Source organism: Bos grunniens, chromosome 20 (assembly GCF_055505025.1).
Source record: "Bos grunniens cultivar Pamir isolate PY7600 chromosome 20, Bosgru_T2T1.0, whole genome shotgun sequence".
NCBI classification, from domain to species: domain Eukaryota; kingdom Metazoa; phylum Chordata; class Mammalia; order Artiodactyla; family Bovidae; genus Bos; species Bos grunniens.
Genome location: NC_141184.1, coordinates 797,602 through 935,811, shown reverse-complemented (window position 1 = coordinate 935,811; position 138,210 = coordinate 797,602). Strand labels below are relative to the sequence as shown.

Below are 138,210 nucleotides of genomic sequence, written 5' to 3'. Positions count from 1 at the left end.
GGCCGCCCCATTCCGGGCAGGGATGGGTGCCCCCACGGCCTGGGGCCCCATTCCGGGCAGGGCTGGGTGCCCCTGCGGCCTGGGTCTGGCCCCCCACAGCCTGGGTCTGGCCCCCAGCGGCCGGCTCGCAGCGTCGCTCCCCGCCCGGGGCGGCGCAGGCCTCGCCGTGGACTTCCCGCTGGTATGGTGTCCCCTCCTATCTGGTTTCCCCAGATGGCTTCTCTGAGGTCAGGAATCTCCCCAAGCAGAAAGCAGAACTGTTTTCCAACAGACTTGAGAACTATGAAAAGAATATGCAAACACCCATAGAAGGGTGACTAAATTTAACTACATCTGAGAATCAAAAAACACTGGCAGGATGAAAGGGATGAGGATCAAGACGAAAGGCAAGTGAGACAGAGCAGCGTCGGGAGCACGCTGGAAGGACCCGTGTCAGTCACATCTGTTTTTTCAAAACCCCTACAGCTCAACAAGAAAAAGGCAAAAACTCAAGAGATGCAAAGGCGTAATTCAAAGACAGGAAATGCAAGTGGGCAAAAGCACGTGACTCACTGACGGCAGTGAGGAGGCGCCGTGTGGTGGGCGGGCGCCCGCCAGGGGCACGTCCGTGGCCAGCAGGTTCCCGGGAGCCTGCACTCGCCCCGCTGCTGCTTCCCTTCTGGAGGACCCAGCCCTGCCCAGCCTCTCCCAGCCCCTGGAAGCCCCTCGGAGCCCCCAGCACGGCCCTGGGCTCCTGCAGCCGTGCAGGACACACACGGCCCAGGAGTGCGTCCCCGAGGTGGGGGAGGCCTGGAACTTTCTCTGCAAAGGGCGCTGGGCAGCCCCGTCCGGGAGGCACTGCTGGTATTCCTGTGTCTCAGGGAGTGCGGGAGTGCGGGAGTGCGGGGCCCCCTGGGATGCACGGAAGCTGCTGAACGTCTACACAGGTGTAGGTATTCCGCCCCCAGGAAGGTCTCGGCCTGCAGAGGGGTCCCGGGCTCGAGGGCTGCTGACGGCTCCCACGTCTGGGGCACAGGGTGTCTGCCCTCGGGGACCCTCTTACCCGCACGGCCCCCACACGCAGTGCAGGGACAGGCTTCTGGTCTGGGGCAACGGCCTGAGAGAGCTCCCCTGGGCCCACCTGCTGGCCGCAAGGCAAGGAGAAAGGGCCCCAAAGATCCACTTCCAGGTTCTAGGGAGAGCGAGACCTTCACTCAATGGGTCTTCACCCGACAGATGGGGTGTGCCCGCTGTCCTCGGGGCAACATGACCTTCGACCCTGATTGACCTCCCGCTCCAGAGGCAGCAGACCCGGCTGGGCCCCAGCAGCTCGGGACGACCACCCCCCGCCCCACCGGAGACCTCTGATCAGGCGAGGAGGCAGGGGTCCTTCAAGAGAGGCTTGCGTCCTGCATCCCGGGGCCGGGTGACCATCTGCGGTGACAACCCTCCAGGGGCCTGTGTCTCCACATCACTATTGGACATGGTGGCCTCCCCCAGGGCCCATGGCTGCTGGGGCAGCAGGAGGTGAGAGAGGCGCTGGCCTGAGTCACGGTCGAGCCCGGCCCGCGAGCCGCCTCTCAGAGGGGCCGGCAGGTGCATGAGCAGAGAGTGCAGCCCAGGGGCCCAGGCCAGTCCCACGGGGGGCCGTGGGAGTCAGGAACCACTTCCAGGGGGGCAGGGGCCTCAGGGAGTGGCGTGCTGGGGGCTCCAGGCGGAGGGCCATGGGGGCTGAACGTCCCCAGAGGGCTGAGAGCAGAATCCGCAGAGGCCCCTGCCGAGCACTTGCAGGGCTCCGGCCGGCATGCGCTCCATCGCAAACTCCCTCCCGCTCTCAGGGCCTCGAGCAGCCCCGCCACCTCCATTGTCTCAGGGCCCCCGGAGAAGCAGCCTGAGTAGAACGTGTCCACCTGCTGAGGCCGATCGTCAAGGACCACCTCGTGCCGTCGCGGGGGCTGGCCCATCCCCGGGTCTGCAGGGGCATCCTGGACCCAGGAGAGGAGTGCTGTGGTTCTGCCTGTGAACCAGCAGGCTCAAGACCTGGGAAGACCTCAGGCTGCAGTGCCACCCCACGGCCAGAAAAGAGCAGAGGCCCAGCTCAGACGGTCAGCTGAGGGCGGTGGTCCACCCAGCACTGCAGCTGATTGGCCAAGGCCCACAGCTCGGGGCAGGCGGTCGGCTTTCCTGTCCACTCACTCAAATCCTCCTGTCATCCCGACTGAAGCATGTTCGGCCAAGCGTCTGGGCTTTCCAGGTGGCGCTAGTGGTAAAGAACCCACCTGCCGATGCAGAGACATAAGAACCTCAGTTTCGATTCCTAGGTTGGGAAGATGCCCTGGAGGAAGGCATGGCAACAGCCCACTCCAGTATCCTTGCCTGGAGAACCCCATGGACAGAGGAGCCTGGCAGGCTACAGTCCATGGGGCTGCAGCGTCGGACAGGACTATAAGCACACACACTCAGGCCCTGCGCACGCCAGGACCCAGCCAAGCTGACACATAAAATCCAACGTCTTAGGGGCTTCTGTTTTCCTTTTTTAGTACAGATTTCTAAACGGCCTTACTAAGAAAGGACCTTTTTCTCCACTAACATAGAAATTGCTTCCTTTGTGGCTCAGCTGGTAAAGAATCCGCCTGCAATGCAGGAGACCTGGGTTTGATCCCTGGGTTGGGAACATCCCCTGGGGAAGGGAAAGGCTACCCACTCCAGTATTCTGGCCTGGAGAATTCCATGGACTGTATAGTCCACGAGGTCACAAAGAGTTGGACATGACTGAGCGACTTTTGATGTAGAAGTTGCCCCCCGAGTGGAGTCACTTATGAGTCTGGGGATGTCCCCACTCTCAGCTGACCCCTCACGAAGCGTGAATACCAAGCAGGAAGCACGTGGCCACCCTCCCGATGTGAAGTGGCGGGGAGCGCGGGGAGCCTCCTGAGGCTGACTCGGGTCAGGGGGCGGCTCCAGCGGAGGCATCGGAGGCCGGAGCCCGAGGGGAAGGACTTTGACCCACTGAGGTGCAGGCCGCTTGGCTGATTCAGCTGTTTGTTGTTAAACCCTAAGAAGTTCCTTCTTCACGCTGTGATTTCCTGGGTCACTTCCTTCCGCTCTCACGGTTGTCGTGTTACAAGAGGCTGGGTTTGTTTGCCTGGTACCATCATTTTATAAGTGAGGAAAGTAAAATGAAGTAAGAACAATTAACCCAAGTGATACTGTTCGTAACTGACGTGAGCGGTCCTGATATGGGGTGCCATTCCACTGAAGTGCCACAGTAAACGTGGCAGGGAAATCGGGCCGCCCCGGAGAGACCCGGCGGCCGGGGCAGTCTCGCAGCCCGGCCCTCCTCTGTCCCGGCCACGCCCATCCTGGAGCCACCTTCAGAGCCGGCCTGAGCAGAGGCGCTGAGTCTGACCTCCAGGGGTCAACGACCAGAATTCAGAGCTCAGTGATCACGGGGCCGCGGGAACAGGGGACACGCAGGCTTACCCTTCCAACTTTCTGCCAGCATGTGCTTTGTCCACACAGAGTCCACAGGAGAGGAGGAGGGCAGTCAGAGCGATCGGCCAGCGTGGCCAGGACGCAGAGGGGCCAAAACCAGGAAACCAACAGACCACAGGCAGAGCAGAGCCACTGGGGGAGTGAGAAGCAGCGGGGCGGGGGTCACCAGGGGGCCTCAAGGATCAGGAAACACCGACTCGGGGACACTCCACCTGAGACGCTAGGGACAGGGGCCCGTGGGGTGGAGGCGTGGACCCCGAACGGCAGAGCCTGGCCGTGGGTGACACGGGGCTGAGCCGGTGGCAGTTAAGATGCTCTGCGCTCAGGACTGCGGTGGGCCCTCGGGAAGGAACATCTCAGGCTGGGGGAGTGTGACCCCTGTGCCCCTCCCTGGGGGCCTGGTGGGGCAGACACGCAGGAGGGAGCAGCCAGCACTCCAGGGCTGAGCCTCGGGGCCCCTCCTGCCGGGGGTCCTGGGAGCCATCCCAGGAGCCAACTTTGGGGCCCCAGGAATCTCACGAAGGCCCCCCACATGCGTCACGAAGAGCAGACAGAGTTAGAAAAGCTCCCCTTCCTGGGGGGCTGCTGCTAGGCTCCCCAGGCCCCCCTCCCCGCAGAAGGGCCCGGAGCTGAGAGTCTGCACAACAGCTTGTGCAAAAGTCATGCCTTCTCTCAGGGCTGCGGCCAAAACACAGGGGGAAACCTGCCCGCCTCTAGTCAGCCCAGAGGGGCGTGCCGGGTCTTCTCTTGACCATAGATTCTGCCACGAGAGCCCCCAAGGGGCCCAATGACCTTTCCCCCCAGGAAGGTCACCACGCAGCCCCTCGGTGTCCCAGGGCAGGCCGCAGGGCTCCAGGCACGCTCCCCACGGCCGCGAGGAGAGGAGAACTTCAGAGCTGCAGGCACAGTCTCCCTCTGTTTTGCAGGAAAGGAATTGGGAGAGGCCCTGGGGTCGCAGCAGCCCAGCCCTGACTCTGCAGCAAGGTCAGGTGTGCTGTGGGCCCAGCGCCCACCTCTGACAAGTCACAGATCTTCACAGAACATGCGTGTATGAGTATGTGTGTGCGTGTGTATATGTGTGCGCGCACGTGCACTCCTGGGGTGCCCTCTGGACAATGACCAGTGTTCCATCTCTACAAACTTATTTCAACATTCCTGATTGAATCCTCCCTTGAACCAATTTTTGATACTTAGTTCTTTGATGCTTTGGTGGCTCAGAAGATAAAGAATCTGCCTGACGATGTGGGAGACCCAAGTTCGATCCTGGGTTGGGAAGGTCCCCTGGAGGAGGAATGGCAACCCACTCCAGTGTTCTTGCCTGGAGAATCCCATGGACAGAGGAACCTGGCGGGCTGCAGTCCACAGGGTCACAAGCAGGTGGACACGACTGAATGAGTGGCACTTGGTTTCCTTGATGCTTTCTGCTTTCAATGTGCCTTTTACTGCACACATTTGTGGGCAGATTAGAAATAAAACAGGGCAGTGGCCTGTCCCCCTTAGTCAGGGAGGCGGCGGGGGCTTCTGCACACAAGGACAGAAACGTGCCTTCTGTACCAAGACTCACCACCTCCACGCCACCACCAACCCCCACCGACCCAGCCGCCCTCCAGGGAGCAGGAGTGGGGGGTCCCTCCCCAGAGCAGACCACGCAGAGCTGAGGTGAGGTCCTTTCCAAGCCCACCTGCCATCCAGGCCTCTCCCTGCTCCAGAGTGACCCCGAGCCTACCGCCCCATCCAGAGGGGGCTCGATGGGAAGAAAGCTCCCCCAGACTCGAGACTCTCACGCCGAGCAGGAGGTAGAGCGGGGGAGGGGTGAGACAGCCCCTTGGGACGGTGGGGGCTTTAGTGGCTGTCAAACGGAGAAGGGGCGCACAGGTGCTCAGTGGGTGGGGCCAGGCTCTGCCAAACGCACCCAAAATGCAGAAGGGCTGAGAGGTCTCCCCTCCGGGAGCCCCGGGTCTGAGTCTTCTCCTGCCTCATCCTCAGGAAATCCTCTCACTCCGGGCTGCCCCCTCGGGGAGCTGAGACTCCGAGAAGGGACAGAAAGATGGTGAGGTGCACGTGGACTCAGCGTCAGGAGTCCCAAGTGTGTGCGCTCAGCTCACTACCCCCGTGAGGACCTTGAGCTGCTTCCTGCTGAGAGGCCAGACACAGCGGGCATGCCCCAGCGCGGAGGAGTCCCCACGAACCTCGCAGATGCAGGTGCCGCCTGGACACTACCGCCGGCCCCGCCTTCCACTGATGCGAGCTTAACCTGCCTCCTGACGCCAGAGGGGTGCCGGGCCGCTCCCTTCCATCACTTGTACCTGAAGGGCCACAAGCAGCCATCTGCCCCCAGGAGACATGACCTCTCTGGGTCGGCCCCCGCCTCCCTGGACTCCTGCCGGATGGAGGGAGGTGTCCGTACGCCCTGGCGTCCCTGGGCCTGGAGCAGCAGACGGTGCCCATTGGAGACGTGTGCGCCCACACAGTGCCCCCTCAGTCCTGCCCCCCGCCCCCAGGTGAGCCCTTGAAGCCCCCCACCTTGTCACGTGCAAAGGACCAGCCCCCATTTGGAGGCAGACACAGGCACTGCCTGTCACCACGGTTACTCAGACACCACGTGGGGCAGCCTACTCACGGGGCTATGGGCCAAAAAGGGTAAAAAAGGAAAAAAAAATAAAGAGGCTGCCAGCTAGGAGTCGGACGTGATTTTTATTGACTTTCTCTCCGCTCACTGTTGTCTCCAGGAGACAGCGTGACAGGCCCGAGTTCTCAGGAGCTGTGGGCTTCTCCTTTGACAGCTGGTAACTCAGTGGCTGCTCTGAGTCTGCGAACGTCAGAGCAGCAGCCACGTCTCATGACACAAGGTGCCCACCCGGGAACCGTCACCCGACACCCGGAGTGCTGGAGCCGCCCTCCGTGGGTGAAGTAGCTGGGGGCAGAGCTGGGGAAGCCGCGTTTCTGCTCTTCCTGGCGTCCTGGTCGGGGGATGGACTTGTCCTAAGGGAGGACCCACCTCGTAGCCAGCTGCCCCTCCAGGAAGGGAGAGAGATCATTCCTGGAGGAAATGAGGACCAGCACAGAGGGGGTGTCAGCCCCCACCATTCAGCACAGCGTGCGATCACCAGGGGTTTCAGCCTGATGAGGAGCCGCTCAGCCCTGACCTGGGCGCCCTTCTCTCCAGGCTCTGTGCTGACTCAGAGCACCCACCCCTCACGCTCAAGGCTGGTGAGCTCTGGGGCGGAGGATCCACCAACAGAGGAAGCAAAGCTAGTCTCCCCCTCGAAGTCGGGAGCTGCCTATGAGCTAGGGGGACCTGCCACCCACCATGCGGGAAGGTGCTTCCTGGGATGCCAGACGTTCGTGCAGAACCCAAGACGGCTGGGCAAGAGGGGCCACCCCGTGTCTCTGAGAACATCCGGAGCCCTGGGGGTCAGCACTGGGCTCTGGGCTCGGCCCCTGCCTTCCAGGGCTCCCACATCCCTCCAGTCTGCTCGTTTCCATCACGACCTCTGTGCTGTTGGCCCCAGGGATCCGCAGAGCAGAACTCTCTACCTCTCTCCTTCAGACAGCAGCCTATCCTGCCAGGAAATATTGCATCACGCTGGGTTAGGTCTTCTGACAAAGTCTCAAAAAGCCACTACGGGGCTCCGGATCTCTCTAAACACTTGAGTTACTTAGAAAAATCAAAAGTGTGTGAAGAGCAAGCTGCAGGCAGGGTTGGAGCACCAGGGCACAGAGGCCATCTCGTGTCCTACAGAGAGAATGATGAAGCTTTTTAACATAACACGAAAAACCTGATGCTTTCCTGATGGCCTGGATATTTCTAGCCGGAAATGCACGCTTGGTCTCAGACCAGCCACCTGGTACAGTTGTGTGTGTATTAAGTTGAGCTTTCTCGACGCTTCGAATGGAGTGGGAGGAAGTCAGGGTGCTGTGAGCGGGCCCATACGCCATCCTGTCCCAGACACAGCTGTCCTCTGGGCACTCCAGAACGTGACCCCGGCCAAATCCACGCAGCGTCCCCAGCAAAGACAAGGCTTCGGAACCGTCCAGCCTGTGTCCGCCCTTGCGGAAAACTGTCCATGAGTCAGTACCTCCGGGGCCCCACCCAGGGCTCTTGGCTGGGACGTGCCCGCGAAGATCTTCTAAGATGCGGTATCCCCCCTTTGTTAGATGCGTGGACTGGAGGGACATCCCCGGGAAGTCCGGCGGGGTCACACGGGTTTGATCCCTGGTGGATCCTGGCGCCCCCTGTGTCTCCCTGAGCCCTCGTGGGGGGTCCCCGGCTCCAGGCCCCGCCCCACTCTGCCTTCCCAGCTCTTTTCCACAGGCCCCCCCCACAGCCACTGACCCCACGACCGCTGCACTGTCCAGCCTCCTCCGGGCACCGGCCTGGGAGGCCTGGGAGGGCAGCGTACCTTCCAGGGCTGCGGAGTCAGAGGACCCACTGTGGGACGCACCGGCGTGGCTGTGGGACAGGGTCTGGGATGTGGGGGTCAGCCCCCCAGTGGGCGGGGCTGCAAGGCCTGAATACGGGGGTGGGGGTCAATGGAGCCCACCATGGAGGTCTTGCCATGTGGGTCTATTTCAGGGAGCTCAAGATCAGACAGAACTCCTCTCCAGGGACAGTGTTTACAGAAGCTCTGCTCCTGAGGGATCGGGGGCATCCCTGGGGGCTGGGGGGGATTGTCCGTGCCCTGAACTGGCCGACCCTGCGGGTCCACAGACACAGGTGAAAGCCCAGCTGAATACTCACCGTCCCTGCACGTTACTGGCCGTGAGTGAGTTACATGTCGGTAAGACATGGTAATCAGAGCCATGGCCTGAACGCCCAGGACAGGGGCACTGAGGCTGGCAGCCTCACAAGGACCCTGGGCTTCCTGGCCTTGGGGAGTGAGGAGGGTCTGTCCACACCAGTGGAGAGACTGGATGCCAGGCCGTGAGCTCAGGGCCCTCCTGCAGGCGGCACCTGGGGGCCACGTAGGGAGGCCCTGAGACCCAAAGATGCCGGCCAGACGCCCGACCCCCACCCCAGACCTGATCCAGAACCACCCAGAACCTTCCGGAACTCCAGACCCCAAATCCGTCATTGGTTTGTAAAGCCTGGGGTTTGGGGGTCTCCAGGGGCTCAGCCCCACCTTCCTGGCCCCTTCTTCCTCCAACTGACACAGTCGGTAGGAATCCAGCGTGAACACAGCAAGGCCATCCCTGGGCCTTCAGACAGGTGGCCAGGGACAGGACCTCATCCTGAGAGAGGGGAGGCCTCGGGGGTCACAGAGGGTGCCCAGCTGCCTCATGACTTCCCATCGCTTCTCCCACCTCACCCCAGATCCATGAGCTCACCCCAGGAGACTGAGCGTGGGGCTGCAGGGCAGGGCGAGAAAGCATGGGTCACGGGGACGGGGAGGCCTCCGAGCCCAGAGCAGAGGGGTCAGAGGGTGGGCAGTGGGGCTGCAGCCGCCTACATGAGCCTGCGGTTCTGAGGGTCCCGGCAGTCGGCGAGTCCCATGTGGGATGTGGTCCCATGTCCACATGTTGAAGGGCTCCGGGTCAGCTTGGGGGGTGGGGTGGTGGAGAGCGTGGGGCTCCCTCTGCCCAGAGGAGGCAGCCATCCTGAGCTGTCACCTCTCTGATGCCGGGCAGGCTCCCCGAAGGGTGGGGGTCTGGGTGTCCTGCGGCCGCGCGGTGGCTCAGAGACCGGCTCTCCCCTGGTGCTGGAGGCAGGGGTCTGCGTGGAGGCCCCACTGCCTCCGCGGCCCGGCTTCACCCCCGCCACCGGCCGCCGTGGCTCTGGTCCTTGCCTGTGGCTTCACGTGGTCCCCACTTGTGTCGCTAATCCCTCCTGTCTCCCTCCTGAGGACACCAGCCCCGCGCTCAGGGCTGACCAGTTAATCCGGGATAATCTCCTCATCCAGGGTCTTTACCTTGGTCGCATCTGCTGAGTCACAGTCCTGCTATTTGAGGAAAGGTCACATTCATGGCTTCCGGGGACCGGGGCGTGGACTCGGTGGGCTGGCGGCTCCCGGCCATGAACCATGGGGAGACAGCTCTGCCCAGCGTCAGGAGCCCTCAGGGCTGCCGGGGGGACTCCAGGTGGCCTCCAACTCCCCAGGGAGGCTGGAGGGCGAGGTCCAGATCATGGGCTCCAAGGGGAGGTGGAGGACGGAGCCCAGCCAAGGGGCAGGCCTGGAACCAGCAGGGACGGGGGTTCCGCCTCAGCCCCTGGACCCTGGGGGCCCCCAGTGACCCAACCGCCCTCCCTGGAATGAGTTCTACTCCACATCTAGTCCTTGGCTGTGTGTCGAGGGCTGGGGGCCTGATTCCTGGAAGCCCTTAGCTGTGTGGACCCTTCATGACAAGAGGCCCGGTGGGGCTCCCTGACCGCACCATGTGGAGCCCAGGTTAGGGCCAGGCTGTGGGTGACAGCACCCACTCAGGGTAAGGAATAAAAGTCCGAGGCCATGGAGACACAGGGGTCCTCTCCGGGGTCCCCAGCCCTGCAGCGGGAAGAAGGCAGCCAGAGAGGGGAAGGCCCGAGGAGCTGACCTGCCCCCACCAGGCCCGTCCCTGGGCGGCAGAGCTTCACCCTCTGCCAGAGCTCCTGTCTGCTGACCGCTGACCACAGGAATCTGAGTGGTGGCGTCCAGGAACCTCGGGGCCACCAGGATGAGCTACACTGGTTTCTGAGGGGGTTGCCTGCACCATGAGCCCCCAGGGTCGTGTTCTCCAAAAAGCAAGAAGGGTTTCAGATGCAGGAAAGCCACGTGACAACCTGGTCCTAGCTCCAGCTTCAGGCACCCTTGGAGACAAGGAGAAATTCACCGGTGGGGTCGGTTAATCTTTGAAACATGTTCTCACCCGTGGGTCCTGGGTCCCGCATTTCAGGCAACACGTTTACTTTATTATGAGAGCCTTAGAGCACACCTTCCCTCTCATTGCCCCTGGGCACTGCCACCTGCGGCCTCGGAAGCAGGAGGAACCTTGTGACGAGGGTGTGTCAGGAGCCTGGAAGGTGACAAGGGACATGTGGGCGCCAGCCACTGGAGGAGCCCTCAGGACGCTCCTTCCCAGAAGGAACTCTCACTTCCGTCAAACGCACTTGGCCCTTTATTTATAAAACAGGAGTGGCTCTTCAACTTCGAGTCTGAATTTTTTCCCCATATATTAGCAAAACACAACAGAAAGATTAAGTCCCAAAACACAGAGATGCTTAACTAACCAGAGGGCGAGCCCACGTTCGCATGTGGACACGTTGGGTGACGTGCCAATTCTATACTGTGATCCTAATCAAAGTTTCAACACAGTCAGGCCCCACTCACATAGAAGAGCCAACGACAGAAGTGGCGCAGAAGCACTCGAAGTGCTTCCGCTTGGAAGGAAGGAACATTACGAAAGCGTGTGGTAGCAGCTCAGGCCAAACCAAACATCCAGGAAGCAGGTCGCCTGCGGGCCAGGCTGTCCTGTGCGGTGGCTTCCAGACCCGCGGAGAAAAGGCCACTCACGTGGTCAAGAATATTTGGAAAAATGACTCTTCCTTTCGGGGAAAAAAGCATAAAAATTGTGTCCCAAAGACAAATGTCGAAAACCTTAAGATGTGAAGGTTGGAAAACTTAAGTGTATCAGAAGCAAAGATAAAGCAGTGGGTTTACGACCTTTGAGAGTTAGGACCGTCTTCTATCAGACACTAAAAACAGACGCATAGCAAATAGGACGCCTGATAAAGTGGACCGCCCCAAAGTCCGGGGCTTCTCAGTTACACGGCAGACTAAGTACACAGACCAGGGAGTCTGGGGACATAAAGAACAATGAGACTCATGACCCAGAAACTGTAAAAGCTCGGACAATACAAAAGGAACAGACAGCAGGAAGACAGGCCAGAAGCAGACTCTCAGACGAGGAAACCATGGTGTAAGAGCTGAGAAAACGCTCAGACTCCCCAGTGAACACCGCACAAATGAAGGCCACACCTGCCCCGGCCCAGGCTGCAGTCATGGGGTCTTTTCTAGGTGGCGGGGGCGCGGGGGGTGTCTGCGGCTGACCCCAGGCATCCAGCGTCACGCCCCTTGCTGCTCCCGTGGAGTCCCCGACACCGAGCTGGGGCCTGGCCTCCTGGGACGGGCCATCTCCCACCTCCCCTGCGCCGGTGTGGCCACGAGGCCGGTCGTGGCTTGTGAGCCAAGGGGAGGCTGTGCACCCCCAGGCTGGTGGCATGGGGGGAGTCTGTACCCACATCTTCCTTGTAATTGGTTGGTTTCTTGGGGGGATAGGCAGGCTGGAGCCTGACCTAAAAGTGGACCCACTGGTTGATGACGGTGGAGCCATGGAAACAGGGGCACAGGTCCCCACCTGACCACGAGCCTGCACAGCAGCCGCGCCAGCCCCGTCCACCCGGACTTTGATTTTACAGCCCCTCTCTTTGTGGCTTTCCGCCCACAGCCACTGAGGCAAAGCCTCACTGTGGGAAGTGTACATTTGTCCCCCAGTGGAAGCCCACACACACTTTCCTCTATGGTCCTTGGAAGGTCCCATGTGGAACCATCCCTGAAAATAGCCCCTCGGGGAGACAGCCAGGCTAACCACAGTCCAAAGACCACACTCAGTTAGGAGACGGCGCTGGCTGACGGGTGCGGGAGCTGATGATTGGCAGCACAGCCGTAAGGCTGAGGCCGCAGTCAGGGTGAGTGTGGGACACTGGGTCGGTGTGATCCTAAAGGGTCACGGGGGTGTTGATGCTGCCTATGGAGCAGGGCCCCGCGTGGGGTCCCTGGACGGACCAGCTCGTGTCAGCCCAGGCAAGGAGCCAGGAGGAGGGCCCGCTCCCACCCAGGAGGCCTCCGCAGAGATGCGGGGAGCCAGCCACTTCAGGAATCCCGCCTCCCGGCTGCGACGGGCGAGTTTCGAATCTGGGTGCCTTGGGGCGTCGCCCCGGCCGCCTTCCACGTGGAGGGTGAGTGCGCAGGTGGGTTTCAGCTGCCCCTTTTGCTTCCGTCTCTCGCTCCCGGCAGCAGTGATGGTCAGGACGCAGTGTCCATCTCCTCATTGGAGCAGAGAAGGCCGGTTCCCTGCTGCACTCCTACAGGGATTTCAAGGCCGGAAAACCTGATCATTTCATTAAACTGACACAAGAGAGTTCACGAATTCAAACAGGCTCATCTGCTCCACAGAGCGACTCACTGATGGTCCTTAAATTATAAGGAGCTCAGTGGCCAGAGCCACCCCGCCAATGGGTCAGGGCCCGAGGCTGGCCAGCGCTGGGCCGGCTGGTCACCACCATCGCCAGGGGGCCACACCCCCCGGGACTCGGCGGGGGCGGGTCAGACCCTGCCTCGCTGGCCGAAGCCTGGACCGTCGGTGTCATGGAGCCAGACCGCGTCTGGTGGGAGACCCAGGCCAGCGTGGAGGCAGGAGCAGGTTTTGAGGGAGAAGGTTGCTCACAGTGACCGAAGGTGCCCGAGTACCCAGGGACAGCTGGAGCAAAGCTGCCCGGAGGGTGCCCGTGGCCACAGGTCACAGGACAGGCTTCTGGAAGACACATGTTTGCTCTTGCTGAGCGGTGGACACAAGCAGGCACACCAACCGTTTCACTGAACTGTTGTCACTAAAACAGCAACCATTCTCTTCATTTAGCACTTGGTTCCTCCTTTCCCCCCAGCCGGGGTGTCGGCAGGACGCTCTCCTCCCACCGGTGCAGGACAGCAGCCGGGGTGGGGGGGGGGGTCTGTGTGGCCCCCCGGGACCGCTCCCACACCGCTTGGTCCTGCCTGCCCGCCCAGTGTGTCTAGTTATGACCAGAACTGAAGCCAAGGATGGCAGTCTCCCTCACGTCGTGCCCACCCCGCCTGGACTTCTGCCCCACACCACCCGGGGACGCCGTTCGGTCCTCACGTCTCAGCGGAGGCTGTAGGAGAAAGGGGCCCGGAAGGAGAGGAGTGTTTAAAAGTAAGAAGCTTTTTAAGGAGTTTTAGGCCTAGTCGGACACGACTGAGCGACTTCACTTTCACTTTTCACTTTCATGCATTGGAGAAGGAAATGGCAACCCACTCCAGTGTTCTTGCCTGGAGAATCCAAGGGACAAGGGAGCCTGGTGGGCTGCCGTCTATGGAGTCGCACAGAGTCGGACACGACTGAAGCGACTTAGCAGCAGCAGCAGCAGCAGCAGGCCATTTACATTTTGAAGGAAATGAGGGTGAAGCTGCCAAAATTCCCAGAGGCTGGCCTGGGCCGGGCACCGCAGGCCAGCCTCACACCCTTGCCCAGTCCCCGGGAATGGGGTGCCCTGGGCCTCACACCTCACCCACTCCCCGGGGATGGGGGGTCCTGGGCCGGGCACCGCAGGCCAGCTTCACACCCTTGCCCGCTCCCTGGGGATGGGGGGTCCTGGGCTGGGCACCGCAGGCCAGCCTCACACCCTCGCCCACTCCCCAGAGACGGGGTGCCCTGGGCCTCACACCTCACCCGCTCCCCGGGGATGGGGGGTCCTGGGCCAGGCACCACAGGCCAGCTTCACACCCTCACTCGCTCCCTGGGGATGGGGGGTCCTGGGCCAGGCACCTCAGGCCAGCTTCACACCCTCGCCCACTCCCCAGAGACGGGGTGCCCTGGGCCTCACACCTCACCCGCTCCCCGGGGATGGGGAGTCCTGGGCCTCACACCTCACTCGCTCCCCGGGGATAGGGGGTCCTGGGCCAGGCACCACAGGCCAGCTTCACACCTTTGCCCGCTCCCTGGGGATGGGGGGTCCTGGGCTGGGCACCGCAGGCCAGCCTCACACCCTCGCCCGCTCCCCGGAGACGGGGTGCCCTGGGCATCACACCTCACCCGCTCCCCGGGGATAGGGGGTCCTGGGCCAGGCACCACAGGCCAGCCTCACAGCCTCGCCTGCTCCCCGGAGACAGGGTGCCCTGGGCCTCACACCTCACCCGCTCCCCAGGGATGGGGAGTCCTGGGCCTCACACCTCACCTGCTCCCCGGGGATAGGGGGTCCTGGGCCAGGCACCGCAGGCCAGCCTCACACCCTCGCCCACTCCCCAGAGACGGGGTGCCCTGGGCCTCACACCTCACCCGCTCCCCGGGGATGGGGGGTCCTGGGCCAGGCACCACAGGCCAGCTTCACACCCTCACTCGCTCCCTGGGGATGGGGGGTCCTGGGCCAGGCACCTCAGGCCAGCTTCACACCCTCGCCCCCTCCCCGGGGATGGGGAGATGCCGTCCCGGCTGTCGCATAGCAGAAGTTGTCTGCCAGCCATGACCTCATCAACCATCTGCCCTTGACACGTGAGGAAAACTCCGAGCCAAGAGAAAACATTGATTCGTCACTTAGCAAATAAGGCCATCGATTGAAACAGGTCTGCCCTCATTGGGAGCCCTTTGAAAGGACAGCAGTTTAAAGTCCTGGTTGGTTGTGAAATGCTTGTTGAGGCCGTATGCATGTATCTAAGTGTTACTGTTTATACAGCATCATTATCTCTTAAAGACAACATATGACACGTGACAGCCAAATAGTATTTAATCCGGTACATCCTGCGGCCGTGCCAGCATAACCAGAGCCCGAACCAGCAGGCTCGCAGGTCCCACCGTCCGGCCGCCCCCAGCCCCTCCAGCCCCTGTCCCCGCCAACGCCGCACAGCTCTGCCCAGCTTGTCCAGCTGGCTCAGCCGAGCCAGGACGCAGGCTGGCGTGGGCTCCCAACACCGCGCTCCTGAGACCCGTCCCGCTCGAGCGCGTCCCGGGTCCTCTATCCGTCTTGCTGTGCTCACCCACCACTGATTTCCGTCCGCTGTGCTGTTAACGGGCAGTGGCGCTGTGTCCAGTCTGGGGCTGTGGATGCTAACGCCAGTGTGGTCTGTTGGGTACACGCCTTGGAGGGCATCACGGGCCACTGTGTGCTCCTGAGCAAAGCCGCAGCAGGGATTCACAGTCTTCCAGCTGCAGCTGCTCCACCCTGGGACCATCGCTTACAGTTCTGCTTTTCCATTTCAGCCATCCTTGTGTGGAGCAGAAATCTTGAATCCTGGTGTAAGTGAAAGGGCCCCGCATGTTTGTTCTGGAGGCCCAGTTTGTCCTGTTGGCCTGGTTTTCTTTCTAGAGTCCCACACTGTGTCACCTACTGCAACTTTAAGCCGCCTGGGACTTCCCTGGTGGCCCAGTGGCTAAGACTCCAACCTTCCAAAGCAAAGAGCCCGGGATTGACTCCTGCTCGGGGAACCATAGTCTACATGCTGTGACTAAGACCTGGCCGAAATAAATAAACCATTGTTGTTGTTCAGTCGCTAAGTCACGTCCTACTCTTTGTGACCCCGTGGACTACAGCGTACCGGACTCCCCTGTCCTTCACCGGCTCCCAGAGCTTGCTCAGATTCATGTCCATCAAGTCGGTGATGCCATCCAACCATCTCACCCTCTGTCGCCCCCTTCTCCTCCTGTCCTTAATCTTTCCCAGCATCAAGGTCTTTTCCAATGAGTCGGCTCTTCGCATCAGGTGGCCAAAGTACTGGAACTTCAGCTTCAGCATCAGTTCTTCCGATGAATATTCAGGGTTGATTTCCTTTAGGATTGACGGTTTGATCTCTTTGCTGTCCAAGGGGCTCTCTAGAGTCTTCTCCAGCACCGAAGTTCAAGGGCATCCATTCTTTGGTGCTCAGCCTTCCTTTGGTCCAACTCTCACATCCACACATGACTGCTGGAAAACCCATAACTTTGACTAATGGACCGTTGTTGGCAAAGTGAAGTCTTTGCTTTTCACTCTGTCTAGGTTGGTCATAGCTTTCTTTCCAAGGAGCAAGCGTCTTTTAATTTCATGGCTGTCGTCACCAACCACAGTGATTTTGGAGCCCGAGAAAATAGAATATGCTACTATTTCCACTTTACCCTGTCTAATTGCCATGAACTGAGTAAGTCCTCTGTCCAGGAGCAGTAGCTCTCCAACTTTGTTCTTCCTCAAGATTATGCCTATTGCTGGCCTTCACTGATGGCTCAGTGGTGGGTAACACTGAGTGATAACTCAGTGGATAACTCGGTGGATAACTCAGTGATGGATAACAATTGGCCTGCCAATTCAGGGGACATGGGTTCGACCCCTGGTCCAGGAAGACCCTATGTGCCTCAGTGTAACTAAGCCCTGTTGCCACAGCTCTCACTACACAGCTGCTCACTAGAGCCCACTCACAGCAGCCACTGAAGCCTGCCCGCCGACCGCCCATGCTCTACACAGCTGTTCACTAGGACCCACTCACAGCAGCCACTGAAGCCTGCCCGCCGACCGCCCGTCATCACAACGGGAAAAGCGACCGCAGTGAGAAGCCCTGGCACCACGAGACAGGCAGCCCCGCTCAGCACAACCGGAGAAAGCCTGTGAAGGTGAAGGCCGCTTGGTCGTGTCAGACTCTTTGCCATCGCACGGACTGTACAGTCCATGGAAGTCTCCAGGCCAGAATACAGGAGTGGGTAGCCTTTCCCTTCTCCAGGGGATCTTCCCAACCCAGGGATCAAACCTAGGTCTCCCACATTGCAGGCGGATTCTTTACCAGCTGAGCCACCAGGGAAGTCAAAAAGAGAAAGCCTGCATAGCAACAAAGACCCCGTGTGACCAAAATAAAGAAGATTATGTCTATTACTGACTCTCTTGATATTTCAATACATTTTGCAGAAATATTCAGTCGATGTCACAGACGCACAATCTGCTACGATTGCCATCAGAATTATAGTTAGCCTATAAATCTCCTTGGAGAAAATCTATATCTTTAAATATGAAGAATCCAGTTCATGAACATGGTATTTCTCTCTATTCTTTAGGATTTAAAACTTTTTCTGAATAACGTGTAAATTTTTGTATAAGATTTTGAGTATATTTGACTAGATTTTTCTTGGTTGCTTTTAGTGCAGCTTTAAATATTTAAAAGCTTTTTTCTAATTGTTTTTGCTAGCATATAGAAAGACAACAGAGTTTTAAATAATTCCTAAACTTTATTTTTTATAACACTTCTAAGTTTACAGAAAAATCGAACAGAAAGTACAGAGTCCTCACGCACCTCTCCTCCCCTTGACCTGCAGTTTCCTTATTACTAATATCCTGCTCTGATGAGGTGCCCCTGTTACACTTGATGGGCCGGTACTAATACACTATTAGTTTATACTAATACATTACTAATACTAATACTAATACAATACTAATACACTATGATTAGCTGAAGCCCGTGGCTCACATTGGGGGCCGCTTGGCGCCATGAATTCTGTGGGTTTGGACAAATGCACAGTGAGCTGCATGAGTGGTCTCCTCACCTGGACTCCGCCGTGCTTCCTGCTGCTCACCCCAGCCCCACACACCCTGGCGGCCACAGACGCGTCTGCTGTTCCTAGGCTTCGCCTTTTCCAGCACGACCTAGACTTGGTATCGTTTCAGATTGGCTTCTCTCAGTAACGTGCATTTAAGATTCCTCCGTGTCTTTTTATGGCTTGATAGCTCATGTTTTAAAGCAGCGAATAATATTCCACTGTCTGGACGGACCGCAGTTTATCCATCACCTACTGGCAGAAATTGTCCTTGGAAATGCTTAGTTACTCATCTTTTGCCATCTGTCATCTAACATAAAGAAAGTAGCCTGTGTTTCTCTAAAGGGAGCCTCTAATTCAGACTCTGATCAAAAAAAAACAGGTCCCCAGTCACCCCGATGCTCAAGTTTTAGTGACACGGCAGTTGGTCACACAGAGCTGGGCGCTCTGAACTGCCCTTCATCTCCAGTAAAACTCCTTCCAGGTATGAAAAGTTGTTGCTGAGCCATGAAAGATGCCAGGATTCTTGGCCTCCAGAGAAGAGGAATTCAATCCGGAGCCAGTGACGAGGCTTGATCGCTCAGAGCGTCTGTGTAATAAAGTTTTATTAAAGTATAAAAGAGATAGAGAAAGCTTCTGACATAGACATCAGAAGGGGGCAGCAAGAGTGCCCCGGGCCAGTCTTTAGCTGAATGTTATATAGCTACTAGCGGTCTGCTAATTAGAAAAAGGAAAAGTCTCAAAACTCAGAGAATGGCACCAGACCCCTCACCCACACATGCATTTTGAGATAACATTGGCACCAGGTGGGTCATCCTGAGCCATAAGACGATTAACGTGAATCTTGAAGAAAGGCAAGTTTCCAAGCAAACGCAGTCTCACTAACATAGCTTACGAGAGCAGTGCATGAGTACAAACGCCGGTTTGTCAGTTGGTCCTGAGTCTCAGGCAGAACCGATTTGAAGACAGAGTCTAGGGTAAATACACAGTTCATTAACATAGCTTAAGACAAACGTTTCCACAAGAAAAACGCATTGTTTAGCTCCAGGTTTGAGAAAAGTTCAGGTGGAACCAGGTGTCATCATGGCAACACAGAATTTTAAAAGAAGCCTCTTTAGATTTGGATAGAGAAGGGAGAAAAGCTAACACTTGTTTCCTCCTGCCGCTTAAGAGAGAGAGAAAAAGTGTCTGACACTTGCAGCCTGTCTCCTGGGTTTGGAGACCCCTGGCCTTCCTGCCTGTTGCCCTCTCAGGTGTGGCTTCCCTTGCTCTGAGCCGGGCAGTATTCTTGGTACAGACCACATCCCTGCCAGCCCGGAAGACACGTGTTGGTCAGCAAGAAGAACGGGAAGAAAGTGGGCAGGAGCCAGGTGGGTGCCCGGACGCAGCCCTCCGCTGATCAGACAAGGCCCGCCTGGAGAGGTGCACAGAATCACCTGTTCTCACCCAGAAACACCCAGAATAAAGTCGGACCAAATATCTGACCACTCGGTGACCCAGTTATGTCACACTGCGTGATGTTTCATGGGTAGTTCTGGCTTCTGTCTGGACGCTATGCTGGTGGCAGAGGAGGAGCTGGAGGTTCCTCCAGAGGCCACTGCTGCCGCCCCAGTGGGACACAGCTGCTCGCGTGTCTGAGGCTCCAGTTGGCTTCCTCCAGTTCCTCCAGGGCTTCTCCTCCTGATACCCACTGGCATGGATCTGGGGTGGGGCCTGTTCAATTTTTGTTCCATCACTCAGTCGTGTCTGACTCTTCATAATCCCATGGACCACAGCACACCAGGCTTCCCTGTCCATCGCCAACTCCCAGAGCATGCTCAAACTCATGTCCGTTGAATCGGTGATGCCACCCAACTACCTCATCCTCTGTCTTCCCCTTCTCCTCCTGCCTTCAATCTTTCCTAGCATCAGGGTCTTTTCCAATGAGTCACCTTTTTGCATCAGGTGGCCAAAGGATTGGAGCTTCAGCATCAGTGGGGGGCTTACAAGGGGAGAACTTGGAGGCCTCCAGCGCCAGCCTCCTAACAGTCCCCCCTACCTTCTGGGGGAAGTTGGCCTAAGGAATATTTCTGAAATAAACAGATAGCCCAGGAAAGGGCCCAGGCTGCAGCCACCTCTGAGCATGACACGGTGTCCCTGAAACCCCAAGTCTGAGCACTTGAGGGGATTTCTCTCCCGTGAGTCCTGCTCCCTCACCTGTGAAACAGCTGACAGCCCCCAACCCTGCTGCCAGGCCTCCAGGGTAATGTGCACAGCACTTCGCAGACTCCAGTAGTTTGCGGTTGCCGACATTATCGTTATGATGAAAAGCTTCATCAGTTGATCTAAGAAAGAAATGAAAATCTTTATTCAAGCCAAAGTGAAAATTATAACCTGAGAACAGTCTCTCTGGGACTTCCCTGGTGGTGCAGTGGTTAAGAATCTGCCTTTCGATGCAGGGGACACGGGTTTGATCCCTGGTCAGGGAACTAAGACCCCCATGCATCCAGGCGACTAAGCCCATGTGCCTCAACCACTGAGCCCGCAAGTTCTGGAGCACGCGCCGCACAACTGGAGTCCGTGCGGCTCAACAAAAGATCCTGCTTGTGCAACGAAGACCCAAGGCAGCCAAACAAATAAATACATAAAAGGATCCAGCTTGATCTGCGCCAGGACAGGGACAGAGCTGCCAGCCCGAGCTCCAGGAAGATGGTCCCGGGCACTGCCCTTTCGTGCCAGGGATGCGCAGGCAGCCATTGAACCAGCAGACAGAACTGCTGCCCAGATTCTAAGTTTGTGGGTGGATGTGACCTTTACAGAGAACACTCCTGAATAGAGGAGGTAAATTTTCCAGCACGTTTCCCTGGGGTGGGGGGTGCGGCTGTCCATCACGGGCAGGTCTGGGAAGTAGCCCCTAGCCACCTCCTCCACCCCCACCAGCAGCGCCCCCAGATCTGAGGTTCAGGGCCTGCCCAATTCATCCAAAACCCCACTCCGTGTGGCCCAGCCTGAAGCCCAGGGCCTCTCCCACCAGGGAGGACAGCCCAGGCCTGGTCAGGGGTCACCGGGGCCCCTCAGGCGTGGAACCCTGGGTGCTGCCTTCCCAGCAGAGCAGGTCAAGCCACTGAAGGGGCACTGATTCCGGCCCAAGGGCAGGACTGGAGCCGGGGGGTGGCCTTCTCCCCAAGCCCCACATGCTGGACACGCCCACTTCCTGGCATGGTCAGCACATAGCCGGGCACTGCTTGTTCCCAGGGGTCAACTGACCTCTGACAGCCAAGTTCCTGTTTGCAGCACAGACACTGGGGTTGGGGGTGGGAAAGCCTCTCACTAGAGACCCGCAGCCCGTCCCCACAGCCCACACCCACACCCACAGCCACAGCCCCTCCCCCACACCCACAGCCCCTCCCCCACAGCCCCTCTGGAGCTGAAAGGCCTCATCGACGCTTGGAAGGCCCCTGGCACCGTCCACAGACAGGCTTCAGCCCTCCTAGAGGAAGCCCGTGGTGACAACGAGCGCCGGCTTGGAAAAGAACTACGAAGGCACTGATTCCGGGGCCTCTGTCCAGAAATGACCCCCACACCCCACCGGGAGCGCCGCATTGCCTCCCAACTCCGAGGGGTGCAGGCGCCTTGGAGGCCCCGGGGGACGGAGCCCACTCTCTGAGGGCACGGATGCGGGTGCAGAGCCCCAGCTCGGACAGCAGTACGCGGCCTCACCAACACTGGCGGTCTGGGTATCTCACACCTGCTGCACGCGAGGGTCTTGCCTCGAGCCCACCTACACCCACTCCCAGCTGGACACGGACCCTACAGTTCAAGGCCCCCTTTGCCCATCTTTGGTGGGGGTCAGCCAGGACCCTGCCTGTCCCCAGGGGTCCCTGGAGGCCCACCCATGGCCGTGCGGGGCTGGCCCCCAGGGCTGTTGGCTTTGTGGCCGTTCAACCTCAGCTGTGATCGCTCACCCCATGACAACAGGGGGAACAACGGCTACAGCTAATGCGAGAACAGTGGCAAGGCCGAATTCCAGCAGAACCTCAGCTCTCAGTGCCTGTCCGTCCCCGGACCCCTCACACTCGTGAGGTGTGACCTGTGAGGGTCCTGACTGCACGGACGACCAGCCGCCACGCCCTCCACCCTCGCCAGCTCCACCCGATTTCTGGGGGCACCTGCTCACCGCCAGCCTCACACAGCGACTTCTTCCTGGGGCAGCCTTCCCTGTGCAGGCCACACTGTATCTGACCCCCCAGGTCAGAGCCGGAGGTCGTCAGGAATGTGCTTTTGTGTCCCGGGACGGGGGCTGAGGTGCAGGGAGGGGGTGTGGAGGGGTGGGTGAAAGCCAGAGCTGTCTGTGGCAGACGTGTTGGGTCAGTGGCAGGACGTGACAGCCACCCCTGCCTACAGTTTGGAAGTAAAATGACCCTCTTCCCAGACACTAAAGAACCCTCCTGCAATGCAAGAGACCCAGGTTCAATCCCTGGGTCAAAGTAAAATGATCCCTTCCTCAGACAGTAAAGAATCCACCTGCAATGCAGGAGACCCAGGTTCTATCCCTCGGTCAGGAAGATCCCCTGGAGAAGGGAATGACCACCCACTCCAGTATTCTTGCCTGGAGAATCCATGGACAGAGGAGCCTGGTGGGCTATAATCCCTAGCATTGCAAAGGGTCAAATACAAAAACTGAGCAAGTAACACGTTCACTTTTCGCCCAGCTCGGGGGTATCCGGCTGGACGGCCTGCGTGTGAATTCCTCACGGTCCTCAGTCACCGGCCCTGACCTCGTCCTCACATGTACATGACCCCCAGGTGACTCATTCCATCGAGAACACGCGGGAAGGTGGCGACCTCACAGCCATAGACACGGGTGCGGTGGCTGCGCGCCCTTTGCCCCTCTGGCGGTCCTGGTTCAACACAGACCCTGCAGGGGCCTCCCTGCTCCCCTCCTACACCCAGAAGCCCACCACGTCCTGGGTGCCCCTGGAGCAGAATCACAGACAGGCAACTCCGGGAGGAATGACAAGAAAGATCACTCTGGGAGCAGGTGAAACCTTGTGGGAAACCAGAGCTGCCACTGTGGACAGAGTCGGGGGGCGTTGTATCTCGACATGTCCTCCCGCAGGGAACATCTGAGAGCCGTTTTCAGGAGGGAATCTCGGATTGCACAGCTCAGAGCACGGAGGAACACTCTGAGCGCCCGATTCAGAGCTGGAGCTGGTTCTGCCAAGATCAGCCCGGGCGGGGTTGGGGCGAGGTGGGTACTGTGAGCTTACAGTGATTCTCCGAACTCCGCGCCCACCCAGTGCTCCCATCACATGGACACACCCGGCCCTCCCACCCTGCCCTGCTGCACACGCCCCGTCCACTCCAGCCAGTGCCCTGGTGAGCGGAGAAAGGATGCTCTCGGCCCCAGAACACTGCCCCTCCGTCCCATCCCGAGGTGTGAAACCGAAACCACAGAAGGTGTTCAGGAGGAAACAGGAGACCACAGCGCGCTTCCCGCGAGCCGTGGGGAGGGCCTGGCCGTCAGCAGCACTGGTCTGTTTTATGAAAACTAGGAAACTCTACGGAGTCGTTACTGCGCGGTTGTATCATCCTTGTTTTGACAGAAAGGACAGCTTCCAAACTAACGTCCTATTTAACTGAAAGCCTCCCACACTGGACCGTCCCGGAGAAAGTCACAGCCACGTGGATGCCACATGGCCCCGCTGGGCCGCCCGGGAGAGAGTCACAGCCACAAGGATGCCACACGGGGCGGTCAGAAAGGAGTGGCCGGTGGGAAAATCAGCCGCCGTGGGGCCCCGAGCCCACGGGTGTTCTCACCAGCCCCTGGGGCGTTGTCTTCCGGGGAGCCTTGAAAACACGGTGAAAATCCGCACAGGTGTCAGAGTGGGGGGGCCCAGCCCAGTCACCCCACGGAGGAGGACTCCGAGGGGTGGGTCCCCAGCCTGGGGCAGGGGCATGCGGGGATCCCGCCTGGCCTGCGCCACGTCCCGAGGCTGGGTCCGCAGAGCTGCTGCTTGGCACGTGGACCGCACATCCATCACCCGCCTCCACAGGCTCCTGTCCTCCCCAGGAGCCCAGGTGGCCACGTTCAGGACACACCCACCTGCCTGCGGAACGCCCACCGATGTGCATCCAGATGAAAACACCTGAAAACCACGCAGAGCCGTCCTGCACCCGCCCACCCCTCAGAGAGGTGGGAACGGGTGAAAGTAACTCCCTGAAACCTGGGATGGAAAGAGAAGAGGGAAGGGGAGGGCAGAGGCTGGCAGACAGCCTCAGCACCACCCCAGCCCTGGCTGACCGCCCGCAGCTAGCTCTGCAGACGTGCCCGCCGGGCGTCGCTCTGAGGACAGGGAGCCAGCGGAGCAAAGGAAGCCCGCCCTCTCTTCTTGCTGCCCCGCCGAGCGGACAAGGGGGCCCCGCAGCCTCCGCTGAGAGGAGCGCTGGTCCCTCCTGGGAGCCAAGCTGCGTTGACTGGACACCCGGACAGCCCAGAAAGGCCGGACGGTGGCAGACAAGACCCTCATGTTCCAAGGCCAGACATAGCAGGACCCCCTCCGGGAGCCAGCCGCACCCCACCCCCTCAGCCCATGTGTCCTCCGGGCTCTGGGCCCTCCAGACACGCCCACCTAGTCCCTTGGGGAACGACAGAGCTTCCTCCGCAGCCTTTGTGGTGGGCCGTGCCTGGGACCCATCACCATCAAGGGCGGCCAGTCTCACCTGCTCGGGGTTCCGGTGGGGGGGGCGGGGCGGGTCCCTCCCCTCCCCTCCCTCCCCTCCCTCCCCTCCCTCGCCCTCCCCTCCCTCCCCTCCCTCCCTCGCCCTCCCCTCCTTCCCCTCCTTCCCCTCCCTCCTGGCGCAGTGAAGAACAGGAGGCCCGAGCTCACTCAGCAGGTGGCTGAGGTCCACGCGCCCCTGGACACGCTCTCCTCTCGGGGTCAGCGGATCCCCACTTCCCTCCAGGCACCATCCAAACGGCTCAGGTTTTGAAGACAAAAGAGGACTGAGAACTGAATGCAGCAGTCACACAAAACCCGCAGGGCTGGAGGTCTGCCCAGGCCACGCCCTGGTCCCGGGTCTGGGGGCCTCTCACAGCCGGCACACGAGTACTGGTCTGACTCAGTGCCGCCTCCCCAAAAACTCCGCACTGACGGAGCGCCTCAGGAAGGAAAGGAAAGGTGGTCATGAATTCCTAGGTGCTGGAGACAGTCATGGGGCAGGGTCTCCTCCTCGGGTTCACCCACTGAACCAGAAGAGGGTGCCCCCCCACCCCACCCCCGGGCTGACCTAATTACAGAGCTTTCTCTCAGGTCCATCTGCGAATCCGTCCTGCAGCCCAGGCCAGCCGGGACCCTCTCTGTGCAAAGACCGTTGCGAGGACAACAGAGGCTTTTTGTTGAGCCGCGGTTTCCAGGGCTGAGCCAGGCTCCCGCACTGAGGGTCTTGCTCCGCAGACCGCGGCAGCCTGGCGGGCATCCAGCGGGGGACAGAGGGATCTGTGTGCCGCGCTGGGTCAGCGTCACAGCCCAGCCTTGGCGGGAAGGCGGGGCGACCGTTCCCAGAGCCCTGGCTTGTGTGAATGAGGTTCCTTTTCCCAAAGTCGCCAAAATGTCAGTCCACACTGAAAGCTCACTGCTGGCCAGCCAGGGTCACCGCAAATTCCATCTAAAATTAAAATACCGCAGAACCAGGAGCTGGTTTTCTTCCTTTCCTTCAACAAAGCCGCATGGAATAACCGAGACCAAACCCTCCCCATTGGAATCACATTTGGCTGAGAACCGTCTGTGCCAAGTGTCAGCCTGAAATAATCCGTCTGCTGACACTACAAAGCCCGTGGAAGGCCGGGCACCACAGAGGGGCTGACGCCACCAGAAGCACGGCTCGGGGAAATGAGATGGCGTTCTCTTCAGCTTTACTCTGGAAGGGGAAGCGCCTGGCCACGGAGCTGCATGCAGATGCCGCGGGCCGTCAGACAGCCTGCCGTCAGCATCTTACCTTCCAACAGAAATGAAATCTAAGGGCGGAGATTAAAACTACGAGACACCATAGTTTCAGTATCAAAAGAGCAAAGCTCAGGGCCTGAAGTTCACATTCCCAGTTCCATACCGACCACAGGTGTTCTCAGCACCCGTCCTGGGTCAGCCCGCCTGCTCCCCTGTGCCCGGGGCCCAGCCTCATGCTGCCCACCCCCACCTCCCATCCGCCTCTGTCCCCACTCTCGGCGCACCCGTCCTCCGCCCCGGGGTCATTTACGTCCCTTCAACTTTCCAAACGGTGTCTCACCACCTCCTGTGTCTACTGGTCAGGATCCACTCCGTGTCTTAGAAGGATCCACTCCGTGTCTTAGAAGGATCCACTCCGTGTCTTAGAAGGACCCGAGTCCCGTCGGAAGAGCTGTTAGAACTTGGCACCCGGCCACTCCTCAGCACTAACGCTGTGACTGTTTCGGTGCTTCTAGAAAAGAGGAGCAGCCCCGCTCTGCTGCGGCTCCCCCACTCGGGCCCAGCACCAGGGCTCCGGGTTCCCTACCTGACGGCTCAGGGCTTCTTGCCAGCATCTTCCCTCGCCACCGCCCTCCTCCACGGACTCTCACATCTCACAGTTCCCAAACCAGACGCTTCTCTACCGAGGGCACCTCTGTGTGTTCCTGGATCGCAGGGCAGTGCGTCTCCACCGACTAGGTGTCTGCATGCTGGCTCCGGAGGGCCCTTCCTCCCACCGAGCCCCACGGCCCGGCCAGCCGGTCAGACCCCAGCACCGCCCCATCAACCCCTCTCACACATGTCCTGGGGTGCGTCTCCCGCGCGTCCCTGAGCTCCAGCATCTCCTCATCCCTCCTGCCCTGTGGGTTCCCCCTCCAGGCAGGGCCTGTGCTCACTTTTCTTTCCCAGAGCCACGCAGACAGTCTGTAGGCTATCACAGAGTGCGGGCATTTCCCACGATGCTCACTGTGACTATTTTTTTTTTTTTTTTTTTTGCCGAGTTGTGGCTTTTATTTTCAGCCGGTTTACAGTGAAACTTTTAACATGCTGTCTTTTTTAATAGTTTGCTTCTATTCATCCATTTGGTTGTGCCAGGTCTCAGCTGTGGCGTGTGGCGTCTCGTTCCCCAGCGGGGCCTGAACTCAGGCCACCTGTGCTGGGAGCGAGAGCCTTGACCGCTGGGCCTGCAGGGAGGTCCCCACCGCGTACGACGCTGTCTCAGTGTGCTGGTGGCACTTTGGCTGGTGCTCCTGGTGGACTTACTCAGAAATCCTTCCCTACTCAAAAGTCATGAAGGTAATCCCCAGCTTTCAACTTCAAGGTCAGTAGTGGAGTAGTGTTAGACACTCAGTCTTGCCTGACTCTTTGCAGCACCCTGTGGACTGCAGCCCACCAGGCTCCTCTGTCCATGGGATTTTCCAGGCAAGGATATCAGAGTGGGTTGCCATTCTCTTCTCCAGTGGATCTTCACAACCCAAGGATTGAACCTGGGTTTCCTGCGCTGCAGGCAGATTCTTTACCGACTGAGCCACCAGGGTCACACTTGCCACAATTGGTCACTAATTCCCTTGTGGGTTTTTTTAAATTTCGGTAAAATAACCATAAAATAAAGTTCACCATTTTAACCATTGTGAAGTGGACCGTTCCGGGGCGTTTGTGTGTTCTCAGCACGGGACTACCATCACAGGCTCTCTCTTCACCCCCGCTCACGTGTCCTCTAATCCATTTCTTCAGCGCACCCGGCCGAGCGTCTCCAGCAGGAGGTGGGCTGCGGGGCCATCCCCCCGGCCACGTGGGGAGTCCTGACAGCCGCTGTCATCTCAAGGAGCCTCCCCCAGAGAAAAGCCGTGCAGAGCCGCTGGTGACAAAATCCGCTCCGGATCAGCAGACGGCTGATCGGTTGGAGAGTGGCTTCCAGGGTGTGGACGGCACCCTGGCAGGAGGGCCAGCTGCCAGGACAGCCCGGCCCTGGGGTCCCGGGGTGGGGACCATGGGGCTGGGGGCAGAAACCCCGGGCAGCCTCTCCACCTACAGCAGGCACGTGCCCACGGCACAGCCTCGGGGACTCGTCCAGTGGGCAGAGGCTGACTCAGCCTCTGGTGAGGCCGCCCGGCTCAGGACATGCCCTGGGCAGAAGTGCGGGGTCAGGGGATGACTCAGGATCAGCTCAGGGAGCCAAGGAAGAGCCCATGCTGGCCAGCCCCCTCGCCCACACCCAGCCCGATTTCCAAGTCACTCTGGCTGCCCCCAGGCACCGCTGTTTTTAACGCGTCTTCTATGCAGCAACGAGACCCGTTTGATGTTGGAGACAAAGCTATGGAGAAGATGTCCCCGCAGCAGTGGAGGCCTCGCACAGCCCGTCCCACCAGGAGAGGCTGTCCAGGGTCCCAGGGGCCCCTTTACATGCCTGCTTTCAGGCCTGGGAAGAGGTGGCCGCTCCGTGTCTCATGGGGCCTGGCATTCATACAACTGTAGGCACTTTCTTAGAGATTCCCAGGTGGTGGTAGTGGTGAAAAGACATGCCTGCCAACGCAGGAGACATAAGAGACGCAGGTTCCATACCTGAGTGGGGGACATCCCCTGGAGAAGGGAATGGCAACCCACTCCAGTATTCTTGCCTGGAGAATCCCTTGGACGGAGGGGCCTGAGTCCTTTGGACTGCAAGGAGATCCAACCAGTCCGTCCTAAAGGAAATCAGTCCTGAGTGTTCATTGGAAGGACTGATGCTGAAGCTGAAGCTCCAGTCCTGTGGCCACCTGATGGGAAGAGCGGACTCACTGGAAAAGACCCTGATGCTGGGAAAGATTGAAGGCGGGAGAAGAAGGGAACGACAGAGGATGAGATGGTTAGATGGCATCACCGACTCGATGGACATGAGTTTGAATAAACCATGGGAGACTGTGAAGGACAGGGAGGCCTGGCGTGCTGCAGTCCGTGGGGTCGCAAAGAGTCAGACACAACTGAGTGACTGAACAACAACGGGCTTTCTTTAAGGGAAAAGTATAAAGTTACGACAGTAGACCAGGGATGACACTGAACGTTTGCTGAAAATGAGCAAAGGAGGAGCAGCACGTCACGAACGTTTTAAACCCGCAGGACAAGGTCCGGATGAAGGAGGAGCCGCCGCAGGACAGGGTCCGAATGAAGGGGGAGCCGCCGCAGGACAGGGTCTGAATGAAGGAGGAAACACCCAGCCCAGGCCACAGGGGCCCCAAGCCCGGCCAGGGAAGCTCCCTTCTGCTTCGCATGTCCTGGGGAAGGGCTTCCCTCTGACCTCAGCTGTGCGACCTTCTCACCTGGCCTCAGATTCCAGCTCGGCCAGGTCCTGGGTGCCCGCGGGCAGCAGAGAGTGCTTGCTTGGATCTTCCTCTTTCGGGGGGCATCACAGAGGCCTACATAGGTCTGGGGTCTGGGAGTGAGGAGGTCCTGCAGCAACCAGAACCTCACCCGGGGAGGGGCGCCCCCCAGTGCCCCCATACTGCAGAGGACGCTCTGGAAGAGGAGGGGAGAGGGGCCCTGAGGCTTGAGGGTGACTGTGCCGGGCATCCGGGGCGAGGACGCTGTCCCTGGCCGATGGACACGAGCGCCTCCCAGGGAGGCTGTGCCAGTGGGGTGGGCACCGGCCAGAGGCCGCACCCTCGGGGCCAGTCTCACGGCTTCCAGGCTGAAGGAGGAGGAAGAGGGCTTGCTTCTCCGACTGGGGCGCACTCTCAGCGCGTGGACGGTTAACGCGAAGCTGTCGGTGCAGGACGGCATCGTCGTCACGGCGGGGAAGACCTCTGACCCCCTGCAGCCCCCTCACATGCTCCGAGGCCCACTCCCCTCTGCTCACCGGGGACCCCAGCCCCTATGGGGCCATCAGGTCCTTCCTCTCGATCTCCTCAAGCTCAGTCCCAAGGGACGGATCGACCCCTGGGTCCAGCGCCAGCAGCCTGCTTGGGGGTAACCCCGTGTCCCCAACATCTGCCTGCTCCATCTTCCTCTCCGGGGCTGTGTCTCCTCTGTGAACGCCGTCATCCGCCCTGTATCATTCCATCTGTGTCCTGCAGCCAGACCAGACCTGCGAGCATCCCTTTCAGGCCTGGCGGAGAGGAAGCTCGCTGGCTCTGAGGATCTGAAAGGGACCAGAGGCAGCCTGAGCGTCCCTAACGGTAAGGAAGTGGTCATGTGCTGATGCAGAGGGTGAGATTCTGGCGGAAGCGTGCAGATCCGAGACTCCGCGGGCTGTTACTCAGCCGATCGAATCAGAACCTGCAACGCTGATGAAATGGTAACATGTCCACAGACTTCATATCCGATGGAATCTCTTGTCGCTAGAAACTTTCTTTACTGCTGAGCTAACAGAGTTTTTTTAAGGATTAAGAAACAGATTTAGGTTAGAGCCTAAGAAACGTGTCATATACAGCACGGCGGGGCTGACAAGCAAAGAAGAGGGACTGGCTAGGGTGTCACAGGGTGGACACACAGGGCGGCCCCTCTCACAGGGCCTCTACATTTGGACTTTGGAGACACCACAGGGCTCTGTCTAATGTCCCCTGCAGCCCCGAGGATCCCGTCACAGGCCCGTCAGCTGACGACAGGCTCCCTTCAGGAAGCCCTCAGGCCCGGGACTGGTGGCCACTCTCCAAGCCCTGACTCTGAAGACGTAATTGCTTAGACAACAGGCCCAGCAAGCCCCTGCTCTACATCCTTGGAGTTCAAACTCACTGGGCCCCCTCTGCGGGCGTGGGGAGACCCATTGCATTTCCCAGCATGGGAACCCCGTTTTCGCGCTTCATGCCCGTGAGGCTCGGTGGTGACTGCAGAAACGCCTGGGGGAGCAGACGGGCACTGCACGGGGCTCCCGCGCTTCAGAGGCTGGGCTCGTCGCCACGGCCCTGCTGGGATCCTGCAGGGATTCTTCATGGACACTGCTGTCTCTTCACAGCAGAGAACGTTAACTCCTGTGACTGAAAAAGACGGGACTGGTGTCAACTTGTTCCCACGGTGGAGTCACCACCGGTTACAAGAGTATTTCCGGGATAATCCTTTAATTCTGAACCTGGCAGGGGGTGGGGAGGGGTGACTTGCTGAGACCGATGCCAGAAGACAGCCCTGCCCGCGCCGGGAGGTCCACCCTGGCCGAGCAGACAGACGCAGCCGGCTGGTGAGGAAGCTTTCTGTGCAGCCCGAGGACGGCGACAGCAGAAGGACCGGGTGTTCAGCACGTACTCCAGATGGAGGCCACTCTCAAGTCACAAGATGACACGGAGTACGTGTGGCTTCAACGCTGACTCAACGCACTTCTCGGCACGCCGGCTGCTCGCCCGGGCACGTGCTCCAAGTCCTGGCTCAGAAGTCCTTCCGCAAACACGGGAGTCACTTTCCACCTCTTGTCTCAGGAGCCACACCCCCTTAATGAGTCTTGACGATCAAGAGGCTCGTAGAAGCCCTCTGCTCCAGGTCAAGTTCCCAGCTTAGCAATCTAAGTGCTGATAATGGGAACCCAGATCCTGTTGTGACCGAAAGCCCGACGTCAAGGAGCCAGCTCGGGAGATGCTCTGAGACCAAGCGCTTCCACTCAGCAGGACACCCTGTTTGCTGAAGCAAGAGCCTCTTACACAAAGTGAACCCCAGGGCCACCATGGGCGTCAGGCCCTGGAGAAGGGAGTGAGGAGGGCGGAGTGTGCAGGTACAGGTGTGCACAGGCTCAAGTTGTGAGCAGCACGTGCCGGGTGCACAGCTGCTGCGCCCACTCCTCCAGGCTGAGCAGGGAATATGGCTCCACCCCTCCCCCACCTCCCCGTGCAAGAGGCCTTGCTGAGGACCCGACGCCCCGCACTCACGCGCCTGTGAGAGGAGTACAGGGAGGGCGGGGGCCGGCTTGCATGGACCCCACCTCCACCCGCCGGGCCTGAGTGGACGGCGTCCTCACCTCCCCATTCACTGCCCTCCTCCTGGGCCTCTTTCCAGACTTCCGCAAGGGTCCACTCCTCCTCGGAGAACTCCCTGACCCGCCAGCAGGAGTTGCTTCTCCCTTCCTCAAGTTTCTGGACCTTTCCGGCTCCTCTTTCCCACACGCACCTGCTGGCCACCTGTGACGATGCAGGTGTTACCCCTGGCTGGGGGCAGACCCACATTCACACCCCAGGCTCCCCCTCCCAGCCAGAGCTTGGGACCTACTATATGCTAGTTAGATCAAGATATGGAGATACATGTCACTGCACCTTCCAGAAGAAACTTTTCGGGTCTTCGAGTGAAACTGTTCCTCCCTTTTTCAGACAATAATATTATATAACCAAAATATCTCAGGAGCTGAGAGCGAAGGTGGCATCTTTGAGATATGTCTCCTGAAGACTGACAGCGTTCTAGATCTTTGAAGTGATAAAAAGGTTCAGGAGATGTCAGACCAGCCAGGGCAGGAGGCCCTCCTGAAGGAGAGAAGGGTGGTCTTTGGGGAATGAAGTGGTTTGGGAAGGGGTGACGGGAACCAGGCCAAAAGGTCTTATAGGAGCTGGGAAGAGAAACAACAAGGGGATTGGAGAGGAAGCAGGAGAAGGCATATTCAGAGGGGCTTAAGGGGCTTCTACATCAATGCACAAAGATCAGTACCTAGATCTATGTCCATACAAAAAGATCAAAAGCACATCTTGTAGGTTTTGCTTAGGCTTTGTCTGTGTGTGTGTGTGTGTGTGTGTGTATGGCCTGGGGTTTTTTAGTCCAAGCACCCCTAGTGGCCTCTATATTCATTAGGATTAAGTTTATGTGCAAGTAACAGAAAAATCCCAAACAATAACTTAAAGATAGAGAAGCTTATTTCTTCTCACAACCATAACTGCCAGCAGTAGCCACAGAAGGTTGGGAGTATCCTTCATGTGGTCCAGGACTCAGGTTTCTTCTTTTGGATTGGTCTGCTAGCATGCCTTCCACTCCCAAAATTGTCTCATGTCCCAGTATGGAGGCTGTGGCTCCAGCCATTGCATTCACCTTCCAGCCAGCAAGAAGACACCCTCTCATTACATTCACCCTTCAAGTTCCACACATCTTGTGCCTGCATCCCATCTGCTGCCAGAGCTTATACTGATCACAGCTAACTGGCAGGTGGGCTGGGGAATGCAGTCTATCCGGCTGGCCAAGCTTCCCTCTGAAATGTGTGTGTTCTATTGCTAAGGAGCTGAGGATAGATGTGGCCTGGCCTCTGCCCCCTCCTCACAGTGAATCGCCTCCTTCTGGAGCATACCCTTCTTCTGAAACGTGAGGTCTCTCTTCGCAACTTCGACTGTAAAAATATTTCGACACAGTATTTCTCAGTGCCAACTGGAAAGAATTACTGTAAGCAATTTTTCATAAAAGATCACTCCTTTGAGAATATGTTTTCATATTTTGCTTTTTTTGACATTTTGGGAAGCAAAATTACATGCAAACATTTGTTCTGCAATTGCAATGTGTGAAGAAGCTGTGCCTCTGAGTTTCAAAATCTAGTTTGCGCCGAGGCCCACAGAAGAGCGTGTCATCTCGGCTCACGTTCCAAACCAGGGAACACTTGCTCCGTGCCAAAAACTGGAACAGGTGATGCTGCTAAGGAAGAGGGTGTGGTGATGACCAAATTCCCAGGGCCCTGCGTCTTCGTGAAAGGGGTTTCAGATCCCCAGCTGCAGCCTCAGGGTTACCCCACGTGGGCTGAACATTAAATGACAGCTGGAAACTACACATGAGGTGTAGCATCCCGTCAAGTATCTAGATACTGACTTGAGGTCCAGGGTCTTTATCTTTGAGGAAAACAATCTTGTCTGGAATCCACGTGTTGTAGAGATGGGACCTCTCTCTGGAAGGCCACCTGCAGAGACAGGTGACCCAGGACACGGACCACCCTGACTCGTCCACAGGAGGAAACAGCTTCAGTCTTCACTGGTCCCGGATCGGATCTCAGCCGCCGTCTCCTGTGCCGCGATTTTCCTGTCTATGAAATGGCTCTAACCTGGTCCAGGTGAGAGGGACGTGGAGGAGGGGCAGGCGGGAAAGAGAGGCCAGGAGAGACGAGGGAGACTGGGGAAGGTGCTGTCGGGGGTGGATGAGGCGGGGGGCCACCAGCCCGGGGAAGGTGGGCAGAGACTCCAGGGGCGTCTGGGGACCCGAGCAGGAAGGCTGAGAAGGAGGGGGTCAGCAGAGAGATGCCCTTGAGTGTCCAGGCGCTGAGGGACCGGGGCGGGCCGGGTGGACGGCAGGAGCATCTCTGGGAGGGCGGGCAGCCTGTGGCGGGCAGGGGGTTCAGGTGCTCCCGGGTACAGCGGCTCCAGCCTGTGGGGCCCACAGTCCAGAGAAGGCGCCTCCACCATCCTGCCGCCTCCAGAGCTCCCAGGACCGCCCAGGTATCACGGAGCAGCCGTGCTGCGGGCAGCAGACCAATACAGTGGGACCGAGATGCTGGTCAGGCCAGCCCCTCCCGGGCAGCCCGGCTCCGCCCGAGACAGAGGCTTCCCGGGCCCATCCTCATCTCTGCCAGGTCTGCGGGGTAGGAAGGGCCCAAAGGCCATCCACCCAGAACCTAGGAAGCACCGAGGGAGCCGTGTCATTTTAAGGAGACATCAGTTAACACCGGTTCCTTAGAGCACAGAAGCAGCGCTTTCCTTGTGTTTCCATAACGGACTGTGCTCTTGAGACTGAGTTGAGTACAGAGAAAACGCCTCTCTTCACCGAGCACTAGATGCTTGCAGACACGTGCAAGAATTCTCGGCTGGCTGACGTTTATGAGCATCATGTGTGGACAGGTGGCAATCCCCAAGTAGGTAATATTTTCTTTTCTTTTCTTCCTTCAGGTTGCATCAGTGTCGAGTTGAATAAGGAAGCACAAAAGGGGCTCCTTCAGAGCCTCAGAAGCACACCCGCCCACACCGTCCCCTTCGCCCCCTGCCCTGGGGAGGGGCCCTGAGGAGGCGTCCCCATGGCTCTCAGGGGTTTTGCCGCCCAGACACCTCCTCACTCAGAACACAGCCAGGACAGGATGGCCGGTGGGTACCCGGGGCAGCTCGGCCAGCGAGATGTGTGGGTTGGAGAAAGTAGAAACACCGCAGTGAGCTGGGCGCCCGGGCATTTCACGGTCGGATGCGTATGGAAAACTCTTCCAAAGGGATCACTGAGGGAAGCAAAGAAGGAGAGGGTGTTTGGGGGTGGGGTGAAGCCGCGGTGACCCCAGGCCCCAGAGCAGGAGGGGCCCCCAGGCCCACGGCAGAGCTCGTCCAGGGCTGGCGCGTCCTGTGACTCCCTGAGCCGCCCACAAGGGTGCTGGTGCCGAAAGCTCGCTTTGGGACGTGGGCATCTTTGCTGAGCTGCTTCCACTGAGGTGACAATGCCCAACTCACACGGCACGGAGTCCCGAGCCCTGACCTCGACTGGTGATGGGGGGGATGGCCCGAGGGGTCACGTGGAGCCAACACAGGCTGTAGTCCATCCTTAACATCTATTCATGCATTTTGCCAAAAATCACCCGAGATTAGCTGGCTGCAGTGGGGTAGACTGTCCCTCCTCCCACCCCCTACCCCCACAGAAAGACGTATCCAGGTCCTACACCCGGTACCATGGGACAAGTGTGACCTTGTTTAGAAACAGTGTCTTTCCCAATGTAATTAAGACATCAAGATGAGACCCCCCCTGGGTTTAGAGAGAGCCATACATCAATGACTGGTGTCCTTCTAAGAGAAAGAGGGAGATTGGAGACCCACAGACAGTACCCTGCCTCTGTAAAATAAACTGAATCCAAGTTAAAAAAAACACTCACAGAAAGAAAACTGGACACTCGGAGGGCTTCATGGGAAATTCCATCAAACTTTTAAAGAAGAGATGATGCCAGCTGCATATAAACGCTTCCAGAATTTCCAGAGAACAGAAAACCCTGTCAAAAGGCTGGCATCGCTCTGATCCCAAACCCAGACATGGATGTTACAGGAAAGGCAGCAACACCATTTGTGAATATGGATACAAACCTTTAAAATGTCTGCAAACAGAAGCAAACAACGTGACAAGGACTGTGTGTCGGCCCATGCGAGGAACGACAGCGCCTCCACCGCCACCATGTCTACCCAGAGCCACACGCGTGGGCCCAGCGGTAGGAGAGGAAGACGAGAGGAAGGCGTGAGACTGTCTTCATTCGCAGAGAACACGGTCTTCTGTTAGGAAAGCACAGAACCTGTGAAAAAGACAGTGGCCTTTCAGGTGGATCCAGTCAGCTCAGGACACGGAACCTGCCTGAGAAACGGATCACGCTCCCACATACCAGCGATGAACGATCAAAGCGGACGTCTTTCAACGAGCGTCTCCTGTGCAGCACAGGGACCCACGCTCATCATCTTGCTTTGTTGCTGTTTACTCGCTAAGTTGTGTCCTGCTCTTTGCGTCTCCATGGACGGTAGCACGCCAGGCTTCCGTGGAGCTTGCTCAGATTCATGTCCATTGAGTCAGTGACGCTGTCCAACCATCTCATCCTCTGCTGCCCTCTTCTCCTTTTGCCTTCAGTCTTTCCCAGCATCAGGGTCTTTTCCAGTGAGTCAGCTCTTCCCATCAGGTGGCCAAAGTATTAGAGCTTCAGCTTCAGCATCAGTCCTTCCAATGAATATTCAGTGTTGAATTCCTTTAGTACTGACTGGTTTGATCTCCTTGCAGTGCAAGGGACTCCCAAGAGTCTTCTCCAGCACCACAGTTCAAAGGCGCCAATTCTTCAATAATTGGGAAAAAAACAGAAACTAACACAATATTGTGCATCAGCTGCCGTTGCTGTTCAGTCGCTCAGTCACGATGGGCAGGACAGTCCCGGAATAGACGCGCACGTGTGCAGTGGATACTGACAAAGATACAGAGGCAGGTCTGCGGAGAAAGGACGGCCTTTACAATAAATCGTATGGAATCATGGATGCTATGTGCAAAAAATGAAACATCTGTCATCACATAACAAACGAGCTCACAGGGACGTCCCCGGGGGCCCAGTGGTTAAGAACGTGTCTTGCAATGCAGGAGACTTGGGTTTGATCCCTGGGCGGGGAAGTAAGATCCGTCAAGCACAGATGCTTTTAGGTGTGACATTAAAATGCATGACTCACTTAAAAATGATGGATTAAAAAAAATAACCACGAAGGACAGAACTCAAAATAAGAATAAATACGATCAAGCAGAGGCTTGTCCAGAAAAACGAGGTTGGTTTAAGGTTGGAATATCATCTCCTTTAGTTCAGCATATTCGGAGAAGGCAATGGCACCCCACTCCAGTACTCCTGCCTGGAAAATCCCATGGACGGAGGAGCCTGGAAGGCTGCAGTCCATGGGGTCGCTGAGGGTCAGACACGACTGAGTGACTTCACTTTCACTTTTCACTTTCATGCATTGGAGAAGGAAATGGCAACCCACTCCAGTGTTCTTGCCTGGAGAATCCCAGGGACGGGGGAGCCTGGTGGGCTGCCGTCTATGGGGTCGCACAGAGTCGGACACGACTGAAGTGACTTAGCAGCAGCAGCAGAAGCAATTCAGCATATTAAGAGGACTGAGAAGAAAAGCTAGATGATAGATCTTTGACAAAATGACAAAAATCCCCAGCCAGCTCCAGCTGGGACTAGAAAGGAACGTCCTGAACTTCACTGAAGGTGGCCGTGAAGACCCGAGGCTGAAGTCGAGATGGGATGCGTTTCCCAGGACTGTCAACAAGGCCCCACCTCTGCTCAGCATCGAGACCTGACGCCACAGTCAGTGAGGTGACAGAAAATAAGAACAGAAGGCACCGTGTTCGGAGGGGAATGTAAAACTACCGCGACCCCCAGGGAGCGTGACGGGGAACAGGGGAAGCCCTGCGAACACGCCGTCAGAAGCGGTCAGTGAGGCCACCAGGGCTGCAGCACACAGTAAACACGCAAGGTCCAGCTGTGTTTCTCTGTACGAGCAGAAAACTGGCAGAGACTGGAATTAAAAAGCAGCGCCAGTCAGGACTTCCCTGGTGGCCCAGTGGTTAAGACTCGGCACCATCACTGCTGGGGCCAGGTTCATCCTTGGTCTGAGAACTAAGATTTCACAAGCTGCAAAGGGCAGTCAAGAAAAGAAAAGAAAATCCCATTTACAAGGGCACCAAAACATAAAATACTTAGGGGCAGAATTAGAAAAACAGGCAAGACCTGTAAGTGATAAGCAAAAGTTATAAAGCACTGCTGAGAAAAATTAAAGAAAACCTAAATCAATGACATATATACCACATTCAAGGACAGACAACAGTATTACTCAGATGTTGATTTTCCAGATTAATCGGTACATTCAACAAAAATCTCCTCAAAACCCCCAGCAGATGTTTTGAGACATTAACAAATGGATTCTAACATTTATAACAGAAGTGAAAGGCTCTGGAAGAATGAAAACAACGCTGGCAAGGAGGAACGAGGTTGCAGGACCCACGTGATCTAATTTCAAGACTTACCACAAAGCTCCAGCAATCAAGGCAATGTGATAATAGCAAAGGCTGTTGGCGTACAGGTGAATGGGACATGGGGTCCAAAAATGAACCCCAGATTCACGCCACAAAGCTCCCAAGGTGAGTCAAAGGGACAGACATGGTCTCATCAAGAAATGGTGCTGGGCCCCCTGAGAGAAATGAACGTAAGCGTCTGCCTCCATCCTCTCCACGGGGCCTCACAGGATAGCAAAGCATGATCCACCAAAGACACAGGTAAACCAGGCTTCATCAAAATGCAAACCATCCTTTTTGAGGAACGTTGTTGATACTTGGCAACCACACCAGCACTCAGGGACTCACTGCTTCTCGGAAGGCTGCGGTTTTCCTGGGAGGTTTGTGTCCTGCACAGGCTGGGGTCCCTCACTCAGCTGCAACGGCGGGGGAGTGGGGGGCTGCAGCAACCCCCACAGGGCCCCTCCTCCCCTGACTAACCTCACTCAGTCTTCAAGATCAACAGTCAGTGCTGTTCCTTCATGTGAGTCAGGAACAATTAGAAAAAGGAATAAGAAACAAGATTCCTTTATTTTATAACTGCAAAATTACAACATATCCAGGAATCAGTCTAAGAAAATGTGGAATCTTTATGTAGAAAAAATTTAAATGCTACCAAAGAATTAAAAGAAGACCAATGTAAATGGAAGCATAATCATATTGGTGAAAGATAATGCTTAAAATTGCAAAGTGTCTTATCTTCTGCATTAATCATGTTTTAACACAAATACTTTGACGTCTTGTGGAGAAGGAAATGGCAACCTACTCCAGTATTCTTGCCTGGAAAATCCCCTGGGCAGAGAAGCCTGGCAGGCTACAGTCCATAGGGTTTCAAAAGAGTTGGACACGACTGAGCGACTAAGCACACTTTGATGTCTCGGGGCCTGGCTGACCCCGAGGGACCACCCTTAGGCCTGCTTTCGTGGGGCTCATCCTTCCCATGCAGACAGGCCAAGCCAGAGTCCACACCCAGCCCTCCACCACGGGGCTCAGACTCGCAGCCGCTGTCACAGCCAGCAACAGTCCCCTGAGACGAGTGCCAGGAGCCAGGGAGGTGACCCACACCAGCCAACTCTGGGCCTGTTCACCCCACCTGGCCCGTGCCCGCCTGCGGGGACCACAGGGGAGGGGCTGGCCCTCACTTTCTCCTTGCCCTCGGCCTCCTGAGCAGCTGGCACTTCCCAGAGGCCCCGAGGCTTGTCACCACTCCTGTCTCTGGGGACCCATGGGACCCGCTTCTTCTTCCAAGCCCGTCTTCCTGTATCTGTGTATCTTACCAAATACAAAACAAAGTCCGGGTCCCCTTACAACACATTCTTACTGAAGTAACATAAACACTTCACGAACTTCAAAACAAAACCATCAGTGGGAGTCTTGGGTGACTGCATAAACGGATTCTATGCTGTTCAGTAGCTAAGTCCTGTCCCACTCTTGGCGACCCCATGGACTGCAGCACGCCAGGCGTCCCTGCCCTTCACCATCTCCTGGAGCTTGCTCAAACTCAAGTCCATTGAGTCAGTGATGCCATCTAACCGTCTGTCACCCTCTTCTCCTCCTGCCCTCCATCTTTCCCAGCATAAGGGTTTTCCAATGAGTCAGCTCTTCCCATCAGGTGGCCAAAGTATTAGAGTCTCAGCTTCAGCATCAGTCCTTCCAATGAATATTCAGACTGACTTCCTTTAGGATTAACTGGTTGGATCTCCTTGCAGTCCAAGGGACTCTCAAGAGTCTTCTCCAACACCACAGTTCGGAAACATCAATTCTTCAGCGCTCAGCCTTCTTTATAGTCCAACTCTCACATCCATACATGACCACTGGAAAAACCATAGCTTTGACTATAGGGACCTTATCAGCAAAGTGATGTCTCTGCTTTTTAACATGCTGTCCAGGTTTGTTCTAGCTTTTCTTCCAAGGAGTAAGCGCCTTTTAATTTTGTGGCTGCAGTCATGAAAACGATTCTATATTTAGATGGAAAAACTAAGGTCTATGAATCATTAAGACAGCTCTTCTTCTTTGGTTTGGCTTCACTGGGTCTCAGCCGTAGCACGTGGGATCTTCTCCGCGTCACGGGGGTCTTTCGTCATGACCTTCACTGGGTCTCAGCCGTAGCACGTGGGATCTTCTCCGCGTCACGGGGTCTTTCGTCATGACCTTCACTGGGTCTCAGCCGTAGCACGTGGGATCTTCTCCGCGTCACGGGGGTCTTTCGTCATGACCTTCACTGGGTCTCAGCCGTAGCACGTGGGGTCTTTCGTCATGACCTTCACTGGGTCTCAGCCGTAGCACGTGGGATCTTCTCCGCGTCACGGGGTCTTTCGTCATGACCTTCACTGGGTCTCAGCCGTAGCACGTGGGATCTTCTCCGCGTCACGGGGTCTTTCGTCATGACCTTCACTGGGTCTCAGCCGTAGCACGTGGGATCTTCTCCGCGTCACTGGGGATCTTTCGTCGTGACCTTCACTGGGTCTCAGCCGTAGCATGTGGGATCTTCTCCGCGTCACGGGGGTCTTTCGTCGTGACCTTCACTGGGCCTCAGCCGTAGCACGTGGGATCTTCTCCGCGTCACGTGGGATCTTTCGTCATGACCTTCACTGGGCCTCAGCCGTAGCACGTGGGGTCTTCTCCGCGTCACGGGGGTCTTTCGTCATGACCTTCACTGGGTCTCAGCCGTAGCACGTGGGATCTTCTCCGCGTCACGGGGTCTTTCGTCATGACCTTCACTGGGTCTCAGCCGTAGCACGTGGGATCTTCTCCGCGTCACGGGGTCTTTCGTCGTGACCTTCACTGGGCCTCAGCCGTAGCACGTGGGATCTTCTCCGCGTCACGGGGTCTTTCGTCATGACCTTCACTGGGTCTCAGCCGTAGCACGTGGGATCTTCTCCGCGTCACGGGGTCTTTCGTCATGACCTTCACTGGGTCTCAGCCGTAGCACGTGGGATCTTCTCCGCGTCACGGGGTCTTTCGTCGTGACCTTCACTGGGCCTCAGCCGTAGCACGTGGGATCTTCTCCGCGTCACTGGGGATCTTTCGTCGTGACCTTCACTGGGTCTCAGCCGTAGCACGTGGGATCTTCTCCGCGTCACGGGGGTCTTTCGTCGTGACCTTCACTGGGTCTCAGCCGTAGCACGTGGGATCTTCTCCGCGTCACGGGGTCTTTCGTCATGACCTTCACTGGGTCTCAGCCGTAGCACGTGGGATCTTCTCCGCGTCACGGGGTCTTTCGTCATGACCTTCACTGGGTCTCAGCCGTAGCACGTGGGATCTTCTCCGCGTCACGGGGTCTTTCGTCATGACCTGCACTGGGCCTCAGCCGTAGCACGTGGGATCTTCTCCGCGTCACTGGGATCTTTCGTCGTGACCTTCACTGGGCCTCAGCCGTAGCACGTGGGATCTTCTCCGCGTCACGGGGTCTTTCGTCATGACCTTCACTGGGTCTCAGCCGTAGCACGTGGGATCTTTCGTCGTGACCTTCACTGGGCCTCAGCCGTAGCACGTGGGATCTTCTCCGCGTCACGGGGTCTTTCGTCATGACCTTCACTGGGTCTCAGCCGTAGCACGTGGGATCTTTCGTCGTGACCTTCACTGGGTCTCAGCCGTAGCACGTGGGATCTTAGTTTCCCCAGCAGCGATCAAACCTGTGTACCCTGCATTGGAAGGCAGATTTGTAACCACTGGATAGTCAGGAAAGTCCCAAGACAGTTCTTGAAACACCAACTGGAATTCTTCCTCCTGGTGACCATGGCACAATATCCCACAGGTATAGAGATTAGAACAGTGTGGAACCAGCACAGGAGCAAACAGACCAATGCGGTAAAAGAGAGCATCCAGAAATAGCTTTATATAAACACTTCTGCTTGTACCCAAAGCAGGACAACAGTAGGAGAGACTGATCAACGGTGTTGAGAGCCTCAGTGTATCACGCGGAGAAGGAAAATCTGTAGCTGGGTTAGAAACAACCCCGAAGGGCAGAACTAATAGCAAACACTGGAGCAAAATGAAGGGCCTCTCTCCCTCTTCCTTAAATAACTCCAGACTCCAAACCATACACAAACCCCACCACCCCCACCAGCCAGGAGCAGGCGAGGCCCGCGCGCGCTCGCTGACCGGGAGCTGGAGGTGCAGCGCCTCCGTCTCCAGCCTGAGCAGGCGCGGGCAGACAGCGGCAGGTCTGAGCTGCGTCCCTGGAGCACAGCCAGCGCCCCTGGGTCCGAGGGTCCTGGAGGTCCCAGGCGACGGGCTTCAATGGTTCAAGGACACACCAGGAGGTTTCACCAAAATCAAGAAGTGAGGGCCCAAAGATAGCTGAAGCCTTTCTTCCTCGTCCACTGAAAGGAGCTGCTGTAACTGCCCACCAAGAGCAGCTTCTCCTGACCAAGCTTCTGCAACCTTCCATCTCATCATGAAAATCAGAGCCAGCCTGGGAACAATGACCAGTGTGAACCAGTGAGCTTCCAGGCCCCCGCCCCTGCCCCACCCAGTTCCCAGCTCCCTCACGGGGGACCCTCGCCCCTAGAGGCTCCCCCCAGACCTCGTCCCCTGATCTGGGACCCTTCAGGGTTTCCACCTCCCTTGTAGGGGGCTGGCTTTCTGCCTCCTGCGCCCAGACCCTCCCCAGGGAGCCTAAGCCCCTGGATCCTAGCCCCCTCCCCAGGCCTCCACCTCCCTCCTGCTCCTCCAGCCAAGCTTCCCCACTGCCCACGGCAAGCGGGTCTCCACCGTGTTGACAACCACGGAGTGGCCATCCCAGCTCTATCCTGGCCGGTCCTCCCAAGGGAATGACCCCAGACTCACACCTCACTCCCCAGCCCAGCTCTTCCGGAGGGCGGCCCACCACCCTCCCCAGTCACTGGGGGCCAAGCAGGCTTCGGCCTGTAGTCAACAGGGATACGCCTCCGCTCCCTTCCCCTCCGCCTGCCCAGACCATTGCACAGTCCCACCAGCCCTCCACGCCGTCAGAACAACAGGCAACTTAATGTCCAGGAGGTCAGCAGAGGGCCGGTAGCCTCAGAGAGTTTCCCGCAGCACACAAGGTCTGGCATGGCGCTGGGGGCGTTGGTGTGGTCGGTCACTGCTCTGCCGGCCTCTTACAGACGTGACTTCTGAGATTCTGCGGAGTGGTCACTCCCCCAGGCGAAGCGTGAGGCTTCGGAGAAGCCTGCACCCAGCCTGCACTTTGCCTTCTGTACTAACAACTCCTGTAGGACGCCAGAGACTTCAGGGGGGACCCTCTCCCCCCAACGTCTCTCCATGGAAACACAGAAGGGCCTTCAATACGGCGAGTCTTCACCAGGTCACCTGGTGACGGCATCCGCTGGGTCATCAGACGGCCGACCACTCCCTGACTCACCGCCCAGGCCCAGAGTGGCCCGGAGCCCAGGCCTTTGCAGAAGGCCAGCCAGGCAGGGCTGTGGTTTCAGGCGTACACATGCCAGCTGATCCTTGCTCAGCGGACACCCACGGCCTGGCCCTCTCCATCTCCTGCCGTCTGGGCCGCAAGGACAGACCCACAGAAATGTAGCTGTTCGTGACACTAAGGGTTCGAGGCGGCTTTGAAATGGATAGATTTTGAACAGGGTGCACTTCCATTTGCCCTAGTTAGCACTGCGCCCACCACGAACCAGAGACCCCAGTGTCCCCCGCTTCGCCCACAAGGCCACGCCAAGAGCCAGAGTCATTATCCCCTTCTCGAACCACTGGGTCCCAGTCAGCAAACGCCTGGACCCTGTGATCGGGGTGGACCCCAGGCGTCTGGGATGAGGCCTGCCCTTGCGGCCGCTGGTCCCCCGCCCAGAGCCTGGAGGGCAGGACCAAGCAGCGCGGCGGGGCGCATCTGAGGAGGACCGGGGTCTTCGGCGGGCATGCAGTGGACCCTTACACACGCGGCGTGGCCAGGCGCGGCCCAGCGGTGTTCCTCGGGGTCTGAGCGGACAGCCCGGAGGCTCGGCGCCCCCAGCCCCGGGAGCGAGTGCCAGACGCCCCGGCTGCCCCCACGTGGCTGCACGGCGCCTCCTCTCCCGGCCGCGCCCCTGGTGGGCGCCCTGAGCAGCGGAAGGGGACAACGTGGCGGGGACCCAGGGGGAGCGTCCCTGTGGTCCCGCCGCCGCGACGGGCTCTCGGCCAGGGCCTCGGCGCCGCTCGGGACCCGCCCCGAGCTGTTCGCTGATCAGACCCGGAGGGGGGCGCCGGGCGCAGCGCGCGGCGCGGGGCGGGCTGGGCGCCGGGGCGGCCTCTCGGCGCCCGCGGGGCGGGGCCAGCACACGCCCCTCCCCGGCCCGCCCGCCGTGAGCCCCCCCGCCCCGCCCGCCCACGTCATGCAGCCGCCCCTCCCGCGCCTGCGCGGCCGCGCGCCCGGCCCGCTCCAGCCGCCGCGCATCCTCGCCCAGCGCCCCGCGCCCCGCGCCCCGCTCCGCACCCGGCCCGGCGCCCCGCGCCCCTCGCGGCGGGCGGCGCGGCCATGAGGCTCCGGGGACGCGATCCTCGCGCCGCCCCCTCCTCCAGCGCTGGGGTCGGCGACGCGCGGCGGCAGGCGCCCCCGGGGCGGAACCCTTTCGTGCACGAGCTGCGTTTGGGCGCCCTGCAGAAGGCCCAGGTGGGTGTCCGCCGGGAGCCCAGGCCGCCCCGGGCCCGGGGCCGCGCCGAGGCTCGGGGATGCGCGGCCGGAGGGGGCCGGGAGGGGGACCTTGGGCGCGGCCCAGCTGAGCGCTCCCTGGGGCCCGCGACCGCCACCCTTCCCTGCGACCCGCAGCGCTCATCCCCCGCCGTCCGCGCCCCATCCCCGGTTCCCGCCGCCAGCGCCCAGAACCTGGCTCCGCATCCCCTTTCCCCAGGTCCTCGCACCCGGCTCGTCCCCCTTTCCCCGACCCCTGGAACCCCCCCTCCCGCCCACCCCCGTATCCCTTTTCCCTAGCCCCTGCATCCCGGCCTCGGAGCCACTCCCTGGTGGATGGGCGCCGCGCGGTCCGCGGTCCGGGCGCCCACTCCCGCCGTGTGCAGGCCCCACGCCGAACCGCAGCGGCTCCCTCTGGATGTGAGTTTGTCACTTGATGCGCTTCGTGTGTGGGACCTCGCTGCTCCCCAGAGTCAGTGCAGCAGCGGTGGGGGCGGGCTCAGGGGTCCTGGGGTAACGGCATAGGGGTTTTGGGGGGTTTCCGGCCTGCCCCGTTTCAACTTGTCCTGGGGGATCTTGGTGCTTATCTAGGGCCTGAATCGGTTACACACAAGCAGGTCCCGCCTGGTGAACAGTCCAGGCGCCTGCTGTCGGGCATGCTCTGTCTGTGGGATGCTCTAGCCCTGACTGGGAGGCGCTCTGGGGCGCCCCTCTCCATCTGTCCTGCCTTCCGCTGTCCCTGACCTGGCGGGCTGCTTCTCTGCCCTGGTGGGACCCCTGAGTGGACCGCGCCGACTCTGCTTGTGAGCTTGTGAGTCTCTGTAGGACTGCCCACAGGCCGGCCTGTCTGTGACTCCAGAACTACCTGTAGGAGGAGCAGAGAGTTCCTGGTTCTCCTGGGTGGTCTATCCCGCGGGGAGCACACCTCCGTCTGTGACAGAGCGTTTTGTAGGGAGATCGGGGTTTTTAACGTGTAGAGTAATTCATCTGAAGTAATGTTAAATCGAAAAGTTCTTGAAGTCAGTCTACGGTTGTCATTTCCCCGGACGCCTGCCTTTTTCTCTAAGTGCCAACTCAGCGGGCCTGGGCACTGGAGGCCCGCCCTGGCCCTTCTCACCGGCATGTGGCTGAGGTCAGGGAAGAGCAGGCGGGCCGTGTTCTCACCACCGGGCAGGGCAGGGATCCTTTGTGCGTCCCTGGTCGCCAGGCAGGGTTGGGGCCGAGTCCATGTTTCTGTCCAGAGGCCTGTGGCGCCAGGCCTGACGCAGGGTGTGCGGTCGCGGACTGTCCCCGTGCCAGTCCGCAGGAACGTTTTGCTTTTCACCAGCAGCGTCTTGCACAGCTTCTCCCCTTCATGTGCTTAGTTTGCAGAGCCGACTGGCCTGTCCATGCAAGGGCACCCTTCCTCTCGAAATCAGCACATAAACGGACCCCTCGATGTCCGAGACGATCCAGGGCCACTCGGAAACTCGCCTCCCTTCATTCTGAGTTGGGATTGACCAGTCTGGTGCCTGTGTTTACCTGTTGGCCTTTGCTGGGGGGGAGGGGCTGGCGCCTATCTGGGGATTAATGACCCCTGGGCCCATCTGTCATTTAACGGCAGATTTAGTGAGGAGCTTAAGCATCTCTTGGGACAGAAACCAGCAAGTTGAGATCCAGGAGCTGCGACTCCTGGGCCATCGGGCCTGCGCGTGGAGATGGTGCTGCTTCGCAGTTGGGCAGTGGTCTCCTGTCCCCCCTGGGTTTGGGGACTTCCCACTGGAAGCCCCGGGCCGAGCACACCCCGCAGCTCTGGTGCTTCCCCATTTCTGAGCCCCTGCACCGATGTCACGGAGAGTTTACTTCCTGGACAGCAGCCTGGTTTCCCGAACACCCTGGAACTGGGCCCCAGAGGTCACCAGGAGGGTAGGTCCAGGGACAGGCCTGTCCAGGGGGCCTGCGTGCAGCCTGATCACCCAGAAGCGGGTGGTCTTGGTCTGGTGACAGAGCAACAGCAGGTACCTGGGGGCTTGTCTGGATGCAGCCTTAGTTAGGGGGGCTCTCCGGGAGCGGGGCAGGGATGCTGCCGGCCTCTCACGAGGAGAAGTCTGATTCACATCTGTGGTTGCCCCAGTGCCCTGCCCCGCAGGCACACAGACCAGGCCCCACCCTCTCCCCCACGTCTGGGTGCTCCTTGCACCCACCCTGGGCAGCCCTTCATCCAGCCCCTCCTGGGACCCACAAGCCCTGCCTGGTGGGGCAGGGAGGATGGGTGAATGGGGAGGTGGCCTGGCCCGAAGCCCGTGTTCTCGGGGGCTGGCAATACCACAGCTGGGAGCGGATGCTGGGGGCCCTCCGAGAGCGCGAGTGTCCCAGGGCAGGACCAGGCTCGGCCCGAGGACCCTGTCACCTTCTGACGGCCAGGAGCACAGCCCTGGGACCCAGGCAGGTGAACAGCCAGGCCGTGTCCCCGCATCCAGGCGAGGGGCCAAGGCCCAGGCCCCGTGCTGTCCCTGGACTCCAGGCCACGTGGGCTGGCTCCGGGTGGATGTCTGACCTACCCGCTTTCTCCTCCGACCCGCCGGGAGCCTCCTGTGACCCTAGTGTCATCTTCTGGAAGGGTCCGCAAGTGAAACTGAGCTGCGGTTAATGATGGGGACTGAGAAGGGGGTTCAGGGTGGCGGGCCTCCTCCGCTCTTTCTGTTTATAAAGATTTATTTGGCCGTGCTGGGTCTTGGTTGCAGCCCGTGGGATCATGTTCCCACCCAGGGCTGAACCTGGGCCCCTGCGTGGGGAGCGTGTGTTCCCACCCAGGGCTGGACCTGGGCCCCTGCGTGGGGAGCGTGTGTTCCCACCCAGGGCTGGACCTGGGCCCCTGCGTGGGGAGCGTGGAGTCTTGGCCTCTGGACCAGCAGGGAAGTCCCGGGGCTTTTCCCTAACCACGCTCTTCTGTCCTGGTAACGCGCAAGTGGACACGGTTTTCTCTTACCCTGCTCTCATCTCTGAGCGTGGAGCTAAGCACAGTCCGCCTCACTCCTCATTGATAAAGCAGGATTTTGTCCCCAAGAGCGGACCCTGCCCGCCCGTCCCCGCAGGCAGGCCCGTCCGAGGCGGTGCCCGGGGGTCTCGGCAGGGCCCCCACGAGCCCGTCACCCAGCTGGACCCTGCCCCCCGCCCTGGGACTGTCACCACACAGACAGGATGGGGCCCCCCGCCTCGGGGCCCATCACCACACGGACGGAACAAGGGCCCCCCGCCCCAGGACTGTCACCACACAGACAGGATGGGGCCCCCCGCCTCGGGGCCCTCAGCACACGGATGGAACAAGGGCCCCCCACCCCGGGGCTGTCACCACATGGACAGGACAGGGCCCCCCGCCCCGGGGCCGTCAGCACACGGACGGGACAACGGCCCCTTTCCCCAGCGGCCAGGCCCGAGCGGAGTCCTCGCGGGTTCGCTGCGGCCTCAGGGCGGGGCTTTCTGTGTCCCATAAATCCCTGACTCGGTGTGAGTTACTCTGAAAGGAGCCCAAAGGCAGTGTGTGTCTGGAAACCCCTTGTTGAGACATGGTGTGGCTGTGCTCCCAGAAGCCCGCCTCGCCGCCCAAACGTTCATGCACGTTCGCAGTGTTTTGCTCATTCACACACGACTCTGAGTTTGAACCACCCTCCAGCCTGTGAGCCAGTGTATGTGTGCCTGTGCCTGTGTCTGTGTCTGTGTGTGTGTGTCTGTGTGTCTTTGTGTGTGTGTGTCTGTGTATCTGTGTCTGTGTGTCTGTGTGTGTGTATCTATGTGTGTGTGTCTGTGTATCTGTATCTGTCTGTGTGTACGTGTGTGTGTCTGTGTGTGTATCTGTGTGTATCTGTGTGTGTGTATCTGTGTCTCTGTGTGTGTGTGTGTGTCTGTGTGTCTGTAACCGTGGCCGAGCGCCCCCCTCACTGCGATCTCGGCCTCCCGCCTCTGGGTCTCCCTCCTTGGGCACCGTGTCCTTTGTGGTGCTCTGCAGGGGTCCTGGGCGGGGGGCGGGAGGGGGGCACGTCCGGTGGTCTGGGGCCTTAACAGTCTCCGTTTCGTCTCAGAGATAGAGGCTCTTTTTTTTCTTTTTTTTAATATGTTTATTTATTTTAATTGGAGGCTAATTACTTTACAATACTGTAGTGGTCTTGCCACACATCAACATGAACCCGCCACGGGTGTACACATGATTTCTTTTCTCTAAAAAGTTAGTTGCCACTCCAGAGTTGTTTAAACACTTTTTTCCGGACCTTCCCGTCCCCGGGGGTGGGGACACACAGCTGGGCTTCGCCATGGGGGGCTGTACTTGGGGTCCCGAGGTCTGGAGTGGGAGGATGGGCCACTCAGCGGACCCCAACCCCAGCCACCCTCGGAGCCCACACTGGCAGAGCAGCCTTGGTGCCAGGACCACAGGGTGCTGACAGGCTGGGCCAGCCTTAGGTGGGGGCCTCTGCTCTGGGGGTCCGTTTGCCGCCCTGGCCAGCCCCGGAGGACGGCAGTCCCCTGTCCAGAGCAGGTGGCGCGAGCCCTCTCCGTAGCAGGTGGCGCGAGCCCTCTCCATAGCAGGTGGTGCGAGCCCTCTCCGTAGCAGCGGGCATTTCTCCCCAGCGGGGAGTCCCTGTCACTGCTCTACCTGTGACTCTCCACCTGACCCCGCCCCGGGCCCACCGGGCCCTCCAGCTGGACGCCTGTCCCCCCTCCCACCAGCTCCCTTCACGCTGCTGGTCGGGGGGCCTGCGATCACCCAGCGTGGAGCAGCTTGGTGGGACACGGGAACCCCCCCTCAAGTTTCCCCACTGTCCACAGAGGATTGACCCCCTGGCCGGGGGACAGACTGCCCGAACACCTCTCTCCTCCCACGCCTGTGACCAGGACCGCAGTGTGCCCAGTGGGCGCGGCACTGCCTGCAGCCAAGAGGGCAGAGTGGGGACGTTAGGTGGGGGGGTTCTGTCTGCTACTGGGGAAGTCCCCGCCTGGGGGTCACCTTCACCCGGAGGGGGTGTCCCGCCACTGCGATCAGAGCCAGGATTGGTTGGGGGGAAACTCCTTGCATTTGGGGGGCGGGGACAGGATGTGGGCCTGAACCCAGAAATTTGGTTCAGGGCCTCTCCAGCCTGTGGGGGTGGGGTTGAGCTGAGAGGTTCGGTGAAGGGGACTCCCGGTACCTGAGGGTGGGTTGGTGTAGGAGGTGCCCAGCTGGGAGCCCGGGCCCCCACCCCTGCCCTCCTGCTCTGGGCAGGTATTTGCTAAACAGGTGAAACCCGCAGGAAATGCTGCAGGTCTTGAACTTCGAGATTCTTTTACTCAAACCCTGCAGTAAAGGGCCCTGTGGAGCAGGCATGTCCCGCACCCCCCTAGCATGGCCTGGCTCTGGGCGGCTCTGAGATGGGGGTGGGGGCTGGTCCGAGCTTGTCAGGCCCCTCCTCTGCAGGCGGCCCTGCTGCTGGGCTCTCTCCGCACCACCCTCCCCACCCCCCATTCCCATGGCTCCTGCTGTTGCTGGCCACCTGCCAGGGCACCCGCTTCAGACCGTGAACGTGTGGAACGCGTGTCCTTAGAGCCCCGAGGGCAGGGCTCCCGGGACACTGCCAGGGCCTTGCAGGTTGGTAACTATGGCCTCTGGCACTCAGACCCCGAGGTGCCTCAGCTGCCCCCAGTCCCCTGCTCCTGTCCCCCCAGGGAGACGATCCCTGAGGCGGCGGGACACCCAGAGCCCGAGCTTCTGACCTGTCTGTAAGAAGTGTGGCCTCCTGCGTCCATTTCTGCAGGTGAGGTGCTCAGGACCATGGACTTCGTATTCCAGGACGTCCCAGCCCCACCGGCCAGCTGCCTGTGGAAGCAGCTCAGTGGCTGCCGCATCTCTGAGCCCCATCTCTGGGGGACCGTCGGGCTCAGGAAGCCATCTTCCTGGGCACGGGCAATGCTGGGCTCAGGGGACCAGGCAGCCGCAGGAGGGCTCCAGCCTGGGGTTGGCTTCACTGTGAATGTCACGCCCAAAGGGGACAGGGGCTGAGGTCACAGTCACCAGGACCCCGGGACATGGGTCCTGAGAACCCAAAGGAGCTGAGATTTTGTACAATACTTGAGTAAGTTGGGAGAGCAAGAAGGCCTGAGAGGTTGCAGGCAGAGCCTGGAGGCCAGCCTGGTGGCCGCCCTGCCCACCCACTGGCCCACCCGCTCCTCCAGGCCCAGCCCCACGTGGTGAGCTCTCCCCTTGCTCCTCACATGCTTCCTTCCGTCTTCGCTTAAATCCTACCCACTATAATTCTAGAGGCCTTTCCCAGCTGCCCTGGAGATGTGGAGTCCACGTGGCAGGCTGCTGGCTCGCGGTGCCTGAGGGTTCGCCCCCACGCAGGCTCCTGTGTCCCGAGGGTCTGCCGGCCCCTCCGTGCGTCCAGCGCTGCCGTCTCTGCTGCAGTCCCCCGGAAGGCCCCAGTGGTCCCACCACGCTGACCACAGGCCCTGTTGTTGCTTTCCTGACTCCTTCCCCTGTGGACCGTGGGCCCTGCTGCCCCCGGCTGCCTACGGGGTCCAGGAACTCGGGACCTGTACGCGCTGGCCCTCTGAAACCATCGTTGTGGGGGCCGTGGGCCAGAAGGGCAGGATCGGCAAATGTGAAGGTGTGACCCTCCCGCCCCCTGCCCCAGACCGGTGGCCGTGCAGAGTCTCAGACTTAGGGGTCTGTTCCCCCAGGTGTGATGACCAGGGCTGCCCCTCCACGACCCCACCATCAGCTGCCATGTGCCAGGAGTGGTGCGTGTGGTCGTCCGGGAAAGTCGCTCTGTGGTTTTCTCTCCTGTGGGACAGGTTTGTAAACTTGGTGAATTACTGAAAGACACCCGTTCTGTGGAAGCCTGCAGCCTCAGCGATCTGCGCTAAGATTTGAGTTGAAAGCTCTTGAATAGAGACTGGGATGGTGGGGAAGTTGAGCCTGCCTCATGGTTTGAAAGAAAAAAATAGCTCTTTTAGAAAAGCTATATTTAATTTTAGATTTGAGTGGGAGCACTCAGAAGAAACAGCTTCTGTACGCAGTCAGCATGGGCTCTGAAAGGAGAGTTTTCCCAAGTGGAGGCACAGGTTATCCCCGTAGACACACAACAGGGAGGAAAATCCAAGGTCAGAAGACACTCACACATTAGTAAGAAAAAGACAGTGAACCCGGTGTGAATTTGGGCACAGGATTTCCCTCAATGTCAGACCCCAGAGGAAGCCCAGATCCCAGCAAGCATAAGGTGCCCCCTTGGCAGGGGGCGGGACCGGGATCTCTGGAGCCCACCGGCCCTCCCAGCGGCCCTCGCTCACTACTGACCCTGGGCCTCTGGCCACACGCGGCGTGTTGTCCGACAGCAGAGAGGAGCCTTACCTCGCGGTCAGGCGTGTATGATGAGGTGCAGCCCGCAGCCGGGGTTCCGACGGCCGGCTCTCCCTGTTTCAGTCTGCTTTCGCGTCTGAACTACTCGAGCTACTTGTGAGAAGGACTGCTTGTTTGCTATTTGAAGACGGTATACGGTTTGGACCGAAAGGCATTTTACCTTTCATAAAGGTGTTTTTGCAGATGGGGCAAGAGGAGGGGAGGCGTCTCCAGGTCGGTTGGCTGGGTTTGCACCTTACTGCTGGGCCCCCAGCTGGTGCTCCTCCTTTGCTGCTGTGAATTCAGGGGCCTGGGGCTGGGCAGTGCCAGCTGGTGGGACCCATGGGACCATCACTGTTACCGTGCCCCCTCTCAGGAGAAAACAGGTGAGGTAGACGTGTTGCTCTTTTCTCACTGCTGCAGAAGAGTGTTTCCCCGAGGCTTTGCCCACCTCCTGCCCCGCACGGCTGGGGTGCAGCCCCCCGCTGCCAGGACATCAGTGTTGCCTTGGCACTTCCAGTGTCTTCTGCCCACTCTGAATCAGGAGTCTCAAGGACAGCTGGCTTCATCGTTTTTGACTTGTTTTTTAATATAAGGTGAAAGTGTTAGTCTCTTAGTTGTGTCTGACTCTTTCCAACCCCATGGACTGTAGCCCCCCAGGCTCCACTGTCCATGGAATTCTCCAGGCAAGAAGACTGGAGTGAGTAGCCATTCTCTTCTCCAGGGAATCTTCTCGACCCAGGGATTGAACCCGGCTCTCCTGCATGCAGGCAGATTGTTTACCGTCTGAGCCACCAGAGAAGCCCTTTTTATTATAAGTGACAGCAAAAAAAAGAGGTGGATTTCCAGATAAGGCTCGTGTGTTTGTCCTGCGTGCCTCAGAGATCTTTCTGCAGAATTCGTGAGTCTCGTATCTAATCTGCTCCTCGCGGGACAGCCTGGAGGTGCCCACGACCAGCTCCCGGGGAAGTGCATGGTCAGCCCTGGAATCCACAGCTCCCTTGCCTTCAGTGCTGACCCCTGACCCCTGGTCAGGTCTGGATGACCTCTGCCCAGACCACAGCCCATCCGTGTGGCAGGTGGAAGGCGACTCCTCTGGTGTTTGGAGAAGGGCAGGGGCCAGGGGTCTGGCCCCTCACACTCTGGGGGTCTGGCACGGCCCTTCCCTGGAGCTGATGGGTGTGGGGGTTGGGAGCCCCTGTGGCGCTTTGGGGAAGACATCCCCTGAGGAGGTACCAAGATGGGGGAGGGGACCTGGGGCCTGAGGGTGACTGCAGCTCTGCGTGCAGGGTGGGGAGGGGGCCTGGGCTGCACCTTGGGGTGGGGGCATGCCGATTCTGAATTTGGGGGCAGAGCTGGGAGGAGTAGGAAAAAAGGGTATTAAATATGATGCCCAGGTGTGTGTGTGAGGAGCTGGCGGGGAGTTGGGGGGCGCCTAGGATGCTGGTTTGGGGCGGGTTTTCAGTGACCCCATTGATGCCGCTGGAGCCCAGGGCAGCTGGGACGGCAGTGTAGGGGTGTGGTGCCCATCTGGCCCACACTGTCCTGGACGTGCGAGTGCTTGCTGGAGGGGGTGGGTCCTGTCCTGGGCTCTGCCGGTGGCCCCTGCTCCCCAGGGAGGCCCCTCCTTCCCCCTGCCGCTCCTCAGACCCTGGCTTGTCTCTGACTAGCCTCCCTAGCTGGCCTCAGTTTCCCTGCCCGTCGGAGGCCACGCACTGTGGGTGCTTAACCATGAGGGTGGTCCACACTCCGCCTGCCTGGAAAACCTGCCTCTGAGCCCCGCTCCCCCTGTGGCCTGCAGCCTGGGTGGGGGCCAAGCCTGCTTGCCTGCGTCGCGCACGTGGTGCCCTCACCGTGTGGGAGCGGGGGACTGACTGGGGTCTCCTGGCGCCCGTGCCCTGGGGTCCTGGCTTCCTCCTGGACTGGGGAGACCATGGGTCAGGACGGCTTCTGTCCCCCGCGCCTTGGAGCCAAGCACCCTGGCGGCGGGCTCAGTGTGTCCCGGGCCCTGTGCTGCCTGTGCAGGTAGCACCCCCATTCATCCCCCTCCACCTGCCCGCCCAGGGTCCCCCCCAGCCACCCCCATTCATCCAGGCTCCACCTGCCCGCCCAGGGCCCCCCGGCCACCCCCATTCATCCACCTCCACCTGCCCGCCCAGGGCTCCCCAGCCACCCCCATTCATCCAGGCTCCACCTGCCCGCCCAGGGCCCCCCGGCCACCCCCATTCATCCACCTCCACCTGCCCGCCCAGGGCCCCCCAGCCACCCCCATTCATCCAGGCTCCACCTGCCCACCCAGGGCCCCCCGGCCACCCCCATTCATCCACCTGCCCGCCCAGGGCCCCCCGGCCACCCCCATTCATCCACCTCCACTTGCCCGCCCAGGGCCCGCCCGGCCACCCCCATTCATCCAGGCTCCACCTGCCCACCCAGGGCCCCCCAGCCAGGAGAGGTTGGTGCCCTCTCTGCTTGTCCACTGAGGTCTGCTGTCCTTTTGAACACCAGTCCAGGCTGTGAAGCCATCCAGCTGGCTTGCAGAGGTCGGTCCTGTTTGTCTCTTACCCGTTCCCCCAAGTGTCACATCAGGGGGTGTCCTCTGAGGCCCATGTAGCTGGTGGCTCCTCCCCAGGCTGGTCCCTGGCATCCATCATGCGGGTGACGTTCGGTGCACCTGGCCAGGTGCCCATCCCGAGATCTCACCTGCTGCACAAAGGCCCCAGGGTCCTCGAGCCCGGGGCCGGCCCTGACCTGTTGCTCCTGGAGCCCCAGGAACACGTGGACCCTGGCGGTGGCTGTGGCCCCGGCTCAGCGCTCGGCGTCCACAGCGAGGCCGCGTGAGTCCAGGGCCGGCATGTCTGTGGTCCACACCCGCCTGTTGGCTCACGGACCTGACCCACCGCCCGAGGATGGTTTGTGGTGACCATGGGCAGATCGAGTGCCCGGCACGTCTGCTTCTGTTTCTGTCACATGCCGCTCAGAACCGCTGAGTGCAGAGGGCCGGGGACGTGAGCCGAGTACCAGTGTCCGCGGCCATCGGGCCCGTGTGTGGTCTCGCTGATGTTTTCCTCTCATCGTGGGAGGAGTGAGTGCATTTCCCTCCAGCCTCTTGGAGGTGCGTTTCCCTTGGGATGGCGGGATTTCCCTGCGCGGCCATGGCGCTGGATGGGAAGAGGCCTTCGGGAGAGTCTGCTGTGCCCACGGTCACGCTGACCACCGTCTGGGGCGGCGCCGGCCCCCCCGTGCATCCGGCCCACGCATGTCCTGTCAGGGTCCCGCGCAGCTGACTGGGGTCCCCAGGGTGGGGGGCAGGCGCTGGAGGACACAGGCCGCAGGGCGCCCTGGGGCCCGTCCTCCCCCAGGACAGGGCGCGGGCCTCTGCAGAGGTCTTGGCTCTTCAGTAGCACGCGGGTGCCTCCATGCTGGTTGTGAAATACAAGGCACTTGGGCCGGTTGCACCTGGGTGATGCCAGTGACCCCGGTGGCCTGGGTGGGGTGGGGAGTGCTTGTCGGGCAGGTCTGAGCCTGGCATCAGACCGCGGGTGCTGCACGTGGAGCGCTCCAGACCCGTGGGCTCCACACGCTCGCTGTGAGCTGGAGAGCGTTTTCCGTCCAGAACCAGCGTTGCCATTTTCATGGTTCTTACCACGAGATGTTTTAAACACAGCCAGTGTTTTTGCTTGGGCTACCGGATCGAAGCGCCGCAGGGGGGTGGCTTCAACAGCAGGAGTTCATCCCTCCGTACTCTCGAGGCTGAAGCGGAGAGCCAGTGTTGCAGGCTTGGCTCCTCCCGGCCTGTCGCCTGGGCGCAGCGCTCAGCTGTCTTCCCGGGTCCTCATGCGGCTGCCCCTCCGTGCGCGCCCCCTCCGTGCGCGCCCCCTCCATCCGCGTCCCCTCCGTGCGCACCTGCTTGCCAGTCACATGAGATTAGGGCTGGCCCCGTGACCTTGTTTGCCTTAATCTCTTCTTTAAAGACCGAGCTCCAAAGACTGTCACATTGTAAGGTGCTGGGGGTCACAGCTCAGCCCCTAACACCCCCCACCCCCACAGCCCCCCCCGATGGCCTTTCTGGACCCACTGACCCCGCCCCCACGTCCCCTTCCAGCAGTGATCCGGAAGCAGTGCCCAGATGTCATCATTGAGCCCATAAAGATCCCACGTGTATCTGCATCTCAAGGACAAGAACATCTAGCGGTCACCATGCAGGCTGTGTTGCCCTTGAAGGCACAGTCTGCTCCTTGGCACTGGGGGCGGGCGCTGGGCTCAGCCATCAGGTGCCCGGTTCTGGGTCTTGGCTGCGTCTTTACCCGCCTCCACCCGCACGCACACTCTGACCAGAGGGTTTGATTTTTATCTCGCACTGAGTTTGGGGTGTCTGTGTTTGCTGGTGTGTCCTGTCTTCTGTGTCTTCTGGAAGCTGGTGGCCTGACCTAGAACTGGAGGGCTTCCGTTTCTCTCAGGCTATGGGCTGGTCTGGAGGGAGGGCTCTGGACGCCCATGCCAGCCCCTCTCGGGCACGTCTGCAGACGCGCCCCTTGGCTGGTGCCACAATCAGAAATGAGTCTTCTAGAGTCGTCCAGAGGCAGTTGGTGAGGCTGGGGTGCATGTGTGTGGGCGTGGGCGTGTGCCTGTGTGCTTCCCCCAACACGTGGACTGTTCCTGTGGCTCCATCTGCGTGGAGCCCTGGGTCCTTTCGCTGAGAAGCGGGGCGCCGGGCTTGGACAGATCACTACTGGGACCCGCTGTGCCAGGGACTCGTGGTGAAGTGTGCTGGCTGAGAGCGGGTGGTGCGCCTACCGCTCTGGGTTAAACGACTGACTGACAAAATGGACGTGCTGGGAACACGCACGCCCAAGTCTGTTCTTGTTGAGCCCATTTTGTTCTGTTTACACCAAAACCATTTTGTATCAGGGTGTAGCCGCTTAAGTGTTGCTCGGGTGAACAGTGAATGGACTCAGCCATCCGTGTGCATGTATCCATTCTCCCCCAAACCCCGCTCCCATCCAAGCTGGTACATAACACTGAGCAGAGTTCCATGTGCTGTACAGGAGGTCTCTGTTGGTTATCCGTTTTAAATACAGCAGTGTGTATGTGACATTTGGATGGTTTCTCGTGAGCGACCTCTGATAGTTGCACTGAGTAGCTCAGCCCAGAACCCTGAGTGTCGCCCTCATGTGGCCTCCGAGAAGGGTGACCACACAGTCAACCTGGCACTTTTGAGGATAGTGGGCTCCTGATGATGGCGGCGGGGGCGAGACTGTGGGCTGTGTCTCAGGAGGGAGGCAGGTCCCAGCTTCTCAGGAAGCCAGGCCCTTCTGCACCCCGTGAGCTCCAGAGGTGCCCGCCTCCTCCGGGCAGCCTTCACAGCCCAGCGTGCTTCCTGCCTGCCCGACCCTCTGCGGACCCCAGGCAGGTCTACAGCTCAGGCCTCGTTCTCTCTGCACCTGCCTGTCCTTGTCTGTGGGTCAGGGCTGCGTGATCACTCACACGTGTCCTCCCCCTGCTGGCTGCAGAGCTCAGACACCAGGCCCGTGTCTCCGGGGCACACAGAGTGGGCACAGGGTGCGTTCCCCAGGGGGCAGACACGGTCACGTGTCACGTCCATGGGAGTGACCGGTGAGCCCTGTTGTGTTCAGGATGCTGTCCACTCGTTAACCTGCAGCTTCAGCGGTGGTGTTTGTCCCAGCTTTGGGGCTCCCCCTCCAGACCTGCTCACCACTCCCTGTTGGCGCAGATGGACTGAGGTGCTGCCTCCGTGGCCTGGGCGGGGCGCTGCCACTGCTGCTCTTCCCGAGCTGCGTCGTCCTCTGTCACCTGGAGGAGCAGCTGCCCTGGGCGTGTCACTGTGCGCCCGTGAGCGCTCTGAGCGTGGCGGCCCCCAAGCTCCTGTGCACCCCGCTGTGTGCTTGTGCTCTGACACAGGCAGCAGCTTGAGTGCCGGGGTCCAGCCCCGGTGGATCCAGGGAAATTCGAAGGGGAGACGGCTTCGGCGATCAGGATACGATAGCTTTAATTAAATATTAATTAGAGATATAAAGAGTAATAGAATAAGGATAGTTCAGTAGGAAAATTCAGTGGAGAAAAGAGGCTGAATAACTTGGTTTATGTGGAAAGCTAATAAAATTCCAAAATAAGGAATTTACGTCACCTAGCCGCAGGCATCCTCCCGTTCTCCCGAAGGAGAGGAGACACTAAGGCCTCCCTGGTCAGATCTTAGAAGCCCAGGCAAAATCAGTAGGCTTGACGAGCGTCCATGCTCCAGATGGGAATTCAGCCAGAAGGTGAGAGAAAAACGACATGGGGAGACCAGTCTTTCGAGGAACTGATCCCAACTCTTTATTTTCCAGGGTCTGTTTTTATACTGAGATGTTATACAAAAGTCACGCGGGGTCAGCAGTCCTGACTTTATTAAAATCAGGTGCTTCATACAGATGTATACAGAGGTCTTAGGGGTGTTACATCATCTTCTGGCCAGGGGGCCTGCTGACAATTTATGACCCTCTCCTTGTGACAGTGGTCAGTCAACACTTATTTCTCTGTTTTGTTCTTAAAACAGACGCCACCTTCCGAAGGTACCAGATAAAGTTACATTCTTATAGGGTGAGGGTGTAGTGGGTTTTAATTAAGGAAAGAATTTGCTTAGCCTAAGGTCTAATGTGATTAATATCAAGGGTTAATATTTATGTCTCTTATATGTTAGTTATATTCATTAATGTGTATAAGGGGCAAGGGATATGGAGATGTAAACATTGGCTCAACAAATGAAAAACCCTTCACCAATACAATTTCTAATCAGCCTACTATACTATACTAATAGTTTTCTAACTTCTCTAAAGAACCTGTTTTTAGAAGGTTTAAAGCATCTCGTGCCTCTCACAGTTGGGAGGATGTGAGCAATCACATGTGGCCAGACAAGCCTGTCAGGCAGGCTAGAGAACCTTCAGAGGAGTTTGTAGGTTGAAACACTCCTATCATACCCAGGAATTATTATTAACTGGAGCTCTAAGTTAACTGCTTCTCCGAAAGAGGTGGTGGGGGACAGCCCCCGGTAAAGTCAGAGGTGTAGGTGAGAGCACAAAGTAGTAAAGTAGGCAGGCTCTGGTTATGGGGGTAGATGCTCGAGAATTTCCAGGGGGACTCCTGAGACTCGATCCCGCCTTTGCGTATGTCGAGCCTCCTTCCTCATGACCTTTGCCACAGGCGGAGCTCCTCACGCCGGCTCCCGGCACTTGAGGGTCCATTTGTAGGGACACACAGGGGACTCTCCCTGGAGGGGCTGGCAGCCACAGGCCGTAGGCGGAGCAGGCTTGAAGCACAGTCCCTGGTGGGCCCTGGACGGTCTTCTAGACAGGCAGCCTGAGAGGTGGGGCCAGTGGCCGAGGAGGCGGGGTGTCTGCCCTCTATTTCTTTGCAACAAAGTTACAAGATAATAGTAAGAGTTCAAAAAGATATACCATTTAACCTAAATTTTAACAGGAAGGAAAGGCTATGTTTTAAACTGCTGCTGTTGCTGCTGCTAAGTCGCTTTAGTTGTGTCCAACTCTGTGCGACCCCATAGATGGCAGCCCACCAGGCTCCCCCGTCCCCGGAACTAGTGGAGTCGAATTTAAGTACTTATAGAAAGCGCCGTTCTCCGTGTGAATTGGGGGAGATAAGGTACTTCTGAAAATAACGCTCCAGGCTCTTCCCTCAAGAAGTTAGAACAGCAGAGTAAACGTGAGTGGAAGAGAGAGGCGCCTGTGAGATCCAGAGTTCGTGCGGCTGAACGGTCACAGCAGGGACGAGCGACAAACTGCACGGGTGGCTCTGTGAGCAGGTTGGTAGAGGAGGGGCCCGTGTGTCCTCTCAGCCTGAAACATCTGAGAAACACAAATCACGCGAACCGCAGCCCGGGCGTCAGGGCAGGGTTCGTGTAACTCCAGGCCAGCGGCTTCACGCGATGACCCTGAAGATGAATGACAGGAAGTCCAATGGGAAGAGCGCCTACTAAGGACCCCCAGAAACTTCCTCCCAGGCGAAAACGCAGGCATAGCTCCAGAAGGTGGGAAACCCAGGTAAACAATTTGAAAGCATGGGAACAGCCATCAGAAAGCGCCGTAGGAATTCCCCCAACAAGGTGGGCTGGTTTCTGGTGTGGTGTCCTTGCTGCAGGACTCCCCTGAGGACGGCAAGGTGGAGGCGGTGGCCAGGCTGGCCTTCCAAAGGCATGTCTACAGACAGACTCAGCGAGGCCTTCAGAGAGGTGCTTCCCACTGCTGGAGCCGAGGCTGTGATAGAAAAGCGTGAGTCATGAGGACTGGGTGACAGACGAGCACATCCTCTCCCCGCAGGACACAGGGATGAGGTGTGGCAATGTGACCCCTTCATGTTGACCCCAGAACAGGACCCTTAGAAATCTGGGATGGGGGGGCACCTTCTCACCAGCATGGTCCTGGAGTGGGACACACACCCCCACTTCACAGGAAGCGCGTCACGACGGAGCCGGAGTCGCGGCCCCTGTCCCACCCTGCGCTAAAACTGGAGGGTCGTCCTGGGGACCCTGGCCCCTGAGGGCAGGGGAGGAGAGACAGTTCAAAGTCGTGTGGTTACCGAGTGCAAGTTATCATGCCTGCTTCTGTTGTTATGAAACAGCGGGGAGGTAAGGAGGTAAAGTGAAAAGGCCAGTAATCTTGCAGACATCTCCTGGCAGGGCCAGCCTTGGGGAGGGCCATGTTAATTCCTTCTTTCCTGTAACCTTCCACAGGTGGGCAGGGTTCTGTGAGTCAGGCCCTTATATATGGACAGAATCCTTTTAGTGAAGAAAAGCAACAGGAAGCAAAGGTTAAAGTAATAAAACAATTCCAACGAGGAGTCAGGATTGGCTCCCAAAACAGCAGTGTGTGGAGACGGCCCACACTGGCCTCGGGCAGCATAGGCCACTGTGGCTGCATGGCGTGTGTGATTGAGATGCGCTGTGTCTGGATCCCTGGACATGATGGGGGAGAGAGTAAAGCGGCTCATGCACTTTGTCCTGAGTGCTCAGATGATGGAATTTCAGGGGTGTTGGCTTAAATTAACTGCTCGCTGAATTGGTTTCATCACCTTTGTGTTTTTAAATGTGGCTGCAAGAAAATGTAAAATGACTCACTTGGCTCGCGTTGTATTCCTCTGCTGGCCTTGATGGAGACCTCAGGGATCAGGGATCCGTCAGGCTGCGGCTCTGCAAGTGGCAGAGACCAGCGGGGGCGGGGGTGGGGGCCAGCAGTGAGCTGCTCAGACCTGGCTCTCTTCCTGTCTCTTCTGTCTCCTGTGCACCAAACCTATGTATCTCATGTGTGTATTCTTGCAAATCATCAAAAACTGCACCTATTGGTCATGAGGCTCTGTGAGTCTTGAGTCTTTTCATCACTCCGCCCCCTCCCCATTTTCTAATCAGAATTTCAAGTTCATCACAAAACTCACTGGTCCTGAGCATCCCCCTCCCCCCACCACGTGGAACCAGAGCGTCTTTTGTACTGGACCTCCCGCACAGCTGCCCATCCACTCGGCCTCCGCTGACCCCGTGGGTCCACCCTCACCAGCCCCCACAGACTTGTGGCTGTCCCCCTCTCCTGCAGGGCCTCCTCTCCCCACAAGCCCGAGCCAGCCTTCCCTGTTGCCGGGAGCCGGTGAGGCATTCCGCTCGTGACAAAGGTCATGAGGAAGGAGGCTCGGCATACGCAAAGGCGGGATCGAGCCTCAGGAGTCCGCCCGGATATTCTCGAGCATTTTCCCCCAAAAAACCAGAGTCTGCCTACTTTATTGCTTTGTGCTCTCACCTCTGACTCTACTGGGGGCTGTCCCCTACCACCATCTCGCTCTCTCTGTCAAAGAGTTAACTTACAGCTCCAATTAATAAAGTTCCTGGGCAATTAGGAGTGTTTAAATCCAAACCCCTCAGATGGCTCTCTAACTCACCTGACAAGTTTACCCGGACTCCTACAGCTGTGCATACGATTGTTTACAGTCTCCCAGCCTCAAGAGGCATGGGAAGCTTAAGATATTCAAATAGCTTAGAGCCTCTCAGAGAGTTAGAAACTGTCAGAATAAACTAGTAAAGGATTTCATTGATGAGCCAATGCTTGTTGCCAAGTTTTCACATCCCCTGAATTGTATCCTTGAATATGTATTAATTAATAGTTGGTATGTAGAAAAAATAAGTAGTGGCCTTGGTGTTAGTAACTTTAGACCCTTAAGGTAATAAATTCTTTTCTTTGTTGTAAACCCATTACACATCCGCCCTATAGGAATGCAATTTTATCTTCGGAAGATGGCGCCAAACCTTAAAATAATTACTCTTAGAGAAAATAAGTCTTTGTTAATAAGTCCTTGTCAAGAGTCATAAAATGTTAATAGGCCTTCTGGCCAGAAGATGATGTAAATCACCTAAACCATTTGTATACGATAAATTTGCAGGAAAGAAACCCTGGTTTTTGATAAGAATCAAAGACTGCTGACTTTGCATCCCCTATTATCCTCTATGTGTAACTTAGGGTATAAAAGCCCCTGTTAAAAATAAAGCTATGGGCCTTGCTCACCAATGCTTGGTCTCCCCATGTCATTCTTTCCTTTAACTTCCGGCTGAAGTCTCCATCTGGAGCGTGGATATCCTCTGCGACCACTTATTTGCCTGGGCTTCTAAGACCCACTCGAGAAGGTGTCTAAGGTGGGGCACCTTCCGCTATTCGAGAGGGCGCCTGCGGCCTCCGTGGTCAGAGCTAACCTGGTGTCACGGGTTATATTGATTTTCCGCGTAAACCAAGCTACTCAGCCTCTTTTCTCCACTGAATTTTCCTACTGAGCTATCCTCATTCTATTACTCTTTATATCTCTAATTACCATTTGAATAGGTCGCCGTCGCCATCTCCCCTTCGAATACCCTGGATCAGCCGGGGCTGGTCCCCGGCACCCTGTGTTCTCTGGACCAGACCTGTGGCTTTGGACACCCCATCCCTGACTTTCTGGGGCTGGGAAGTCCTCGGGTCCCCCTCTCCTTGCAGTCCAAGCCCAGTCCTGGCGGCTCTGTGCCTCCCGTGGCAGGAAAAGTGTGCCCATGTCGGGGCGCTGGGAGCAGGGGGCTCCGGTGGGCTGTGTGCTGGGAGGGGGCGGGGCTGTGTGCTGGGGTGGGCGGGGCTGTGTGCTGGGGTGGGCGGGGCTGTGTGCTGGGAGTGGGCGGGCCGTCTGCTGGGAGTGGGCGGGGCTGTCTGCTGGGGTGGGCGGGGCTGTGTGCTGGGAGTGGGCGGGGCCGTCTGCTGGGAGTGGGCGGGGCTGTGCTGGGAGTGGGCGGGGCCGTCTGCTGGGAGTGGGCAGGCTGCCCACTAGGGTGCTGGGACTGGGCAGGGCGCCGTCCACCAGGAGAGAGCCCCCATCTCCAGGTCGTTCCCTCGGCGGCTGCAGGAGGCACCAGGAAGGGGTCGGGCAGCTGGGGAAGGGTGGGCCTGGCGTGAGGAGCCTGGGGGACAGCCCCCCGAGTGACTGTGCCCTGTCCGCAGGTGGCGGTCATGACGCTGACGCTCTTCCCTGTCCGACTACTGGTCGTCGTCCTCATGATGCTGCTCGCCTGGCCCCTGGCGCTCGTGTCTTCGCTGGGACCCGCCGGGCGGGAACCGGAGCAGCCGCCAGCTTTGTGGCGGAGGTGAGTCTGTGTCTGCGGAGGCTCCGGGGTAGTGGGGGGGTGTCCCAGGGCCGTTTCTCCGTGGCTCAGTTCTCTTCCCTGTCTCAGACACAAGCCACCTTCCCCCTCTGCACCCCTGCCGCCCCTGCTGCTGTCCTACTCGGAGGCTCCTTCCAGGGCTCCGCGAGCCACTTGACTGCTGTGCTGGGTCCTGAGCACAGGCTCCCGAGTGTTTCCCTGCCCCCAGCCCTCGAAGCCGTGTGTCGGCCTGCTGCCCCGGGTCTGCTCTCTGCTTTTACACCATGGACAGTGATAACCATGGCTTCGCATAGATGGATGTGTAAATGCAGCTTAACTAAAGCTCCCAGAGGGATCCGGCAAAACCAGATGAAGTCACAGCCTTTTCTTGTGTTAAGTACCTAATGCTGTTCCTTAACTCTCTTTGCTGAGCTTCCCTGGTGGTTCCCCGCCTGCAGTGCCCAAGCCACAGGTTTGATACCTGGGTCGGGAAGATCCCCTGGAGGAGGAAATGGCAACCCACTCCAGTATTCTTGCCTGGAGAATCCCATGGACAGAGGAGCCTGGCGGGCTACAGTCCACGGGGTCACAAAGAGTCAGCCTGAGTGCACACATGCAAAAGCTATTCTTTAATTCTTTGCTGTTAGTGAAGGGAAGTGTTGAGCCAGTGGAAGGACTTTCCTGGGCATTTTCAGTGTCTTAAAAGACACTGTTCCTGTCCTAAAACCAGGGCACTCATAATCTGCTTTGTCTACATCTCTTATCCATCCTGAGGACCCTGGGATGGTTTATTCAAAATAGAAATGTTATTAGTTTAGTTCGGTTTTATCATTAACTAATAATAAAAATGTTACTAGTTTAGATGAGCCCACAGCCCAAACATGCTGCCACCTGTTCTGTGAAGGAGGTTTTATTGGGATGCAGTGCTGCCCATTCATTCGTGCACCAGCCTGGGCCGCTGCTGGGCATTGAGGGTTCCTGTGGCCAAGGCCAAGGGCCCACATGGCCTCAGCTGCCTGCCGCCCCGCCTCCAAGGTCTACAGACCAGCTCAAGGCGCCCCCTCTCTCCTGCTGTCCGATGGCGCCCTCAGAGGCTGCAAAACTAGCGTCCCTCCTGGCCCGTGGTTCTCTGCTGCCCGCGTGCCATGGTCAGAGTGGCAGTTACCACATGCAGGCAGAGAGAGCCGGCTACTAGGCCAGGGTTTTCTTAGCCGTGGGTGAGCACTGCGCCCGGGGGCCCCTCACCCCCTCACGGTGTTTCTCATCCTCAGACCGTCCCCAGTCTCTAGTGAACCATGGTCATTGTTCCTCCCTCAGAACCGGGGCAGGTGTGGCCAGCTCCACGGATGTGTCCCAGCACAGCTGGGTCACGGAGCCTGCCTGGTGTCACGGAGTCTGTCCAGAATGAATGAGCGGGTCCGTGAGTGAGTGAGCGAGAGGGGACAAGAGCGAACCAGAGGGTCGAGGGAGCTGGGCTTTCTACTCTCTTTGGAAATCGTACTTTACCTCGAAAGATTTTTTTAACTAAAATATGAGGGAGTAGGGAGTGAAAGTCGCTCAGTTGTGTCCAGCTCTTTGCAACCCCATGGAGTATGCAGTCCATGAAACTCTCCAGGCCAGGATACTGGAGTGGGTAGCCTTTCCCTTCTCCAGGGGATCTTCTCAACCCAGGGATGGAACCCAGGTGAATTTGGTACCAAATATATAATGAAGGAAAATAAATCCAGGCCAAAAAGGAATCAGAATTTCAGTGTCTCTAGATTAAGAACCCACAGAAAGCAGAGATTTTGTAGTTTTTACCCAGGAGGAGTGATTTGATAAAAGTGTCTTTATTCCCTGTTCCCGCCCTCTGCTCGGGCTGGGCTCCTTTCCTTCCTGTTCTCACCCGTGAAGGAGGAAAGCTCGCACAGCCTCCGAGTCTGTCTTTTCACACAGGTGACCTGGGGCTCCTTGGATTTCCCTGTTCTGACTCCTGTGGCTTTTCTTGTCTGCAGTGATGCACTTGATCTCGTCGGGTGATAAGTGGACCACAGCAAAGTTTAGTTCCAGCGGCCCACTTCACAGAAGCATCGCGTGTGGTGTGTGTGTGTGTGAGTGAGTGAGAGAGAGAGGGAGAGACAGGCACACGACGTGTCCCACCTGCAGAGACATGGGGTAGTTTCACGGGAGGTCTGGGCGTTCATGTCCACAGAGAATGAGTGTCGTTCTGAGTGTATGCATGCGTGTACACGAGTGTACACGAGTGTGTACAGATGAGAGTGTGTGTGCGTGTGCATGCACGCGTTTGTGTACTGGCGTGTACCCCAGCGGCACACACACCCACCTTGTGTGGCTCTGCCGTGGCTTCCATCGCCCAGGGAAGGAGTCGGCCTGTCGGGGTCAGAACCCAACCCTGAGGGGCGCCGGGTGGCCGGCGGGTCTGGGGCCCCGGCTGGGCGATGCTGGCAGTCAGGGTCACCATGGGCTTCCCTCACACGTGGCTTCTTGAAGTCACCTGCAGGTCCGCCTGCTGTGTGAAGTCCGACCTTTACTTCCTGTATTGTCTTTTTCCGTTTTATGGAATTTCCAATTTTATGTTGCCTTTTATGAATAGAATGATGAGCCCTGAGCATAGCCTCAAAATTCTTTGTCCCTGAGGTCCCACGCCGCGGCCTGGGGGTCGCTGTCCCCAGGACCTGGGGCCCTGATCCCACCCGGGGTGCATCCCTCCTCTGCTGCTGTCTCAGGCGTGGTCTGCACTTCCTGTTTGCTTTTTCCTTTTGTTTTTCATCCAAGATTTTCTGGAATGTCGGATTCTCATCTCAGAAAGAAGATATGCGGAAGGAACTCACTCCCCTTTCGTGTCTGGAAGTGTCTTTATTCTGCTCTGTGCATTGGTGGGTAGTTGGGTTAGGTGCAGAATTGATTCAGTGCTTTCGTGACGCGCCGCTGACTACCTGCAGCTAGATGCTAGAAGCCCACTTGTTCCTCTCTGGAAAGTTTTGAAGTCTTTGTTGTTGGAAATTTGAAAACTTTTGAAAGGAGATTGCATGAGTATTTTTTTTTTTCTTAACAAAATACATTGTGGTCAGCGCCTTGACATGGTGCCGGGACCTGTGCCTTCCTTCAGTCTGAGAAGCTGTTTTCTTCGTGTCTCATGGTTCCGTCCGGGCTTTTTCCGGCATGTTCTGGGCGATTCCCTCTCCATTTTCCAGCCTTTTTGGGGCACTGGTATTTCTGCAGGAGACAACTGATTTTCACACATGCTTTCTTTCTCTTGTTCTCGGGATGATCTCAGAGCACCTGGCTCCGTGATGTACTGACGTGGGTGGGTTCTCCCACGTCTCTTCTGATGCCTGCCCTGGGGTCTCGGACCTTCCTCCTCTGCCCACACGCCTGAGTCTAAGGTGTCTACAGTGTGACGAAGGGAGGACGGTGGGGGGAGGGCGGGCCCCTGCCCTTGTAGATCTGTCTCCCAGCCCCGCTCCCTGGAAAAGCTCTGCGTCTCCAGTGTCACGGGTGCCCTTGCCTGTGAACAGGGGTGCTGGCACCATCTGGGGTCGGTGTCGCCCCGACAGGCATGGGCCGCAAGGCGCTGTCCCGACGGCCGCACGTCTGTTGCAGGGTCGTGGACGTGCTGCTCAGGGCCATCATGCGCACCATGTGGCTTGCCGGCGGCTTCCACCACGTGGCCGTGAAGGGGCGGCGGGCACCGCCCACCGAGGCTGCCATCCTCACCCTGGCTCCACACTCCTCCTACTTCGACGCCATCCCCGTCACCATGACGATGTCCTCCGTCGTGATGAAGGCAGAGAGCAGAGACATCCCTATATGGGGAAGTGAGTGACCCCCCATCCTGCTGGAGTGACCCCCAATCCTTCTAGGGGAGTGGGCCCCGTCCTGCTGGGGGAGTGGGCCCCATCCTGATGGGGGAGTGACCCCCATCCCTCTGGGAGAGTGACCGCCATCCTGCTGGAGAGTGACGCTCCATCCCGCTGGGAGAGCGACCCCCATCCTGCTGGAGAGTGACCCTCCATCCCGCTGGGAGAGTGACCCCCATCCCGCTGGGGGAGTGACCCCCATCCTGCTGGAGAGTGACCCTCCATCCCGCTGGGAGAGTGACCCCCATCCTGCTGGGGGAGTGACCCCCCCCAGTCCCCTCATCCTTGTGGCAGTGATCAGCCCCCCCCATCCTGCAGGGAGTCAGTGAGCCCCACCCCTTCCATCCTGCTGGGAGAGTGACCCCCATCCTGCTGGAGAGAGTGACCCTCCATCCTGCTGGGGGAGTGGGCCCCAGCCTGCTGGGAGAGTGACCCCCATCCTGCTGGGGGAGTGACCCCCATCCCGCTGGAGAGAGTGACCCCCATCCTGCTGGGGGAGTGACCCCCCCCAGTCCCCTCATCCCTGTCACAGTGATCAGCCCCCCCATTCCTGCAGGGAGTCAGTGAGCCCCACCCCCTCAATCCTGCTGGGAGACTGCCCCCCATCGTGGTGGGAGTACTGAGCCGCCCCCCATCCTGGGAGCACTGACACCCGCCCTGCTGGCTGGTCCAGGTCACATGACGGTAGACACATCACAGGTCCCACCCACGCGAACTAGGCCCTGGACCTTGACCTCTGTGTTATGATTTCTTCTGATATTACAAGTACCCTCAACTGTGAGGTGTCACAGCGCTCCCTTAGCTCACAGAAGCGCTGGAAGCTGGGGCTAGCTCAGTATCTGTCCCGGAGGGTAGTTGCTGGGCTCTACTGGTTGGTGGGCTCCCCTGCCTCAATCTTCCGGGTGGTTCCACCAAACGTCCCTATCTCCTCATGGTCCTTTTTAGTAGCGTCAGGAATAATCCGTGAGGAAGGAGGAAATCGTTTCAATTGCATGAAAAAGCAGACAGGACAAAGTGTCACTGAGAGCTGCTTCGATTTTCTGAGCGCCGTGGATCCAGCTGGGAGAATTGTATTCTTAAAAACGTTCTCTTTTCGCTTTTGTAAGACCTCCAGGAAATAAAGGTCATGAAATTTTATTGTTTACAAGTCGCAAAATGCTCAGAAAAGCAGCTCACAGCCCATCTTGGGCCCAGTGAGGACTGGGCCTGGGGCAGAGCAGGTGGACACCCACTGCTGTGGCCTCACCAGCCCGGAGGGTAACCGAGTGCCACGGCCTCCGCGTGCCATCAGGTCAGAGTTTTCTCTCCTAAGAAGTATCTTCCCACCTTTAAATGCTTATTCAAGGACCAGCGTGTTGGTTGTGGCCGTCAGCTGTGGTCGTGGGAGTCCTGAGCGTCCCCCCGCCTCACACACCCACACACACACACTTGCTGGGGGCTAAGAACGGAGTCTCTATTTCTTTTGTTTTTAACCACGCAGCTTGCAGGGCTGTAGTTCCCTGACCAGGGGTTGAGCCCATGCCCTCAGCAGTGAAAGCACAGAATCCTCACCACTGGACCCCAGGAAATTCCTAAGAAGGGGGTGTTTGTGTCCTGAGTGGTGACGAAGCATCGCACAGCCTGGGGTTTAAAACAACCGAAATGCATATCCTCTCACTGTTCTGGGGGCCAGAGTGAAAGGTCCAGGTGTCAGCAGGTTGGTCTTGAAGGAGAACCCGTCGCAGGCGCCCCTCCTGCATCCAGTGTTCCTGCCCTCCTGGGCCCACCCCGGCCGTGGCCGTGTCTCCGCGTCCCTGTCTCTGTCGTCACCTGGCCATCAGTCCTCCTTAAGAGGACACCAGTCCCTGAACAGGGCCCACCCCGTGCAGCATGACCTCATCTTGACTTGGCCATATCTGCAGAAGTCCTGTTTCCCAGGGAGGTCACCCACAGGCCCTGGGAGGTCAGCCGCGGGCCCGGGGAGGTCACCCACAGACACAGGGAGGTCAGCCGCAGGCCCGGGGAGGTCACCCGCGTTTCCGGGGAGGTCCCCCACGTTTCCGGGGAGGTCACCCGCGGGCCCAGGGAGGTCAGCCGCGGGCCCGGGGAGGTCACCTGCGGGCCTGGGGAGGTCAGCCAGGCATCCTGGGCTCTCTGGCTCTTCCCCCAGTGACACAGGTGACCGGCGGGTCAGCCCTGTCTCTCTCTCCTGACTTGTCGTGGGTGGTCCCGCAGGTGGGGGGCTCCCAGCTGTCCTCTAAGACTTCAGTGCTGTCCCTTATCCCTTGTGGTCGGCACCCACGGGGAACCTCTGGGGGGCTCACCGCACCACGGGCAGTGCCCATCGGCCGCACCCCCCACGAGCACCCCGCCCTCTCTTTCAGCTCTGATAAAGTACATCCGGCCGGTGTTCGTGTCCCGGACAGACCAGGACTCCCGCAGGAAGACAGTGGAGGAAATCAAGAGGCGGGCACAGTCTGGAGGGAAGTGGCCACAGGTGGGCGGCCTTGCTTGTGTCCTGTGCGGATTTATTCTGAAAGGCATGAACGTAGGGGTCAGAGGGGAAATAGAGCCCTGAGGGCCAGAACTTGGCTTCCCTGGAGACACTGTGTTTCATATTATTTTTGATAAATGCAAATCCAAAAATGTGCTTATATATCAGGTATTTTTGGTTCTGGCATTTTAAAATAAGAAATGGGGGAAAATAATTTTCACGTGCATCTGAAGTTCCCAAGTAATCTTTTAAGTTCTGCATCAGAACTAGCGGGCTGGCCTGGCTCCGGGGTCAGCGGTGTCCGAATGCTGCACAGGGCTGCATCCCCTTGCTTCTCAAAGCTCGAGCCTGCCTGGCACGCTTTGGTTCCCTTGGGGCCCCGGGAAGGCTGGCCTGGGCTGTGGGGCAGAGTCCTCACCCAGTGGTAGCGTGGGTGTGGTGTGACCCCTGCTTTTTACATACGTAGTTTTTCTTTTCTGTTGAGCCGCCTTGAGAAGCTGGAACCCCACAGGACTCTCTGGGTTCTGGCTGCTCAGAAAACAGTGACGGCCTTGCTGGTGGGCCCCCTGCCCATGGATGGGCAGCCCCTGGGGGGCTGTGCTTCCAGGGTCCCGGCTGCCACCCCCACAAGAATGGCATGACCCCCCTCCTCCATTCCGCTCACCTGCCCGACCCAGGGTTGGACCCAGCCCCCTGGAGCTGGTCTTTCCTCCAGGGCCCGGGGTTGAAAGCAGCCTATGGGCGGGATTTTCCAGCACGGGGGGGAGTTAGCTTCCACCCCCTGCCCGAAGTCGGTACGAGTCCGAGAGACGGGAGATCCCGGTGACAGGGTGTTAATATTTTCCAGCACGGGGAGGAAGTTAGCTTCCACCCCCTGCCCAAAGTCGGTACGAGTCCGAGAGACGGGAGATCCCGGTGACAGGGTGTTCACTCCGCTGCTGGTTCCGAGGGTGTCTGCGTTGTGGGCCTGGCCCCGGCCCACGAGGCCCCGTCCTCAGCCTCACGCTCCCCGCCCGCGCGCCCCTGTCCTGCCTGTGCCCGTGGGCTGGCCCATGTCTGGCCCACGCGGCGGCTCCAGTGGGCACCGCGTGTCCCATTATCAGAAGGTGCCTGCTGTTTGTATTTCTGTCATTTCCAGAGTTTAGTAAAACCAGCAGTTAGAGGGGGGATTCATGACACTTCTGTCTGCCTCTTACCTTTCTCCACTGAATGTGTTTGAAGTGCCTGAACCACATCGGGCCCAGAATAAGCAGGTTGGGAAGTTGGCCCCTGAACCTGCACTTTGATGCTGATTTTTTTTTTTTTTCCTCTCATTTCAAGATAATGATTTTTCCAGAAGGCACGTGTACCAATAGGACCTGCTTAATCACCTTCAAGCCTGGTAGGTAGTGTCTTAGTTATCTCTCTTTCTCTGCCAGAAGGTGGAGGAGCCCCTCACCCCCGGCAGAGTGCCTTGGCCCGGAGTGTTCTCCTGTCTGTCTCCTGCGACCCTGAGGTTTGGTCTGAGTGTCCGTGGCCGGCACGGGGTGTCCACGGCCGGCGCCCAATGGCCTCTGACCGGGAAGCCCACTCTGTTCCGAGACCCAGCCGGGCCGTGCGGGCGGGGGACGTGCCACTGCGGAAACGAGAGGTGTCCCTCCTCCCTCCACAGGTGCCTTCATCCCGGGGGTTCCTGTCCAGCCTGTGGTTTTGCGGTACCCGAACAAACTGGTGAGTGAGTTCTCCCGGGCACGCAGGTCCAGCGAGTGTTCCAGAGTGTCCCCCCGTACTCGCTCCTGAAGCCCTGCTCTCGTGGGTCACAGAGTCCTGGCCCGTCCTTGAGCCGGGCCCACTGGTGTGAGACCCCCGTCTCCTCAGCCTCTCTGCCGCCCGCTCACACTTGGGACCTTTTAAAACCTAGACTAAGCCACACCGAGCTTCCTTGGGAGCCTCGTCATGATGGGGCATGGCGGGGGCGGGGGCTGGCACAGACACGCTGGGATCCCTCTGACGTCTGTGGGCCCCAGAGGCTTTCGGCGCCCCTGCTTCTGAGCCGGGTCCATGGGCCCCAGGTCTGTATGCTGAGCCTGTGCCTGCCGGTGTGGATAGACCCAGGGCCTGAACGCCTGTAGAGCCGGCAGCCACGTGGGCTGGTGCAGCTGCCCTTACGGCTCTGAAGAGGCGCGCTCCTTGGCCGGTTTCTGAGAATGAGGATCCGTCACCAGCCTGTAGAGCTCTAGATTTCTCCCTCTTCAGTTTGTTCTGTCAGCTCGTTTGAAGCAGGGCACTGGGCGGCCCTGGGAGGAGGGGGATTGTGGGGACGAGGGGCTCTGTGGGGACTCACTGCTGCTCTCCTGCCCCCAGGACACCATCACGTGGACGTGGCAAGGCCCGGGAGCGTAAGTCAGAGCCCGCCCTGTCCTCCCCTCCAGGGGCCCCCGAGCTGCTTACTTTAGGGGTCGCCACGCCAGCCAGCAGTTCAGTTCAGTCCAAGGAGTCCAGCTGCATGAGGCAGCCTTCCCTGCACCCAGGATCCCGGGACTGAAGTTGATGGTCCTCCCTCAGCCGGAGGGGAACGAATTCCTCTTCTCGCCTGTGTCTTGTCCACTCAGCGATCAAGTGCACAGCTTGACCCTGGAAAGGAAGGGGGCGTGTGGGGCCCCCACCCCTGCAGCTGCAGGGGCACACGGGGGCCCAGGTGCCGGCGTGTGTGCTGGTGTTTGGGGGCGGGGTGGTCCTCCCAGGGCCCCTGGCATGCCCGAGTGGCAGGGGTGGCATCGCCAAGGCTGGAGTGGGAGGTGAAGCCAGGGGGAAGCTGGGAGAGGGTCTGGGAAAGGGGTCCTTCAGGGTCCTGGCCAGCTAGGCTTAGAGCAGGCCATGAAGAGGTGGCTGTTGGGACGGGTGCCATGACCTCAGGCCTGGGGGGCCTGGAGGGCCCTGATGCTGAGGAGACGAGCCGTCCTGAGCTGGAGGGCAAGCAGGGCTGCGGCCTTGGGCCACAGCAGGCAGGCAGGGGCGCCTCTGACGAGCTCAGCCTAGTCCTCAGGGCTGGGTCCAGGAAGGCTCAGCGCCTCCCGGAGACCGGCCTGCTCAGGGGTGCCCTCTGCAGGGGAGCGGGGCGTGGAGACTCAGCTTCAGAGCTGCAGCGAATTGAGACTTAACCATGCTGTAAATCTGCTCATGTTTAAGGTTGAAAATCCTGTGGCTCACGCTGTGCCAGTTTCACAGTCAAGTGGAAATTGAGGTTTGTCTAGATGCGGCGTGCGCGTCTTGCGGGGTCTCTACTGGCGCGATGTTTCACGGTGTCGGGCCGTGTGTGTCGATGAATGCTACCTATGCCCCGTTAGGGCCTCCATGGGCAGCGTGTTACCAGGTTGACGTCTACACAGATGCAGTGTTACATCAGATCTCTGTGGACGTGATATTACACAACATCCTGCTGGTATCTCTACAAGGTTACAGGTTATCTGTCTTGCTTTGAACGCTCCGTTTCTCATGGCTTCTTAGAGGGCTTCCCAGTGGTTCCGTCACTTTGTGTCTCTTGTATGACCTTTTATCCGTTCAGATGGAATTTTAAATCTCAACAGGAAGCTAAGCCCATTGTTGCCTTATTATGGTTAGTTTAGCTTAAGAGCATATAAAGTTCGCACACAAGCAATTAATGATTCTCTTGGCTTGTATTTTCACCTGATGCTAACACAGCTGGCATCGTACTACCAAACTTACCACACTCTTGTCCTCTGCTGAATACCCGCTCAGACAGGTGGACTGCCGGCCAGTCTCCAGCCCATCTCCAAAGTCCCAGTACCCGTCCTCTCTGCTCAAACATGCCACATTCATGCAGCCTGTAAATTTAATCGAGTAGATGAGGAATAGTCTGTTTTCTTAAAAGTGGAATTCACTTGCTACTCCTACATCTGATAAATGAAAGGCTGGTCTTACGCAACGTAAAGCTTTTCATTTGCTGCTGCTGCTGCTGCTGCTCAGTCGCTTCAGTTGTGTCCGACTCTGTGTGACCCCAGAGACCTTCCAGTAAACGCTACAGAGTAAGGCTGGATTTACGCGTGGTCCCGGCCTTCAGCCAGGCTTTTCACTAGAAATAAGCCACTGAGTAAAGGACTGAGCTGAAAGGGCCGTGGCCCGAGTCCAGGGGCGGCCGGCCCACAGCCCAGCACGTCTGCTGTGGCTCATCTGCTGGTGGCGGGAGGCAGCAGCGGGGCGAGACTCCGGGGAGGATGCCCTGTTTTACACTGGCTCCTAATTAAGAGTTGAAACTGTGTGGCTTTGTGACGTCGCTCTGAACTCCTTCCTGTGTCACCCCTACAAGGCGCCAGTGCTGAGGAGGAGCTGTTGCTCTTGCAGAGTTTTTAGAAAGGTAGCAGTGAGTGAGAGACCAGACTTATCTGATGAGAGTGGATAGGGTGGCGGGCATTCCTGTATTCTTGAGTATCCGTGTTAAAAGGGTGCAGTGATGTTTTTTTCCTTTTCTGCAATGGAGCCTGGCCCGAGGTGTGGGCCTTACGTGCATAAAGCACTGTGTGAGCTTCAGTCACACAGACACCCGAGTTCCTGGGGCGATTTACCCTGCCCTCCAAATACAGTAGCTGTCCAAAAGCTGCTGAGAGCCTCTCACGGGAAACACAGAACTGAGACCGTGAGAAACGGGAGCACACGTTTGATTCTTCTGCATCTAAAGACTGAGCCCCTGGGTGAAGTTACCGCTCCATGCCCTGGCTCCGGCATCGAGGGAGTGGTGCTCCTGGTGAGGCAAGGGGGTTTGGGAGTGTGCACACGTGTGGGTGTGTGCATCTGTGTGTGCACATGTGTGCCCCTGCTTGAGCAGGAGTGACAGCCCCAAAGACAGTTCCTGTGGAAGGTGCCCTGACCGCCCTTGATCTGCCAGGGCGGAGGTCGCGCTGTGGTGACGGCGGCAGGGCGGGGGGAGTCCGCTCCTGCAGGTGACCGGCTTCTCTGTGTCCGCAGTTCCTCCCCGTGTACACGCCCTCGGAGGAGGAGAAGAGGGACCCCGCCCTGTACGCCAGGAACGTGCGCGGTGTGATGGCAGAGTGAGTGAGCCCCGCGCCCGCCCCGCCCCCAGCGCAACCGGGTGGGGGTTCCCTGGACGCCCCAGTGCCCTTGGCCTCGCCAGGCACTCATTACTCAGTGTCCTTGTCCGCCGGTGTCCTGGCCTCGCTGTAGACCAGCCGGCAGCGGGGGGAGCTGGGTTTGAACCAGCCTGGCCGAGCGTCAGCCAGACTGTGCTTGGCCGCGCACTTTGTCTCCCGGTCCCGCTGGAGGATGCCTCTGCTTGTTCAGCCTTCGGAGGACGGGTCGCTGCCCCCGAATTCTCTGCATTGCAGCCTTGCCTGTGAGCCAGCAGTGCCTACGGGGCTGTGTCCGTGCGTGCCCCGTGGAGACAGGCAGCGGGACCGTGAGCAAGAGCGCGCTGGAGGGCCTGGGCCGGCACGTCCTGGCTGCCCTCCCCGAGAGCGTTACTGAGGTTCTTCCTCTGCTGAGCGTGGGTTTTGTGCACTTAATCCTGTGTCGCTTATGTGATGGCGTGCCTGCAGCCAGGAGCATCCCCCCCTCAGTTTCCCTGCGGCTCCCGGCTGGTTTCAGGCCCCGGCAGCCTCATCCCAGAGGTGTTCGGTCTGCCCACATGCCTCAGAGCCTTGGTGCTGGGAGCAGAGTCTGGGGGGGACACGCCCCACCCCACCCCAACACTGACTCTGGGACAGAGCCGCCGGGCAGCAGGAGGCACTCGACTCTCACCTTTTGGGTAGTCAGGGCGGTGAGGGACCCTGACCAACTGCTGGACAGATACACTGTCCACAGAGTCAAAGGCCTGACAGTTTGCATGTGATTTTTTTGTTGTTGTTTAGTTTATATTCAAGTAAATTAACTATTAAAAATCTTGAATATGTGCCCTAAGGAAACTTATGCTGTCACACAGTTTGTATCGGCCCAGTGGGAAGGGACAGATACCCATGGGGTCTCCTCTTGCCTCACGGGTGCAGGAGGATTCCAGAACCATGAGGGTCCCACCCAGGGTCCCACAGGCCTTGCAGGCGGCCCGGGGACACTCTGGACCTCCTGCTGTGGCTCTGGCTCCCGTCCCCACATGGCCAGACTGCATGCTCTTAAGGGGAATTGAGCAGCCGCGGAACGGAGCCTTCAGGGTCATCGCCATGGCAACCAGGAACCACAGCCGTGCCCTCCTACCTGCCAGGGACTAGGTCCAGGGCCCTCAGAGACCAAAGCCCAGGAGGCTGGAGCGCCTCGTGTGTGGTGGTCTTGTGCGCTGCCCTCCGTGTCCTCGGGTGTGGAGCCTTGGATCCGGAGGGCCGACTGTCCCGCCGAGACGAGTGAAAGCCCACTCGGTTATGGAGACAGGGTTGGCAGGGTCGTTTTCGATACCTGGTAAATTTCCTAACTTGAATGCATTTTCCATAAACGTCAGGAGAAGGGTGTTTTCTGTGAAATCTGAGACAGCCTGTGGGATGACCGGTTTTGCCTCCCTCTGACCTCAGGGCAGTGCCAGCCTGGAGAGCAGGGTGCCCTGCACCTCGAGGGCGGCCTCCTGTCCCTGAAGGCGGCTGATGCGGGCTCCATATCTCATGGGCAGAACTGCAGAGGTACCAGGCTGGCCCGCAGCTGGGCAGCCCCAGGCCCCCAGTCACTGAAGTCTGCAGTCAGCTGTTCAGCCTCTGTGTTTAGTGCCGAGCGTGGTACTTATTATCATTGCCATTATTTTGTATTTTGGCTGCACTGCTTGGCACACAGGCTGGTTCCCTGACTAACAATCGACCCCAGGCCTCCACAGTGAAAGCGCCAAGTCCTAACCTCTAGGCTACCTGGGAGCTCCCTGAAATATGCTCTTTAAACATCAGCGGTTTACATGCCTCGGCATCCAGAGCACTCAGCGCCCAGCTGCTCCTGTTAAAGGCTCCTACGTGGAGGTGGTGGGTGTTTGTGGGCTCCACGGGCACCCTCATCCCATCCTGCAGGCTTGGGGGAGCCCAGGGGGAGGTCAGGGGCTCCCTCCTCCCTCCAGACCCTGCTCAGGGCCCCCCAGACGTGGCTTCTGGGGGGAACTGACAGGAGGGGCCTCAGTCCAGCAGGGCTGGGGGCAGGCCTGCGGCTTCTCCCCGCATCACGCGCAGGTGGGAACGGCCCGGGGAAGCCGAGCCTGCCCCTCTCCGTTGGGTGGGAGGACTCACGGGGCGCTGCCTGTCCTGCCTCCTAGGCCGGGGGCGGGGGCCCCCCCCCAGAGCAGCTGGTCCCCTCATGCGTGTGCAGACTCTCGTCCGGCTTCCACACTCTCTGACGCTGCGGGCCTTTGTCCCCCGAGTCCCTCCCCGAGGCTGCGTGCCAGCAGGAGACCCCGAGCCGCGCGGACGTGCCCGGGGCTCTGCCGGTGAAGCCGCCTGTTCCTCCAGCACCCCCCGTGCCCCATGTCTCCCCCAGGGGGTCGCTCCTGTTCTTGGGGAGCTGGTTCTCTCCATGACTCCCCTCCACCCTGAACGCCACCTGTATCCTTATCAACTTCTACTTTTAATGTGTAACTAAGCTTCACTGAGGCTGCAGAACATGGAAACCTAAGCAGAAGCACCACTTACAGGGCAGACAGCTTGGGTCGTGCGGAGGGCAGTCTCTTATTAAAAACGCACACGTTCGGGGGACAGACCGCTTCAGGGCGCTGCACCCACGGGTCCCGGAGCAGGAAGTAGGGCGTGTGACTCGGCAGGCGTCACTGTCGCATGGCTCTCTGCCGTCAGAGCTGAGCCTGGAGCGAGAGGGGCCAGGACTCGGGGCCTTCGCGTGTGACGCCGCTGTCTGGCCGCTGCATTCCTGGGACAGTCACCCTGCTGCCCTGGGGGCGGCTGACCCGGCCCGTCCTCTCCCGCAGGGCCCTGGGCGTCGCTGTGACGGACTACACGTTCGAGGACTGCCAGCTGGCCCTGGCGGAAGGCCAGCTCCGTCTCCCCGCTGACACCTGTCTTCTGGAGTTTGCCAGGCTTCTCCGGGGCCTGGGGTGAGTCCCCTGGCCCTTTGCTCGTGGGCACTGAGTTGGGACGGCCGTCTCATGGGCACTTGGGGCAAAGGAGTGAGACCTTTCAGCGGGCACAGGTTTCGTGTGGGCCCCGCCTGGGCACTGATGACAGCCCGGAGGTTGCAGGTGGAGGACAGCTGAGACAATTAACGGTGCTCCTTCTGAGGTTTCGGGGTTTTTTCTTTTTCAAACGCCAGCGTCATTCCACGCACAAGTGTCTTAAACCCTGAATGGCTGGCCTGACTGTCTCCTTATGGACGGCCTCTCCGCCCCCCAGCCCCGCCCCGCATCCTGGGAGGGCCTGTCCCCGGGTGGGCCCGCACGCCACGGGGTCCCAGCGCTTGTGGAGGGCACAGTCGGCCCTCGGGCTTCCAAAAGAGCCCCTCTTCCCGAGGACTGACTGATGCTCCATCTCGGAATCACCTTCATGGTTTGCGGGGTCTTAAGACGTAACAGTGAAGCTTCCATTTTCAGCATTCCGTGACTTTATTGAAAACAATCTTCCCCTCATATTTTTTCTTTAGACTAAAACCAGAAAAACTTGAACAGGATCTGGACAGGCACGCAGAAAGCGCCAGAATGACGCAGGGCAGGAGGGTGACGCTCCCCGAGTTCGCGGCGCAGCTGGGGGTCCCCGAGTCTGAGTCGCTGGAGGACCTGTTCTCCCTGTTTGATGAGGTAGGGGGTGGGGTGGGGTGGGGTGGGGACAGCTGTTTTTCCCTGGGGGCGATTTTGGAAGCAAAGGAGAGACCAGCCTTTGCTGCCTGTCTCCCTAGCCACCTGTCTTTTGGCGTGTCTTCTCCTGAGCTTCTCAAACGCAAATAGAAATCTGGCTTTTAAGTCAGTGTTTGCCGACCAGCACGCCTGTAGTTGGGGAACTGAAGCTGGTCGCTCGAAGACCCCTGATGCCACCTGTGCCCTCGGAGGCGGCGGGGCCCTCGCTGAAGGCGTCTCTCCCCAGGGCGGCGGCGGGGAGGTGGACCTGCGCGAGTACGTGGTCGCCCTGTCTGTCGTCTGCCGGCCGGCCCGGACCCTGGACACCATCCAGCTGGCGTTCAAGGCAAGTGCGGTGCTTCTGCGACTTTAACATGTGGGGTCGGGGAGACACAGGCTCGTCTGACCTTGATACACTTAATAGTCCCTTAGGATGCTGGGGAACTCAGTCATGCGGCAGCTCCTTTCACACGAGCTTGTACCAGCCATTGCTTGCAGAAAGGCCCAGAAGTGCCTCTGCCCCGCTCCTCCTAGATGAGAGTCCCCGCTCCCCTTCCTGAGTCCTGCTGGTGCCGAGCAGGGCCGCTGGGCTGTCTCTCCCCACATGGCCTCCCCGTTGGCAGCTGACCAGAAGGAAGCAGGGCTTCAGGACTGAAGAGCCACCTGCCCCAGTGTGACTCCGAGCCAGGCTGCTCATGAGGGGGGCAGTGAGTCTGGGAGGTGGGGAGAGGGTCATGCTGGAGTCCTGCCCCACCCAGATCCACCCAGCGGTCCTGAAGGCTGGTCTCGAGGGGTCAGTCCCCCAGGATGGAGCGAGGAGGGCCTTGCCCGGCAGGGTCAGTCCCCCAGGACAGACCGAGGTGGGCCTTGCCCAGCGGGGTCAGCCCCCCAGGACGGAGTGAGGCGGGCCTTGCCCGGCAGGGTCAGTCCCCCAGGATGGAGCGAGGCGGGCCTTGCCCGGCAAGGTCAGTCCCCCAGGATGGAGCGAGGTGGGCCTTGCCCGGCAGGGTCAGCCCCCAGGACAGAGCGAGGTGGGCCTTGCCCAGCAGGGTCAGCCCCCCAGGACAGAGCGAGGCGGGCCTTGCCTGGTGGGGTCAGCCCCCCAGGACGGAGCGAGGCCTTGCCACCAAGAGACAGGCTCCATCTCTCAGGTACAGCTCACACGAGCAAGACTCACGGGCACCTACTGTATGCAGGTCAGGGGACCCTTGTCCCTCAGGGGTGGAGAACGCCGCCTCTGCCTTCCAGCCCCAGCAGACCTCCCCACGGCTGGGAGGGTCCCCCACGGCACAGGGTGGCTTCTGCTAGTCACAGCAGAGGCATTAACGGGCGGCATCAGAGCTTGGTGGACCCAGGCCGGAAAGCCTACCCACGTCCTCCAGCCTCGGTAGGCACCTCTCGGGGCTCATCGCCCCTGTGCCAGCCTCGCCCCGGCAGGCGGCCCAGCAGCAGCTGCACGGACACCACTGGGTAGAATCTGCCGTCACGATGGCGGCTGGTGGGGGGCGGGCGACCTGCTTTCAGTGCAGCCGCCGAGCACGACCATGAACGCCAGGGCGCCCACCCAGATCCAGGCGCACCGGCCGGCGGGGGCAGGGCCACCTGTGCAGTTGCCCCGAGGCTCCCGGTGCTTCTCCATGATGGCCTCCCCTGCAAGAACCGCCCCTCCTGGGCCCCCCAGACAGTGGGCAGCCCCGTGTCCGGTGTCCCCACAGGGCGCCCGCGTGTGCTGCTCATGTGGACGGGCCGCCCCACCTGACGCTGACGACTCACAGGCTCTTCCTCCGTCCCCACCCGCAGACCAGGGTTGTGGCGCGCTTCAGCGGGTGCGGGCAGGCGGCCCCGAGATGCGGTGTGGGGGTTCTGCACCGTGCCCTGCCCAAGGGGTCCGCGAGGTGCCCTGCCCGAGGGGTCCGTGAGGTGCCCTGCCCGGGGGTCCACGAGGTGCCCTGCCCGGGGGATCTGCGCGGTGCCCTGCCCGGGGGGTCTGCGAGGTGCCCTGCCCGGGGGGTCTGCGAGGTGCCCTGCCTGGGGGATCTGCACGGTGCCCTGCCCGGGGGTCTGCGAGGTTCCCTGCCCGGGGGTCTGCGAGGTGCCCTGCCCGGGGGTCTGCGAGGTGCCCTGCCCGGGGTGCAGACGCGCCTGTGCCTTCCTCACGTGCTGGTCACAGTCCTTCCGGGCCGATGGTTGAGATGCAGCATTACCGTGGAGTTCAGGCTCCCAGAGACCCGTGCTGACCTGGGGCTTCCCCAGAGCAGTACTCGCGGGCAGCGTAACGTACTTCTGGGTCCCTCGTTTCCTCTTTCTCTATTGCTGTCAGTTCAGTTCAGTCCAGTCGCTCAGTCGTGTCCAACTCTTTGCGACCCCATGGACTGCAGCACGCCAGGCCTCCCTGTCCATCACCAACTCCCGGAGGTTACCCAAACTCATGTCCATGGCGTCGGTGATGCCATCCAGCCATCTCATCCTCTGTCGTCCCCTTCTCCTGCCATAAATCTTTCCCAGCATCAGAATCTCTTCAAATGAGTCAGCTCTCTGCATCAGGTGGCCAAAGTATTGGAGTTTCGGCTTCAAAATCAGTCCTTCCAATGAACACCCAGGACTGATTTCCTTTAGGATGGACTGGTTGGATCTCCTTGCAGTCCAAGGGACTCTCAAGAGTTTTCCCCAATACCACAGTCCGAAAGCATCAGTTCTTCGGCGCCCAGCTTTCTTTATGGTCATCATCGTGTGACCTGCAGATACGGTCGTGGTGCAAACACCATCAGCTCAGGAAGATGAAGGGGGGAGCCCCGGTGGCTCCTGGCCTTTCTCAGACAGACAGCAGGGTCGTCTCTGGATGTAGAGACAGGTCCCCTCACTTTTGGCATCACAGATTCAGGCCTCAGGCCCAGTCGTCTCCCCAAAGCGTCTCAGCGCTGGTGGGTGGGAGGCGCCCACGGGCTGGGCTGGACTGTGGGGCTCTGGAGCCTACGAGAGAGGTCTGTCTGCAGATAACCTGGTTTGACAAACGTAAAGAGGAAGCGAGATACGAGGGGATTCGGGAGCTGTCCACCCCATAGCCCCAGGCCGGGGACGGGGAGCGGGCTGGGCCCCGGAGGCAGTGGAGGCAGCCCCCCAACACGGAAACCTGGTGGAGGCTGCTGGAAGCGCCTGGTGGCAGGTTTCCCACTTCCGGAAAGCTGTGCGTGCAGGTGGCCAGCTCGTCTTGCTGACAGAATTCAGTGAGCCCCCCAGGGCGCCGGGCGGGGCCTGAGCTCTGCCCGACCCGGGGAGCAGGTGTCCTGCCCTGGGGAGCCCGCCTCCAGGCAGGAGGACTGAGTGGATACTCCAGAGGTCATGGGGTCAGGGAGCAGCTGGGCCTGGGGGCCCCCAGGTCACAGAGTGGGGAGCGGAGCCCGCAGGAGGCACGGGGGTGGGCAGCCCCCAGCTCTGCCACAGCCTCGGGGGGCCAGGGGGCCTCCTCCAGAACCGGGTGAGAGGGGCGGCATTGGGAAGGTGGGCCGCACAGGGACAGGGGCTGCGGGTGGGTCTCAGCCCGGTGGTAACCAAGGCTGTGGGTGCACCGGCCCGTGTGGCCTCACTGTGGTTGCAAGACTTCAGCAGTGATGACCGTCAGGGACCCCTGAGAGGACAGGCCTGTCACTCACAGGTCCTGGAGGGCCCACAGCGCCCCCGCATAGCAAGGTCACTGGCAGAGAGTGGATTGGGCTCTGCCTTTGGGGGGGTGAGGGTGGGGCCTGGGGCTTCGGGGTTCACTCTTCAGCGGTGAATTCAAAGCAGAAGGGGGAAAGTTAGAGAAGGAGGGGAGAGGGGATCACTGCGGTGGCCCACTGTGTGGGTCACCAGGGCTCCTTGGAAGGGGACCTTGGGGGCTGGGGGCCAGCCTTGCTCCTCACCCTGCGGTTTGCCAGTGACCACAGGTCACGGCTGTGGTGTGTTCACCCAGGGGGACGTCTGAAGTGGGCACCTCGCAGGCAACGGCCGAACGCCAGGCCATTGCAATGCAGTGTCCATAGCACCGTGTCTGGTGGATTTAAGACGTAAGAGCAGGGAGTTCAAGGCCCGAGGGCTGGGTCGTGGACCTGGGCTCCTGCCCAGCCTGAGAGCGGAACAGCCGCGGACTGTGTGGCAGGGGAGGCCTCTGGGTGACGCCCGCCCTGCCCCGCAGATGTTTGGGTCACAGGACGGCAGCGTCGAGGAGCACGCCCTGTCCAGCATCCTCAAGACGGCCTTGGGGGTGGCGGAGCTGACAGTGACCGACCTCTTCCGGGCCATAGACCAAGAGCGGAAGGGCAGGATCGCGTTTGGTGAGTGGCCGGGAGCCGGGGAGGACACCCCCGTGCCAGGTGGGGTGCCCCGCTCCCCTGCGCCACCTGGGGCCTGGCAGGGCTGGGGCGGGGCTCCCAGTCTCCTCTGTACGGTGGTTCACTGCATGGTCTGTCTGGCAGTGAAGCAGACGCCCTCCCCAGGGGCTGCCTTTGGGCGGAGATCAGGGCCCCTGGGGCCAGGAGGGGTTCCGCCCTGACTCCTAGGGCACCTCCTCTCCGGGGGGCTTGGCCCTGGCACTTGTCCCCCACACGGTGGGACGGCTGCGCGCCTCGGGCGGGAATCCACCCTGACGAGGGCAGCAGGAGCCCCGAGGGCAGCCGGCTCATCAGAGGATGAGCCGTAATCTCCCTGAGATGAGCGCTGAGTTTGCTCAGGAAAGGTCACCTTGTTTGGCTGTGTTTTAAAATCACATCCAAATGTCAGGAGGAGCCGCCACGCCTCGCTTTGGGTGTGCACGCCTGCGGTAAAGGGGCCGCGGGGAGCCAGGGCTACCGCTGCTCTGAGCCCCCAGACTGCAGACCCTATGGAGGCTGTTCTTGCCGCCCAAGGGAGCACGGGCGCCTCTCTGCAGCCGCCTGGAGCCTGCGGCGCCCCGACCTGGGGCTCAGAGCATCGCCGAGCCCCCAGGGCACCCCCAGCAAAGCCCCAGGGCGTCCCCCACCCCGAAGCCAGGTCTCAGAGTCACCGGGAGACACAGCACAGGCCCCGCGAGGGCTCAGGGGGACCCTGCACTGGGTGTCCCCAGGGCACAGCCGAGTCCATCTCAGGACACTGAGCACTCAGGACACACCACGGACTTGACCCTTCAGTTCCCGGAAGGGCGTGGCCGAGGCTGCGTGGCGGCCGCCCAGGTCTCCGCGGTGACTGGAGCGCCGCAGAGAAAACGGGCGCGGGGCCTCCTTGGCGTGCACGTCGATCCTCCTGGGCGTGCACATAGATCCCAAGACGCCCCTGGGTGTGAGGGGGGCGCCCGGAGAGACGCCAGACTGGAGACCTTTGCCCCCCACGCTCTTAACCAAGGTGCCCGTGTCTCTCCAGCCGACTTCAAGAGGTTCGCGGAAGCGAACCCCGACTTCGCGGAGGAATACCTGTACCCCGAGCAGACGCGCCCCCGGAGCTGCGCCCGGACGCCCCCGGCTCCCACCCCCAACGGCTTCTGCGCCGACTTCAGCCCCGAAAACTCGGCCACTGGGACGGAGCCTGTTCGCAAGAAGCTGGACTAGGGCGGAAGGGTCTGGAGAGACCAGGCCTGTGCTCAGCCGCCAGCCGGCCTCACACTCCCGCGCGAGCTGCCTGTGCCCTGCCCTCGGGCCGGGTCCTGGGCGGAAAGCCACAGCAGCTCGCGGGGCAGCTCCGCCCCGCTTCCAGGCGGCGCTCGGGGCCCCTCAGTTGCTTTGTCCTCACCTGGAGCCTCGGCTCTGCCCCCATCCTCTCCCTCGGGCCCTCCGGTCCGGTCCAGGCAGTGCGGGCCGGCGGCCTCCACGGGCACTTGAAGGTGTGACTCCCGCCCGCGTGTCGATTCCAGCACAGTCTCCGCCGCCCTCCGCGGAGTCCGCGGGCGGGGCCGCCGTCGGATTTTTAAACGTTTCTATATTTGCAGGAGCTCATGAGTCTTTTGTAAACTTCATTTAGATACTTCAGGAAACATTCAGCCTTTTTTTTACCAGAAGAGAATCGTTTTTCTACTTCGTTTTCCTTTGAGGGTCGGAGGATATTTATTTATAGGCCCTTTTTTGGTAGATCCTGGGGCTCTTTGGGGCTTTGAGTTGACCTTCTCTCCAGCCCCTTCCATCCGGGCTGCCCCCCTGCCCCGCCCCTGCGTTGGGGAGCCACAGGCGCCCCGTCCGGAGCCGCCTTCCTGCCGCCTCAGCCCTCTTCAGCCCCGCTGCTCTTACACCAGCTTGGGGTTTCTGTTTCGGGGTGACCGGATCCACTTCAGTGAGTGCAGGCTGGGACCAGAGCCCAGAGCGTGGGGAGGGGAGTCCGGCCTCGGTGGAAACCGGCGGGGGCTCCTGTCTCCCCGGCTGGCACCCTGAGGGCACAGTCAGTCCCCAGGAGGCTCCGCCAGCCGCTGACTCCCCCCAGCACCCTCCTTTGCCCCAGGTTTCCCGGGGTATCAGGAGCCAGGGGAGCCTCAGGGAAGGAAGGTGTGGGGAGCAGGTGGTGGGGTTCAGGGAGACCTGGGGGCTGGGGTCCCTGTCTATGCCCGGAGGTGGGGGGCAGCAGCTCCGGGCTCAGGGAGGGGCTCCAGGGGCCTCCTTCACGCTCACGAAATGACCTTGATTCATTTCCTCAGGACGTGATTAGAAACGTGTCCTCAAAGCACAATGACAACCACACAGTGTGTTTCTGGAGCAAAGCTTCTGGGTTTGTTTGGGATTTTTTTTTTTTTTTTTAAATTTCTAAGGCGATTGGATTTTGTCTTAGGGCCATGGAAAGTGGCCACCAGAGCTGGAATTGCAGAACAAATATTTACTGACTTCCTGAGGCTCGGAGACCTACATGTCGACAGACAGAAGGACAGGCGTCAGGAAAGGAAACCCCCTTCACTTCCGTTCATTCCAGAGCCCCTCCCGCCCCGTGTGAGGCAGGGGGCACCGGACATCATTCCAGGGCGCTGGCCTGTAGGACACAGAACTTCTAGCACAGACTTGGCAGCAAACAGGACTGAGGTCATGACCATAGAGTGCATGAAGGTTCATCTTTACAAGACAAAGCCCCGCGCCCGGCCATGAAGGAGGTGAACGAGCCGAGATGTTCTGAGCAGGGGCCTCGGCCCGCGTCTGTGGATGAAGGGGTTTTGAATGAAACGCTGCTATGGCGTTTTCAGGCAAAAATCTCTGATAAACAGACCCTGAATGGATGTTTGTTCCTCCTGATTCTCTTCTCTCTTTCGTAGTGACTTAGGGCCGTGGGTTCAGAGCTGTGAATGTACAGAGCTCAGGGGTGAATCCCCCTTGGGTGGGACCAGGAGCTGCGAGGGGCCCACCGCCTGCAGGGGCCCCACAGGGTGCTGGGGGTGGGGGAGGGAATGGGCAGCTCCAAAACAGCCAGAGGTTTTCAATAGAACGAATAAAACATAGCGTCTTAAATGCTTGAGATTGCGTTTTGTTATGTGTGTTTTTTTATTAGAAAGGCAACAGCAGGCGTGACTCAGCCTGTCACAGGAGCACCGTCTGCATGGTTTCTTGCTGCTTTTCTAGGAGGCTGGGAAAGCACAGTCATTGAAATTCCGTAGGAAACACTTTCTGGATAACAGGAGGGTCTGGATATTTCATGCTCACATAGACAGCAGCTGACGTTTCCCAGAACTCAACCTCCCAGGCTGTTTGCAGACCTGTGGTGTCAGTTTCTGTTCTTTCTCAGTGAAACCCATACCTTCCTCACACGCTGTTGAGCAGAGACCAGCAGGGATCTTGAATTCGGGCCCATCGACTCAGTAAAGGATTTAGAAATAGAAGGAAGAGCTGAGGTACTGCAGCCCCAAAAGCCGAACGTCGTGAGTCGTGAACACAGGGTTCTGCTGAGAGCATCGGGTGGCCAGTGACCACACTGTCCATCCCTGCGGCCACGCAGTGTCCATCCTGACCTCCCCGTGAGGCAGTGACTCCCATGATGTCATGACCCCTCCTCCACGCGTAGCTTCACTTCCGAGAAAGTGGGGTCCCACCGCCTCTGCTTAGTTCTAGTGCCAGTGGACATCGGATGCTCTGTCACGTGGGAGACTAGGTGGTGAAGTTCCCACTCACTACCACTGCCGTCCCCACTGTAAAGCAAGAGGGGGGTGTACATACATGCACACACACACACGTATACATGCATGCACGTGTATACACAGGCACACGCACAGATGCAGGTACATGTGTGCATGTGCACACACGTATACACAGGCATGTGCACATGCATGCACATCCATGCGCATGCATACACAGGTGCGTGCGTGCATGCACGTACATGTATGCACACACGGACATGCACGTGCACATGTGCACGTGTACATGCATATGCATACATGTGTGCACGGGGACACGTGCACATACACCTGTGCACACGTGCACGTGCATGTACGCACACACTCATGTCCATACATGTGTGCACATGTGTGCACGTGCATATGCACATTTGTACACGCATGCACGTGCATGCATACGTATGTGCCCACGTGCATGTACATACATGTGTACACATAGGCACACAAACATACATACACACATGCCAGTCAGGAAGGCAGTCGCTAGGGCACCGCAGTCCTGCCTCCTGGGGCTGGTGTGCGGCTGAGGCTGGTATTCTCTGCTTCCTTCCCCTCCTCCCCACCCCCAGGCCACAGTCCCCACATACCTTGACCAGTCGGGTCTTTCCCAAGAGAAAGGAGTCACATTTTGTTTCCAAAGCACCTGGAGCCTTTGTGGTCTTGCCTCCACTGGTCACGGGTTCAGCTAGGAAAGAGCTGAGAGGCACCCAGAGGGTCCCCTGCCCCCTCTCTGCTGTCATTAGCATCTGTAACAGCACCCCATCCTGCTGCCTCACTGGCAGGAGGACCCCTAACAGCTGTGACCACCTAAGCTTGCAGGGCAGTGACTCCACTGTGTCCCTAAGTAGGAGCATCCCATTCGGGGGGACTGAGCCCTTAAGACAGACAAGCCCGGAGCAGCAGAGAAGTTTCAGGGCAGTGACAGGTGACCCCACTCACTGTCCCCAGGCACCCCCCAACCCTGCGCATCTCCGCGTCCCCATGCCCATGTAGCCCCTCTCCTGGGACCCGCCAGGCAGATGCTTGGGGAAGAGAGAAGACGCTGATGCTTCTGCAGAAGTACAACGCCAGCCCCACTCACATTTCCCAGCCACTGTGCGCCACCTGGCCCCCAAGTCCCACAGGCCAGACACGTGTCCAGCGGACAGCGAGCCAGGACATCCCCAGACACAGAGCCACACAGGCCCCCAGGGTCACCAGGCGAGGGTGAGAAGAGCTTTCCCTCAGCTCCTCCCAACACCCCCCCCACCCCGTGTCACAGACGTTGGCCCCGCCGAGACCAGCTCGACACACATCCGACGTGCCACGGGCACCCCATTAGGACCGACCCTGGCACTGAGGTGGCAGACACTGACCCTCCATCCGTCAGGCCAGTGCTTCTGGTGGGGACTTGCTCAGAGTGCCAGGCTTCCCTTGCAGTGAACCAAACCCCTTCTTGACGTAACACGAGGTGGGCGGTCAGCAGTGGTGAGCTCTGCCCTTGGTGCTGGTGGAGACTCGGAGACAGGGCAGGGGAGGGGGGAGGGTGGACAGGGACTGCATTACGACAGAACAAGCCCTTCCCCTCCAGGACGGGAGGGACCGGGGGGGCAGGCGGGGTCTGGCCACAGCCACGCCAGCCTTGGCTGCTCTTGGCTCGGCTCTGGGTGTGTCCCCCTAACCCTTCTGTCCCTTGTCACCTTGTACTCGCTGGGTTGGCTGGAAAGAGAGGCCACAGCTACCACCCAGGTCCCACCCCGGACGGGGTACCTGAGATGCATGCTGCAGAGCAAACACCATGAGCCCCTCGTGTAGCCACATGCGTGTCCGACGGAGCACACACGGAGGGGAGGCCGACCCAGAGCGGCACTAAGGGTCCCATCACGGAGATGCCACTCCCAGAGGGGAGCACAGGACAGAAGAGACACCGAACAGACGTTAGCCAGACTTCTCCCCAATCTCTCGGCTCAGACAGCCAAGAAGCTCCATTAGCCACAAACAGAAGAAACATAACAAAAATACCGTAAGGCTCATCACACAATGTTCTGGAAGCTGGTAAAGAGAGCCTTAAAGGCAGCCAGAGAAAAAGAAAATACTGCTGTGGAAAAAGGTAAGAGCGCGACGCATGTGGGAACCTGACTGCAGAAAAGTGTTATCTGAAGGGAGGCTGTGAAAACTTAAAAATGTATGGTAAGCCTCCAGAGAAAACAGAATAAAAACACAGAGGTAGGGCTTCCCTGGTGGTCCAGCGATTAAGAATCCGTCTGCCATTGCAGGGGACAGGGGTTCAATCCCTGATCGGGGAAGATCCCACAAGCTCTAGGCAACTACGCCCATGCACCAGGAATACTGAAGCCCGTGCTCTAGAGCAGGCTCTGCAACGAGAGAAGCCAGTGCAGAGAGAAGCCTGCACGTCCGACTCGAGACCAGACCCCTCGCCCTGACTCGAGGGCGGACCCGCTCACCCAGACTCAAGAAAAGCCTGTGTAGCAACAAGAGACCTAGCACAGCCAAAACTAAATAAACAAAAAATAAATAATTTTTTAAAAACATAGAGGTATAACTAATAAGCAGCAATAAAATGGAATGCTTTTGGATAATAATTTCATCCAAACTAAGCAGGACAGTAGAGAACAAAGAACAGATAATACAAATAGAAGACGAACAGCAAACGGTAAAATTAAATCCAACGATACTAGTGATTACATCAAATATGGACCCAGAACTCCTAAAGGACAGTCGCTCGGCCAAACGAAAAAACAAACAAAAGATTCTAACTATATGCTGTTTAAACACATGCTGAAAGTTAAAAAACAGGAAATATATGTAATATGCAAACACAACTCTGAGACAGTAGATACGGCAGGATTAACACCGCACTGTGACCTTTAAGACAAGGAGGATTACGTGTCAGGGCAAACACTGCGGCTGACTCGGGGTTCAGCCCCCCCAAGGACCAGCCATCTCCCGTTCAGCCCCCCCGTCACGCAGCTCGCAACGTGCTAAGCAAACACTGACAGAACGAACAGGGGAAGCAAATAGATCAGCAAAGAGAGCTGGAGATGTTTCACACGACTCTCTCAGTAATCGACAGACCCACCAAGGGCAGAAGCGCGATTACGCAGATAATGTGAACAACCTTTTTACCAAACTGACTTAATTGCCATTAAAAATGCACAGAAAGCAGTTGACAAAACAGACTCTTTGCCCGGGTCAGGGCAACGCTCAATAAACCCGAGACGTTTACGACCGACGGTGTCTGTCCTCTGATGCGGAGGAAGCCTCCTGTTCAGGGGCAGAGCCCAGCTCCACGCTCCGACTGCACGAGGGTCTGGCCGGGTCTGCCAGCCGAGGGCCGGTCTCTGTCACAGGGTCATCAAGAGCTGCTCAGGCTCTGATTAGTTCTTTTCAACTTAACAAAAGTTAATGAGTCCATAGTTTCACTTCTGGTCAAGATGGAGGCATAGTGGCTGTTTTCACCTCTGTCCTGGAAGGTGTGATCAGTGCAAACTCAGGTGGGCTTTGCCTGAACCATGAAGAAATCATGGCCCCTCGGCCAAACACAACACTGGCCCCAGTACACAGAGCTCACAAGCAAGACCTGAAAGAATGACCAAACTCTTTGCAAGGAGCTTGCCTGCAGCCCAAAATTCCAGAATATTCAGAGGGATATAAAACTACCCAGCACCCAAAGGGTCAAGTTCACAACACTCTGCCTCCCATCAGAGGTCACGTAGGTGCAAAACTCCAGGAAAGATGACCAGTCATCAACAGAAACAGACCCAGAAGTGACTCGGATGACGGAATTAGCAGATGAGAGCATTGACGATCACTACGCAAAATCGCTGGACTCCGTGTTCAAACGCCAGCTGGAAGCAAGGCTGCCCATGAATGGTGGAGATGCAAAAGGTGTCTTTTAAAAGACACAAACTGGACTTCCCTGGCAGCTCAGCGGTAAAGACTCCACCTGCCAACGCAGAAGATATGGGTTCCGTCCCTGGTCCAGGAAGATCCCAGAGGCCACGGAGCAACTGAGCCTTTGCACGCTATTGAGCCAGTGCTCTAGAACCCAGGAGCTGCCAGCACTGAAGCCCTAGAGTCCATGATCCAGAACAACAGACGCTCCACAAAGAGACTGCCATCACAGAAGAGATGGCAAGTGAACGCGAAGGGCAGCAGCAGGAACTACCCAAAACAAAACAGAGACAAGAGACAAGCGACAGGTGGGGCTTCAAGTCGCCCGGTAGCCCTGCCACTGGAGTCCCCCAGGAGAAGGGCGGACCGAAAAACACTTGAAGAAATACTTTCCCAAGTTGGATACAAACTATAAACCCCTGGGTCCAAGAAGCATAAGGATTCCAAACAGGAGTGCCACGGAGGAGACACACCAGGAGCATCGTAATCAAATGCTTAGACCAGACGAGGAACAGAGTCAGCAGAGCAAAGGGCTCAGGGCAGCAGGGTGAGCAGAGGGCAGAGCTGTACCCTGCAGGGTCCACGGAACAGAGGACGCTTCATGCAGCAAAAACATCTCTTTTGCAGTGTGTATTTTCTTTTAATTTTAATTTTTTTTAACACACACAAAAAAAAAAACCCCAAAGGGAAACAACAGTGTTTCTAAGCTCAGAAGCTGAAGGAATTCATCACCAGCCGGCCGGCACACCTCACGGCACAGTGAGAATGCAGGTCCTTAAGCCTGAAAGGGGCTCCGCTCTGGACCCGGGCCTGCGGGGGCTCAGCCGGAACCACATGGGGGAACAGAAACACTGCTGCTCGTTGTTTAGATCTCTGTCCAGGATGATTATCTGACGCAAAAGCGACGACGCATCCTGGGATTCGTGACACAGAGGTGAAGACGGTGCGACGGTGGCCGGGAGGGGTGACGAGCAGCGGCCCAGGTCGGTGCAGAGGCAGCGGGCAGCAGTGTGCATCATGCAAAGGAGACACCAGAACATCACGGCAAAGGGACACGGCTCAGAGTCCAGCAGAGGAGGCAGACGTGGACTCAGAAACAAAACCCCCGGCCTGCAGGTCGGCAAACGCCGCTGAGGGGTGGAGGGCACGGTGCGGTGCCTGGGGGACTGAACCCAGGCATTTCAGCACCACAGGGAGCAACCTCCAGAAACCGTCAGACAGGATGTAAAAGTGAGACCTGACCCCGCGACACCAGTAAGCACACCACACACGGATACAACGGGCCGAAGGGAAAGGGCGGTGCTAACTCCATCAGGAGAAGGTGCAGTGGATGTCAGTCTCAGAGCCCAGCTGGTCAGCGGGTCTAAGCGAGGTCATGCATGATGAGGATGTCGCTCCCGGGAGGACGTGGTGACCCTAAGGCGTGCGGCTGACTAGAGGGCTTCCCGGTGAACGACACACGTCAGCAGGACCCCAGGGACGCAGCGGCCGCCCACAAGGCTGTGCCCCAAGTTCTCAGCATGTCTCTCTGCGTGACCCACAGGACAAGGGAATGAAACCGACCTACACTTACACCATGGGAGTGTAAAATGGGTCCCACACAGAAGGCGCAACCTAAAACTTAAAACTCTTAGAGAAAAACTTTAGGAGAAAAATTTTTGCGATCTTGGGTGAAGTAAAAATTTCGCAGATACAGCACTAAAAGCAGGATTCATTTAAAAAACTGGTAAGTTGGGCTTCATCAAAAGTAATAACTTCTGTTTTTCAGAAGACTCAATTAAGAGAATGAAAAGACAATCCAAGATTGCAAAAGATATTTGCAAGTCATCTATCTGATGAAGGACTTGCATCCAGAATATACAAAGAACTCTCAAAACTCAACAGTTGTGTAAGAATCTAACACAATGAGTGGGCTTCCCTCGTGGCTCAGATGGTAAAGATTCTGTCTGCAATGCGGGAGACCTAGGTTCAATCCCTGAGTTGGGAAGATTCCCCTGGAGAAAGGAATGGCTATCCACTCCAGTATTCCTGTCTGGAGAATCCCATGGACACAGGAGGAGCCTGGCGGGCTACAGTCCATGAGGTCACAAAGAGTCAGACACGACTGAGCGACTAACACTTTCTCATAACATAACAAACAACCCGAATGTGCAGAAGATTTAAACAGCCACTTGACAAGAAGTGATGAGGATGCCAAGCACACACAAGGACTGCAGAACACTTCAGTCACCAGAGAAACGCCATTTAATCTGTCACCAGATTCTACCACACTTACCACAATGGCTAGCATGTAAACATTGAAATCAAGGGGCCATTCTAAGTGTTGACAAGGACACAGAGCAAGAGAAACGCTCACACACACTGCCCATGGAAATGGCAAATGGCATCACCACTCTGCAAAACAACTAGTTTTAAAAAGCAGTTAAGCGCACATCAGCAAAATGGCCCGGCCATCCCACAGCTAAGCTCTTAGTCAAGAGAGGTAGAAGTGCATGTCCACACAGAGACTCGTGTGCAGGTGTTCACAGGGGGTTTATTTTAAGATCCAAGCGTCCATCAACCGGTGAAGGGGTGAATAGATGATGCTCTATCTATATGTGAAAAAATAAAGTGAAGTCGCTCAGTCATGTCCGACTCCTAGTGACCCCATGGACTGCAGCCCGCCAGGCCCCTCCATCCATGGGATTTTCCAGGCAAGAGTACTGGAGTGGGGTGCCATCGCCTTCTCCACTGAGGGAAATATGAGTGCAACAGCACAGATTCAGCTCAAATATGCCGGTTACGGTGTGGTGCCGTTAATGTACAATTCTAGGAAGAATGAAGGGATCTGTGGCTGGCAGACAGGCCACAGGCCGGTGGGGCGGGATAGAGAAGGCTCTGCAGGGGCACGAGGAGGGTCTGAACACAAGGAATGTTACCCTCACGGGGCGCGTGTTCTGTGACCACAGAAACCTCCTAGACGGCGCTCTTCACATCCGTGCAGTTTGTGGTTCATCGATTAAACACCAATAAAGCTGTTCATAAAGCAAGGACACAAATGGCAAGATAATGACAGAAAATAAGATCAGCTTTATGTGGGAGGCGGGGTCACAGAGTGTCCTGCAATCTTGTCTTTTCCAGCAGTGTTTGGCTATCCTGGGTCCCTATACATTTAGGAACCAACTGGTTGAGGTCTTCAAAAAAGCCAGTTAGAATTTCAGTTTGAGAAGCATTGGCATCTTCATGACACTAAGACTTAAGATCATGGACATGGTCTCTCCACTTCCTTCAGCCTTTTAGTTCTTCAGCAATGTTTTCAACATTTGTCTCTTGCACACACATGGCAGTTTTGGAACCTATTCTAAATGAAATTACTATGAGTTTTATTTTACGGTAGCTTGCTGCTGGCGCACAGGAACACAGCTGATGTTTGTACATCCGGTGCCCTTCTAACTTCCCTCGTTAATGCTAGTGTTTGTCTTCTACATTCACTCAGATTGTCTGCATAGGTGATTATGTCATCTGCAGGTAAAGCTCTTATCATTAATTTCTCAAGGTTCTGTGACATCTCCACGATACACTAGCCAATGGGCAAGAATCACTGAGGCCCGCACCTCTGAGCCTCCCCACTTCTCAGCTCAGGGTGCCCTGCTGGGGTGTCTGCCCCCCAGGAAGATTCCCCTCCCTTCTGAGTGTAGCTGCTTTGATGGCAGGGTCGGCACACTGTGGTATCCATATGCTTCTGCGGTCATATGGTCGTGGGACGTGCCCGTGATGCCCAGGAATGGGCTAAGGGAGTGCCATGGATGGGGGCGGGGGGCACGTGCCCCTCAGCTCACAGAGAGTCTCTGTAGGAGACGGACAGGTGGGCGAGCATTATAACTGACGGGGCTCAGCTCACCTGCAGACGGGGCTGCAGCTCGGAGCATACTCACCCCAAAGGAGAACATCGGTTTTCTCAAGAATGTTTGGTTATTCTCCAAAACCCCCCAAGGTCTGCACTGAGTCCCTGCGGGGCTGCCAGAGGCTCCATGCAGCACCCCTGTCTTCCAGAACCTTCCACACCCCATGGGCCCAGCCAGGTCTGTGCTTCTCAGAGTGTGGTCCGGGGACCAGCCGCAGCTCATCCCCCGGGAAGTTGTTAGGAAGGCAGGCCGCCACCCAGGTCTCCCCAGCCCAGCTGACGGGTTCTCAGGGTGAGCCCCGGCTCTGCACTCAAGGTGCGGCTGGGGTTCACGCAGCCCTCCTCGGGGCGAGGGGGGATGCTGCTCTAGACCACGGTGCCCTCTGGGGGAGCCGCTGGCTCCGGGCTCCCCTCAACACTCAACCTTGGGAATAACTCGGGCATGTACCCACCCACCCGCCTCCTGTGTGGTCTCTGCAGCTGCCCGCATGCACTCGGCCAGCTCTCCACCGCAGACTCCAAGCCGGGCCTCCTTGAGCCCTCGGGAAGCGTGGTCCTGGGCTCCCAGCCTCCTGCTGGGGGCGCCCGGGGTGTGGGGGGCTACGGCGTGGCTCTTCCTTCTTTGCCCACATCCCTCCGTCCCCACACGAGGGGCAGGTGGGCCTGGGCATCCGGGAGCCTCCGAGGGCGGAAGGCTGCTGAGCAGAGAACCCCGCGGCGCCCTGAGGGTCGGCGCCTGAAGCCGTGGCTCTGTGGGTCCTCTTTGCACCGTGTCAGGGTGGTTGGTGAGCAGGGGGGCTGACAGAGGCCAGGACACTTCACGAAGGCCTTGCGACCCCGTGAACCTGGGATCGGGCCTCAGGCGGGCACCCAGAGTCTTGCCAGCCCCATGGGCACCGACTCTTGGGGCAAAGGGTCAGGAGGGGTGGGGGAGCCACGCACAGATGACCCAAGGGCTCCGGGCCGCAAGGAAGGTGCGGCCACAGAGCTGCTGGCCCCTCACATCTAAAGCGAGGCTGGAGGGAAGGAGGCCTGAGCTAGGGCCCTCAGGTCCTGCCAGCGCCCTGGGAGGGGGCATCCTCTTCTGCCCTCCACAGGCAGCACCCCCGAGAGTCCTTTCTTCCCTGAGAACATGGGCTCACCAGAGGCCAGCTCTCCTGCACCGGCTCTGTCTGCCTCCAAGTCTGCACGTCCTGGCCTGAGCTGCGGGACCACACGCCCTGTGTGTGTGTGTGTGTGTGTGTGTGCGCGCGCGCGTGCACTTAGTCGCTCAGTCAAGTCCGATTCTTGCAACCCCACGGAACGTAGGAGGCTCTGACGAGTTCTGAGCTGCTCCCCTGGAGAATGGGCATCTTCTTCTTCTTGTTCAGTCGCTAAGCTGTGTCTGACTCTTTGCAACCCCATGGGCTGCAGCACGCCAGGGTCTGGTAAGGTTCCTCTTTGTTGTGTGTTGAACTGTGCCCCCAAATTCAGATGTCAAAATTCTAAGCCCCAAGACTTCAGAATGTGGCCTTAATTGGAGATGAGTTCTTTACAGGGGTTGTCAAGGTAAAAGGAGGCATTAGGGGAGCCCTGATCCAACATCACACACACACATGCACACACACACGCACACACGCACACATTATACCTTGTGAGAACACAAGCGGAAATGGGGTGATGCTTCTACAAGCCCGGGACACCAGCAAACCCTCAGAAGCTGCAGGGGTCTGCACCAGACTCCCCCTCAACCCTCGGAAGGACGCAGCCCCTCCGGGACCTTGATCTCAGACTTCGGGCTCCAGAGTCAGCCCTGGCGGCCGGAACAACCCCGTCACCTGCGTGGTGACTCCTGAGCCCTCCAGCTCTTCCTACCGAGCTTGAGGACACACACGTCCCTCCAGCCAGGCTCCTGCTGGCCTGTGTGGATCGCCCTGCACTGCTGACCTGCTCTGCTCCATCCCGCCCCACTCCGCCAGCCTCCCCTGCAGGCGGCTTTCTGATGCTCAGATAGAATGCTACACTCACCCACCAGGGCTCCAGCCTCTCGGGAACCTCAAAGGCACGACCCTGATGTCAGCGCGTGGCCTTCGTCCTCTTGTGGGTGGGGCAGCTGTGGGGGACATGCTCGCAGCCCCCTGAAGTCGGGGTGCTGAGACAGGGCCACACCCAGCGGCGACCTCCAGTGGGGCAGAGCCACAGTGGGGACAGCGGCCCGGCCACGGCTCCCCCCGAACCCCGCCCCGGACCTGCGGCTGCAGCTGGTCCACAGCGGACAGTGAGCGACCGCTCGAGGTCAGCAGGACGGAACTCAGTCACCATCACCAGTGGAGGCCTCCGAGCCAACAGCAGCCACTCTGAAGAAAAACCCTGGGCCGAATTCCAAGCCCGTGAAGGCTGGCTGTTTAATCGGCTCTGAACCCCATAGGTCCTACCTGCACAGGTGCGGGCCGGGGGGAGCCCCGCCCAGGATGATGCAGGCGCACCAGCGTCAGGCAGCCGGCTTTCTCGGGCTTCTGCGGCCAGGCCACGGGTCCAGCTCCCTCGGTCTCTGCTCTCCAGCACCCCTGGGTCCCTCATCTTGAGGCCGGTGGGGGGCAGCACCCCTGGATACCCACAGCACCCTTCTCCTCGTGCAGGTTAGTGACGCCGTGATGGGCCGCTCCTGTCTGGGTCTGTCTGGCACGGAGGCGGCAGTCCCGTTGGGGTGGGCTCGGGCCATGGCTGGCCCCTGCGGGGACCGCCTGCCTTCCCAGGCCTTTCCATCTGGTGTGTGTGCTTGCAGACATACACGTCTGAGCTGGCTGGTTCCACTCCGTGTTCCTATGACACCGTGCATCGAGCCCCGACCTAGTATGCCTCTTTTTTCTCGAAACTCACAACGTGGAGCGTCTGTGGGCAGACAGCCTGCTGGGATGGCCGCTGGTCCTCACGGGTTCAAGGTGGCACGTCACCATCTCGTGAAATCCCTGTCACCTCCCTGCGTGCACGTCCCCAAATCCATGCTGATGCCCTCACCCCCGCCCCGGGATGGTCCTGGAGGGTGGCTCTGGCAGGTGATGAGGCCCTGGTGGGGGCTGAGCCCGCAGGAATAGGGCAAGTGCTCTTTTAAAGGAGGCTCCAGAGCGCTTCTAGGCTCTTCTGTCCTGTGGGCACTCGACTTTGTAAGCCACCCAGCCTGAAACATCTTTGTTACAGCAGCAGAGAGGCTGGGACATTGAGTGCTGGGCTCTTCCCTGGACCCCAGTCCTGCCTGGGACGGTGGTTCCTGCCGGACACCAGGTACCAGCCCCTGGTGGGGAGGCTGTGAGATAGGCAGGGAGGTGTGGTCTCCGGAATAAAGCTGGAGCCCTGGGCACGGTGGTATTGAGGAGCCAGGGTGGTCTGCAGGCCCTGGCAGAGGGACACTGCCAAGCATGTGGCTCAGAGCAGAGAGCGCGGTGTGGACCCCCCCCCCCCTGCAAGGGACGCAAGGTGGGAAAATCAAAGCTTACACGGCGGGGGCGGGGGGGGGGGGGGGGGGGGCGGGGGGAGGGGCGGGGAGGGCTGCCATCCGGGCTCCTCCTTGTGCAGAGCCAGGGTGCCACCTACCTGTACACCGTCCTGCATCTGAGGGTCCTGGGCCTGCTTGGTGGCTTGGGAACTGCATCCCTCTGCGTCCCGAATGTACAGTCTTGCGGGGGGTCATCTCGGCAAAGATCCCAGTCCGCCTGGTCAGGGAGCGGGTATTGACCGCTGTGGTTTCCGGCCATCCAGGGAAATCGTTTTCCAATGCGAGTGTGATTCAAGCCCTTTGGTTCCAATCGATTTGCGCTCCAGGTCGGCAAAGCGCCCCGACGCTTTGCTCCTTGCCCGACGCTCGGACCCTGGGTCCTGCACAGGCGTCTCTCGGGCCGCAGAAGGACGCGCGTCTCCGCAGCCCGGACCCAGACGAGGATCGGGTACCTCGCTGCCGCCCGGGCGCACAGCCGGAGGAGAGAGGACGGAGACCGGGCGGGGTCTGAAACTGCCCACCAGGGCGAGGCCGGGGTCGCGGCAGGACCCCCGCTCCCAAGCCGCCCCAGCTCCTGGTCAGGGAGATGTCCCCAGAGCCCCAGAGAGACCTCGGGAGGGGCGGCTGCGGGGGGAGGAGGCGACGGAACCGACGAGAGAGTTCCAGACGACTGGTCTGGGGAGCGGGGTGGGTACAGCGTCAGGGTGGAGGTGGCATGGAGGAGAGGAAGCGGAGGGAGGCAAGACCCGCCTCGATCCCCCCCCGCCGCGCACCTCCTTCCCGTCGCAACTGCCCTTCCCGGGCTTCACTGGGGCGGAGCAGTGGGTGGGCCGAGGGAGCCCCAAGCTCCAAGCAGATGCCGGTGCTCGGGGCAGCTCTGGGGTGCAAGCTGGGGTGGGAAGGACACGGAAAAGAGCCCTTCCTGGAGAAGGGAATGGCCACCCACTCCAGTATTCTGGTCTGAAGAATTCCAAGCACTGTATAGTCCGTGGGGTCGCAAAGAGTCGGACACACTGAACGACTTTCACACTTGGTCTTGCGAGGCCTGGGACCAGAGGCGTCCCGGGTCCCACGCGCCCCAGGCCCCAGGAGCGCTGGCACAACGCGCTGCGGGCGGGGGACTGGCGCCGCAGCCCCGACTCGGCAGGGGTTCCCGGGGGCGGGGTGCCGGGGCGCGGGGCGCGGCCCCGCTCACCCTCCGCCCACCCGGGGCGGCCCGGAGGCGGAGCCAGGGTGGGCGGGCGCCCCCTTCGGCCGGCGGGGCGGTCCCGGCGACAAGATAAGAGCCCTGAGCGCCGCGGGCCCGGAGCTGGAGCTTTGGCGGACGCCGGGTGGCGGGTCTCCAGCGGCGCAGAGGCCGGGCGCGCAGGTGAGTCCGGGCCACCCCTGTGGCCCGCGCCGCGCACCGGCGTCCCCTGAAGTCTGAGGCCGAGGGCGCGGGGCCCGGGCAGGAACTGTCGGGGCGGGGTGCGGGGGAGGCCACAGGTAACAGTAGCCGACAGTTGGGATGCACAGCGCTCTGCAACAGGGCAGCTGCCCATCTGAAGGGGAGGTGGCCGAGAGGTGTGAGCCTGAGACAGGGCGCGGGGATTGTGTGTGCGTCCCGGTGTCCCCTGCCCCTGCCCTGCCCCAGGCTAGGAGAGGGCGCTGGGCATGGGGCGGCTGGCCCTGGCTTCCCTGCCCAGCTGGCCCTGTGAGACTGGGGGCTGCTTGCTCCCTGTTGAACTAGACCTGTGCCTGGTGGGGACCACTTGGGCAAGCGGCCCCCAGATCCAACCCGGGTGATTTTCTCAGTGTGGCTTCTTCTCGCAGGGCTTAGTCTTTGCTGTCTAAGATGGGGCAGGATGCCCAGGAAGGTGGGGGTGTGTGCAGGCTCTGGGCATCCAGGCTGGCTGTAGGGCAGACTGCAGCTCTGCTTCTGTCCTGGGCTCAGAACCACGCTGCCCAAGCAGCACGTTTTGCTTTCTGTACCCAAAGCTGGCCTGTGAGGCCGTGGCTTCAGGCATGAGGTGGGCTCACCCCACATGCTGAGCCGGGAGTCCCCAGCAGGTGGTCTCCGGCCCGCCCTCGAGGGCCGCCGTCAGAGCAGTCCGCTGGGGTCTGCGCGAGCCCTGCCCGCGCCCCTGGACGCTGCCGCAGGCCAGTTCCTCTGCTCCTCCCCCAAGTCTCTTCTGTGCTTTTCATTCGTCTCAGGAACGTGCTGTGATGAGTCGTGTTGTGAGTTTCTGTTCAAACTCGGATGCAGAGGAAAGTCACCCCGTTTCCGCTGCCTCCTGCTGCCTTCTGCTTCAGAGAGTGTGTGTGTGTGTGTGTGTGCGTGCGCGCGCACACCTGCGAGCGTGTGCAGTTGAAACACCCAGACGCCAGAAGTCATGTTTGAAGCTGCCCACAGCCTTGAGGGCCCACCTCGCCCTCCGGCGTGACTGTGTGATTTCTTCCGTCTTCCCTGATTGCACTGCCCAGAGTGTCGTGAAGGTGACTAGGAGGTGATTTCCCAGATGAAGCGCTCCATGCAGAAACTAGTCCTGTGAGCTCCCATCCCTGCCTGGGCCGTCCAGGGCCCGCAGTGGATGTGGACATGCAGCCGTTCCTTGAAGGAGGCTTTTGTAATCACTACTTTGAAACTCTGAATTCCTGTGGGTGACCCTGGTTTTAAAATTTTGCCTCTGACTTTGGTTGCTGAGTGTAAAGAACGCGTGTGCACTGTTGTGGGAAGCCATTTGAAGATCATCACATTACGACGGCAGAGGGGAGAGCGTGGAGGTAGCCTCTTGCGTTATGACTGAAACCACATTAGAGGCGATGTCACCCTGCAGGTTACGGAATGGACTAGGGGAGGGGGAGCAGGGCAGGGGCCTGAGGTCCCCATGGCCTGTCTCCCAGCCCCACGAGGAGCGCAGGTCATCTGCTCATCCCAGCTCTGTCTCCTTAGGTGCTGGGACAGCTTGTGTTCTGCCCCCACAGAAACGTCTGGAAAGCCACCCCTCCCTGCCCACGCTGCCCGGTGCACCACACTTCTGGCTGCTAAACCTGTGCATCCCTGTGTGTGTTTATCTTTCATGCTGGCTGAAGACCCAGAGGGCGGAAGTACAGGTTCCTGAGTCCAGGAGGCCATGAGTGAGGGCAGGTGCTCTGTGGCCCACATGTCTTCCGTGGTGGCTCCGGCCAAGGAGGCCAATGCCACGGGCCCGAAGGCGGTGGAACTCGTCCTGGTCAAGGAGCAAAACGGGGTGCAGCTCACGAACTCCACCCTCCTCAACCCCCCGCAGAGCCCCACGGAGGCCCAGGATCGGGAGACCTGGAGCAAGAAGGCCGACTTCCTCCTCTCCGTGATCGGCTTCGCCGTGGACCTGGCCAACGTCTGGCGGTTCCCATACCTGTGCTACAAAAACGGCGGGGGTGAGTCTGTCCATCTGCCTTCTGCCCTCCTGCCTGGGGCCCCGAGGGCGCTGGAGGCCAGGCTCCGGGGGGACGCGGCGGAGCGGAGCGCATGGACGTCCCGGAAGCTTGCGTGGTAGCACTCAGAATGGTCTCCTCCCCTGCTGGTTCTGTCCGGGAGGACGCCGAGGCCAGGAAAGTAGGGGCGTGGCTGGAGGCACCGTGACTCTGCCTTCTGCTTCCCAAAGTGGCCTTCACTTTGGAAAAGAAAATTCTCCAAGGCCTGGAGAACAGTTTCTTTGACCAGCCTGCCCAGTGCTCACAAAGTGTGCGGCAGCCCCTGTGCTTGGAGCCCCAGGGTGTCCAGGGAATGTGTCTCCGCGCCTCCCTGGCCCCGCCTCCCCTGCACAGCCAGCCCTAGAACTGCTCCATCTGCATTCAAGGCAGTAAACTAAGAAATGGGCCCAGGTCACCCCCCCCAGAGTCCAAGTTGAGAAGCCAGTTAGATTGGTGCTCATTTCCTGTGAGTCTCCTAGACGCTGCCACCCCACCGGGGTCACTCCATGCCCCGCATTCGGGGCTTCGGGAAACTTCCTTGGGGAGGGCCTGCCCATGAGCAGCTGGGCATTTCTGAGCAGGTACAGAAGTCGACCCAAGACAGGCAGCCCTGTGGGGTCTCCCTGCCTCCCCCGCCGGCAAAACACCAGAAGAGCCATGGCAGAACCAACCTCCCATGAGGCAGAGCGAATCGGCTGAAGACGGCTGAGCTGGCGGGGCCCCGATCTCTGTACTCAGTGCCGTAGCCTGGAGAGACCCCAGCCGGGGGCGGCACCTGCCAGCAGAGAGCTCTGCTGCAGCCCTGACGGAGGCAGGCTGGCGTCCTGGGGGCCAGGCTGCGTTGGACCCCAAGGATGCACAGCTCACGAGGACAGACATCCCCATGGAGGAGAGAGAGGGGACCCAGGGCTGGGCAGGCGGAGAGCAGACAGCAGTGAGGAGCAGAGCCGCCCCGGGCTGGGCTGGTCCGCTCTGCTCTCGGGGCCTGCGCGTACCTGCGGGCAGGGGGTGACCGCGGTCCCCAGAGGGGTGTGTCAGGGTGCGGTGACAGCGGGAGCCGGGCACAGACGCAGGAGGCCCAGCCCCCAGCCTGCGGGGAGCTTCGAAGAAGGGTTACAGCGGTCGTGCCGGGACGCGCGTGGACGGCGGCGCGCTTGCTGGGATGACGCCGGGCTGGCGCGCCCTCGGGTCCGGGCTGAGTGTGCTGTCGCGTCCCCAGGCGCCTTCCTGGTCCCCTACCTGTTCTTCATGGTCGTCGCTGGCGTGCCGCTGTTCTACATGGAGCTGGCCCTCGGGCAGTTCAACAGAGAGGGGGCTGCAGGCATCTGGAAGATCTGCCCCATCCTGAGAGGTAACGGGCGGGGGCGCCCCACGTGATTGGCAGAGTGTGGGCCAGGGTCCGGGGTTGGCTGGCATGGGGAGGGGTGGGACGTGGGCCGGGGCGGAGGGCAGGGCGTGGGCTAGGGCGGGGCGGGGTGTGGGCCAGGGTGTGGACCGGGGCGGGGCGTGGGGCGGGGTGGGATGTGGACCAGGGCGGGGTGTGGGCCGGCGTGGGGCGTGGAGCGGGGGCGGGACATGGGGTAGGGACGGGGCTGGGGCGGGGCGGGGCGGGGCGGGGGCGTGGCGGGGGACGGGGGCTGGACATGGGGTAGGGGCGTGACAGGGGCGGGGCGTGGGGTAGGGGCGTGGGCTAGGGCAGAGTGTGGACCAGGGCGGGGCGTGGGCCAAGGGGGCGGGGGCGGGACATAGGGTAGGGGCGTGGGCCAGGGCCGTGGCGGGGGCGGGCCACGGCTGGGGTGACTGCACAGCAGGTCAGCCCCAGCCGTGTGTATCCTGTGCTGCTTTGCTGGGTGTCTGGGCCCTTGAACACACCCTTTTAATGCCGGTCCTGCTCTAAAGACCTGTCATGACCGAGGGTTTGCGAGTGTGTGTCCTTGCTCGCAGCCTGCAGTTCCTGGGTGGTGGTGTTTCGTCAAAGTGCTAACACGGTAGAAAAGATAACAGCCTCCTGTCCCTAGTTCTGTGGTCTACTGTCTGTCATCTAGGTTAGTTTGCTGGGGCTGTCATACAGAGCGCCACAAACAGAGTGGCTTAAATAACAGATGTTTGTTGTGTCGAAGTTCCAAGGTCTGAACTCAAGGGTGCTGGTTGGTTCCTTCTGAGGCCGGGGGGAGGGGCGGGCCTGCTCCCAGCCTCGCTCCTGGGGTCGTGGGGGGCCGTCTTCTCCCTGCGTCTTCATGGGTATCTCTTCATCCAGGCTTCCCTTTTTATGGGGACATCAGTCGCAGTGAACTAGGGCCCACCCTGACTTGATTTTCCTCTGTAAAGACTCTGCCTTCAGTAAGATCACATTCTGAAATACTGGGGATTACTAAAACTTCGACAAATGGGTTTTGGGGGCCACAGTCCAACCCATAGCGCTGTCTCCCACCTGTGTGCCCATCCATCACTCTATCCACGGGTCTGCCTGTCATCTGTCTGTCACCTGTCTGGCTGTCACGTATCAGCCGTCTATCATCCGCCTGCCTACCTGACTTACCACGTCTATCGATCTGCCTTCTGTTTCCCTATCTGCTGCCCTTCTGCCTCCGGGCAGCTGTGCTGCTGCTGGGGGCAAAGCCCACGTCCCCTGTGAGCCGCGTCAGCCCCAGGAGCCCTCGTCACTCTGCTGTGACCATGAGCAACCTGGCCCGCCTGGGGGCTGGCTGTGCACGCAGCCCTGGGGTCAGAAGGACTAGAGGCTCAGGCCTCTCTCCCTGGGACACGGGGCTGGATCTGCTCTGGCGTTTGGTCAAAGGCGGCTCTGAGTTCCCCAAGCCACAGGCGGAGGATTTGGTGTACAGAGTTGTCACCTTCCAGAGATTTCCAGCAGCCACCTACAGCCAGCTCATGGCCAGGAAGCTTCTGAGAGGCACTCGGAAGCCACGGCTGCCCGACTCTGCGGCTGCCGGACGAGTCCACCGTGAGCCAGCTTCTCCCGGGGAGCGCAGGGGACAGAAGTGCAGTGAGGAATTATTCCCCAAGGACGGGGTCCACCCCAGAAGAGGCCTTCCTGCTGCTGAGCATGTCTTCCAAGAGGGGCCGTGTTCCAGGACCTGTCTGTGCCATGTGCTGAGTCACTCCAGTCGTGTCTGACTCTGTGCCCCCAAGGACTGTATATAGCCCGCCAGGCTCCCCTGTCCGTGGGATTTTCCAGTCAAGAACACTGGAGTGGGCTTCCATTTCCTTCTCCAGGAGATCTTCCTGACCCAGGGACGGAACCCAAGTCTCCTGTGGTTCCTGCATTGCAGGCAGATTCTTTACCGCTGAGCCACCAGGGGAATCATTCCTGATACTAGAGCTGTTTAATGTCTGCGCGTAAGTAACCTGGAGTCACTCTCTATCTGCTTTCAGGGTAGGAAGAGAGTTTTAATGAAGTGTCCTGAGCAGGAAAATAGCTTCTCCTAAGGGTCAGAAAACCTATGACAAACCAAGACAGCTTACTGAAAAGCAAAGAGATCACTTTGCCGAAAAAGTCCCTATAGTCAAAGCTATGGCTTTCCCAGTAGTCATGTACGGATGTAAGAGTTGGACCATAAGGAAGGCTGAGCACCAAAGAATTGATGCTTGAGAGACCCTTGGACAGGAAGCAGATCAAACCAGTCCATCCTAAAGGAAATCAGTCCTGAACATTCACTGGAAGGGCTAATGCTGAAGCTGAAGCTCCGGTACTTTGGCACCTGATGTGAGGGGCCGACTCACTGGAAAAGACCCTGACGCTGGGAAAGACTGAGGGCAGGAGGAGAAGGGGGAAGCAGAGATGGTTGGATGGCATCACCGACTCCATGGACATGAACCTGAGCAAACTCTGGGAGATGGTGAAGGACAGAGGAGCCGGGCGTGCTCAACCGTGGGGTCTGAGAGAGTCAGACATGACTTAATAATTGAACAACAACAAACAAGGAGGGCCAGACCCACAAAAAACAAGCCAACGCGCTCCCTGCAAAAGTCACCGTGAAGACAAGCTCCTCCTGGCCGCAGGCGGGCAGGACCGGGCCTGTGCCCACGAGCTTCCAGCATATTGATGCCCAAGCCAGTCCCAGCAGCAAAGCCGGGAAAGGATGTGGAAATGAGGGAAGTCTGTGTGGAGCTGGGTAAAGTGAACCGCAGTAGCGGAACGCAGCAGTGCTCGTCCAGCACCGAACAGGACAGAGGCCTCACTGCAGACCAGCCGTCCACCACGGTCAGGGTGGCATGGCGCCAAAGACTGCGCGGCTCTCCGTTCTGCCCCAGCGGTCAGGAGCCCCTCAGTGGCTCTCCCAAATTCCAGGTCCTGTGACCCTGCGCAGGGCACTCTGACAGGCCCAGGGGGCTCTGCGTGGTCAAGCATGGTCCTGGGTGATGTTAGGTGGACCCAGATGCCTCTGTCTGCCCTGGCTGGGCTGGGGGAGGGATGGTTAGTGAGGTGGCCATGAGTGGCCTTAGGTGGCTGTAGGCAGCCCAGCTGGGTGGGGCTTGTCTTGGAGGCCTGGCTGGTCCTGGATGAGCCCGGGAGGCTGGGGGCGGCCATGGAGATCCTGGCCATCCTTTCATGACTGTTAGTGGTCCTGTTTGGCTCTGGGAGACACGGAGTATTCCTGGGTGACCCTGGACAGCCTTCAGGGCCCTATTGGCAGGGTGGCCTGGGATGTCCTTAGGTGACCCTGAGTGGCTTTGGGTGGCCTTCGTTGACTTGGTGTTTTGTATCCTTGGGTCTTCCTAGATGGCCCTGGATACCCCTGGGTCAAATTGCCCTGGTGACCCAGGGTGGTCCTAGGTGACTTTTTGCGAGCCTGGGCGACCCTGCCTGGCTGTGAGTGGTGGTGGGCAGCCAAGGTGGCCCTCAGTTCCTCCACGTGTCTGCAGGTGACCTGGTTGTATTGGGGTGTCCCTGACTGGCTGTGCAGGTCTGGTAGGCCTTGGATGGTGCTGGGAGGGGGTGGCCCCTCCTCAGTGACGGCGGGACCCACCCTCTCCCTTGTCTCCTGACGTGCTTAGAGGCGCTGCCTGGTTTCAGGAAGCCCCGGGGCAGCTGCATCCCGTGGGGGGCGGGGCGGGGCGACACTGACGGGCGCGCTCTCCCCAGGCGTGGGCTACACGGCCATCCTCATCTCGCTATACATCGGCTTCTTCTACAACGTCATCATCGCCTGGGCGCTGCACTACCTGCTCTCCTCCTTCACCACCGAGCTGCCCTGGACGCACTGCAACCACTCCTGGAACAGCCCCCGCTGCTCGGACGCCCGCGCCCCCAACGCCAGCTCGGGCCCCAACGGCACCTCGAGGACCACGCCCGCCGCTGAGTACTTTGAGTGAGTGGGGTCTCCTCGGGGCCAACGTCCGTGCGAGGGGAGGGCGCCGGCCCGGGTCACCCGCCGGCCTGTGCTGCCCCTGGGCTGTGTCTCGTCCCACTCCCCAGGGCTCTCGAGGGGCCTCTTTCTGACCCCACCTCCAGCAGCTCAGCTCTGCTCCTGGGGGGAGACCTCGCAGGAAGGGGAACTGGACAGGCTCCCCCAACCCCTGGTCAGCTGCCCTTCCCCACGTCCTGACAGAGGCCACTTCTCTTGAGAAGCGCATTCGCAGCGCCTGCCGTGGACTCCTGGAGTTCCCGGTGGCTGCGATCTTCCTTTGGGAAAATCCTGGTTGGGCACAGTCTGCTGTGTTTCTGGGTGGAAATGAGTCCACCGACAATGTAGAAGACTGAACCTCAGCCCAAAATATAATTCCGGTTTTAATCGCAGGTGGGCACAGTTTCAACACTTGCTTTGAGGTAGGAAACCACGAGCATAAACACGAAGGCCATCGCACTGTGCAAGTCACAAAGTCGGTCCTGGAGGAGGTGATCACACGTCCGGGGGTGTGAGCAGAGCCGCTGCCCGGCTGGCGGAGGGGCTTCCAGAGGACGCCTTTTATCAGCAGCCGGCGGCCCGGGGTGGTCCTTGGGGTGGGCCCTGTCCCACAGAGTCAGCGGAGCTGGGTGAGACCCCAGGTGTGCAGGGCGGGACCGAGCCCTCGGGAGCCGGGAGCATCTGTCGTGTGGGTGTCGCAACGACCCCGGCCAGGGGACAGCGAGTCCACAGAACCTGCGGGCGTCTAGGGTCTGAGGTTGTGTGTCCAGATAGTTGGGGTCTCGTGCTCAGCTCTGGGGGCCCCACGTAGGGAACGTGTCTCTAGGACCGGCGGCTGCAGAAGGCCACAGCGATAGGCAGGGACACAGTGCCAAGGGTTTAGGTGGGGGGCGATGTGGGGCTGCCAGAGGGGACCAGGGCCTTCCTCAGGAGTTTCCAGGAACAGCATGGCTAGCACGCAGCTGGTGTGCGGTGGGACCTGTTTAGTTTTTCATAAGAGACTCCTTTTGGTAGTTTGGGATTAGCGGGTGAAGGCGTCTGGAAGGAGGGGAGGGGTGTCTGTGATGGGGAGGTCAAAGGGCTACTGAATGCCTGCCTGCTTGGAGGAGGGGGCTCCAAAACAGGGAGGTGAGGGCCTGGTCTCGGGAGCTCTCAGCAGCGGCCAGTGGGTTTCAGAGCAGGGCTGGAAACGGCAGTCCACTTGGGGTCGGCCCCATCAGATCCGCCTGAGAGACGCCAGGGCGGGCATCCCCGTGGGAAACGCAGACCCAGTACCCTGTCACCTGAGTGTGTGGTCAGGACTCAGAGCTACAAGCAAGCAAGAGGCGGTAGATTCATCCAGGAAAGGACGGCAGAGCTTTCGTCAGTCACTCCGCCCGCTGAGCAGCTTGCCCTCGGCCGGTTCATTGCCACGGGTCCCAAACTTAGGAGCTTCTCACCCACAGGGCAAGGCCTGGGCTCCACGCGTGCTCCCCCGCGGTCCCGCTGGGACCTGACCCGGTCCAGCCTTGACCTCAGTGTTAGCCTGTGATGGGAGAGAAGGGACCAGAAGGAGAGAGGGAGGGGGGCCTGCACCAGAAGGGGGAGAGCAGACGTGGCGACAGGCAAGTCCCTGGGGCGCCCCCAGCCCCCCCCCATCCCACCACTCACAGGTGTCTGGAGACAGCTCTCACTAGACCTGGGTTTGTCATTTCACCAACAAACCCGCGGCTAAGTTTCCAAGCCGGGTTGTTTTGTATAGTTCTAAGGTGGATTTTGGTGCCATTTAGAACGTTCAGAAAGCTGTCAGAGATGTGGAATGTGCCAGGTGAGGCCATCTGGGGACACGGAGGACGAGGGCATGGCTACCCACTCTAGTGTTCTTGCTGGAGAACTCCACGGACAGAGGAGCCCAGAGGGCCATGTCCATGGTGTTGCAAAGAGTCGGACATGACTGAGTGACTAACACTTTCTTCACTTTCACATTTTGTTTGGGAGGTCTGGAAAAACTTGATTTATCTTAAGGATTTTCAGATAAGAAAAATAGAGGGGGAAAAACTGACCAGTCAGTGATTTATTATTAAGAATGCTAAAAGGAAAGAATATATGTGATAAATGGATTTTTAAAAAAAGAGCTGACCAGGGCAGTCTGCTTGGAACTCCCATCTGGAAGAGAAGGCTTGAGATGGAAGGCTGCCCGCCCCTCCCTGGGAAGGACTGTCAGCAGGAGCAGATGTCCAACCGTATCTGGAGGTGACTCCAGGACAGAGGCGCGGCCTTTGAAGGTTTACAACGCAGTCAAAGATCGTTAACGACACAATCAATTATTAAACTGTGCCAAGAACACCCCCAGGTGATTCCACTAGCCGTGAAGACTGAGTTTCCCTGAGACAAGCTCCAGTGACTGTCAGGTCTGAAAAGGTTTTCTGGAATGTAAACTCACTGTATAAAGCCAGATGGGCTCCCATTAAGGCCAAGATAGCTATTAATACAATCACGAAGTTGTAAAGCTGTAAGTCCTACAAAGTGCAAGCAGACTTCAGAAACCCCAAAATAAGCCCATGTAACTCCACCTCCATAAGCGCTTAAATTTAAAGCCACCTTCACCTCCTCTCTAATATTTAAACCCACTTCACCTCCTCTCTAATATACATTTGTTGCTGTTCAGTAGCTCAGTCGTGTCCAACACTTTGCAACCCCATGGGCTGCAGTGCGCCAGGCTTCCCTGTCCTTCATCTCCCAGAGCTTGCTCAAACTCACGTCAGTTGGGTCGGTGATGCCATCCAACCAGCTCATCCTCTGTCGCCCCCTTCGCCTCCCGCCTTCAGTCTTTCCTGCATCAGGGTCTTTTCCAGCGAGTCAGCTCTTCACATCAGGTGGCCAAATTATTGGAGCTTCAGCTTCAGCATCAGTCCTTCCAGTGAATATTCAGGACTGATATCCTTTAGGATTGAATGGTTAGAAAGCTATATATTTAAAGCTACAAACTAGCCTCTAAGAGACCACTTTAACTGCCTCCCTCATGTTTGATACATTATGTTTTCATTTTCACTAAAGTATCCCCTTGTCTGCCTTGTGATTTCTTCTTTGACTCACAGGAGATGCTTAGAAGTTTGTTCTTTGGTTTTGAAATATTGGGAGATTTTCTAGATGTATTTCTGTTACTGACGTGTAACTTAAGTCTGACTTGCTGAACTAACATATTTTAAAACTTCGTTATTTCTAAATACACTGACGTTTGTCTTATCGCCCAGTGTACGGTTTATCCCTGTGTGTTCCACATACACTTAAAAAGAATGTGTATCCTGCCGTTGATGGGTTGGAGAAAGAAATGGCAACCCACTCCAGTAGTTTTGCCTAGAGAATACCATGGACAGAGGAGCCTAGTGGGCTGCTGTCCATGGGGTCACACAGAGTTGGACATGACTGAAGCGACTTAGCATGCATGCATGCGTGCCGTTGATGGGTGGACGTGTCAGCTAGGTTGTGTCTGCTCCTGCATCCTTATCCTCACCTTGTTCTGTCCGCCGCTATGAAAGGCATGTTGAATTCTAAACTGTAGCTGTGGATTTCCCTGTTTCTCTTCACAGAGAGGGTAGGCCTGTGTCTCCACTAGGGCTGGGGGCCTGGCCTTCCTGGAGCGGGGGACAGGGGTCCCCAGGCCGTCAGGCCAGGTGCTGCCGAGCCTAGCAGGGGAGGGCAGGTCTCTGGGCCAGCCAGCCGCCGGGTGGAGAGGCAGCCCCCGGGACCCACCCCCTCCCTCTGCAGGCGCGGCGTGCTGCACCTCCACGAGAGCCAGGGCATCGATGACCTGGGCCCTCCCCGCTGGCAGCTCACCTCCTGCCTGGTGCTGGTCATCGTCCTGCTCTACTTCAGCCTGTGGAAGGGGGTGAAGACGTCCGGGAAGGTGAGGGGCAGGGCTCGCCATCTGGGGAGTGGACGGGGCCGTGGTGGGTTGGGGCGGGTGGCTGTGGTTGAGGAATGGTGTCAGGAGGGTGGCTTCAGCACAAGGGGAATCACAGCAAAATATGTGCTGATGAGGATGTTTCGGTCACTGTCTGGGTGCCCGAAGCAGCGATGGCCCAGGCGCACCCCCGCTCGGGCCGGCACTCGCAGCCACGCCCCAGCGCCCGGAGGCCCCCAGCGGCTCTGCCTGTGACCCGGGGCCCATCTGTCACACCTGACCCCCAGTGCACATCCGCACAGTCAGTGAGACGCAGATCGCTCGACTCTCACGCACCGGAAGTCCCGCCACTGGAGCCTACAGCCGTGGCCCAAATGCAGACAGAGGGCCCCTGCCCTGCCAGACTGTCCTGCTTCAATCCCTGGGGAGACGTACAGGAAAGAGGGTACTGGGCGGGCCCACTCCGGGGGGCATTTGCCGAGCTGACGTCGGGACACTGGGCTTACCAATCCAAGGCCCTCTGTCTGAGCACAAGCCATCAGGGGGCCCTGAGCCCAGCCCTGCCCACAGCGGCTGGTGCGGTCGGGCGACGCGTGCTCTCCCCAGGTCGTGTGGATCACGGCTACCATGCCGTACGTGGTCCTCTTTGCGCTGCTCCTGCGAGGCATCACTCTCCCGGGGGCCGTGGACGGCATCAGAGCGTACCTGAGCGTGGACTTCCATCGGCTCTGCGAGGCCTCGGTGAGTGCGCCCTCAGCTCTCGGCCCATCCTCCGGGGCTGGCAGGTCGGGCCGTTGTTCTCTCTGCATCTTGGGCAGGAAACGCTTCACGTGGGGTCACCTGCCCTGCCCAGCAGAGTTCACTGTCCAGGTGAGAAGGGACCATGTGGGCACAGCATGGGGCTGAAGGGACCAGGGTAAGAGGATTAGGAGAAGGAGTCGCCCTGGCCTCTGCAGGGAGAAGCCAGGGCAGCTGCCCCTCGACCTCCTCACCTGGGCCGTCCACTCCCTGGAGGAGTCCTCCTGGGTCCTCAGACAAGCACCTGAGGGTGGGGGTGGGGGCGCCAGAGTGTGCCCAAGGGTGTTGGCGCCCAGCTGGACCGAAGCCCAAGCTCTGGCCACAGCGTATCCTCAGAGCTGGGCTGAGGTGCTGGCTTGCATGAACCAGGCCTGCCTCAGGGAGCCAGACTTTGTAGTCAGACACCCCGGTGCCCACACAAGGTGGTGATGTGACCATCTCGTGGACAAACTAAGTCCACTGTCCGGCTGCAGGTTTCCTCAGCAAAGGAAGACATCATCTGGGTTGAAATAGCAGGACTTGGCAGGGCAATGGGAGAGGGGTGGGCGGGGAGGAAGAGAGAGAGGAAAAGGAGGCAGAGCGGGGGTGAGGGTGGTCACTGGAGGGAGCAGGGGGCCATTGGAAATCCAGGCGGACCACACTGGAGCAGCCTAGACATGGGGCCCCAACAGCCGCCCGGGGAGGCTGGGTCACTGGGCGGAGCAGTCCCGGCCGGGGTGTGGGGGCCCCGACGCTGCCAGCCTGTGAGTCGGGGGCAGCACTCATGGGGAAGGAGGAGGTTCCACAGTGGGGAGAGGGGTGGGCAGTGGGAGCAAAGTGGAAGAAGGGGAGGTTGGCAAGGCTGTGAGCCCCCAGGAGCCCCAGGGGAGGGGGAGTTGCAGAGCAGAGGCCGGACACTGAGCAGCAGAGAGAGGAAGGCGCCATGGCCACGGGCCCACAGCGCACAGGGGAGGGCAGCCGTAGAGCCCGCCAGGCAGCTCATGGAGGACCCGTGAGACCGTGAGAGCCACACACGTGTCTCTACGGAGCCAAGGGAGATGGACACGGATGGCTAAGGGAGCTGAGGTCAGTGGGGATCCCGGGGCCCCACCGCAGAGCCGGGCCCCGGGCGCCGGTGGGTCAGCGGAGTGTCGTCCTCAGGAAAGCCCGTGGCGGGCGAGGTGTGCTGGTGGGAGGAGGTGGCTGTGGCATCAAAGGCCAGGTGGGGCATGACCCGGAAATCAGAGAAGAGTCAGGTGTCAGGGGGAGGAATGTGCAGAACAGCTATCAACCGTGTGAACAGATGTGTCTGTGAAGCAGAAGGAAGTGGAGACCAGAGGTTGGCACAGGTGAGGTTGCTAGGCAGACGGATGAGACAGCAGAGTTCAGGTGGATGGATGGCAGGTAGCAGACAGGCAGACTGTGGACGGTGGATGACAAGCGTCGGTGGCAGGCAGTGAGGAGTGCCCTGGGTGTCCCCTCCTCTAATGTCCCATCAGCTTGGGCAGGAAGGGACAAAGTCAGGAACCGCTGGGTTCCTGGGAGCCTTTGGGCCCAGAGGCTGGGCCCCTGCGCCCCCAGCTCAGAGGGCAGAGCCGTTCCTGTCCCTCCCATCAACGGCAGGATACTCCATCCTGAGGGCCATTTGGGCCATTTGTAGGTCTTCGTGGGGACGAAGGGACCCTCTTTGAGGTCAGCATCCCTGCCCTCGGTGGGGTCCAGTCTCTTGGCCATTCATCTGCGGCTCTTGAGCCGCCTTGCCGGGCAGGTGGGGTCTGGGCTGTGACAGATACAGCAGGGGGAATGAGGCCAGGAAGTAAAGGAAGGGCCGGTCTAGGTCGGCCCCAAGAGGCTGCCCAGCGGGTCTCAGGGTGGGCTGTGGGCAGGACCCGGGCTGGGGCCTGGGGCAGCGGTGAGCAGAGGCCTGGACAGATGGCGGGGAGGTGCCTCTGGGTGAGTGACCCACACATGCAAAGGCTCTGGGGTGACCACTGGCCACTGAGAGGACCTGGGACTGCAAGGAGGCAGGAGCGCCCTCCCCCCACGCCACCAGCCCCTGCCTGCAGAAGCCTGCTGGCCAACGACCAGCACCTGGACCCCCTGCCCACCCAGCCACTCCAGGCCTCGAGCTAACGCCTGCTCGTCCTGTCCTCAGTGCTGGGGTGACCCAGAGCCTCTGGAAGTGCTGCCCAAAGGACTGAGCCCCCCTGGTCCTGGTGTAAGGGCTCCGTGTCCAGCCCCCTCACTGGCTCATGGTCAGGTCAGCTGCCCTGTGCCCCCAGCTGGGGACTCTGGAGTCACGGCTGGGGAACCTGGCCCACAGGCCTCATCTCAGGCTGGGGGACTTTGGGAACAGCCCCCAGGACCCTCCCGTCCCACTTTTCACACAGCGGGCCTGGCTGCTCCCCCAGGGTGGGTGTCCGCTGTCCTCATCGCCGCCCTAGGCTGTGCAGGGCCCAGGGGCGCCCACGTCATCATCACTGGGTCGTAGGGCGGTCTCTGCACCACCTGACCCGAGCAGGTCGTGTCCGAAGTCTGAAATAGCGCCTTGGTCCAGTGTCGACCGCACGGCCCATTCGTCATGTGTCAGCCGCCCGGGATGCGCCTGTGCCACCTCCAGCGAGTGCAGAGCTTTGGAGCCACCGCTGGCTCCATGGGCCTTTCTGCGTGTGCCGCGGTGGGCTCCCCATGCGCTCGCCGTACGCTGCCGCAGGAGGGGTGGGAGGTGGGTGTGGAACGGAGGCACCATGTCCTGCAGCACCGTCACGGTGCCTGCTCTCCCCGGGGCACGGGCCCATGAAGTAACCTCAGGGCCTGCACCAGGACGCAGCCCCCTTCTCCTCAGGCCCCTCAGGTTTACTCCCTGAGGTGACATTCGCTCACTGACAGTGATGCCAACTTTAAGTGTGACTCTGTTCCTCAGAGCCTGTGGCACTGAGGGCCCAGTCCACGACCCTGCCTCTCCCCAGGCTGGCCATGCCCCCACAGGGACCTCTCCCCACGGGGACCACTCACCCCCTCTGTCTCCCCACGGGGGCCGCTGACCCCGCTCTGTCTCTCCCTTTGGGGGCCGCTCACCCCGCTCTGTCTCCCCCTTCGGGGGCCGCTCACCCCGCTCTGTCTCCCCTCGGGGGCCGCTTACCCCCTCTGTCTCTCCCCTCGGGGGCCGCTCACCCCGCTCTGTCTCCCCTCAGGGATGTCTCCCCTTGGGGGCCACTCACCCCCTCTGTCTCCCCATGGGGACCGCTCACCCCCTCTGTCTCCCCTCAGGGATGTCTCCCCTTTGGGGCCGCTCACCCCCTCTGTCTCCCCACGGGGGCCGCTTACCCTGCTCTGTCTCCCCTCAGGGGCCGCTTACCCCCTCTGTCTCTTCCCTCAGGGGCTACTCACCCTGCTCTGTCTCTCCTCAGGGATGTCTCCCCTCGGGGGCCGCTCACCCCCCTCTGTCTCCCCTCAGGGATGTCTCCCCTTGGGGGCCGCTCACCCCGCTCTGTCTCCCCTTGGGGGCCGCTCAGCCCCCTCTGTCTCCCCTCGGGAGCCGCTCACCCCGCTCTGTCTCCCCTCAGGGATGTCTCCCCTTGGGGGCCGCTCACCCCCTCTGTCTCCCCTCAGGTACCTCTCCTTGTGGGGAGCGCTCACTCTGTCTCTGCTCCTGCAGGTCTGGATAGATGCGGCCATCCAGATATGCTTCTCGCTGGGCGTGGGCCTTGGGGTGCTCATCGCCTTCTCCAGTTACAATAAGTTCACCAACAACTGCTACCGGTGAGTCCCGGCCCGAGAGAGGCCTGTGGCGTCAGGCGGGCGGGTGTGCCCCTGGGTGAGGGCAGGGGACAGGAGCCGTGCTTACAGCCCCTTAACCGCACGTGAAAATGAGACAGGGAAGCGACAGGCCAACGCTCATTCCTGCTTAAGGGAGGCTTTGAGGCAGGAAGACGCTGCCCCCTCCCTGGGAGGAGGCCCCTCCTCTGCCCGGCTTGGCCACCCCGTCCTCCCAGCATCCGGGGTCAGGCTCCTCACACCTGTCTCCCACGAGGAAGGACCTGTGCGTGTCCCCACCTGGCCTTCACTGAGGGAGCGGGGGCCCCAGGCGCGCCCTGGCCCCACGGAGCCCCCCGCAGACTCAGCGCCAGGACAGGTGGGAGCACGGCCGTGCCACGTGCCCAGGGCCCCAGCAGCCTGCCCTCCGGCGCTGCCCGGCCCAGGAGGACCTGAGCGACCTGCAGCCCCCTGCCGGCCCGAAATGTCGTTCTAAAGACAGAGAAAGGGGTTTCCTCCGGGACTGCTTCCTTGACCCTTGAGCCAGTGTTTGTTTTCTTTCATATCATGAGGATAAAAATGCGGTTAAAAATACAAAGGCGGTGTGCGCAGCAGAATGGCCCGACCGACCCTACCCAGAGGTCCACACAGAGCTGGCGTCTGGATGGCAGGCCAGACAGCGGCTCCCGAGCCCACCCTGTGCCCATCTGAGTCTGTGAGGGTCCTGCACTCAGGCACCCCAGAGGGCTGGCCCCGCAGCCCCTCCTCCGTGCTCTGAATTCTTGGCCCTTAGAGCGGGGTCCCCGGGCCAGCAGCCCTGGGCCCCCAGGCACGTAGGGGAAACACAGCATCTGGGCCCCACCAGACCCACCCCGTCAGCACCTGCATCTTAATAAGTTCCCCGGGAGGCATCTCCAAGCCCTGCCTGGCAGCCCTGTGGGTCAGGGTGGGGACCCCGTGGTCACTGGGCTGCCCACCCGAGCCTAGCTTTGCCTGTGGGATCATCTCGCCATCAGTGCTGAGTCGAGAGTCCCAGGAGAGAGTCCCTTGGTCCCCAGGCAAGCGCAGATGGCTGGTCACCGGAGGCCTGACCTGGCCAGGGCGTGGCCAGTGCCCAGAGCTGCTCAGCGGGGGGTGCAGGTGGGACACTCACCACTGTCAGCGGGTGCCAGCCTCCCTCCCGCAGGGCAGCCTGGGACAGGCTCTGGGGTCACAGGAGGGGCCGGCCTGCCTGTCTGGGGAGCGCCCCCAGCCGCCGGCACCAGACACAGCCAATTATGAATAATGACGGGAAATTGCAGTGGCGCCCAGCCGGGCTGGGACAGTGTGTCTTGTTCCTGCAGAGACGCGATCATCACCACCTCCGTCAACTCGCTGACGAGCTTCTCCTCCGGCTTCGTGGTCTTCTCCTTCCTGGGGTACATGGCCCAGAAGCACAGTGTCCCCATCGGGGACGTGGCCAAGGATGGTGAGTGGTAAGGTCCCCACGCGCCCGCTCCCGGGCCGCCCAGTTCTAGAAGTGTTTCCCTGCAAGCTGAGAGGGAAGTGCACGGGCACCCAGGGCCCTTCCCAGGAGCAGCTGACATGGCAGAGAGCAGGGTACCTGGGCACAATGCACCTACTGCCTCCATGCACTCCCAGCTCCTGCCCCTCGGGCCCTCCTGCTGGACGCCAAGGCCAGGTTGAGGTTGGCCCTCGGCCCAGGGCTCCTCACGGAAGCCACTCGGGCTGCAGGACAAGGGTCCGGTCCCCCTCACCTGGTGGGGAACGTGCAGCTGAGGGCTCAGAGTCGTTCCAAGTGGCACAGATGGCCAGACCTCAATGTGGTCAGCCAGAAAGAGGCTGGGCTGGCTTGGACGCCAGCAGTTACTCTGTTCCGAAGCTTTTCCCCCAGCCCTCCAAGGGCCATGGCACATACATGTGGGAGTGGGGTAATAGCGGATAAACCCCCGGAGTCTCTGGCACACGGTGGCAACAGAGACCCATGCTCCTAACCTGCTCACCAAGCCAACGCAGACAGGAGTGTCTGCAGATGAGGACTCAGAGGCCGGGAGCAGGCAGCAGAAGAGTGGGCACTGGTGACGTAGAGGAGCAACCTGGGCCAGCAGGAGAGGACTAGGGGCCCTGGCCCAGAACAGGGTGCTGGGGAGCCCTGATTGCTGCACCCCTGGGCATTCCGTGCAGGGGGAGGGTCTGTTGGTGCTAGATCCCGGGTGGAAGGCGTGGCTGAGGCAGTCTGGAGCTGGGTCAGTCCAGGACCTGGGCCCCAAATCGCTGCTGGCCCCACCGGCCTGAGGGTTGTCCTGCGCCTGCGCCTGGAGGAGCCCCTTCCTCTGAGACCATCCCGCTCAGGGGCGGCCCCTCCTTCCCCCTCACCCAAGTTCCTCTCTTCCTGGGTCTTCTTAGTCTCGAGCGGGAGGATGGGAGGATGACGTTAGCAGAGCAACTGAGGAGCACAGAGGGCTGACCCCACTGGCGCCCTGAGCTCTCAGCGGGTCAGCCCATCAGTCCACCCGTCGAGGGTTGGGAGCCCTGCTTGGAAAGCAGGGAGCTGAGTTTGGAGCCGGCAGGACAAGCCCCTCCAAGTCTGGCAGGAAAGCTGGGGACCCAGATGAATCTCCACGTGCTTTCAGATCCACTCTTTCCTCCAGGAAAAAAAAATCCAATAAAGGCAGAAAAGGGAACCTAATGCAAATAAGGACGGAGCAGTGGAATTTACTCACTGTTGCATTTATGCATTTTCACTGGGTTTTGCCCTTTATTATGATAAATAGCAATAGTTGGCAAGAATCCCCATTAACCCCAGAAAGTTAGCTGACCCTCTTCATTGCATTTCCCAGAAAAGCAAAGTAAATGTCATTTATGGCTCTAATTCTCAAGAAAACGGTGGGGGGAAATATTAACCCAGGAGCAAAAATGAAAAGTGAGGATACTGGCTTTAGTTCAGCCAAACTGATGGGCATCTTCCAGGTCCTGGCGCTTAAATTTCAGGGCTTTTCAAACCATCTGCCCCTCCTGCCCGCATCAGAAACCGTGCTCCTTCTTGGAGTGTTGGGAGTCCCAGAGCCCAGGTCAACACTAGGGCCCCTGACAGATCCTGGAGGTGGAGGCTGGCTCCGGCCTTTAATTCTCTAGAAGCATCAGTAACTGCCCCGTTCCTGTCCCTACCGGCTGGTGCCTGACCCAGGCCCCGCTGAGGACGGGGAACCAGGAAAGTGCTAAGTTGTACATCCACAAGCAAGCTCTCAGAGGCCGTGCCAGCGAGCTGCCTGGCACTTCTTGTAAAACTAACCCTGAAAGTGTTCGACTAGCAGCTTCCTGTGGGGATATTCTTTACTTTGGGGTCATTTGCAGTCAAAGTGCCTGACCACTCCCACCCCTCCCCACCTCCACCCAGATCCCACCTGCTGGGGTGAGGGAGCTGGCGTGGCCCCCTGTATCCCCACCCCCAGGAGTATGTCTGGGAGACAGTCAGAGGGGACAGAAACACGCGCGTTGCAGGGAGCACGTGGAGAACGCACGCTAAGTTGTGGCGTCTCTGTAACAGCACGTGGCTTTTAAAGATCACACTTAAAGAGTCGTACGCTGGCACAGAAAAGCATCTACCATGTAGGCTGCCTGACCACAGCAGCGTGCGTGAGTGTGTGAGTGTGAGTGTGTGAGCGACAGGCACAGGAAACCAACCAGGAGGCCCCCAGGGTCTGGAGGCAGGAAGCACAGGGTGTCCCCCGGGAAGCCCGTCCTGCTCTCTCCCTGCTGGTGTGCCCCTCCTCTCCTGGGCCCCCTCCTCTGGGGGCACGGGGTGTGGGAATGGCCGAGGGCTGGGGGACAGAGCAGAGCCCTCGCTCCAGGACCTGGCTTCCCTTCTCCCAAGTCCTGGGCCCTGAACTCAAGGACGGAGGGCTGTGCAAGGAGAGCAGTTTTTGCACCGCCTTAGGGCCAGGTTGTGGGGGTGGGGAGTACCTGGAAGGTCTGCCCGGGGTAACCGGAGGGTCTGCTCTCAGGGCCGGGGCTGATCTTCATCATCTACCCCGAGGCGCTGGCCACGCTCCCACTTTCGTCCGTCTGGGCTGTGGTCTTCTTCGTCATGCTGCTGACCCTGGGCATCGACAGTGCCGTGAGTGATCTCTGCATGCTCTGGGCCCCCGCCAGGGACAGCCAGCTCACCCACCGCCCTCGGAGGCTGGCTAGCCTGGAGACGCCTGGGGCCCACACGTACATGTGCCTGCGCAGAGCCCCCGAGTGGGAGGGCGGCGGGGCCCCACAGTTCCTGGGGAGGGCTCTTCAGACCAGCTCTGCCCTGCCGCCCCTGAGGGGCGTGGTGAGTCCCGGGCGAGGGAGGCGGGAGTAGGGTGCTGCAGGAAATGGGGTCCACACAGCACCCAGCGAGGCCGGGCCTGACTCCAGCTTTCCCTGCCCCACAGCTGCCGGCGGGAGTGGGTGCCCTTTCGAGGTAGCAGGGGGCAAAGCCTCCCGCCTGGCCCACTAGACATCCATTCTGTGGTGGCCCTGTGGGCCCCTGGGAGGCAGACTTCCTCACGCTCCTCCTCCACGCGGCCTGCTGGAGACCAGCACCTGAGATCTCAGGTCCTGTGTCTGCGCCCCCTGAGCCTCCTGGAAGACGAAGGAGCCCCCAGTCCCTCCCCTATGAAAGCTGGCCACTCCACCTGCTTCTCCCAGTCCGCCTTCCCACCCACCCCTGGGTGGACCGCACCCATGGTGGATGAGTCCCGCCAGCAGCACTTCCCAGAGAACGTGGTCCCAACCGAGCAGGGCAGAGGCTCCTTGGAGGCCAGGCTTCCTGGAGACACTCTCTCTGGACAGTGCTGAGAGCCAGGAAGGCCGCGTCAGTGGGGACACGGCCAGTGGCCAAGCCAGGCCTCCTGGGAACAGAGCTCACCTGTGCGGTGGGGCAGACACTTGCTTAGAGAAGCCGGGCGGAGCTGAGCCTTTGTGGTGACTCAGGAGACAGCGCGACTCTGGCCGTGCAGCTCCCCACCAGAGGGCAGGATGCCCACCCAGGTCCTCCGTCAGCTCCCCACCAGAGGGCAGGACGCCCACCCAGGTCCTCCGTCAGCTCCCCACCAGAGGGCAGGACGCCCACCCAAGTCCTCCGTCTCCAGTGGCCATGCCGGGGGAGCAGCCCTTGCTGGGGGTGTCCTCTGCCCCCGGGACCCCGTGCGGCTCCCGACTGAGCACGTGGGTGGAGACGCCACACGCGGGCCCCCGGGGGGGCAAAGGGCCGCCCCACAGCTCCCCTTCTGTCCCGGCTGCAGATGGGCGGCATGGAGTCCGTGATCACCGGGCTCGCGGATGAGTTCCAGCTGCTGCACCGGCACCGGGAGCTCTTCACACTGCTCGTCGTCCTGGCCACCTTCCTCCTGTCCCTCTTCTGCGTCACCAACGTGAGTGCCCACATTGCCCCGGACACTGTCTCGTTAGCACCTGCTGCCATCAGGGCAGACGGAGCAGGGGCGCCCCCCACCCCCACAAACAACCCGTGACCTGTAACGACACACAGGTGGTCACACACATGGTGGCCTTGAATCAGGCAGGATGGCACCAACGGTCACTCAGAGTCCCCGCGGTCACACACAGCACCTGGGCACGTGAGGGCTCGGTCTCCAGTGTTTCAGCACCTGGATAGCTCCCTGCGAGGCGCCCTTGGGTTTGTGGGGCAAGAGGGTTGGGGGGCTTCCCTGGTGGCTCAGCTGGTAAAGAATCTGCCTGCAATGCAGGAGACCCTGGTTCAATTCCTGAGTCGGGAAGATCCGCTGGAGAAGGGATAGGCTACCCACTCCAGTATTCTTGGGCTTCCCGGGGGGCTCAGCTGGTAAAGAATCCACCTTCAATGCAGGAAACCCCGGTTCGATTCCTAAGTCAGGAAGATCCCCTGGAGGAGGGCAAGGCTACCCACTCCAGTATTCTTGGGCTTCCCCGGGGGCTCAGACAGTAAAAAATCCACCTCCAATGTGGGAGACCTGGGTTTGATCCCTGGTTGGGAAGATCTCCTGGAGAAGGGAACAGCTACCTATTCCAGTATTCTGGCCTGGAGAATCCATGGACTGTATAGTCCATGGGGTCGCAAAGAGTCAGACACAACTGAGCGACTTTCACTTTCACTCAGGTTTGGGGGAGGTCTGTCCGGGGTTGGGGTGGGGGTACAGGGCTCAGGGCCCCCTCCTCACAGAGGTTCTGCCATGGTCGGCATTTCCTGGCTTTCATTCCTAACTGTATCAGGAGCCCTGGAAAGGCGGGGAGAGGTTGGTTTTTTGTAATAGCCGGATTCCCAAGTGGCTGCTCGTGGACTGAACTTTAGTTTCTTTCCTGAGTGACGCTCCATAGAGAGTAAAACAGAAGGTGTCTGTAAGCTGGTGCCTCAGGCCAGGCTGATATTTGGGAAGAGCAGTTCTGTGGGCAGGCATGAGAGCCAGGCACCCCGAGCTCAGCGGGTGTGCCCTCCTTCCCCCCAGGGCGGCATCTACGTCTTCACGCTGCTGGATCACTTCGCGGCCGGCACGTCCATCCTCTTCGGGGTGCTCATGGAGGTCATCGGGGTGGCCTGGTTCTATGGTAAGAACGAGTCCTCCTTGGGATGGCGCGCTCCCACCGGCAGGACAGAGCTGCTGTGCTGGCATCGTGACCGATCAGGCCAGCATCCTCGGGGTTGGTCACTGTGGCACCCAGTGGCCCTGCATTGTGAGCACTGTGGCACCACAGAGCGGGGCTTGGCCACCGCTGCTCGGTTGGGTCTGTGAAGGCAGTTAGCCTGGACAGCACCCTGAAGTCACCCCTGTGGTCAGGGCACTCAGTGTGGCCACGTGACCCTGGGCTGGCCTTCGAGGAGGAGGGTGTGCTTGGCTCTGGGTGCCGCCAGCTGGTGGAGGCGGTCTCTGCGTCCCGCTGAACAGAGTCCCGGCACCAGGGAGGCAGGGGAACTGGCCGAGGGGGCATGTCTCTAGGGCCCTCAGCTGATGGGAGGGAAGAGACAGGAACGTTTGGTGAGCGCACCACCACTCAGTCTCAGGCCAGAGCTCCCGACTCCGCACGACGGCCCCACCAGACTCCGGACCCCCCTCACCCAGGCCCAGCACTCGGGCGCTGGGACTGGGAGCCCCTCAGGGTAGGGGGCCAGCTGGTTGGCAGGTGGTCCCCAGAAGAGGCTGGGCCCAGCCTGCAGCTGTGTGCCCCTGCCCCTCCTGCGTGTCCACGTTTCCCGGCATGTCCTGATTCAGGTCTGACAGCAGCGGAAGGCTGCCCTGCAGAATTCTGCCGTCCTTCCCACCACCATACCCCGCCCCCCCCGCCGTGCTAGCTCTCCGTGTCTCTCCTGGGGCTTGGGTCCTGGTGTTGCTTGGCTCACCTGACCAGGCGTCCTTGACGACGCTCGCCGTGAGGGCCCGATATAACAGGCACACTTCTTGCACGTGTGTGTGCTCCGGCCAAAGCCAGAGGTCTGTGCTGTTCGAGAACCGCAATCTTGAGACAGCCCTGGTGCCACGTGAGGGGTCACGGCCTCTGCTTCAGCCCTGAAGTTATAACCTGAAAAGCACTCTAGCTTTGAGAGGCTTAACCGACAAATAGCTCGTATTCCAAAAACATTTTTCCAGTTACATTTCCTTTTCTACAGAAAAGGGAAGTATCAAAAAAAAAAGAAAAGGGAAGTATCAGCCTGTCTGTACTTTCATTGGCATCTGGAATCAATACCTAGTCTACGGTTTTAGATTGTAATCTCCCCAAATCAACCCTGAATATTCATTGGAAGGACTGATGCTGAAGCTGAAGCTCCAATACTTTGGCCATCTGAAGCAAGGAGCTGACTCACTGGAAAAGACCCTGATGCTGGGAAAGATTGAGGGCAGGAGGAGAAGGGGGCAACAGAGGATGAGATGGTTGGATGGCATCACTGACTCAATGGACCTGAGTTTGAGCAAGCTCCGGGAGATGGTGAAGGACAGGGAGACCTGGTGTTCTACAGTCCGTGGGGTCACAAAGAGTCGGACAGTCCATGGGGTCACAAAGAGTCGGACATGACTGAGCGACTGAACAACAACAATGTCCGAAAATAAAACCTCAGAGAAAGAGAGAAAGTGCCTCAAATGTATCCAGCAGCCATGAACATCGCAGAGCTGGTGGAGGCCCAGGGGGAGCTGGCCTTGCGGCGACCACACGCTCCCCAAAGCCTCTGAATGCAGAGACCCCGCTTCCTGCAGACAGCAGTTCACACCAGAGCACGCCTGGCCTCTCAGTGCCCTGAGGCCCCTGGTCTCCGGATGGGCCAGTGTGGGAGGGGCTGCCTGCCCCGGAGCTGCCCAAGGGGCCCTGGGGACACCCCGTCTCTACGGGCTTTTAGGTTCAGCCTCCACCCCGCTTCCTCAGTCTCCCTCCAATCTGAGATCTGGTGATGGGGCTGAGTGTGAAGAGGGAATCCTGCGTGGAGTTGTCTCTCTGATGTCCCCACATGTGACATGAGACTCAGGCGGCCAGCCATCACCCAGCCTCAGGGTGGGAGAAATGAGCGTGAGACCTGGAGAAACTGGCTCATCCAGCTTCTAGCAGGAGCTTTCCCTACAATATAATGACTGTATGCATGTGGGCATAGTTTAGCCCTAAAAAGTGGGACACTCGGACACCTGCTCCTGCCTGGATGAGCACAGAGGACGCTGTGCTTGGGGACATGAGCCAGGCACAGACAGACAGATCCCGCGGGAGTCCCTCAGGTCCCTGGACAGCCAGGGTCACAGAGGCTGGAAGCAGGATGGGGAGGGCCGGGGCCTCCGCTGGGGAAGGCGAGGAAGGCCTGGGGAGGGTGGCGGGCATGGCTGCACAGCAGTGCGACCCTGCTTCAAGCCGCTGGGCTGTGTGCTCGCAGCGGTCAAACGGAAAGCTTCACGTGATGTATGTTTCACCATGATTTTTGCAAAGAAGAATAATGTTCATTACAGAGGGGAGGCAGGGGTGGCCGTGGGCCTCGCGGAGGAGGGTGGGAGCCCCAGAGGCCCTCCCTTACGGTCGTCAGTGATGCCAGGGTCACCCTGGGGACGTGCACGGGCTCCAGTCGGCATGACCCCCTGCTGCGGCCTGGGCAGCACCGTGCACCCTGGGCTCCAGGGGGAGCCGGGGGCGGGGGGCAGGGGGTGGGGTGGGGGCCGCATCTCCAGGCGGGCCGCACTGACGCCCTGCCTGGCCCTCTGCTGCAGGTGTGTGGCAGTTCAGCGACGACATCAAGCAGATGACCGGGCGGCGGCCCAGCCTCTACTGGCGGCTGTGCTGGAAGTTCGTCAGCCCCTGCTTCCTCCTGGTGAAGCCCCCCGCCCCCTCCGCCCCGCCCTCTACCCCGCCCCGCCCCAGCCGTTACCTGACCGGGTCCCTAGGGGCGGGAGTCAGCAGGTCACGGGCTCAGCTGGGAGGGCAGGCTGGCCCCCCAAATCCTCGGGTCTCCTGGAAGCATGGCTCCCACTCTGGGCCCACCGAGACACCCACATGGGCGGCAGGGTGGTCCTCACCCGACAGTGCCTCTGCCTGGAGGCCGCGGAGGGAAGTCAGCCTCGGGGTCAGTGGGTGCTCGGCCGTGAGGCGGGACGGAAGTAGACAGGGTTCACCCACAGCACGGGCCCGGGGCTCCCCGGCACGTCCAGTGGCTGCTCGTGGTCTGGGCTGGGCAAGCTCTGGCCGGTGAGCAAGTCCACCTGCGGCCTGCTGTGTTGGAACCCGGCTGTAAGTCCACTCCACGGCTGCAGGGCCGCGTGGGCCGTGGCCGAGTCCCAGTGGCTCAGGACCCCTGACTGTCCCCCCTATCCAACGGCCCCGGCTGGCTGTTTGGGGCCCTCAGCACCCGCCTCCACCCAGCCAGCCCAGCCCCCCGGGTGCGAGTAGGCGCGGGCAGCCCCGACCCCCAAGAGCCAGCAGGAGGAAGTGGAGCCGGGGTGAGGCTTCTGGTCCAATCCCGCTCAGGGGCTTCTGGTCACCCCTCCTGCCTCCAGTCAGTGAGGTGTCCTGCTTCTCCTCACGTGGCAACCCGGGGGTTTGGAGGACAGCGAGAGAGCCCCTCCCATCAGCCCTGAGACTCAGGGGCATGTGCCCCCACCGCGGGGCCCGCAGCCTCAGGCCATTGTGTGGGGGGCCCTCCCCCAGAGTCGCCGCTCGGGAGCCCCTGGCCCCAGCTGCCCCTGACCCTGCCGCTCGGTTTCAGTTTGTGGTCGTGGTCAGCATCGCGACCTTCAGGCCCCCGCACTACGGAGCCTACGTCTTCCCCGAGTGGGCCAACGCGCTGGGCTGGGCCATCGCTGCGTCCTCCATGTCTGTGGTCCCCATCTACGCCGCCTACAAGCTCTGCAGCCTGCCTGGCTCCTCGCGGGAGGTGCGTATCTGCACGGGGCCCCCTCTCCTGCCCTTCTGCCCAATGCGAGGCCGCCGGCGAGGTCAGGTGGGAGTCCCAGGCCTGCTCCCACCGGCTCGTCTCGGACCAGCAGGAGAGTCTGGATGGGCGGTGACTGTGCCAGGCACGAGGGCTGGGTGTGTGTCTACACGTGTGTGTCTGGGCGTGTTGTGTGTGTGAGCCTGTGTGTTCTCACGTGGGCATGCACGTGTGTGCTTGCCAGCGGGTATCTGGGTGTGAGCTCGCCTGCTGTGCACCATGTGGACGCCGTGGTCTGAGGGTGGGGGTGGACTCGGGGGACCAGGCCCACCCGGGGCTGAGCCGGGGCAGCGGGGCCGCCAGGCAGGACCCCCGTGAGGGCGGAGGTGGCTCTGGGCCTCCGAGTCAGGCCCACTGCTGAGTCCCCTGTGAAGCAGGCGGTGGGGGGGTGACCTGTGACCTGAGCACAGGGGCTCCCCCCTGCCCCCATTGCGGTGCTGGGATTCCCGGAAAATGAGATGGAGGTCGTAGCCTCGCACGCTCTCCCGGAGCCCTCAGACATTGCTTGATGCCCGATTCCAGTCTCTCAGGGGAGCGAAGCCCCTGGCTGTACCCCAGCAGGTCCAAGCATCCCCCGAGGGCCACGTGGCGTCTCTCTGGCTTGGACGCAAAGGCGGGGTCCCCTCGCAGGCTGGCCCCCAGCCCGTCCCTCAGCATCAAGTAGGCCCAGCCCAGGCCAGGCCCTCGCGGCCCCCAGCAGAGCTGGACGGTGTCAGGCAGTGTAGGCGCCGCTCACAGCCCCCTTGCTCACAGCCTCCGGGGGACAGCCCTGCAGACAGCAGGCGACTGCTGGCCCTGGGAGAGACCCCTCTGTGTGGGCTGGGGAGGGCGCCTGCAGGGCCTGGACCTCCCGCCAGCCAGACTCACTCCCTAGAATCTCAGCGCTCAGATGGGGGTCAGTGACACCTGGGGGGGACGCCTGGCCCCAGACAGTCCATGGGCCAGCTGCTGAGAGGCCGGGGGGGAGCTGTCCGAGGGGTAGGGGGAGGTGGTGGGAGGGAACCAGCCTCCCCTCTGGCTGTGAGAGACAGCGGGACCTCCCGGACCCCCACCCCGCGGGACCCGCAGGCCCTGCTGGAGCGTGTGGGCTCCCCTGTCTGCAGGGCCCGCCACCGAAACTCCACACCCAATCCTGTTCCCTCCGGTCGGCCTGGACTTTGCTCCAGGGTCTAAGGAGACCTGGCCGTCAGCCCCCACCTGTGTGGTGGTCACCCTGGGCCCGCCCACCACGCTGGGCCGGCGCCCATGGCGGCCCCTTCTCTTCTAGAAACTGGCCTATGCCATCACGCCCGAGACGGAGCACGGACGGGTGGACAGCGGGGAGGTGCGCCAGTTCACGGTGAGTGCCGCGGGGGCTCCTCCCGCCCTAGGACGCTAGCCGTGGCCACAGGCGCTGCCTGGCGAGTCCCCCAGCAGGTGGGCACTGACTCAGACACCTTGTAAGGGGCATGGCTGGGCGGGGCTAACGGACAGAGAACTTCCGCTCTGGAGACTGAAGGGCCACCGACTTGGTGCAGAACACGCCGTTCGAGCTTTGCCTTCTGTCTCCTTCCTTCCAGCTCTGATGTCTTTATTTCTTCTACTTTCATTGGTCTACTCTGTCACACCTTAACTAACTTCTTAATTTAGACCCTGGATTGTTAATTTTCAACCTTTCTTCTTTTCTCACATGAGCATTCAAGGCTAAGAATTTCCCACAGAATACCCTGGTGGCTGCATTCCATAGCTTTTAACATAGCGTTTTGTTTATTATTTAGTTTTAAACGTGTTTTAATTTTCGTTGTGACTTCTTCTACCCACGAGTTGCTTGTAACTCTGAAATCCCTAAATACATGGGGATGTTCTATTTTTTGTTATTTGTTTCTAAATTAATGGTATTGTGTTCAGACACCTTTTTACCCTTCTTTGAAGTCTCTTGATGCTCCTTTGTGGCCAAGTACCTACCCAGCTTTTATAAGTGTCGCTTCTATCCTTAGATGAGACGTCTTCCCTAATTGTTGACACACAGTTCTCCTTCTGTCCATTAGATCCGGCTGGTAACTATGCTGTTCAAATCTTCCACAACTTTGCCCGTTTCCACTCTGTTCAGCCATCAGCATTCAGGAGACGTGTGCGGGATAGCCTACCGCGCAGGAGGCGTGTGCGGGATAGCCTACCATGAAAGCATATTTGTCCGTTTTCCCTGTAGCTCTACTGGATTCCGCTTTATCTGACCTGCGCGTTTTCTGGGACTCGTACGAGCTCAGGATGATCAGTCTTCCTTGTAACCCAGCCTGTCCTCTTGCCTTGAGATGCTTTTGCTCTTAAAGTCCTTTTCATCTAGAGGGCTACAGCTGCACAAGCTCTCTTCAGAGTTTACCTGAAACGTCTTTTGTCATCTTTTAACTTCCCACTTTGCAGCCATCCTAAAGTTTAGGCGCCCTTTGCAGTCCTCGAATACACTGAAGCGTTTTAGTCTGGCAATCGGGCAGACTAATCTGCTTTACGTTTGTTGGGATCACTGATACAGCTGGGCCTGATTCTGCGACCTTTTTAACTCTGCTCCACTTTGCGATGCTTACTCTCCCCCCTCTGTCGCCTTTCATGACTCTGTTCCGCTTTGCGATGCTTATTCTTCCCCCTCTGTTGCCTTTCATGATTGATTTTGGAGGATCACTGATACAGCTGGGCCTGATTCTGCGACCTTTTTAACTCTGCTCCACTTTGCGATGCTTACTCTCCCCCCTCTGTTGCCTTTCATGACTCTGCTCCGCTTTGCGATGCTTATTCTCCCCCCTCTGTTGCCTTTCATGACTGATTTTGGAGGGTTTGTTTTCTTATTCTACTCTTTCTGTTTGTTTGGAACTTATGTGCTTTATTGGTTTTATTCTTGTTTTTAAAATCGTACTGTGTGTATTTCTTTTAAGGTTTTTTGATGCTGACCATTTTTTAAGTATTTTTAAGTTTTTAAATATGTATTTGGCTGTGTGTGGCCTTTAGTTGCTGACGCAGCTCTGTCACGTGGGGTCTTTGACTGCAGAGCACGGACTCTCTGGTTGTGGCAGGTGGGCTCCAGAGTGCACAGGCTCAGCAGCTGTGGCCCCCAGGTCAGTTGCCCCACAGCCTGTGGGATCTCAGTTCCCTGACCAGGGATTGAACCACGTCCCTTGCATTACAAGGCAGATTCTTAACCACTGGGTCGCCAGGGAAGTCCCTGTACCAAGCATATGGGGACTTCAAGTATAAAGTTAACTTCAACTATGAAGTTAAGCTTTATGTGAACCCCCATCCTGAATATCACAAGGACTTAATTTTCCTGCTATTGATTAATGATACTAATAATTAATAATTTTGTTCTTTAGTCGCTAAGTGGTGTCTGACTCTTTGTGACCCCATGGACTGCAGCTCACCAGGCTTCCCTGTCCTTCACCATCCCCTGGAGCTTGCTCAAACTCATGTCCGTTGAGTCGGTGATGCCATCCAACCATCTCGTCCTCTGCTGCCCTCTCCTGCTTTTGCCTTCAACCTTTCCCAGCATCAGGGTCTTTTCCAGCGAGTCAGCTCTTAAATAATAATGAGCTATTTTTAGCCAGTGTTGCACTTATGTCTTTTTTAACCCACGAATTAGGCTCCGTTACTATTGTTACGCTGTTCTCTCCAGAAACTCCCTGGACGAGCTCGCGTCCAGTGTTCACTTGTTCACTGCACTTTTTGGCATCTGCATCTTTCCTGGAAAGATCACTTTCTTGACTCTCCAAAAGTATCCTTCAGACATTGCTCTAAGGGAGTGTTTTTTAATGTTTATTTTTAATTGAAGCGTAGTCGCTTTGCAGTATTGTGCTGGTTTCTACCAACTTTGTGTATCTGTGAGTGTCTTTGCCCTCATTTATGACAGACTTTCTGCAGGCTCGAGCTTCTCTGTTGTCACCATCTCTCGGCATGTTGATGACAGGGCTTCTCCACCTGCCGCCCCACAGTCCTGCTGGGACGGGAGGTCCAGTGGGGCAGGGTCTCCTGTGAGCAGGGTCTCCATGTCCTGTGGGGCGGGGTCTCTATGTTCTGGGACCCGTCCAGCTTCCTTTACCTTTGGGGCTGGCTGCAGTCTCCCTGTGTCTGAGCACAGACTTCTGTTATTTGTATTATTAGAAAACTGTTATAAGTAGTTTTATTTACTTATCCCTCCCAGAATATTTTGTGTGTCCGGGGTCTGTAAATTCTTGTTTTTAGTGAGTTCTGGGAGTTGTGCAGCTGAGAGTTAAAGCTCGCCCCTCGCCTCTGCGGCCGTCCTGGGCTCTGTGTGTGCTCGTCGCCCTCCAGGTCTCACCCTCTGTCAGGGGTCTTTTCAGGCTCTGCGTCCGGGTTCTCCGTTGTGCATTGGCCCCCGCGTGGCTGTTTCTCATTTATTTAACCACGTGACAAAGTACACCCTTGTGAACGACCGTACAAGCTCCGCCTTGACAGCGGTCACATCCGCCTCCCCGTCTGCCTTCCTCCTGTCCCCAGAGTCAGCACCGTCTCGATCCAGCATCTAGCAGCCTTCTCTGCTGCAGTTTTGTGGCATCTACGCTGCTGCTGCTGCTAAGTCACGTCAATCGTATCCGACTCTTTGCAACCCCATGGACTGTAGCCTGCCAGGCTCCCCCGTCCCTGGGATTCTCCAGGCAAGAACACTGGGGTGGGTTGCCATTTCCTTCTCCAGTGCATGAAAGTGAAAAGTAAAGGGAAGTCACTCAGTCGTGTCCGACTCCCAGCGACCCCATGGACAGCAGCCCACCAGGCTCCTCCGTCCATGGGGTTTTCCAGGCAAGAGTACTGGAGTGGGGTGCCATTGCCTTCTCCTGTGGCATCTGTAGGTACCGCTAAATTCCTGAGAAGGACTGTTTGGTTTCCGTCGTTTTGAACTTTATGGAAAGGGCTTCACGCTGAGTCCTTGAGCTCGTCTCTCCACTGTGTGTGGTTACGCACCAGGATTCGTGCTTCTTATACCCACAGTCCCCCGAGCCTCTTGAAACTGAGTTTACAGTTCTCAGTGTATTTGGAAATACTTGCTGTTGTTCCTTCCATTTTTCCTGCCTCATCACCTTCAGGGGTTCCGGTCACACAGTTTAGGCTCTTTAATGCTCTTCTTCTGTGTTTTATTTTTGTGTGCTTTCTGCTGCTTTGTTTAGTTCATTAATTTTTCACCTCAGCAAAGCCTAATCTACAGATAAGCCCACCCAGCGGATCTGTCATTTCACACACTGCAGTTTTCACCTCTAGAAGTCCACGCGGGACATTCTGTCAGTCATGCCTCAGCTTACCTGTCTGGACGTGCAGTGCAGTAATGATCCCTGTGCAAGGCCCCCATCTGCCAGTGTCAACATCTCTCTCTGTTCTGGGTCAGCGTCAGTTGACTTTTCTCATAAGATGCTGACTTTTGCTGATGCCTTGCGTGTCTAGTCATTTTTAACTGAATTCTAGACATTGTGAGTTTTACCATGTTAAAGCCTAGATATATTTGTGTTACCTTAAATATTTTGGGGGCTTCCCTTGTGACTCGGTGGGTAAAGAATCTGCCTACAATGCAGGAGACTTGGGTTCAGTCCCCAGGTCGGGAAGATCCCCTGGAGAAAGAAATGGCAACTCACTCCATTATTCTTGCCTGGAGAATCCCATGGACAGAGGAGCCTGGAGGGCTACAGTCCCTGGGGTCACAAGAGTCAGACACAACTTAGTGACTAAACCACCACCAGATATTCTGGAGCTCTCTTCTGGGTCATCATTGAATTACTTGGAGACAGTTTGATTTCTGGGGGACTTGCTTGTGAAGACTTGTTAAGTTGGGACCACAGCAGCATTGGGTGTGGGGCTCACCGCGCTCCTGATGCTGGAGCAAGACCTTGGGGAACACTCTAGTCAGCTCCCCGAGACCCAAGAGATGCTCCTGCCTGGCTGTGGGGCAGCCTCAGCTCCCAGTCTCTAGGTTTGGGGAATGTTCCTTGAATCCTGCTGGGAGGGTCTCTCTGGACTCGAGTGCCTGACCGCTCAGCTGGACCCTGGGTCCCCATGTACATACTCAGAGCTCTGGGTGCTGCGCCCGCCCCTCTGGAGCTCCGTCCTGTGAATTGCCACGCCCTGGGGCTCTCCCACGCTCACCCCATCTCGCCAGGCCCAGGCTTCACCACCTGACCTGGGCTCCACGCCCCACGCTGCTGCTGGAAAGTGGGTGCGAGTGGGGCAGCTGGATGCCTCATCCTCCTGGTCTCTCTCAGGGTCTCTGTCCTTTGTCATCCAATCTCCTGCTGTCTGAAAATGCATTATTATATGCTTATTGTTCATTTTAAGTGGTTTTGAATGGTAGAGTCTATTAGGTCCCCATTACTCCATCTGGACCAGAAATATCATTGTTTTTCCTTGTTTTCTGCTGCAGTGTGCAGCTTACGAGATCCTACTTCCCCAACCAGGGACTGAACCCAGGCTCTCGGCAGTGAAAGCCCCGGTCCTAACTGCTGGACCGCCGGGGAGTCCCTGGCCCAGAAATCTCTTTGTCTGTCTCTCTGGCACTGCCCTGCCCATGCCCCCGTAGCCCCCATTATGAAAGCTCTATCACCCACCCCCTTCCTGTGCCCCCTTCACTGACAGGGACCTTGTTCGCGTCTTCTCAGGAAGCAGCCTTTGACCTTTAAACTGTGCATCTCTGTGGCCCGTGTCCCCTTCTAAGCCATTTCTTACACAGCTGCCCAGTAACCTGAAGGTCTCCACCTCTCTGGTCCAGGGGCCTGGACTGGAGTTTCAGGTTCCTGCTGACCACCGCTGTTTCTGGTCTCCTGGTCGCCAGCTCATGGCTTGAGCTTCCCTTGTGGGACCTCTGAGAGAGGCCTCCTCTTCCTCCCGAGAAGGTTGCCTTGGGCTCGTCCATGGCTGGGACAGAGGGCCGCTTCATGCCTGAGCTGGGTCCCAGCTGGGGTCCCCGGTATGCCCCCCGCCCCAGCCTCAGCACTGGCCTGAAGTCACCACGCAGCCACCACCCCGGGCCCCGGCCCCTGCTGGTCCGGCCCCACCAGGCCCTGCCCTCCAGCTGCCCTTGGGGGCCGTGGCGTGTGTCCTAGGCAGGTCCTCGGGGGGCAGGGCGAGGGAGAGCCTGCAGGGGAGCCACCCCACCTCCCCCCCACCCCCCGGGGGGGCGGCCTCCCCCCCACCCTCCTGGGGGGGCCGCCTTCCCCCCCATCCCCCCAACCCCAGGACGGCCGCCTGCCCCCCACCCCCGCCCGGGGGGGCTGCCTCCCCCCACCCCCCTAGGGGGGCTGCATCCCCCCCCATCCCCCCAACCCCAGGACGGCCGCCTCCCCCCCACCACCCCGGGGGGGCCACCTTCTCCCCATCCCCCATCCCCCCAACCCCTGGACGGCCGTATCAAAAACAAGCCCTGCACATCTTGCTTTGGAAATGTTTACAAACACTCGGTTCTTGCCATTTAGTGCGATCGAATGGCTTGTGCTCAAAACAGGCTGAGCTAACAGCTGGGTAATCACAGGCGATGACACCTGTGGACAGCTAAATAGGGGCCTGTCCACCTCGCCCGTCCCCCAAGCCGGGAACGAGGCCACATCCGCACCTGCGGGGTCGCACAGAGCAGCTGGTGCCGCGGGGCGCAGGGCTGCCCCGGGACAGGATCAGAGGCCCCAGGAGTGAGGCCCCAGGAGTGAGGCCCCAGGAGTGAGGCTGTGGGGTGCGGGGCTGCCCCGGGGCAGGATCGGAGGCCCCAGGAGTGAGGCCGCCAGGGACCGGGGGCACTGCGGGTTGCGGGCAGGCTGGCGGCGTGCGCTCTGGGACCCTCCCAGGCCTGCGGCGTCCAGTGTCTGCCCAGAGCAGAGGCCACAGCACCCGGGTCCGCGGGGGCCGCTGGGCTGCATTCTGGCCCCTCGAGGCCGCCGTGCTCTGACTCTGTGAAGCGATGACTTGCCTCCAGGAAGCGACTGGGGCATCAGCTCTGTGGTGCCCAGGAGCTGCGCTGGTCCCCACCTCCGCCTGCCCCCGGCTTCGGCAGGGCCCCAGCCCGGGAGCCGCCTGTATCCAAGGGGCACCTCACTTCGTGTCTCAGCAAAGCCTGTTTCCTTTGCAGCTCCACCACTGGCTCGTGGTGTAGGCGGATGGAGGAGGAGGAAGAGCTGCTGGGTGCCGGCGCGAGGACCAGGGCGAGGAGGGCCCCCCACCCCCAGCCCCCGCCTCGCCGGACACACACACGCCTTTCCCTGGACGGGAGCGCCCCCTGTGCCCCGGGAGCTGACCCCACCGTCCACGTGTCGCTGTGTACCTCCCCTAGTCTGTGCTCATCCCGCAGGTAGAATCAACTGGGCTGTGTTCCGTGTATTAGAGCCGCTGCCTGCCCTCCACCCGCATCGGCCCACCAGGGCCCCTGGAGCTCGGGGAGGCCGCCGGCCCGCGTGTGGAGGAGAGAGAACAGTAATTACAGGTCACAGGTTCTCTGCCGAGAGCCCCGGCGCTCGCAACAGCTTCCTACACCCTTTGTTTTGCCCCTATTAAAAAGCCAAGTGTCGCGTTTGGCCTTCTTGTACAGCCGTGAAATGGAGGAGGCCACACCGAAGGTGAAAACGCATCCCCACGTCAAATGGGCCAGTCGAGCCCCCAGGGGCGGGCGGCCTGGGGGCAGAGTGCTGCCTGTTTCCTTGTCGCTGAGGGAAAACGGTAAAATCTGTGTGGGCTGCCACTGGTCCCGCCCGACGCGGGTCCCTGTCAGCTCACGGTCCCCTCACCGCGGACCCCCAGCCACAGAGAAGGCGAGCTTGCCAGGAGCAGGGGTGCCCCTGCGGCTTAGCCTGGACCCCCCAACCTTAGGAGGGAGGCCCCGCCGGAATCTCGGTTCTCGGAGGCGCCCGTCTCAGCAGCCGCAGCTCTGGTTTCCTTAGGAAATGGCTTTCAGAGCCGCGTTGACCCGGGAGTCAAACCCGTGCTCGGAAGGCGGGGCCGGTTTCTGAAGCCCGTTGGCCAATGTTACTGAGGTCGCTGCAGAGGATATTAGCCTCTGGCGCTGCCGTCCGCAGGGCTCGTGGCCATGGTCCGGGGACGCCCTGCTGGCCGTGTGCCCAGGGCCACCGGGAGGCTGCCGGCCAGGCCCGTGCAGCCCTCGCAGCCGCACTGGGAGCGGCCCTCAGCCCAGGCCCGTGGAACCGGCTGCTCAGGGCAGCCACGGGTGGACTGGTGCTCGGGCGCGGGTGTGGCTGAGAGGAGTCGGGCCCCGTCCTTCCCAGGAGCGCTGAGCGCTCGTGAAGAACGCCGGTGGTGTCCGTGTCCGTCTGCGTTCACAGTGGTCTCTCGTGTGCTTGTCCCCAACAATAAAGAAACCCGCGGGGAGATGGCCGGGGCTGTGTGGCCACGTTCCTCCCCGACGGTGTCTCGTCCAGGCGATGCCTCGGGCACCCAGACCCCTCCCTCCAGACCCCCCTTCACTCACCCCCGCCCGCCACGAGCACATGCAGCCCCGGCCGCCCAGGTCTGCCAGGCTCAGCCCGACCCACCCGTGGCCCCGTGGGTGTCCCCCCCAGTCCTCCCGTCTGTCTTTCCTCTCTCTCAAGCCCTCCTCTGCCCAGCCGGCTCCCCTGCAGGCTCCCCGGGGGCCCGGACCCCGGCCAGGCGGGCTGACCGCAGCTCCTGCCCAGCCCAAGCGCCTCTTCTGGGGACACGACCCCAGAGCCCTGAGCGGCTCCTGCCTTTGGTCCCTAAGGATCTCTTGTCCACTCTGGAGAACGAGGTCCTTCTAGACACCCATCAGCTCTGGCCACAGCCCAGAGAAGAGCCCTGTGGTTTATCCTTCTGCTTGGATGCCACCTCTGGGAGTCTGCTCTGACCTCTGCTTCTGGGCTCCACCCCTGCTCAGTGCTCAGGAACCCCCACTCTCCCCAGCAGGTTCCCATGGAAGGGAGAGTGCTCACTGCTCCCCAGTTTGAGCAGGAGCTCCCCCGGGAGCAGGGGCTGAGCTCGTCTCGTGTGTTTCTGCCAGTGTCTTAGAGCTGGCACGCAGTGGGCAGTGGCACTCAAGTTACATTTACAGATGAGTGAGCCAACAGGGAGGGGCATGGATGGGTGGATGGAGGAGGAAGTGGAGAAAGGAGGAAGGAAGAGAGGAAATGGATGGGTGGATGGATGGATGACAGATGAGGGAGAGATGGAGGAATGGATGGATGGAGGGCTGATGGGCAAGTGGTTAGATTGATAGATGAATGTTGGATGGATAAATGATGGGTGGGTGGATGGATGGATGGGTGGGTGGATGGAAAGGTGGATGGGTGGGTGAATGGAAGGATGGATGGATGAGCGGGTGGATGGATGGATGAGCGGGTGGATGGATGGCTGGGTGGATTGGTGGATGGGTGGGTGGATGGGTGAATGGAAGGATGATGGATGGGTGGATGGATGAGTGGGTGGATGGATGGGTGGGTGGCTGGATGGATGGAAAGGTGGATGGGTGGTGGATAGGTGAGTAGATGGATGGATGGGTGGGTGGGTGGATGGATGGAAAGGTGGATGGGTGGATAATTTGTGTGCACGTGAGTGGATGGACAGGTAGGTGGACGGGCGGCAATAGGTGGTGGGAGGTCTTGTGTCGCATCTCAAGGCTGTGACTCCGGCCCAGGCTCACATACCCGGTGCGGCCACCGGAATGCTGTGTCTGATGTCTGTTCTCCAAGGGGAGGCCACACTCTTTAATACAAGTGAAATGTGTTGATTTTGAAACACCTGAGTGCATGTTTTCTTCCCGCTCTGACCGGGTGCGGAAACCAGCTCCTGGGGGGGAAGAGGCCGCCTGCGCCCCAGGTCTGTCAATGGGGGCCTCGGCTCCTCCATCCACACTGCACGTTGCCATCGGACAGATGCTCTTTGCCCAGTGACCTTTAGAAACAGTCTAGGTGTTACAGCCCAGGAAAGCCATGTGATTTTTCCTTTGAGAGGAGCATTTCAATAAAGGCTTGGCAACAGTGAAATAAGTGATTTAAAGGGTAAACAAATTCCTCCGTGTTTGGCTTTCCTTGGTTTTGCTCCACAATCCCCACTTAATCTCTGTAGACGCACCCGACCAGCATCTTTACCCGTCTCCTGGTCATGGACAGCAGGAGAGGTCACCTTTTCTGAGACGGTCCGTGGTCCCCCCCGGAAGATGCTGCCACGTCCTGACCTTGGGAGACCTGCCTGCTTCCCATCTCCCTCATCCCTGAGGACCTCCAGGGCCCCAGCACCACCAGCAGAGCCTGAGGCACCAGAACCTCCCAGCTGCCCGGGTCCAGCAAACCCACCCCTCCCCGCGCACGGGTGCCAGCTGGCCACACTGAAGGTCCATTCACATCTGGCAAAACAAAACAAGAGCTGACGGTCACCCGGCCACCTCCCCACCCTCTGACCTTGGGTGACGGACAGGGCCAGGCAACTGGGCTGCCCCGCACGGGGCCACAGCCACTCCACAGGGTGGGAACATCGAACCACTCCAATTTAGTGGCTCTGGCTTCACTGTTTTTTTTTTTTCATTTTAACAAAATAGAAAATACCAGAGTCAGTGCCCCTGAGGGGGCGAGTCCTCTTTGTGAAACGTGTTCAGGCGTGCACCGTATCTCCCCGATGGAGCATCAGAGACAGAGGTGGGACGGGGAGAGAGGCAGGCCCCGCAGGCCAGAGTCGAAAGTCGGGGTCCCGCCCTGGGCAGGGGTAGCGACCCCCGCAGTCACCTGCCCCTCCAGGAGGGCCCTGTCTGCAGCCCCCTGCGGTCCCTCTGCGGCCCTCCTCGAGGGATGGCGGGCAGCTTCCATGTACACGACAGAGCTAAAGAATCGAGTCCGTATCGACTCGACACTGAACACATTTACCTAGAATTTGAATAATTTTACTTATTCCAGGAGCTAAGTTCCTCTTGTATGTACTAAGGCATTTCAGTCATCCTAACTCTTTGTGACCTCACGGACTGCAGCCCTCCAGGCTCCTCTGTCCACGGGACTCTCCAGGCAAGAACACTGGAGTGGGCTGCCATGCCCTCCTCCAGGGGACCTTCCCGACCCAAGGATCAAACTCCTGTCTCAGTGTTTCCTGCTTTGGCAGGCGGGTTCTTTACCACGAGTACCACCTGGGAAGCCCAAGTTCCTCTTCTCTCCAAGTCATTTGTGTAGGTGAGAGTCCTGTCAGAGGGGACATTTCTCTGGGTTAAAAGCCACCTGCTTCTGTATTTACACAGCAGTGCGCTTGACTGGCTTGATCCTGCTGGATCAAAGGTTAATATCTGGAGCAGTCTTTCAAGAAGCATATTCAGAGATGGTATTACGATTCCTCAGCTACTAAATGCTCTGATATCCTTTGTTCACACAGAGAGACTAAATGTAAAGTTCTAAACCATTCTATAACACAGAGAAACCTTGGAGACGGAGGTCTCCTGCAGGTCCAGCTCCCCGCGGAGCCAACGAAACCCC

The 138,210-nt window shown here is 59.4% G+C and overlaps 2 protein-coding genes and 2 long non-coding RNA genes across 11 annotated transcripts; 3 read left to right on the top strand and 1 right to left on the bottom strand.

The window, feature by feature from the left end:
- The first annotated feature begins 128 nt into the window (after positions 1–128).
- LOC147350027 (uncharacterized) lies at positions 129–3,177 on the top strand. Of its 3 annotated transcripts, none has more exons than XR_015149135.1 (3): positions 129–778; positions 1,216–1,506; positions 1,818–3,177. It is a non-coding gene; the product is annotated as an uncharacterized LOC147350027 (long non-coding RNA). The 3 variants fall into 3 exon arrangements; XR_015149134.1 differs by having other exon boundaries at positions 129–928; XR_015149133.1 differs by having other exon boundaries at positions 129–1,506.
- A 14,224-nt stretch (positions 3,178–17,401) lies between these two features.
- Positions 17,402–29,613, bottom strand: LOC147350026 (uncharacterized). 5 transcript variants are annotated; one of them, XR_015149132.1, is made up of 4 exons: positions 24,597–29,518; positions 23,813–23,933; positions 19,924–20,051; positions 17,402–19,440 (listed from the first exon to the last, which is right to left on the bottom strand). It is a non-coding gene; the product is annotated as an uncharacterized LOC147350026 (long non-coding RNA). The 5 variants fall into 5 exon arrangements; XR_015149131.1 differs by having other exon boundaries at positions 17,402–20,051; positions 24,597–29,522; XR_015149129.1 differs by having other exon boundaries at positions 17,402–23,556; positions 24,597–29,519.
- Positions 29,614–44,473: 14,860 nt separating this feature from the next.
- On the top strand, positions 44,474–86,250 carry LPCAT1 (lysophosphatidylcholine acyltransferase 1). Of its 2 annotated transcripts, none has more exons than XR_015149122.1 (14): positions 44,474–44,730; positions 63,601–63,743; positions 67,344–67,558; positions 69,964–70,076; positions 71,394–71,454; positions 71,725–71,783; positions 72,417–72,451; positions 73,242–73,296; positions 75,036–75,118; positions 77,962–78,087; positions 78,630–78,783; positions 78,882–79,165; positions 82,991–83,129; positions 84,190–84,820. XR_015149122.1 is itself a non-coding variant. In XM_086362425.1 (14 exons), the coding sequence occupies exons 1-14, from the start codon at positions 44,596–44,598 to the stop codon at positions 84,372–84,374; spliced, it is 1,602 nt and encodes a 533-aa protein (XP_086218551.1). In that variant the 5' UTR covers positions 44,475–44,595; the 3' UTR covers positions 84,375–86,250. The 2 variants fall into 2 exon arrangements, 1 of the variants encoding a protein (XP_086218551.1); XM_086362425.1 differs by having other exon boundaries at positions 44,475–44,730; positions 79,067–79,165; positions 84,190–86,250.
- Positions 86,251–99,375: 13,125 nt separating this feature from the next.
- On the top strand, positions 99,376–134,300 carry SLC6A3 (solute carrier family 6 member 3). Its single transcript, XM_086362424.1, has 15 exons — positions 99,376–99,520; positions 101,224–101,550; positions 102,806–102,937; positions 106,691–106,916; positions 110,700–110,838; positions 111,442–111,576; positions 115,271–115,374; positions 116,712–116,836; positions 119,373–119,485; positions 120,645–120,773; positions 121,842–121,941; positions 124,569–124,669; positions 125,561–125,728; positions 127,053–127,124; positions 133,866–134,300. The coding sequence occupies exons 2-15, from the start codon at positions 101,265–101,267 to the stop codon at positions 133,887–133,889; spliced, it is 1,854 nt and encodes a 617-aa protein (XP_086218550.1). The 5' UTR covers positions 99,376–99,520; positions 101,224–101,264; the 3' UTR covers positions 133,890–134,300.
- Positions 134,301–138,210: the final 3,910 nt, after the last annotated feature.

Excerpts from the sequence above, each read along its gene's own strand:
- LPCAT1 (XM_086362425.1), top strand. The coding sequence starts at position 44,596 with ATGAGGCTCCGGGGACGCGATCCTCGCGCCGCCCCCTCCTCCAGCGCT. Across the intron at positions 67,559-69,963 it reads AGACATCCCTATATGGGGAA|CTCTGATAAAGTACATCCGG; the intron begins GTGAGTGACCCC and ends CCTCTCTTTCAG. Across the intron at positions 72,452-73,241 it reads ACGTGGCAAGGCCCGGGAGC|GTTGAAAATCCTGTGGCTCA; the intron begins GTAAGTCAGAGC and ends CTCATGTTTAAG.
- SLC6A3 (XM_086362424.1), top strand. The coding sequence starts at position 101,265 with ATGAGTGAGGGCAGGTGCTCTGTGGCCCACATGTCTTCCGTGGTGGCT. Across the intron at positions 101,551-102,805 it reads GTGCTACAAAAACGGCGGGG|GCGCCTTCCTGGTCCCCTAC; the intron begins GTGAGTCTGTCC and ends TCGCGTCCCCAG. Across the intron at positions 119,486-120,644 it reads CCCTGGGCATCGACAGTGCC|ATGGGCGGCATGGAGTCCGT; the intron begins GTGAGTGATCTC and ends TCCCGGCTGCAG.